The following is a 121,896-nucleotide window of genomic DNA, read 5'->3' on the forward strand; positions in this document are numbered from 1 at the left end:
AACCACGGGACAAGGACAACTGGAATGGAGTAGGTGAGGTAGAACATTCCAGAGAATCTTTTCAGGTTCCCACTGATTTACTAACAGTCCCCCTGAGATGTGGTTGTTCACTTCCATCAAATTGGCCATAATTTGGTCATAAAGAAATGATGACAATCTCAGCTAACTCCTTTGCTGAAATGTAGATATATAGCCTATGGCCTTTCCCTGGTTTAACAGTTTGCTAGCCCTATCAGAAAAGTTACCTGGCATGGATAGCGAAGCATGTACGGTGAGACCAACAAAGCTTAAACTTCTAGGCTCCTCACCTATACAGCTCCCTTCCAAGGCCCTGGAAAGAGCCCTAGCACTGTGTTCACATGTCATATGTTTTCATAAATTTTTCAAAAACAGGATGTTCTCATTTTAATCTGTTAAGTTCTCTGTTTCTTTTCAGTTCTACTCCTTCTTCATCACACTTCCCTTCAAGTCTGCTGGTATTGAAGTGGCCAGGGACATTTTTGAGCTCAGGCTGAGGGGAATTTGAGTTGGGGAATACATTTAGTTTACTCTTAGTGGGAGATGTTTATGTGGTTCACAGTGACTTATGTATATAGTTAACTTATTGCTAGCCATCTTGGTATAGAATTGGCTCTAGAATGCTATCTGCTGTGCCAACATATCCAGCATTGCAACACAAAGACTCAGTACACAATATGACTCCTAGCCTCTCTTAGTCCATTTTCTGTTGCTTATAACAGGATACCTGAAATTGGGTAACTTATGAAGAAAATGAATGTATTGCTTGCAGTTATGGAGGCTGAGAAATCCAAAGTCAAGGGGTCACATCTAGTGAAGAACTTCTTGCTTGTGGGGACTGTCTGCAGAGTTCCAAGCTGGCACATGGCATCACACGGCAATGGCCTGGCTGTGCTATCTCAGGTTGCTTCCTCTTAGAAAGCTACCAGACCCACTCCCATGAGAATCCATTAATGCATCAACCCATTAATCTATGAACAGATTAATCCATTCATGAAGGCAGAGCCCTCATGATCTAACAACCTGTGAAAGGCCCCATATCTCAATACTGCCACATTGGGGGTTAAATTTCAACATGAGTTTTGGAGGGGACAAACATTCAAACCATAGCATATCCACTTTGAGGTACCATCTGGACCTCTGGCACCTAGTACAAGATGTACATGAGTAGTGGAGAAGGAATGAAGTACAAAAAGTACATAGGTTGATGCTATGAACAATTCTTCCAAACAAAAGTACAAGGAATGTACTTGGCTGAATATTGTCTCCCCAAAATTCATGTCCATCTGGAACCTCAGAATGTCAGCCTTACTTGGAAATAGGATGTTTGCAGATGCAATTAAGATGAGGTCATGCTGGTTTAAAGTGGGCCCTAAATCCAATGACTGGTATCCTTATAAGAAGAGGAAAGGGCGTGACATGGTTTGGCTGTGTCTCCACCCAAACCTCACCTTGAATTGTAATAATCCCCACATGTCAAAGGCAGGAGGAGGTAGAGATAATTGAATCATGGGGGTGGTTCTTTCTTGTGCTGTTCTGCTGGTAGTGAATAAATCTCACAATATCTGATGGTTTTATAAATGGGAGTTCCCCCGCACAAGCTCTCTTGCCTGCAACCATGTAAGATGTGACTTTGCTCCTCCTTCGCTTCTGCCATGGTTGTGAGGCCTCCCCAGCCATGTGGAACTGTGAGTCCATTAAGCCTCTTTCCTTTATAAATTACCCAGTCTCTGGTATGTCTTTATTAGCAGCATGAGAACAGACTAATACAGGGCATAATCACACAAAGAGAAGAAGGCCATGTTAAGTCAGAGGCAGTGATTGAGTGATGTTGCCACAAGCCAAGCAATGCCAGGAACCACCAGGAAAAGGCAAGGAAGGATTCTCCCACAGAGACTTTGGAGAAAGAATGGCCCTGCCAGCAGCATGATTTTTGACTTCTGGCCTCCAGAACTGTGAGAGAATACATTTCTTTTGTTTTAAGCCACCAGTTCATGCTAATTTTTACAGCAACACTGGGAAACTAATGTGCATAAATACATCATTTACAATTACAAGTGCATAATACGTCTCATTTCTTTTATTAATTGGAAGAATAGAATTGATTTGGATTCTTTTATTTATAAGCACAAACTTGTAGCAATACTATAAGCAGTAGGAATGTGTGTGTGAAGTTGCATATTATATGCATCCCAGCTTTAGATAATTAAACAAAGAATTTCAATCAACCAGGACGGAGGTAAGACTGAATTATTTCTATAGAAAATGACATTACAGAATTGTTGTCACATGAAGATGTGATCAAAGAGTATCTAGCCATCAAAAAAGGAGGGGAATAAAGATATTTCAGGAAAATAATTAATACAAAATATTATGTTATTTTTCCTGATTTTTGTTTGGGATATTTGCCATCTTTTTTGAAATTTACAATTTGTTGCAAGTTTTAGTCTCATCCTAAATAAATATTCACACGTGTACCTAATTTTGTATTTGTTATTTTGTATGCTTTTTGAAAGAGTTCCTTCCACCACCACCAAATTCTATAAGCTTCAGGTCTCACAGTATGCTTTTCAGAAATCTACAGGCAAGTTAAGCCCTCTAGAAGCTTATATCGTAAGTGAACCAAGTAATCTCTGGATTTACAGCTATCCTGCACAAAGAGGATTTTCACGAGGTAACATAAACAGCTCAAAAATTGCTTGTACTTCTTGTAGTGGTTTCTCAACAGCAGTTCTAATGATATCTTGGGTGGGACAAAACTTGCTTGTTCCAGAATGTTCCTTGAACTTAAGAACATCTGGCATCCTTGGCCTCTGTGCACTAGATGCCAGTAACAGGCTCCAGTCTGTGACAATCAGAATCACTCTCATTTTCCAATTTAACCTGGGCTTGTTGAGGGGTAGAAATACTGCCTCCGTTGAGAACCACTGCTACAGTAGGTGGCCCTGAGATATTCTTTGTAAATCCCATTATATCAGATTGAGATCAAATTGGAATTGGACTCAAAGGCAAGGTTCCTCACTTTGTGTCTCACTTATAGGTCAGACTCACCCTGGCTCTTCCAAGTCAGCCCCTCTCTCCTGCAAGTGAAGCTTCGGAAACACATCTTGAAAAGGCTCCCCATGTGACTCTGATGTCCACCGTAATTTGAGAGCACCTGTTCTCAAATTCAGGGTGATTGTGGCCCCCACAGAACATTTGGCAATGTCTGGAGGCAGTTTTGGTTGTCACAACTGGGGCAGGATGGGGTGTTACTGTCATTCAGCAGGTAGAGGCCAGGGATGCTGTAAAACATCCTGCAGTGCATAAGACAGTCCCCACAACAAACACTAATCCATCCCAAGATATCAATAGTGCCAAGGTTCAGAAAATCTGATCCAGACATTAGATGTCCCTGAAATACTCTATGTCAATCTCATTTTACTAAATCAAATTATATTTTAAGGGAATTAGGAGATTTTGTGTCTGTCAAGCCCTACGGCTTTCAACCAGGCTGACCTGTTGGGAGCCGTAAGCAGTGTCATACTCTGAGTTTTTGAAAGACCTAGGGCTTGCACCCCATCCCTTCCCCACATTTGTCAGGCTGCCTGCCCTTGGTCCTTTTCCGATGCAACAAAGCTTGCCTGAGCCCCCAGGGAGTCCTGGTCTCTCCTAGCTACTCTAGGTAATATGACACAGACAGATTATAAGTACTTACTGAATAATTTCTGGTTTATCCTTTCTCTGCTTCATTTTTTTCAAAAATACAAAACAAACACGTATGCATTATAATTTTCCCTTGTAACATACAATATATCCTGTTTTACGCCTTACCTTTTAAAAATGCATAATTTTCCTCATGCGTTCTTACAGCCACATGGTACTCCATGATGCAGATGTACCATAGTTTATTCAACTGTGAACCAATGTACATTAGGGCTTTTCCAACCTTTTGTTAATACAAATAATACCACAGTGAATAAAATTAGAGATGCATTATTTTATATTCATGGAGGGGTTTCTTCAGAGTGCATTTGTGGAAGTAAGATTGATGGGTCAAAAGATAAGTGCAAATGTAATTCTGTTACCTATAGTCAAATTCTCATCAATGGTGGCTCCACTATTTTTCACTTCCACTGCAATGCAGACCCATGCCTGTTTTCCCACAGCACTGCCAGCAAGATATTTTGTTAAACTTTTGGATTTTGCCTTAAGTATGGATAAAAGTATGTAGTCTCAGTATAGTTTTAATTTATTACAATAAATTTGAGCATATTTTCTTACATATAACAGTCATCTGTATGTCTTTTTCTGTGGGCTGTCTGTTTATATCTTTTGTCCACTTTTTGATTGTGTTTTTGCTGCCGCCTCCTCCTCCTCCTCCTCCTCCTCCTCCTTCTTCTTCTTCTTCTCCTCCTCCTCCTCCTCCTCCTCCTCCTCCTCCTCCTCTTGTCCTTTTTGAGACAGCCTCCTACTCTGTCACCCAGGCTGGAGTGCAGTGGTGCAATCATGGCTCACTGCAACCTCGACCTCCTGGGTCCAAGCGATCTTCCCACCTCAGCCTCTTGAGACTAACTGGGACTACAGGTGTGTGCCACCACACCTGGCTAATAGTTATACTTTCTGTAGAAATGGGATTTCACCATGTTGCTCAGGCTTGGTCTTTTTCTTATTGATCTTTAAAAGTTCTTTATATATGTGAGGGAAATTAGTGCAAAAAGGAACTTCTTTTGTAACCTGAAAGGGAAATTTTAAAACTGAGAGAGATAAACACATAGTCAACTAAAAAACTGAACTTTTTCTGCTACTTAGCAGGAGGGAATATGGGGATTAGGTCAAATACAGGCACATAAATGGAATGGTTTTTTGTTTTCTTCTTTTTTTCACATGAAAGTATAGTGTGAGCAGAGCTGTAACTCACTACATATGACTGAGGCGCCAGAAAATTTCAAATCCAATGGGCTTTCACCCTGGGCTTCCTGAAAGTGAGATCTGCTGCTGAGATGTAGCAAATTTGCCAGCCAACTCCTTTCTTAAGAAAAAGATGAGGATGTGATCTCAAAATGAAAAATCCTAAAGAAGAAAACATATGTCTAGTTCTTAAATGCATTAACTAGAGGCATGATTAGAGGATAGCTATTAAGTATCCCAAAAGCCAGGTGTTTCATAACGAACAGTAACATTCTCTTGGCCCTCATTTGAATTTTGGGGGTATGTTTAAAGTAGAAAAAACAGTAGAAAGATATGGAGCTCGAACTACTGTGTCTAAATAAACATCTTGCAGCAATGATAACTTGGGAATGTTCTGAATTTAGAGTTAGAGCATCCTCGGTAATGTTATTATGTAGAGTCTGCACTGGTATTCTCTTTGATGGGGAGTAAAAGTGCAACAGGAAAATAAATCAGCCACTCTAATCAAAGGCAGCTTGATTCTTCCCTTGAATCTTTGCTGGGGCTGAGGTGACCTGCAATAACAATCTCCTGTAGAGATTGTGTCAAGTTCCCTTCTCAACCTTGGAAAGAGACAGCAACATCAGTGGAGGCAGCCACATGAAATGACCCCACGGTGATACCCAGCAGGCTGCTCAAGCCAGCCCTGTCTGCAAGGAAGAGAAGAAAAAGGCGAGCAGAGAATCCAGAGGTGATGCTGACTGCAGCTTCAATGGTGTGATGAACAAAACCCGATTGGAGTGGGTACAAGAAACAGGAGAGCAAGTGAAGATGGTAAGTAGAGACAACTCATTCCAGCACTTCGGGTGTGAAAGGAAGTGGAAAATTATAGCAATGGCTGGCATTGGATGCAGAGTTGAAGGAGGCATGTGTGTGTGTTTAAGTCATGAAGATAGTATAGCACGTTTGTAAGTTGGCCCAGCTTTCTCTGGCACAGAGGGGGAAATTGCTGACATGGGAGAGAATTGCTGGGGTAATTCCTTGAGCAGATGAGTGAGTAGGACCAGCTTCATGGGCCTGCATCCTGTGCAGCCTTCCAGGGCCCCAGGCCCCTTGTGCTTAATGTAATGCTCCGTCACTGTCTTCAAAGTCTACATAACCTTCCCTTTGTAAGTGGAGTCTGATGAAACACAGAGGCAAGTGCCAGGGGGCCTGGAGCCTCAGCTTACACACAGCCTTGCCTTCCCACATGTCTCCAGGACAAGTTCTTGGCCACCTGCTCCCCAGAGCTTTGGTGGCCCAGGCATCATCTGGCCTCCTTCTCCCTGGCCTTGCCCTACCAGTTCACTGTCCTATGCCCAGGGTTGACTTGGTGAGGAAAGGAGGAATGGCCCGATTTCTCATGTCTTTCTCCCCCCACTGCCCACCAGTGGAGTCTGGGCATGAGGGTGGTCTGGCTCAGGTGCACACCCTGGGGCGTCCCAAGGCAGGGTGTGATAGTGGCCATCCTGCCCCAGGTTGGCAGTGCCACAGCATGTTTGGGAAGCTTAACAGAGGTTGCATCTTGGTGGGGGAAAGCCTCTCACCCACCCTCCATCCAAGTACCTAGTGTGCCCTGGCACAGAGGTTTAACACTTCCTAAGGGTCATCCATCTGCCATGGGAAACCTGGCTTGACTTCCTCAGAGCTCACCCATCTTCGTACAGCAGGCAGCTATCAGGCCCAAGTGTGTACAGTGAAATGTATGCTAATAATGATGTAAACATTTCATTTTTTCTTTATCTAGAACGACCTCAAATAGCAAATAAAAGCACAATGACAAGTAGAGGGAGAGAGAGAGAGAGAGAGAGAGAGAGAGAAACGAAAAAGCTTCATATTTTAGCACTTCTCCCAGCCTTTTAAGCAAAGCAACCCACATTTTCATTCTGCACTGGGTCCCACAAATTATGTAGCCAGCACTGCACATCATTAAAACTTCAAATAAACTGAATACTTACTATGTGCCAGGCACTGCACCAAATATTTTCACATAAATGATTTCATCTGATTCTCCTGGAATTCCTGACCTAACAACACTGTTCTTCAAGCTAAGGAAGTATATCCTTGTGCATGCAAGATGGTTAAGGAGGAATAGGAACTCAGGTCTGTCCAGTGTCCTGGGTAGCACCTTGAAATTCTCCAGCCAGCAGAAATGATGCAACATGAGATAAGCCTTTATCTTAATATTACCTTTCCATTTTTAAGTTACCTGTTAATCTCTAAAGACTTCCGTTTTTCCACCTTTCCTTTAAAAATTTATAAGGGCCCAGGGGGCTTTGCAGTGGCATGGTGCTGCCAGGTGGCAAATGTTAGACAGATGTTTTTGGCAGGAACAGAGAACGCGTGAGATGGCCTGATGTGCCCTTTTTCCTGTCCAGTGGCATGCTGGTAAATATTGACCAAACAGTTCTTGGTGTTAAAAGCCTCATTTGTAGCGTTTGCCAATTTCTGTGGTGTAAATACTCCCAGCATGACTGATTTCAAGCTACCAAGGCCACGAGGAGTTAGAAAGGGGTGCACAACAGCACAGCATTAGATAATATTTCTACCATATTGATACAATATACATTTAAAAACCTTGGAAGCGTAGAAAATATCAAATACAATAAAGTGAAAAATGATGAGCTTTGAGTATTTGGTACCTTTGCTTTTAATATAATTTATGTAATTGTATGTTTATTTAATTTACCTTTTAATAATGGCTCTGCTTAACAATCAGCTCACATTCACTTTCCTTCCCTGTTGGTCTGAAGAGCATGGTTAGATCCCTCCTGCTCCTTTCTCCAGCTCAGAGAGAACTGATTCTGCCCTGCCCATGGCTTGAGGGGCTGCCAAAGTACCACCTCTGTGCAGCCACCTGAGCCTGACCCCAAGGCTAAGGAAGGGCTCCTTTTCCTTGGGTTCATTTTCTTTCTTGCCATCCACATCCAAGAGAAAAGAGTCAGAACCCCAGAGTGGGAAGGACCCTAGGAAGATGCTGGTTCCTTGACTATTTCCAGAGATCTGGAAATGGAGTCCCAGAGAATGCAAGGGGCTCACCCCCTGCACATTGGACACCTGTGGGCCTCGAGGACCTTGGGCAAGCTGCACTACTTTCCCTCATGCAATCAATACAGTGTTTGCATTTCTATTCTGTGTCAGGTACCATGCCAGGTGCTGGAGACTCACCAGTGACAAACCTGCCAGGGAGCCTGTGTAGAGGGCAAGAATTAAGAGTTCACTTTCAGATGTGTTAAATAGAACACTACATTGATTCTAATGTAGTGTTGGAATCTACATTCCAACAGATTTTGGTCTGAATCTTCGCTCTGCCACTTGGCTGCACGACAACTCACTTCGGTCCTCTGAGCCTCAGTTTCTTCTTTGCTTATATGGAGATAACAATACTTTCCTGGGGAGATTGGTGTAGAGCTTTAATGGGGGCCATGTGAATGCATCAACCTGGGTAAGTGAGAGCATACTGTATGATGAGAGAAGAGAGGTACCAATAGGAACATTTGGTTGTTGCTGCAGTCTGCCTTGTGTCCCAGGTCACCCTGAACGATGTCGGATGCAAGCCCTAGAACCCATTTGCCTGTTCTGTCTTCTAGGGAGCAGGCAGGGGCCCAAGGTAGGCAAGCCCCATTTGGCTTCCTCCTGGGCCCCATCATCTTGCCTTGCAGCCACCACATTCCTGAAGACCCTACCCATCCTGCTCTACCACATGTGTCTCCTGGGGGCCTCCACCCACACACTCCCTCAGTGACAGCAGCCTTGACAAAGGCAGCATGCCCTTTGTCCTTAACCCCCTGCTACAGCCTGCGTGGCTCAGCCCTGTCCAACTGTGGAAGCCACTGGCCCCAGTGCTGAGCATGAACATCATAGACACTCTGCCTGTCCTCTTGCCGGGTCTGAGAAACCCCAGGAAGAAGAGCATTTCCAGGAAGTAACTGCACCCTCACTGTGGTCAGGACTTTCTGAAGCTCAGTATTTTGGAGGAGCACATGCCGTCCCTCACAAGCAAGATGCCCTGCCTGTCTGCCACCCATGACATCATCTTCAGGCCCCAGAGTCACTTACAGAAGCATAGGCACACTCAGACACACCTTAACAACAGATGGCTATCCTCCAAGTCTGGTAGAAGAGAGGCAGCCTTTTGGGGAGGAGACAAGGTTGGAGAGACCCTCAGAACAGAGGGCAGGGGAAAGCCAGAGCCAGAGGGAAGCTGATGGGACATCAGAGAGACCTCCTTCTCCAGGCACCGAGGGTGCAGGGCAGTGTCCAAAGTCTTTCCACATTTGTCCCTTGCTACCAAGAACTTAGACATGAAGTCAGAAGTTGTTCCCTAAGTCCACATTTAGAAACTGCCAATGGGGAAGCCAGTTTGAACTCTAAACATGACTTCCCCTCAGTTCCTCCTAGTGTAAGGTGTCAGAGCAGAAGTCCAGCTGCCAGCAAGCCTTGGCTGCTGCAGTGGCAGTAGGTGGCTTCCTTGAAGGAGTCCTGGGACACCAAGGCCTCTGAGGGCAGTCTGAGGAAGTGTGAGATCATGGATTCAGGCTACTTGTCCCACTCTGGGACCAGCTTCTGGTCCCCTCAAGGCCCTGCACAGTGGCCTGAGCATGGTACTGAGTCCGAGGGTGAGTGAGCTCAGGGCTGAGACCTGAAGGTGCCAGAGTTGAGGAGGGTGAGCATGTGGCTAGCCTGGAGCTAGAAAAGAAACAGCCGGAGGATTGCACCTCCAGGCTCAGTTGCCAACCTGCATCTGGACAGCATTTGGCCCTGCAAAACCATCTTGTCCAAACTGAGCAGTATTGACCTTCCTGTTCCCTACGCCTACAAGGACCCCTTCCATTTTGATATCTGAGTGCTGGAGCCCAGTGAGAGGAAACATAGCACCTTCCACTTGGCCCACTCCATCTTCACTTTAGTGAATACATCTTGGCCCCTCTTCTTTCACTCTGTCCCCACACAACTCTCCACCACCATGGAATGCATGCCTATCACCAGGAGTAACTCATTATCCTTCATCAAAAGTGCCAGGACACGGCAGGATAGAGGGCCAGACCCTGCAGAAGCCTGCCTTAGGAGGAAGCCTCTGAGCCCCAGACTCTACCTGGCTCAGTTGGGCTACAGCTTGGGGCTGACCTTGATGGGTGTCCCCAGTAGTCATCCTTGGGCCCTAGTCAGTCATGCTGCCCACTGAAAATATCGTGACCACCACGGAGGACCCTAATGGGAAGAGAAATGCCACAGCCAGAGGGAGCTAAAGATGTTTTCCCAGGAGAAGCAGCAAATATGTAGGGATGAGACATTCAAAAGAAACCACTAGAAAATGAAAATAAAATCAATCACCACAGAGTCAAGAAAGTGAGGGAGGTGAGACTGAGTAACAGGAGAGAAGTGGACTCACCGTCACAGGCAGAGGCAGGAAGGGCAGGGTGCAGGCCAGTCAGGGGATGAGACATACTCCTGTTTGTGGGCACACCATCTTCCCTCCTGGGGCCACTTCTGTTGGGGTGAAGATGGGCTTTGAGGAGAGTTGGTTGGCCCAGGAAGTTTCCTTGGTCATGGTGTCTCCCAAGCAGAGGGAGGGGATGGCCAGAATGTTAAGTATCGACCAGTCCAGGGTGAACGCGGCCACACATACCCCTCGCCCTAAGCTGCAAAGATTTCCCCCATCCCCAATTTGGGCAGTAAGAGTCCTCTGCTTCCTCTAAATGGGAGGTTGGAGCCAGGGTGTCACCTGCCACCAGCACCAGGTCCTCAGAGAGGTGATCCAGAGACCCCCAGGCTGGTTTTGCTAGACCCCAAGCAGGAAGGAAGCTCCCATGGTGATGGGAAGCAGGGAGTTGATCAGGGGGCCCAGGCTATTCTGAGACCGCCAAGCTGTAACTGAAGCAAATTCTAGTCCACGAGTACAAGCTCCCCTCAGAGAGGAAGAAATTGAAGATAGGGCAGTTAAGCAGCCGATAGAAACTAGAACCTCTGAGAGCGGGAGGCAAGAGAGAAGAACCCAGATGGCTCCAGAGAGGACACCACCCCACTGTCTCAGAACCGGGTCAGTGACCCCAGGGAGAAGACAGGGAGATGCACTAAAGTACTGACTGCATGGAGGGTAAGAGAGGTGGACCAACAGACACGTTCTTGGGGTCCTTTGGTGTCTCCTTAGCTGCTTCTTGGATTGTCCTGAGGCTTTCAAGGCTGGGGAAAAGGAACCTCCATTTCATTCTGTGTCTGTGGTTACCAGGCAGTGTCTCAAGTCTCTAGGTGGAAGAAGCTCCCAGGCGGCCACCTAGCCTTGACTTCCTGGGGTTCTTTCATCTCTAGAAGACAACGACTTCCTTAAGAGTCTTCCTTAAGTTACCTCAGGGAGAGACCCACTTACCCTGCTAGTAGCCCCAGAGGCCCGATTAAGGCCAGGATGCCCTCTGAGGGAGAGGCTACCCTAAGAAACAAGCATTCTTTGTTGGGTCCAGGCTGGGATCTGTCTTCCAACCCAGCCATAGACAGGACTAGTTTTATGGATATGTGACTTGTGTTCAGAAGGGTCCTGTGCTTACTTTAGTGCTCTGATGTTGATGTCTCAAAATTCTTAATACATTTTGAGTAAGGCACCTAGATTTTTCTTTTGTACTGGGTAGCCAGTATAAAAGGAAGGATGGGATCCAGGGCACAAGTGAGGGATTGGTCTTAGCTAGGAATGGACAGTCCATCCATAGTAGAAGAGGGGAAGGCACAGTTGCAGGTAGGTTGGTGGATGTGGTAGTGGGAAGCTGAGGGATTTCCCTCTGACTGCTTCTAGTTTTCCAGTGAAATGAGAAACAAGGTCTTCCTGTGAGAGTGAGGAAGGGGGAGAAGTGTTTGTGGTTTGAAGAAACAGGGGAAAGTGTGAAATGGTCGATAAGGGTGAGCTAAAGGGGTGTTTCCCAATATCTGGGATAATTCATGGGCTCCTCAGGTAGCACTGAGTTTACTTGGTGTCTCAGAGGGTCAACTGGGCTGGAAGTCCTTCCTGGCCAGTTGACAACCAGGCTGCTGGAGCCAAACTTGACAACAGTTGTTCAGCTTGGGGTAAGAGCTTCAACAAATAGACCCACCTAACTGAGATGTGGGATGGTTGAACTGGCCTGACAGCCCCCAACTGTCCCCAAATGGGAACAAGCTATCGTCAAAAGTAAACCACTGAAACTGCTCTTATCAACAATGTTAATGGTGTCCATGTTGCCAAAGCCTATGGTCATTCTTAGTCTTCATCTTACTTGGTTTACCAGCAATAGTGTTTCTTATTTAAAACTATTCGGTCTCTGAGGCATTATCCCCTTAGTTTGCCTTTTTATTTACTGGCTTCGCCTCCTCACTATCCTTTACTGCACTTCCTTATCTTCCCAATCTCTAAGCTTTGGAGTGCCCTCAGACTTAGTCTTCACATATCTCATTCCCTCTCACTCCCTAAGTAATTTTATCCAGGCTCATGGCTGAAAACACCACCTATACACCAATGCTTCCCAAATATGTGTTTCTAGTTCAGATCTCTTCTAAACTCCATTCTTGTATATTCACCTGTCCACTAAACATCTTCTCTTGGAGGTCTGATATGCATCTCAAACTTAATGTATAAACCAGAGCTACTGATATCTCCCACAAACCTTCTCCCCTGCAGACTTTTCCCTCTCCGTTAAATGGCAACTGCGCCCTTCCAGTTGTTCAGACAAAAAATCTTGGTGGATTGGTTGACTCTTTTTTTTTCTTGCATAATCTGCATCCTCTCCATTAACAGATGTTATTGGCTCTACTTTCAAAATACATCCCCAGTCCAACCTCTGTCATATCTATTGCTGCCAGAGTAGTCCAAGCCACCATAATCTCTGGCTGGGATTATAGCATTCACCTAAATGAGCCCTCAGCTTTGCTACTCTTGTCCCCCATAGATTATTCTTACACAACAGCCAGAGTGAACTTTTTAAATGTAGAACAGAACATGTTATCCTGTTCAAAACTAGAAAGTGTTATATAATAATTCAAAATTATTTTACCCAGATAACTTGGTATAATAATTTGAAGTCATTCCTATTCTTCTATCAGGCCCTATGTGAATGAATGACCTACCTATCTCCTTCCTCCCTTAACTCATCTCCTACCACTGTCCTTATTACTTATTCCACTTGACCTACTATCCTTCTTGCTGTTCTTCGAACACTTCAGGTATGCTCCTGCCCTGGGGTCTTTGCTCTTGCCTTTTCCTCTGTTTAGAACATGCTTGCCTAGATATCCAATATGACTTACTCCATCACCTTATCCAGGTCTCTGCTCAAATGTTACTTTATCAGAGAGGCATTTACTGACCATCCCTCATCATTCTCTATCACTTTAACTTACATCATTTTTCTTTATAGTTCTTATCATCACCTAATATATAATAATTTATATTTGGTTATTGTCTACGCCAACTAGAATGTAAGCTTCTTTATCATCATAGTGTCTATATCAATGCTTGGCACCAAGTAAGTGTTCAACAAATATTTGTTCACTTCTAACTTAAATCTTGATTGGGCAGAGCCTAGGTCACCTGCCTGCTCTCCAGGTGCAAGGGATGTTGGGAGAGTAAGTTCTGACTTTTACATTGAGGAGGAAAGTTCTTAAAACCTAGAAAGGATCTTCAAAAGTTGCTGAGTAGCCACAACTTTCCTACAATCACAATCACAAATTTTCTCACATTTATGAGGAAATCTGAGTACAGACTCTTTCTAGAATTTTCTAATGTCCACCTAATCTTTTTTAATCTACTACATCCAAATGAATAGCTGTTCTCCCACCTTTTTTTCCCTCCAGCAACTTGCCTTAAAGAAGTCTATCCAGTAACTCCCAGGCTTTTATGGTCATTTTCATTAATTTGGGTCACTTCAAATTACAGAATTCTAGTGACAACTACAAGCATAAGCAGAATTGGAAACAAACTCAATTCACTCTTGGCTAAATATACAACTCAACCAGCAGGAGCAGAAGTATCCTGGCATCTTAGAGAGTAGCCCTCTATCTCTGAGCAGCTGCAGGCCCCGGGCATCAGTATTGCTTCCAGTGGATAATACTGATGATTAGGTGAATCAATTAAGTGGAGAAGGGTTAAGAGAGCTTCTGCGTGCTTTACTTATTACTATTATGAGGAAAATGACTTTCCTTGTAGTGTCTATGTGGATTCCCTTTTGACATTGGACACATTGGGTTCTTATGTGCCCCCAGCCCCACACTCAGGGAAAGACTACTTCTTTTCTCTTTCAGAACCCTTTGCTGACACATCAACCTATTGGTTCCTGGAGGAATAATTTGCACTTCCAGATTAATTCTGAACACAATACGATTGCAAGGAGGAAACACGTTTGCAGTAGATAAATTATATAGGTATATAAAACTTATTATTTAACCAGGACACATTTGAGGTGAGTAAAGGGGGTACTACTAAAAAGTAGGATAGCAGGTGTAAAACTTGGGACGTCTGTCTTGACAAACGAAGACATCTGCTAACCCTGATACATAGAATACTCCCACAATGGCAATCTTCTACAAAGCTCACAGAGAGACTTGTAGGGATTGTCAACAAGGTAAATGTTGCTTATTACATACATGTGAGAGAATGCAATGATTTGGGGGATTAAGATAAACAATTTTGGCATCCCAGAAGAACAGACTGCCTATGACAGACACACAAGGATAATACAATCCTATCTGGTAAGATTCTGTCCCATATCAGGAAAACGAACATCTGGTTCTGGTTCCAAACGACTGAGTTCTGGTATGTACTTGGACTTTGCCAGCCACGAGAGTTGGAAGGTCACTGGATACCACTTTGTTTATGCCTGAAATGCCATACTCTGCCATTGCATTGTGCATTGTATAACTCCAAGATTGATGAGGTGTACCTGGACCAATGGTTTGAGTCTTCCCTGCCCAGGTGCCAGACTATGTGAGTGAGTGTGCTTTCACATGATTTCAATCCCAGCCATTTGCATCCACCTGAGAGATCCTGAGCCAAAACCTGCCCAACCAAGTCACTCCTGAGTTCCTGATCCACAAAAACTGTGAGAGATAATAAATGATTGCTATTGTTTGAAGCCATTAAGTTTATGGGTGATTTGCTATGCATTAATGAATAACTAGAACAGGTACCTATGTTCTCTCAACAGAGTGTCCAATGATCAATGGATTTTATAAGTTAGAACTTTAAGGGAGAGGTCAATGCTGAAGACAATAATTTAGGGAGAATCTGCATATACATGGTGGTTAGAAGGGCTGAAGATGAAACCAGATGCCCATTCATTCATTCATTTAAAAGGTTAAGAAAGATGGTCAGAGAGTCAGGTCTTGATTTCCAAAGCTCCCCTTTCTCATTGCTTTCCTCCGTATCATTGGTCATTGTTTGTTAGTGTCTTTGCTGCTTTCTCTTCATTCCTCAGTCCTTTAAACTTTGGAGTTCCTAAGCTCAGACATAAGCTACTTCTCTCCTATGCTTATTACCTAGGCAATCTTGCCTAAACTCATAACCAATTTCCGTCCATGTGCTGATGACTCCTCGCTTTGATTCTCCAGATCTTACCTTTCCTCTTCACTCCAGACTCATGTTTTCCACTGCCTATTGTAGATCTCCACTTGGAGGTCTAGGAATCTCAAACTCAGGATGTCTAAAGCCACACTCCCAACATTCCCCCAAAACATGCTTCTCCTGCAGTCTTCCCCATTTCAGGAAGTAAATCCATCATCCAGATGGCTCAGGAAAAACGTTGGAGCCATTTTTGGATCCCTCCATTTATTTCACGTTTGATTCAGCAGCAACCCCTTTTGGTTTGACCTTTAAAATACACCCAGAAACCACCCACTTCTCACAATTTCCATCACTTCCTCCCTAGTCCAAGTCACCATCGACTTCCATCTGGTGGATGACAGTGATGAGGAGAGATAGTGAGTGGTACAGCCAGAAGATAATGATTCTCAAAGCAGGAGATTTTAAAAGATTTGAATTCAATCAAACTTTTTATTCAAGATAATTGTAGATTCGCATGCAGCTAATAAATAATACAAAGAATAATAGTTTCCTCCAATGGTAATTAGTGTCTTGCAAGACTATAGTACAATATTACAACAAAGATATTGACATTGATATAGTCAAGATACAGAACATTTCCATCACCACAAGGATCTCTCATATTGCCCTCTTACACCACACCCACCTCTCTTCCACCTCTCCACCTCATCCGTAACCACTGGCAACAACTAATCTGTTCTAAGTTCTAAAATTTTGTCATTTCAGAAATGTTATATAAATGGTATCATACAGCTTTTAATCTTTGGGGATTGGCACTTTTTTTTTTCCACTTAGCATATTTCCCTGGAAAGTCATCCAAGTTTTTGTGTGTCTCAATAGTTCATTCCTTTTTATTGCTGAGTAGCACCATAGCCTGCTTAACCATTCCCCTGTGGTAGGACATCTGGGTTGTTTTCAGTTTGGGGCTATTATGAATAAAGAGACTATGGACATTCGTGAACAGGTTTTTGCATGAACATAAGTTTTCATTTTTCTGGGATGGGTGCCCAGGAGTACAATTGCTGAATCATATGACAGTGGCATGCTTCATTTTTAAAAATAATTACCAAATGATTTTCCAGACTAGCTATGCCATTTTACATCCCCACCAGTAGTATATTAACCATCCGGTTTCTCTACATCCTTGTCAGTATTTGCCAGTGTTTGGTGATGTCACTGTTTTTTATTACCATTCTGATAGGTGTAAGCATATCTCTTTGTGGGTTTAATTTGCATTTCCCAAATGGTTCATGGTGGTGAACATCTTTTCTTGTGAGTATTTGCCATCTGTATATCCTCTTTGTTGAAATGTCTGTTTATGTCTTTTGTCCATTTTATAATTGGGTTGTTTGAGGTTTTTTAATGTTAAGTTTTGAGTTCTTTCTATATTCTAGGTACTAGTTCTTTGTTGGATATGTGGTTTGCAAATATTTTACCTCAGTCTATAGCTTGCCTTTACCTTCTTCTATAGGGTTTACACAGAACAAAAGCTTTTATGTAGATTGAGTCCAATTTATCCATTTTTCCTTTTATGGATCATATCACACTTTTGGTATCAAGTCTAAGACTTCTTGTCTAGCTCTAGAGCTCAGACATTCTGCTATTTTTAAAACAAATGTATTGTAATTTTACATTTTGTATATAAGTTTAAGATCCATTTTGAGTTATTTTTTGTATAATGTGGTAATGTGCGAGGTTTAGGTCGAGGTCCTTTTTGTTTGTTTTGTTTGCTTACGGATGGTCCAGTTGCTCCAGCACCATTTGTTGAAAAGGTTATCCTTCTTCTTTTGAGTTGTTTTTGCACCTTTGTCAGAAATCAGTTTGGCATATTTATATGGGTCTATTTCTGGGATCTCTATTCTGTTTCATTGATCTATGTATCTCCAACAAACCACACTGTTCTAATTACTGTAACATTAAGATTAGGTAAAGTTATCCTCCCACTTTATTCTTCTTGCCCCAAACTGCTTTAGCTACTATATAGTTCCTTTGTCTTTCCATATAAACTGTGAGATAATCTTGCCTATAACTAAAAAATAAATCTTGCTGGGATTCTGATGGGAATTGGATTAAGCATGTATATAAATTTGGTGAGAATTGCAATCTTTTCCATGTTGAATCTTTCAACCCATGGACATGATATGTCTCTCCATTTGTGTATATCTTGTTTTATTTCTTCATCAGTGTTTTATAGTTTGAGGATACAAGTTTCATATATATATATTTTTTTCAAGACAGAGTCTTGCTCTGTCACTCAGGCTGGAGTGCAGTGGCGCAATCTCAGCTCACTGCAACCTCTGCCTCCCGGGTTCTCTTGAACCTGGTAGTAGCTGGGACTACAGGCCTGTGCCACCACACCCAACTAATTTTCATATTTTTAGTAGAGATGGGGTTTTACCATGTTGCCCAGGCTGGTCTCGAATTCCTGGCCTCAAGTTATCTGCTTGCCTCAGCCTCCCAAAATGCTGGGATTACAGGTGTGAGCCACTGTGCCCAGCCCTCATACATGTTTTGTTAGATTTACACATAGTATTTAACTTTTACAGCAATTGCAAATGGCATTGTATTTTAAATTTTGGTTTTCATACGTCCAATGCTAGTATATAGAAATGTGATTGACTTTTATATGTTTTGTCTTGTATCCTGCCTCCTTGCTAAACTCATTTATTCTAGGAATATTTTGTAGATTTCTTAGGACTTTTTCACATAGACAATCCTATGATCTGCAAATAGGGACAGTTTTACTTCTTCCTTCCCAATGTCTGTGCCTTATATTTCTTTTTTGTTTCTTACTACCCTGGCTAGAACTTTTGGCACTTTGTTGAATAAGAATGGTGACAGCAAACATTTTTTTCTGATCTTAGAGGGTAATCAGTCAGTCTTTCATCATTAAATATAGTGGTAGTTGTAATTTTTTGGTAGATGTTCTTTATCAAGTTGAAGAAATTCTCCCTCTATTGCTAGTTCAGAGATGTTTCTTTATATCATGAATGGGTGTTGAATTTTCAAATGCTTTTCCTACATCAATTGATATGATCCTGTGAGTTTTCTTCTTTAGCCTGTGATTATGGTGGATTACACTGATTGATTTTGAATTTGAACCAGACTTGCATCCTTGGAATAAGTCCCACTTTTTCATGGTGTATAATTCTCTTTTTTATATGCTGGTGAATTTATGTGCTGAAATATTTTTAAAGTATTTTTATATCTATATTTGCAAGAGATAGCATTACTTTTTTGGTACTGTCTTTGGTTTGGTATCAGGGTAATACTAGTTTAATAAAAACAATTGAGAAAAGCTCTCTCCTTCTATTTTCTGTACAAGATTGTTAGAGATGGAGTGTTCATTCTGTTGCCCAGGCTGGAGTGCAGTGGTGCGATCTGGGCTCACCGCAACCCCCGCCTCCCAGGATTAAGTGATTCTCCTGCCTCAGCCGTTCGAGTAGCTGGGACCACAGGTGCACGCCGCCATACTGGGCTAACTTTTTGTATTTTAGCAGAGACGGGATTTCACCATGTTGCTCAGACTGGTCTTGAACTCCTCAGCTCAGGCAATTCGCCCACCTCGGCCACGCCTGGGAGCCACTGTGCCCGGCCTGATATTGGTAATTTTATTTGTCACTCTTCTTTATTTTTCAGCCTTGCCAGAAATTTGTCAATTTTACTGATTATTTCAATTCTTTAAAATGAGTTAAGTTTTGTTTTATGGTCAGGGTATCGCCTATCTTGGTATATGATCCCTGGACACTTGAAAAGAATATGTATTTCTCCGTTGTTGGGTGAGGTATTCTATAAATGTCTATTAAATCCTATTGATTGTTGGTTGTGTTGGGTTCTTGTATATCTTTGCTCAATTTCCTGTCTATACATTCTATCAACTATTGAAAGAGGGGTACCATAGTTTCTAGATATGATTATGGATTTGTCTATTTCTCTTTTTAGTTATATTGGATTTTTTTTTTTTTTTTTTTTGGTGTTGTTGTTTTGCTTCACTTAGTTTGCAGCTTTGTCATTTGGCGTACAGACATTTAAGATTGCTATGGAGGGTTGACCTTTTTATCATCATGTAATGTCCCCCTCTGTCTCTGGCAATTTTCTGTGCACTGAAATCTACTTTATCTAGTATTAATATAGCCACTCCTGCTTTTTTTGACTAATGTTCACATGATATATCTTTTTCCATCCTTTTACTTTCAACCTACCTATATCATTATATTTGAAGCTAGTTTTTTGTAGACACCATATAGTTGTGTTGAGTTTTTAATGCACTAAGCCAATTTCTTTGTGTTAATTGGTGCATTTAGACCAGTTACATTTAATGTAATTATTGATGTGTTAAAGCTATGTCTTCCATTTATAATTTTGTTTTAAACTTTTCCTCTGTTTATAATTTCTCTTTTCTTATTTTTCCTGTCTTCCTGTAAATGAACATTCCTTTACTTGAAAATTTTTTAAAATTCAATTTTGATTTACCTGTAGTATTTTTAAGGCTATCTCCTTGCATAGCTTTTTTAGTGGTTTCTCTAGGTATTGCATTATATACACATAATTTATCACAGTTTACTGTACATTTTACCAGTTTGAGTCAGAAGTGTAAGAAAACTTACCTCTCTTTATGTGTCTTTGCCCTTTTTTGTTTTGTAATATAATTATCTTAAATATTTTTTCCTGCATACATTTAGAAACACATCAGACAGTGTTACAACTTTTGCTTCAAACATCTAACATACCTTAGAAGACTGAAGAGAAGGAAAATGTATTTACCCATATTTTCACTCATCCTGTTGCTCTTTCTTCCTAGTGTTCTAAGATTCCTTCTTTTATCATTTCCTTTCTGTTTAGAGAGCTTCCTTTAGCCATTCTTTTAGGGTAGGGCCTGCTGGCAATAGATTCTCTTACTTTTCTTCATCTGAGGTTGTCTTGATTTCTTCTTCATTTGTCATGGATATGTTCACTGGATGTAGAAATCTAAACTGACGGTTCTTTTCTTTGAGCACCTGAAAAATGTGCCATTTTCTTCCAGCCTCAGTGGTTTCTGATGAGAAATCTGCTGTCATGTGAATTATTTTTCCTTAATTGGTAATGTGCTGTTTCTCTTTTACTGCAAGATTCATCTTTGGCTTTAATTTTCAGAAGTGTGACTATTATGTGACTTGGTTTGGATTTCTTTGGGTTTATCCTGTTTGGGGTTTGCTTACTTTCTGGAAACTGTATATTAACTTATTTTACCAAATTTGGGGAGTTTCCAACCATTATTTCTTTGAGCACTTTTTTTAGTGCCATCCTTTTTCTCCTCTCTTTCCAGGACTTCCATGCCCAGATGTTAGATCTTTTACTACAACTCTGTTTATTTTTTTAGTCCTTTTTTTCTCTGTTGTTCAGATTAGGTAATTTTTATAGTTCTTTCTTCAAATTCACTGAGTCTGTTCACTAGCCCCTCCATTCTGCTATTGAGCCCATCCATTGAGTTATTATTATTTTGATTCTTGTATTTTCAGCTCTGCAATTTCCCTTTGGTTCTTCTTTATATCTTCCCTTTCTTTGCTGAGATTTTCAACTTTTTTATTGGTTCCAATCATGCTTGCAATTGCTCATTAAAGGATTTTTATTATGACTGCTTTTAAATGTGTATAATAGAATCCTAACATCTCTGCCATCTCAGTGTTGGCATCCATTGATTGTCTTTTTCATTCAAGTTGAGAATTTTCTGGTTCTTTGCATGACACATGATTGTTTTATTGAAACCTGGACACTTACACTATGATACTCTGGATCTTATTTAAACCTTTTACTTTAGCTGGTTTCTGCTGATGCTGCTCTGGCAAGGGAAGTAGAAGTGCCACCTTGTCCCTCCCAAGTGAGCACAGAAGTTCAGGTCCCTCAGGCAGGCTCTGTTGTCATCTGAGATGTCATTAAACTCCCTATGTAGCCTCCATTGACACTCTGGACAATGACAGCTCTGGGGTAGTTACCTCATTATTGCTGACTGGTGGCGAAAGTCCTGACTCTCCACTGAGCCTCCCTTGACATCATCCCAGTAGGGAAGGGTGCCTTGTTACTGCCAGATAAAGATAGGAGAATGGGCTTCCCACAAGGGGAGTGTGTTTGTTATCATCCAGTAGGGATGAAAGCCCTGACTCCATATTCAGCTTCCTCTGACATCACTCTGATGAGAGGAGAGCCTCATTACAGCCATGTAATGGTGGAAGTCAAGACTATTCACTCAGGGTTTGCTGATGTCCCTTGGGGTGGGGCCATGGTTCTTTCTGTGGTGCTTGGTTGGAGTGGAGTGGTTATTTTCTAAATGTTCTGTCTTAGGCACTTTCTTGATACTTTGGCCAGAGAGAACAGGCTTTTGTTGGGGCTTTTTCTGTCTGCTCCTGTTGCTGTTCCCAGATTGCCAGTCCAAGTCCGGGATGTATGAGGCAAAAAGAAAACCCAGGGAATTTATTGCCTTGTTGTTCATCAGGTCCTGAGGTCTCTAACTGGCCTGCTTTCTTCTTTCTACCTTTCAGAATCTTCTCATGTTTGTTTCATATATAATCGCTAGAGATTTTAGCTGTACTTAGCAGGAGGAATGGGTAAAAGTACAGCTACTTCATTTTCCTGAAGGTAGAAGTTCTCCAAGAGGTCTTTATATAAAGGTGGAAGAAAAAAAGTTTGGGTAGAGAACAGGTAGATGATGATGATCATCACCACAAAACTCAGTAGAATAAACACTATCTGCCTAAGAGAGCTTCAGGAAGTAGAGCTTCATGGGAGATCCAGATTTGAACTAACACTAGATGGTGGAAGAGTGGGAATGCACAGAGTTGCTTGCTATGGAAAGGGGAATGGAAATTCTTTTTTTTTTATTATTATACTTTAAGTTGTAGGGTACATGTGCATAACGTGCAGGTTTGTTACATATGTATACTTGTGCCATGTTGCTGTGCTGCACCCATCAACTCGTCCTTTACATCAGGTATAACTCCCAATGCAATCCCTCCCCCCTCCCCCTTCCCCACGATAGGCCCCGGTGTGTGATGTTCCCCTTCCCGAGTCCAGGTGATCTCATTGTTCAGTTCCCACCTATGAGTGAGAACATGCGGTGGAAATTCTAGGGAACACTGTAAAAAGGGTTAGGAATGACAGGAAGAACAAGAGAGGTGGAAAGCAGAACAAAAAATTATTGACTGAGAGTATGCAAGAGGAGAGATGACATGTGAGGCTTTTATTTGAGAAGTGACACAGGTGTGACAGGCAGGATTGACTGTCTTAGCAGTCACAGATAAATTTAGTGTCACACCAGGGCCTGATCACAGTACACTCTTGGCTTCCTAGTGACAGGGAAATAACTTCTGCTATAATGGGGTTCAGGCAGGTAGAAGCAGGAATGGCACCTGCAACTTTTGAATTTCATTTGCCCACAGGCACACCCAGCCCTGATACAAATAACCTGGAATGAAGGGTTTAATTTCCAAAATGACCTGGAAGAGTGGTGGACCACTCATTTACTCAATTCCCTACCCCTTAATTTGTCATTCCAAAAAAGTTTTCAGGAAAACCGGTATGATTTTTTATTTTATTTTATTTTATTATTATTATTATTTTTTTTTTTTTGAGACAGAGTTTTGCTCTGTCACCCAGGCTGGAGTGCAGTGGCATGATCTCAGCTCACTGCAACCTCCGCCTCCCAAGTTGAAGCAATTCTCCCACCTCAGCCCCCCGGTAGCTGGTACTATAGCTGTGCACCACCACGTCTGGCTAATTTTTGTATTTTTAGTAGAGATGGGATTTCGCCACATTGGCCAGACTGGTCTCAAACTCCTGACCTCAAGTAATCTGCCTGCCTTGGCCTCCCAAAGTGCTGCGATTAAAGGTGTCAATCACCATGCTAGGCCTGATTCCTTTTCATCTAGGCATTGTAGGGTACACATTTTTGAAATATTTGAATATTGAAGTTTTCAATTTAAAACAAATTGTTGTTGTAATAACAATAATTAATTAATTGGCCACTTATTAGATGCCACATACTACTCTAAGTGTTCGACATGTTTTAAATCTTTTAATCCTTACAATGACCCTATAGTAGACAATAACTATTGCATTAGCTGCATATTATGCCTGAGAAAACTGGGGATGTACTAAAGGAATTAGAAATATGTTCAAAATCTCCACCAAATTAAAAACTGGCATAGCCATCTTCTCTGTTACCACATTCATTACATGAGAATCACAAAGAATGATGTTTTCCATTCTTCCTCAAATAATTACTACTCTTGTATTTATTTCATCTGCTGGGATAAAAAGTATCAAGCACTAATCTCATTTGTTTCTTCTCTGGCAACTCACTTGATCCATTATCCCTATTTTTCATGCTTTTAAATTTGGGGCAGTCATAACAGGCCTCTAGCCCACTAGCCACCGAAAACAGAGGCATTAAGATTTTATTGCAAAACATTTTGAAAATATTGAATTTGTACTAAATTATTATTCAACCCATAGGGAGCTAGGTGGTAGCTAACAAAGGAGAAAAGCAGGAGATAGAAGAAAAACCACACAGAAGAAGGGTTGCCTAGTGAGCTGGAGCTGAAGACAACAAAGACCCAAAGGACACCGGGAGATGCCAAAGGTTTGTTCTCAATCATATCCACCCCATGTCATCTCTAGGCTCCTTTGCACAGGGCTACGGGCTTACCTTGGTGCCTCACTGATGGCTACATCAATGTCAAATAATGATTTGAATCATTGAAAGAGATTCTTTGGACTGTTTCCCAAGTCTTCACCTTTGCTACTCATCTCCTCTTTCATCTACCTCTCCAAAGGTCCCCATAGATGGTCTTCAGTTTCACCCACATTGATTTTGCTTCATGCAGAAATATGCCCAGAAAGCTCTCTCAGAGCAGAACTGAGCCGGCTGGTGCTCAATGGTGTGTGCGTGTGTGTGTGCCCTCACCACATAATTCTCTTGCCTGATGTAGAATTAGTGTCACACAGATTGCATTTATATTCAGAGAGAGAGAAAAAAAGAAGAACATTCAATGTAATCCTATTATAAACAATTTTTAAACATTGAAAATTCCCCCTTAGTGATGCACTTCCAGGGTAGGGTAAATTTGGAACCTTTTTGAGTCAAATCTGCAAGCAGAAAACTTCTCACTCCTGGGTTGAAGGCCATCATGGATCAGCATGCTGCCTGAAAATCTGCAGATTCTCCCATCAAATTAGCACAGGCTCTGAGCAGACTTGAGGATTTCCATGCTATCACTTTTTAGGAAATCTTGAATAATGAAAGACCAAAGCTCAGATTCCATTTGTTTGCCTCTGTCTTCTTTCCCAAGAGGAATGCTGGCCCATGCTCCTCACCAAAATTTAACCCCCCAAGACGCACTTTTTTGTTACTTCTGTTTGGAAAGAGCAGCATATAAATAGACTTTAAATCACTTAAGTACATTCATGAGCTCTTACATGTGCTTTCTGCATCCATCTCTCCCCCTGCCTTGCACCACACCATAGAGTATACTGATGACAGATTAAGCGGTCCCAAATTAAAGTTTCCATCATGCCATGTCACTACTCAGACACATCCAATGACTCCCATTTGCCTATAGGATAGATTCTCAAATCCTTTCCATTCTTTTCTCTCGCTCTTCTGTTACACAATCCCTTCATTTCAGAATCCTCCTAAATAGGTCTTCCTCTTTTCCCCACCTTATTCCTCTTAACGTCTTCCTCATCTTAACCCTTCACATGGGTCTCCCTTCTACATATCTAAAATCCTTCAGAGAAGTGGTTGGTTCTCAAAGTTTGGTCTCCAGATCACCAACATGAGCATCACCTGGGAACCTGTTAGAAATGCAAATGCTCAGGCCCCACCCCAGACCCGCTGGCTCAGAAACTCTGGTGATGAGAACCCGCAATCCAATTTAACAGTCCCTGCAGGTTTGATGATCCATTTTAGCTCAGATCTCACCTCTTTCTGGATGCTTCCCTGGTCCCCACAGCTTTTGTCCAGGCTCTTAAGATGCTTCCATGTTTGTTTATCTTATTTGGCAATCACCATGTGCAACTTTGCTTGCAGTTAGCTACCTTGTAAGAAAGCCAAGGATGATTTCCACCCCTTCTTTCTTTTCTTTCTTCCTTCCTTCTCTCTTTCCCTCACTCCCTTCTTCTACCTTTCCTCTTCCCTCTCTCTTCTCTCCCCTCTCCTTTCCTCCCTTCCTCCTCCTTCTCCCTCCTCTCTCTCTCCCTCCCTCCCTTCTCCTTTCCTCTCTTCCTCCTTCCTCTCTTCTTCCTGCTCTCCCTCCCTCCTTCCCCACTCCTTTCCTCTCTCTGCCTCCATCCTTCCCTCCCCTCTCTTTTCCTTTCTCCCTCCCTCCCATCTCTTTTCTTCTCTGCTTCCCTCCCTTCCATCTTGCCCAATCCACCAAAGCCCTAGCACAGCTACTCAGCAATTGTTGATTGGTTGTGGTTAGGTGACTAAACAGAACTCATATGTGTTGGTAGTACCTTTCCAGCCTTGAAGTCTGCAAGAAAGACACGTCCTTCCAAAACTTGTCCTCTAGTTCTCATGTCACAAACAGAATACCAGTGCTGATGGCTTATGACCCCATCTCTAGCACTTCTTGAGTTTTAATATTCTGGAGACACTATAAATGATTGATACAGGCTACTGATGTGCTAATTATTAATGACTAAAGCAGATCCCAGAAAAATCATGATTTAGCAAGCTTTGTTGGCTCAGTTAGGCTACTTAAGACAAAGTGCACTAAACGGCAAACCAAAAAGATCAATGTGACCAAATAGTAAGTCCTTGTGGCTGTCTACCTACCCCCACCGCACTCCCCGGGGAAACAACCCTTTTCAACATGGAGAACATCATAGCCAAAAATCATGAGATGTACCTCATCCTCTCTCAGAATCCACTAGTAAAATAAAGGCCACACACTGGATCATGAGAGCCTCTTCCTTTCAATACCATCTATTTGTATTATTTCCTCTCCTCGTTACCCATCCTGAACCCCACATTTTGACATTTTCATCTATAAGGCAATTTGCTCTTCAATGCCATGATGTCCAAAGAGAAGTTAAAGAAGCAACCAGGGGCCAGGTGCAGTGGTGCACACCTGTAGTCTCAATGCTTTGGGAAGCTGGCCCAGGAGAGTTGCTTAAGGCCAGAAGTTCAAGACCAGCCTGGGTAACAGAGTGAGATCCCTTCTCTACAAAAAATTTAACAACTAGCCAAGTGTAGTGGCATGTGCCATACTCCCAGCTACTTAGGAAGCTGAGGATGGAGAATTGCTTGAGCCCAGGAGTTAGAGGCTGCAATGAGCTGTGACCATACCACTGCATTCCAGCCTGGGTGACAGAGCAAGACCTCACTTCAAAAAAAAAAAAAAGCTAGCAACCAGGTTGCTAGATATCTTGTGAGAGCAGAGGGAGAGAATCTGTTATAAGATGCCTCTGGGGAAAAATGGGTTTATGGTTTTTATTCCATGGTTCTCTGGCCTACGGTGTTTCAACAGGATTTGGAGTTAGTGCTCACAAACCATTTTGAGATTCCAGCCCCCTTTAGAGGAGTGAACTCCAAAATGTTTTTGATCCAGGCACCTATATCAATAAAAAAATACTTTGAGCATGTACCACCAACACAGATATATTTGTTTCTAAATTTTATTTGTGCAGTACTGTTCTGATGTACTATGTGCATAATGAAACACATACACAAAAATACATTTTGAAAGGATGGGTGAAAATATAAAATGAATATTTTTAAAGTATTTTCCAATTGTGATATCTTCCTGTTATCATTTGCTAATAGCTCAACAAACAATATGCGTTACAGAAAGCTTCATTTCCCTGGCAGACACTGTCAGGACTCAACCTGTATTGTCTTGGTCCACCCTAGCAGGCATCTGTAGGGTTCCTGTATAAGCAACAGCTCACGTGTTTCTCTGCATGAAAGCATTCTCTAACTATTAAAGTGTGACTAGTGGGAACCTTCTCTTTTGGCTTTGGAGACCCCCTCCCTCTGTCTCTGTACGGGGGAGCTTCTTCCTTCTGTCTTCTCCCCTCCTTCTTGCTTATTAAACTCTCTGCTCCTTAAAACAACAACAACAAAAAAATGTGACAAGTATGCACAAGTGAGGCCTGCAGTAGGAGGGATCCAACACCCCAGGAATGATTCTCAACCAGTGAGGGATGGGAGTCAGTAGATAAATGCCCCAACTTCCTTGCACCTCAGAGGTTGATATGGTTTGGCTCTGTCTCCACCCAAATTGCACCTTGAATTGTAATAATACCCATGTGTCAAGGGAAGGGCCAGGTGGAGATAATTGAAACATGAGGATGGTTTCCCCATACTGTTCTCATAGTAGTGAATAAGTCTCAAGAGGTCTGATGGTTTTATAAATGGGAGTTCCCCTGCACAAGCTCTCTTGCCTGCCACCATGTAAGACGTGACTTTGCTCCTCCTTCACCTTCCACCATGATTGTGAGGACTCCGCAGCCACATGGAACTGTGAGCCCATTAAACCTCTTTTTCTTTATAAATTAACCAGTCTTGGGTATGTCTGTATTAGCAGTATGAGAACATACTAATACAGAGGGATAATTCAGTCCCATACAGTCTCTCAGAAGTTCCTCAGCAGGATAGAGTCCCTGGTGCCCCACGTAGTAACCCAATCATCAACATATCCTTTATTGGCTTTCTTGCCTTTGTATGTCACTTTCCTACTCCCTCACTGTGCTTCCTGGAATCACCTCCCAAATAGGATACTTCTATCTAAATCTTTGTCTTGGGGTGTGTTTGTTGGAGTGGGGCAAACTAAGATAATTGTTAATAGCATTTTAAATGGTCTCCTTGATGCTCTCTATTTTTAAGTAACCTGATTATAATGTCATTATTTTATGTAATGTGGTTGGTGCTGAGCTACAACTAGGGTAGGATAATTGGCAGTGCTGCCATTGTCTTCTGATTTTGTAAGCTTGAATGAATAGTAGTATCTTGATCTCTGGTTTCTTTGTAAGGACTTTTTTCCTTTTCTTTTCTTTTTTGGAGACGGAGTCTTGCTCATTCGCTCAGGCTGGAGTGCAGTGGCGTGATCGGCTTACTGCAAGCTCCGCCTCCCAGGTTCACGCCATTCTCCTGCCTCAGCCTCCTGAGTGGCTGGGACTACAGGCGCCCGCCACTAAGCTGGGCTGATTTTTTTGGTATTTTTAGTAGAGGCAGGGTTTCACCGTGTTAGCCAGGGGGGTCTTGATCTCCTGACCTCGTGATCCTCCCGTCTCAGCCTCCCAAAGTGCTGGGATTACAGGCATGAGCCACTGTGCCCGGCCAAGGACTTTTTAACATTACATACCTATTGTGAGGGAGTTTTTAGTTACAACTGGCTAATATAATTTGTAATGCTAACTCACCAGGAACATGTAAACTGTAATACTTTGCAATACACTGAAAGAAGTGATCACATGAGGGCTCCACTGTCAACCCTTCTCAGTGTGGAATATTCCCTCCTTCCCCAGAATACCTCTAAAAGCACATGGGACATATGACCTGCTCATATAGACAGAGGAAGCTCACTGGTAAAAATCTATATATTAAATGGTAGTCAAACTGAATCTATCTATCTATCTATCTATCTATCTATCTATCTATCTATCTATCTATCTATTCATCTATCTATCTATCTATCTAGCTAGCTAGCTAGCTAGCTATTCATCTATCTATCTAATCATTCTAACATTTGCTCTGTATACCCCAGTATATTACTTCATTCACCCTTGGGGTATGACCACTCCATTTTGGAGGCCACTGCTCTAGAGAATCTAAGGCCTTACCTAAGCAACCAAAGCCAAGTGGACAATTGAGGCCAATAAAGAGCTCACAGAGAATCACTTACAACTGGAGGTTGGCGGTTTGTGGTAGGATGGGCAGTATTTCCGTGAATTGATGTCCTTGAATCCTTGAGGTCTTTACTTTGGTGTCTGAAGGAAGAAAGAGGAGTTAGATGCATTAAGTGTGGAGGTAGAGAAGGCTGGAGAAATTAGAAGTGAGGACAAGAAAGGAGAAGGCAAGATTTTTGTTCTTGCCTGGTTTCATGGCATGGTTTTGATCTCCAGTGGAAAAAGGTATTGAGCTCTAACATGGAAGGAGACATTCTATGAGATACTCTGGTGAGACTGAATACAAGTATTTTTGTCTTGGGGACTGAGGTGACAAAGAATATCACACAGTAGAGAATAGAGATGATCTCTGAACTGTTGCCCCAAGCAGAACACTCTCTGCTACTGCATCATGGACTATTTAGAGAGCATGGCAAAAGAATGTACTTGGTGGGGAAGCTGGAATTCTCACCATCAGCAGCAACACTGGGAAGAGGCTTTCACTCTACTTCTGAGCAGATAACACTGACAAAGGGAAGCCAAATCGGGAAGGGAAGGAAATTTTGATAATGGATGTGTGGGACCTGCAGCTGTCATACTGATTCACGAGCTCCCTGTGAATTCCTGCTAGGGATATCCAGGAATACTCAACTGGGAAAGGGGGCACTTTTCCAGAAAGCTGGTGACCCTGAATAAGTAAGTAGAGTTAAAAGCCAGGAAGTTTGGATTAATTTGATTTCATTCATATCCCCAAGAAAACATTTGGGTTACAAATAATAATTTGGGTTCTTCTACTATCAAATAAGTAAATGATTATTTAATATTAAGTAATCATTCCTCCACTTTGGCACTAAAGAACTGGCCACATTGCAGATAAAAAAAATACAATGACACTTTAACCTGTTCACTTCTTATAGGGCAGTATTTGGTGCAAAGAAGTACTTTAAAGCACCAGTTGATGATATGATATACAGGAACAAACAAGGAGGTGAACTAATAATATGCTTCTTCTAAGCAGATTTGCAAGGGGAGACTTGCTTCCTGCTCTCCTGAGTTGCAGAATTATAGATGTTAGAGCCTGCCCTGTAAGTGCATCATTCCCCTTGGTGAATCATTTGTACATCACATGAATGATATTTTGTGGACCTGACCCTTAGCTTCTTCCATGTTGAGTAATAATTTATACTAACCATTTCTTTCTCCCATAATTTATAAACCTGATCATTCCCACCCAAATCCTTGGCATCTCACCTCCTCACACAGTCATGATTTAATAGCTCAGCTGTGAGGTGAGATCTCAAATTATCAAAGCATCATAACTTTTACTAAGAATACCATGAGACATGCAAAAGGAAGCTAAGACCACTGAAACCAGTTACACCTGAGGCAGGAGCATAAGCTAACTGCAAGATAGACACTTGTGGAAGCTTGGTTCACATTTTCAGGATGCTGGAAACCATTTAATGTGTTGGACAAATTTGGGGCATGGGGGAGATGGCATCCCAATGTCTTGAAAGTGTTAATAGACTTTCCAAAGATATCGTAATCTATTCCCAGTGAGTAGTTTCCCATGTCTCAACATAACAAATAACCACAGCCCAATCAACAAAATGCATAGACTTTTTGGACTGGGTAGCAAAGCAGATCTTTTCATCCAGGATGCTATCTGCAGTTTGGGACAGTTTTGGAACAGTTTTGGGACAGCTATCTGCAGTTTTGGGACAGTTTTCCTGAAGGGTTGTTTTCCTGGGTTGGAAGAGGTCTCTTGTTTTGAGTTTTTTTAAAAAAGATGTTTCCTTAAAAATTTTAAATCCATTTCATATTTTTTTCAGGGTCAAATTTTAAAAAATCAAATGAAAGACTCAAACACATTTAATAAGAAAGTGGTTAGCTTTTATCTGAAATCCTGTCTATACTATTGAGAGCAAATGTTTAACTTATGTGGAAGTGAAACATGGGCAAATGAAACTTAGAGAAATGCGACTTACTCAAAATTGTTGTAGATAAATTCTAGAAGTCAGAAGCTTGAAAAAGACATAAATAATGGTTTCACAAACTTATCCAAATGCCAATAATAATTTAATATTCTCCTTCTAAGAGCAAGCACTCTACTTGCTAATTATTATCTCAAAATGAATTCATGAACATTAATTAAGTCCCATCCAAGCAGCATGATTAAGACATAATTAATAACAGACATTTAATACTAGTCGAATTTAGTAAACATTTGTTTCCATTGAAACTTTTTGTTCATTTGCCAGATAAGCAAAAGGTTAACTTCACTGTTGCAGTATATCTTCTAGCAAATGTTGTGTTTGGAGTTTGAAAGCAGTGCTCTGGGAAACAGTGTGCTGTTACCATGGTCTTGGAATGTCATAATCCTGAATTCTGTAACCATCCTGCACTCAAATGCCCTAGCAATTTTGGGCAAGCAACCTAATGCTTCAGATACTCCGGTTTCTAATCCTATCATAAAACAAATATAATAACCCTTCTCAGCTTCTTAACACTCTTTCCACCCTTGGCTTCAAGGCCATTCTTCACAGTCTTCCTAATCTCTCCTTTTATTTTGCCCACTCTCGGTGGCATAGCTAATATATTTGACACCTGGAGCAGATCATTTCTAAAAATGTGCTGACTTTCTATGCCAAAATTATTTTTAGTATTGAATCATATAATAATCATAATAATCATTTTCTTGAATTTTTCTCTAGTTGTAAAACAAGCAATTAACAATTAAAATGAAGTTTTGGTCTGGAAAAGATGGCTTAGACCTGTTTCTCTCTGCTCCTACCTGCTAAGTACAACTATAAACCCTAGAAAAAACTCAAAAGGCAACCAAAAGAACACTATGAAATGTGATAAGAGGAAGGTGAGCTGGTTTGGGATCCCAGTACTGAAGGAAGAACACAGCAGCAGAGTGTCTTATACCCCCTACCCAACAGAAGAAGGCAACCTTGGCCTGGCATTTCCAAGCCTTCAACCTGGCAACACGAGGTAGTGCAGGTAGGCTGATTATGGACTGAATTTGAATGAATGAATGACAGTCCTATTGATAATGCCCAGTGAGCCTACAGTGCTGGTAAGAAGGATAAATCAGGAGCCCCGCTAAAAATAAGAAGCTAAGGCAAATTCTCTCTTCCCCTGCAGGACCTGAGACACCCCACTTCTACTGAGAGACACTGGGTGGCAGGCTGGCACTGGCAAGATGGTTCTGCCACACACAATAGGCTGCTTATTTCCAGGAAGCATTCTTTATCCTTATGGGCTAGAGATTCCTTTCTTCCAGCTTGAGACACCAGGTGGCCCTGCCCTGGGAAACCCTTTTGATCCTTTCAGGCAGCACCACCAGGGACCAGTGGAAGTCCCAGCAGCACCAGCTAAATCAAGCATACCAAGAAGCACTGAAAAGGCTCTGAAAATTAAACTGTCATTGAAACCACAGTCCAAAAAAGTAGATCAGGATCTGTATGCTAAACCGAAACTGGTTTATTTAAATAGGACCTAGAATCTCCTAAGATAAAAGCAAAAAATGTCCAGGATACAATAAAAAATCACTCACCATATCAAGGGCCAGGGAAATCACAACTTGAATGGAAAAAGACAATCCAGGGATGGCAACAAAAAGATAATAGGATGCTAGAATTATCTGACAAGGAATCGTATGGACATGGCCAATAGGAGCAGCCCAGTCTTCAACTCCTACGCCTACGACACAGAAGGACTGCAGGATTTCGGCATTTCAACTGAGGTACTGGGTTCATCTCACTGGGGAGGCTGAAGATTCGGCATTTGGTCAACTGTGCCCACCAGCAGAAGCTGAAGCAGGGCCAGGCAATTGCCTCACCTGGGAAGGCCGCGTGAAGGAATCCCTTCCCAGCTGGTGGAACCGAGACACACAACACCCGATATATAACCGGGCAACTCCCACCCCAATACTGGCGCTTTGAGCAAAACAGGCACACCAGGAGATCATATATCCCACACCCGGCTGGGAGGGTCCCACACCCACGAGCCCCACACAAGCATCACAGCAGTCCGTGATCCAACGTGCTGCAGCAGCTGCAGGCTGGGGGAGGGCTCACTGCTGGGAGGCCAAGAGGTAAACAAAGTGTTGGAGCTGGAATTGTGGAGTTTACAGTAGCTTCAAGGAAACTCTGCCTGTCTTGTAGACTCTACTCTCTGGGGCAGGGGTACAGTAAATACAATAGCAGGATACTTTCAGACCTAAATCGCATTTGTCTGAGAAGTGAGTAGGGATTCTAACACGGGAGGTTGAGATCTTGAGAAGGGACACTTCTGCTCAAGCGGGTCCCTGACCCTGAGAGTTTCCCAACTGTAGGGCATCTCCCCACTCAGGGCAGTTCACCTCCCATACTTTTGCCAGGGTGGAGTGCACACCCCTGAGAGGGAAGCTTCCAAAGTAAGAATCAGACAGGTACACTTGCTGTCTTAGAAATATTCTATCTCTCTCTGCAGCCCCTGCCAGTTGATCAGGCAAACAGGGTCTGGAGGACTCCTAAGCAATCTCCAACAGATCTACAGCTGAGGGTCAGTCCTGACTGTTAGAAGGAAAACTATCAAACAGGAAGGACACCTACACCAAAACCTCCCATCAGTACACATCACCATCAATGTGCTGACTGAAAGAGTAAGAGGCTAAAACCATGCCAAAGATGGGGAAAAAGTAGGCAAGTTTTGGAAATTCAAAACAAGAGCGATCTCCCCCGGCAAAGGAGCTGAGCTCATCGCCAGCAACGGATCAAAGCTGGAATGAGGAATGACTTTGACTTAGATGAGAGAAGCATACTTCATCCATCAAATTTCTCAGAGCTAAAGGAGGAATTACGACGGAAGAAAGAAATCCAAAAAATCTTGAAAAGTGAAGAATTGACGCTGTAATTAATTAATGCAGAGAAGGTCATAAACGCAATGAAAGAGATGGCGCATGACACGAAATACGTGATGCAATAAGCTTCAGTAACCGAATTTCGGATCAACTGGAAGAAAGAGTATCAGCGCATTGAGGATCAAATGAATGAAAATGAAGGAAGAGAGAAACCAAAAAGAAAAGAAGAAAAGAAAAAATGAACAAAAAGCCTGCAAGAAGCATGTATCGTAAAAAGACCAAATCTGACAATTGATTTGGGGTGTTCTTGAGAAAGTGATGGGGAATGGAAACTGCTGGAAAACACTGTGATATCATCCGGAGATCTCTAACTTAGTAGAGAGGCTAAGATCTAAACTAGGAAATATAGAGAATACTTCATAGATATTAGAAGTAATCAAGAGGAGAGAGACTACAGATCTACCAAAGAAATGGCTGAAAAATCTAAGGGCAGCCAGAGAGAAAGGTCGGTTACTCACAAAGGGAAGCCTTCCATCAGACTCACAGCAGATCTTCTCTGCAGAAACTCTCCAAGCCAGAAGAGTGGGGGCTAATATTCACATTCTAGCAGTGGCACTAAAACCCAACCCCTACATCCAGCCAACCAAGTCATAAGTGAAGGAGAAATAAAACCTACAGATAAAGGCAAAATGCTTGTGAGATTCTTGGTCACCACCAGGCCCGGCTCAAGAGACCCTGGGCTGCTAACAAACATGGAAAAGGAAACAACCAGCACCGTTTCATCCCAAAACACCAAAAATGCAAAGACCATCGAGGCTAGGAAGAAACGCATCAACCAATGAGCAAAAACAACCAGCAATCATAATGGCAGGATCACACATAACAATCTTAACCTTTAAAATGTAAATGGACTAAATGCCCAATTAAGAGACATGACTGGCAAAACTGGATAAAGAGTCAAGACCTATCAGTCTGCTGTATCCAGAGACCCCATCCCACACGCAGAGACATACATGGCTCAAAATAAAGTGGGATGGAGGAAGATTACCAAGCAAATGGAGAATAAAAAAGCGGGGTTGTAATACTAGCCCTGATAAAACAGACTTTAAAACCATCAAAAAATCAAAAGAGACAAAGAAGGCCATTACATAATGGTAAAGGGATCACCCGCCAGGAAGAGCTAACTATCCTAAATATATATATGCACTCAATACAGGAGCATACCTAGATTCATAGCAAGTCCTTAGAGACTGCAGATTTTGATTTTATACATATTTGGAGACTTCAACACTCCACTGTCACACATATCTCAACCAGACAGGAAAGCTAACAAGGATATCCAGGAATTGAACTCATCTCTGGCAAGCAGACCCTAATAGACATCTGCTACAGAACTCCACCCCAAACAGAATATATCTTTTCTTGAAGCACTACATCAGACTTCTATTCCAAAATTGACTCACGAATTGGAAGTGGAAGTACCTCAGCAAATGTACAAGAAATGGAAAATATAACAAACAGTCTCTGTGACCACAGTGCAATCAAATCCAGAACTCAGGACTAAGAAACTCAATCAAACCACCAACTACATGGAAACTGAACAACCTTGCTCCTAGAATGACTACTGGGTACACTACTGAAACAAGGCAGAAATAGCATGTTCGAAACCAATGAGAACAAAGATACAACATACCAGAACTCTGGGACACATTTAAAGAAAAAGAGGAAATGTAAGAAATTAAAATGCCCATGAGAAATATGAAAGATCTAAAATTTGACAATTTGGGCCACCGCAATTAAAAAGTGAATTAGAGAAGCAAGAGCAAACATATCTGAAAAGCATAGAAGGCTAGAAATACCAGACTTGTAAGCAGAATTGAAGGAGATAGAGGACATTAAAAACCTCCAAAAATCATTTCAATGAATCCAGGAGTTGGTTTTTGAAAGATCAAATAAAATTTATACTACTAGCAAGACTAATAAAGAAGAAAAGAGAGAAGAATCAAATCGACGAATTAAAATGATAAAGGACACCACCACCCCACAGAAATACAAACTACCATCAGAGAATACTATATAAAACACCCTACTTAAATAAACTGGAAAATCTAGAAGAAATGGATAATTTCGACACTTACACTTTCCAAGACTAAAACCATATGGAAGAAGGAACCTTGACAGATCAATATATATTCCTTGAAATTGAGGCACAATTAATACGCCTACCAACCAAAAAAGTCCAGGACCAGATGGATTCATAGCTGAATTCTTCTACTGAAGAGGGCTAAGAGGAAGCAACACCTTCTGTTCATCTCTAATCACATGAAAAAGAGGGAATTCTCCTCAACTTCATTTTATGAGCCAACATCATCCTGATATCAAAGTCAGTAGATATTAATAAAAAAGAGAGAATTTTAGACTAATATCCTCGATGAATATAGATGCAAAAACCTCAATAAAAATACTGGCAAACCGATTCAGCAACACATCAAAAAGCCATCCACCATGATCAAAGGGCTTCATTCCTGGGATGCAAGGCTGGTCTAACATCTCGCAAATCAACACAAACATAACCAAAGCACACAAACAGAACTAAAGACAAGAACCACATGGTTATCTCTAACAGATTTGCCGTATTTCGACAAAACCAACAAGTCCTCCGCCAAAACGCCAATAAATTCAGCATTGATGGAACGTGACTCAAAATAATAAGAGCTATATTTATGACAAACCTACAGCCAATATACTGAATGCAAAAACTGGAAAAAATTCTCGGAAAACTGGGGCACAAGATTATGATTGCCCTCCCCACCACCCTATTCAAATATAGTACAGTCTGGCTAGGCACCAGGCAAGAGAAAGAAATCATGGGTATTCATTAGGAAAAGAAGAAGTCAACTGTCCCGTTTGGTAGATGAGAGACATGATTGTGCTATCAGAAAACCCCATTGTCTCAGCCCAACTCTTGTTGATACAATCCTGTGCCAAAGTCTCCAGGATGTATTACAAAATTAATGTGCAAAATCATAAGCATTCTATACACTATGCAGTAACAGACAAATAGAGAGCCAAATCATGAATGAACTTCCATTCAATTACGCTTCAAAGAGAATCACACCTATAGGAACTACAACTTTATAAGGGATGAGCTGACCCTCCATGATAAACCACAAACCACCGCCCACCTAAAACATATGACAACAAATGGAAGAAATATACCATGCCCATGGATAAAGAATCAATATCGGAAAAATGGCTATACTGCCTAAGGTATTTCTATAGGATTCAATGCTGCCTCTATCACACAATGAGTTTCTTTCAGAATTGAAAAATTCATTTTAAAGCCTGCATATGGAATCCAAAAGAGCCTTTGTGATTCTAAGATAACTAAGCTGTAAGAATAAAGGGAGGCACCAGGCATTTGATTTCTAAATTTATATTTATGGCAAGGTTATAGTAATTAAAATTGTGCATGGTAATTTTGGTAATTTTAAATAGATATAGACTAATGGAATAGAATAGAGTCTCTTTGAAGCATTTACATATCTATAAATTATCTGATTTTTGATAAACTTGAGAGAAATAAGAAATGGGGAAGATTCCTATTTCATTAAATGGTGCTGGGAAAATTGGCTACTATAAGTAGAAAGCTGAAACTGGATCCTTCCTTACTCCTTATAATGGTAATTATTAATTCAAGATGGATTTAGACTTAAATGTTAGACCTAATACCCATAAAAAATCCAGAGGAAACCTAGTAGCACTATCATCTCAGACAGGCATGGGCAAAGACTTCATGTCTAAAAACACTGAGTGCCAACGCAAAAGCAAGCGTTTCAAAATTGACAAATGGGATCTCATTAAACTAAAGAGCTTCCTGCACAAGTTAAAAAGAAACTACCATCAGAGTGAACAGGCAACCTACAGAATGGGAGAGAAAAATTCTTGCAATCTACTCATCTGACAAAGGGCTAATATCCAGAACCTACAAAGAACCTCCAAACAAATTTACAAGAAAAACAAACAACCCCATCAAAAGTGGGCAAAGGATATGACAGACATCTCTTTCAAAAAGAAGAGATTCATATACAGCCAACAAAACACATGAAAAATGCCCATCATCACTGGCCATCAGAGAAATGCAATCAAACTAATAATGAGATACCATCTCACACCAGTTAGGAATGCATTTAATCATTAAAAGTCAGGAAACAAATAGGTGCTGGAGAGGATGTGGAGAAATAGGAACACTTTACACTGTTGCGGGATTGTAACCAGTTCAACCATTATGAAAATGCATGGCTATCTCAAGGATCTAGAACTAGATGCACCATACATGACCCAGCCATCCTACTACTGGGCATATACCCAAAGGATTATAAATTATGCTGCTCTAAAGACATGCACACGATATTGCAGCACTATTCACAAATAGCAAAGACTTTGAATCAACCCAAATGTCCACCAGTGACAGACTGATTAAGAAAATGTATACATATACACTAATGGAATTGCTGCTCACGCGACGGAGCCTGCGTCCCTGGTACGGATGCAGCTTGAATCCATCATTCTTAGTAAACTATCACAAGAACAGAAAATCCAACACCGGGCATGTTCCCACTTATAGGAATCTGAACAATGAGATCACTTGACTCGGGAATATCACACTGGGCTTAAGGGAGGGAGGGGGAGGGATTGCATTGGGAGCTATACCTGATGCAAAATGACGAGCTGATGCGCAGCACACCACATGGCACAAGTATACATATGTAACAAACCTGGCACGCTATACTACGTACCTCTACAACTTACAGCATACACACAACAAAATTCAAAAACATGGAAAAAAAAAAAAAGAAAGACATGGAGGAACCTTTAAATACACATTGCTAAGTGAAGGAAGCCAGCCTGAATACTACATATACTGCATGATCCCCAAATTATGACATTCTGGAAAAGGCAAAAACCATGAAGACAGCAAGAAGATCAGTGGCTGCCAGGGATCCGGCCAGGGGAGGGTGAAATAGGCAGAGCACAGATGAGGATCTTAGGCAGCAAAACCACCTGTAAGATACCACATAACAGTGGATACATGTCATATACCTGTCAAACCCATATGATGTACAGCACCAAGAAGCAACCCCAATATAAACCATGGCCTCCTAAAGTGATAAATGATGCATCAACATAGGTCCATTGCAGGACTCCTTAGTGTGTAACTTTTTAGAGACAGGTCTTGCCTGTTGCTGAGGCTGGAGTGCCGCGGGTCTCTATCACAGGCCTCACTGTAGCTCTAAATACTTGTGTTTGGCGGATCCTGCCTCAGCCTCTTAGGAGCAGGAGGGGGATATTTAGTGAAGGGAGGCGGCGGGCGTGGGGTAGGCAGTATATGAGAAATTCTGTACCTTCTGCCTAATTTTATATGAACTTAAGACTATTCTATTTTGGCACTTTATTAAAAGACAAGTTTATTAATTTAAAAAAAAAAAAAGGAATTTAAGGCAAGCATAATAAATAACTCTAAATGAGTAATAATGAATTCTTTTTAAATAAGGGAAAAAATAGAGAAAAAACTCAGAAAAGAAATATAAGTTATAAAAAATAATGAAATGAAAATCTTATAAATGAAAAGTATAATACTCCAAATTTATTAACTTGCTGGATGGACTTGACAGTAAAGCAAATATGTCAGCAGATAGAATCAGTGAACCTCAGGATAAATTAAGAAGATTCACACGATCTGAAAAACAGAGAGATAGCCTGCAAAAAAATGAACAGACTCTCAAAGACCTGTGGAACAATAACAAAAGATCAAACATGTTTATAATTGGAGTTCCAGAAAAAGAGGAAAAAGAGTGGGGTTGAAAGAATATTAGACATAATGACTGAAAACACCTCAAATGTGGCAAAAGAATCACATAGATTCAAGAAGCTGAGCCAACCTCAAACAAGATAACCTCCCCCCAATCCATATCATGACATATCATAGTTAAACTTCTGAAAACTAAAGCAAAGATAAGATATTGAAGGCAGCCAGAGAGAAATGATGCATTACCTATCAAGGAACACCAATTTGGATGACAATGGGGCTTTCTTTTTTTTTTTCTTGTTCTAATCTCTTCAACGCAGCCTGCTCATTGCCAATTTACCCATCCCAATCAAAGGAGACTTTTCCTGTGTTTTTAACACACACTCACACACAGCAAATTTCCAGAAGAAATGCTATGAGAGATCAATTCACAGTCATGAACCAGCTCCTTATTTGTAAGAATATGTTTGTTTCAGGCTTGTAGAAGAATTTTATTTTACCATGACGCAAAATTTAACATGTGCACTATATAATCTCCCCTCACCCAGATGAACGTCACTTTATTTATTTATATTTTTTAATTTATTTATTTATTATTACATATACTTTTAAGTTCTAGGGTACATGCATAACATGCAGGTTTGTTACATATGTATATTCCTTGTACATGTTGTTGTGCTGCACCCATCAACCTGTCAGCACCCATCATCAACCCGTCATTTACATCAGGTATAATCCTAATGTAATCCTTCCCACCTCACCCTCCCCATGACAGCCCCTCGTGTGTGATGTTCCCTTCCCGAGTCCAAGTGGGATCTCATTGTCTGCCCCCACCTATGAGTGAGAAATACGCGTGTTTGGTTTTCTGTTCTTGTGGATAGTTTGCTAAGAATGATGTACTCTAGCTGTATCCATACGTCCCTACAAAGGACAAACTTCATCCTTTTTATGGCTGCATAGTATTCCATGGTGCATATAGCCACATTTTCTTTTAATCCAGTCTGTCACTGATGGACATTACTTGGGTTGATTCCAAGCTCCTTTATACAGGAATAGTGCCGCAATAAAACATACGTGTGCATGTGTCTTTATAGCAGCATGATTTATAACTTTGGGTATATACACCGTAATGGGATGGTTGGGTCATATGGTACATCTAGTTCTAGATCCTGAGGAATCGCTTATTACTGTTTCCATATAATGGTTGAACTAGTTTACAACCTACCAACAGTGTAAAGTGTCTTATTTTCTCCACATCCTTCCAGCACTTGTTGTTTCCTTGACTTTTTAATGATCGCTTATCTCTAACTGGTGTGAGATGGTATCTCATTGTGGTTTTGATTTTGCATTTCTCTGATGGCCAGTGATGATGAGCATTTTTCATGTGTCTGTTGGCTGCATGAATGTCTTTGAGAAATGTCTGTTCATATCCTTTTGCCACTTTTTGATGGGCTTTGTTTTTCTTGTAAATTTGTTTGAGTTCCTTTTGTAGGTTCTGGATATTAGCCCTTTGTCAGATGAGTAGATTGCAAAAAATTGTCTCCCATTCTGTAGCTGCCTGTTCAATTTGACAGGTAGTTTCTTTTGCTGTGCAGAAGCTCTTTTAGTTTACCAGATCCCATTTGTCAATTTTGGCTTTTTGCTGTCATGTTTTTTGTGTTTAGACATGAAGTCTCTTTGCCCATGCCTATGTCCTGAATGGTACTACCTAGGGTTTTCCCTCTTAGGGTTTTTATGAAATAGGTCTAACATTTAAGTCTCTAATCCATCTTGAATTAATTTTTCAGATAAGGAGTAAGGAAAGGATCCAGTTTCAGCTTTCTACTTATGGCTAGCCACAATTTTCCTTCAGCCATTTATTAAATAGGGAATCCTTTTCCCCATTTCTTGTTTCTCTCTAGGTTTGTCAAAGATCAGATGGCTGTAGATGTGTGGCATTATTTCTGAGGACTCTGTTCTGTTCCATTGGTCTATATTCTGTTTTGGGTACCAGTACCATGCTGTTTCTTGCTACTGTAGCCTTGGTAGTATAGTTGAAGCCAGGTAGTTTGATGTCTCCAGCTTTGTTCTTCGACGATCGTCTTGGAGATGCGGTTCCATATGAATTCAAAGAGGGAATCCTCCCTAACTCATTTTATGAGGCCAACATCATCCTGATACCAAAGCCTGGCAGAGACACAACAGTAAAAAAAAGAGAATTCTAGACCAATATCCCTGATGAACATCCATGCAAAAATCCTCAATAAAATACTCTGCACCTGACCCAGCAGCACATCAAAAGCTTATCCACTATGATCAAAGTGGGCTTCATCCCTGATGCAAGGCTGGTTCAACATACAAATCAATCAACGAATCCAGCATATATAAACAGAATCAAAGACAAAACCACATGATTATTCAATAGATGCAGAAAAGGCCTTTGACAAAATTCAACAGCCCTTCATGCCAAAATCTCAATAAATTCGGTATTGATGGAACGCGGTCTCAAAAATAATAAGAGCTATTTATGACAAACCTACAGCTAATATCATACTGAATGGGCAAAAACTGGAAAAGTACCCCTTTGAAAACTGGCATTAAAGACAGGATGCCCTCTCACCACTCCCATTCAACATAGTACAAGTTTTGGCTAGGCAATCAGGCAAGAGAAAGAAATCAAGGTATTCATTAGGAAAAGAAGAAGTCAAATTGTCCCTGTTTGCAGATGACATGATTGTATATTTAGAAAAATCCCATTGTCTCAGCTCAAAATCTCCTCCTTAAGCTGATAAGAAATCCCCAGCTTAAGTCTCAGGGATACAAAATTAATGTGCAAAAATCACAAGCATCTGCATACACCAGTAACAGACAAACAGAGAGCCAAATCATGAATGAACTTCCATTTACAATTGCTTCAAAGAGAATAAAATACCTAGGAATCCAACTTACAGGGATGTAAAGGACCTCTTCAAGGAGAACTACAAACCACTGCTCAGTGAAATAAAAGAGGACACAAACAAATGGAAGACAATGGGGTTTTCATATGAAACCGTGGAGGCCAGAACGAAGTGATACAATATTCTTAAAGTTCTGAAAGAAAAGAATTGCCGATTTAGAATATCCTTTGGGAATGAAAGGGAAATCAAAGTAGTTGCAGAAGAAGGAAAACCAAGAGAATTTGTCACTATCAGACTTACCCTTAAATATTGTCTAAAGGAAATTCTTCAAACAGAAAGGAAATTATAAAACAAAAAAATCTTGGAGCATCAAGGCGGGGGAAAGAACAACAGAAAGAGCAGAAATCTGGGTGAATAAAATAGACTATCTTTCCTACAAGCTTTATAAATTATATTTAATGATTAAAACAATAGTTATAATAACACTTGATACTCAACACATTTATATTTGAAAGCAATCAGATTAAAGGGATCTAAATGGAATCAAAGTTTCTACAGTTGACTTGAAGTAGCAAAATGCTGCTACCAGTAGAATGTGATACATCACATATCTATATTGTAATACCCAGAGCAACAATTAAGCAAGCTATAAAAAGAGATACACTCAGAAACACTATAAATAATTCAAGACAGATTTATTAAAATGTTCAAGTAACCCACAGGGAGGCAAGAAGACAGAAATAGAAGAATGATAAACAGAGGAAACAGTCATAAAACAAATAATAAAATGGTAGGCTAAGGTTCTAACATATCAATAATTATCTTAAATGTAAAAGGCCTGAATATACCAATGAAAAGACAGATATTGACAGAATGGATTTACAAAACAACTCAACTATATGTGGTTTACAAAAAACCCTCAAATTCAAGGGCATAGGTAGGTTAAAAGTAAGAGGATAGAGACAGATATACTTTGCAAACATTAATTAAAACAATTAGAGCCAGGCACAGTGGCTCACATCTGTAATCCCAGCACTTTGGGAGGCCGAGGCAGGTGGATCACCTGAGGTCAGGAGTTCAAGACTAACCTGGCCAACATGGTAAAACTTCGCCTGTACTAAAAAAAAAAAAAAAAAAAAAAAAAGAGCATAGTGGCAGGCGCCTGTAATCCCAGCTACTTGGAAGGTTGAGGCAGGAGAATTGATTGAACCTGGGAAGTGGAGGTTGCAGTGAGCCAAGATCACACCACTGCACTCCAGCCTGCGTGACAAAGCGAGCCTCCTTCTCAAAAAACAAACAAACAACAACAAAAACAAAAAACAATTAGGAGAACCTATATTAACGTAAGATAAAGTTTAGAGCAAAGAAAATTGCTACAGATAGAGACATTATGTAAATATACCAAGAAGCTATAGTAATTATAAATATACATGCATCTAAGAACAGAGCCTTAAAATGAGTGAAAGCTTAAGCTAATACAGCTGAAAGGAGAAATAGACAAATTCACAATTGCAGTTAGGGACTTCAATGCTTCTATCTCAGCAACTGATAAAATTACTAGAAAGAAAATAAGAGAGGATATAGGAGATCTGAACAACACAATCAACCATCAGGATCCTATTGACATATATAAAACATCCCACTCGGTAACAGAAGAATACACATCTTTTTCAATTATCCATATAATGGCCTCTGAAATAGACAATATCTTAAGCCATAAAACAAATCTCAATACATTTGAAAGAGTTGAAAGTATTTACAGCATGTTCTCTGACCTTAATGGGATCAAAGTAGAAATCAATAACAGAAAGAATGAACAAGAAAAATCTCTAAACACCTGGAAATTAAGCAACACACTTCTAAATAATCCATGTGTCAAAGAGGTTGTCTCCAAGAACATAAAAAAATATGGAAATTAATTAAAAGGAAAATACAACATAACTAAATATCTGGGATGCAGCACTGAGAGGGAAATTTATGGCATCAAAATCTTACATTAGAAAAGTTGCAAGGTCTTGAATCGGTAATCTAAGTTGCTACCTAAATAAACTAGGAAGAGTAAAATAAGCCCAAAGCAAGCAGAATGAAAGAAATCATAAAAAGCAGAAATCAATAAAATGAAAAACAGAAAAATGAGTGAAAATGAAATAAAATTACATGCTGGTTCATCAAAAAATGAAATGAAACTGATAACATTTTAGTACAGTAAATAAAAATAAAAATAAAGAAAAACAAGTCACCAATATTAGGAATGAAGCAGAGACTATCACTACAGATCTCATAGCCATTAGAAGAAAAATAAGGGGATATTACAAATAATTTATACTAATAAATTTAACAACTTAGAATAAATTGACCAATCCCTCCAAAACCACAAACTACCAAATATCAACCAAGATTAAATAAATAGTCCTATAACCATTAAAGAAATTGAATTTGTAATTTAAAAACTCCTTCAAAAAGAAACATCCAGACCCAGACAGTTTCATTGGAAATCTCTATCAAACGTTTAAAGAAGAATTAACACCAATTATACATAATCTTTTCCAGGAAATTGAATAAGAGAAAAAATTTCCAGCTTACATTGTGAGACAAATATCCTGATATCAAAACTAGACAAATAGTACAAAAAAAGTACAGATAGATATCAATGTTGTTTATAAACTTGGACACCAAAATCCTTAACAAAATAGTAAATCAAATCCAACAATGTATTAAAACAATACACATGGAGCAAGTGAAATTTATTCCAGATATAAAATAATGATACAACATTCAAAAATAAATCAATGTAACCTATCATATCATCAGGCTAAACAAAAAATCAGATAATCAATATTAAGTGATGCAAAAACTCATTTGGCAAAATTAACACTCATTCATGATAAAAGTTCTCAGCCAGTTAGGAAGAGAGAAGAATTATCTCCACTTGACAAAGAGTATGTACAGCAAACCTATAGAAAACATTATACTTAATGGTGAAAGACTCAATATTTTCTCCCTAAGATCAGAAACAAGGTAAAGATGTCTATTCCTGCCATTCATACTCGACATATTACTGGAAGTTCTGGCCACTGCAGTAAAGCAAGAAAAAGAAATAAAGGCATACAGATTGGAAAGAAAGAAACAAAACTGTTCTTATTTGCAGATGACATGATTGCTTATGTGGAAAATTCCAAGGAATTTCTAAAACATAAAAAGATATTCTAGAATTAATAATTGCAATAATTGAGTTTAGGAAGGTCACAGAACATAAGATGAGCACAAAAAAATCCATCTTATTTCTATATACTAACAAAGAGCATATGGAAGCGGAAATTTAAAACACAATACCACTTACAATCACTGCAAAGAAAGTGAAACACTTAGGTCTAAATTTAACTGAAAAATGACAATGTGCTGATGACGTTAAAGAAGACCTTAATAAATGGTGATACATTCTCAGTTAATGAATTAGAAGACTCAACATACTAAAGTTGTCATTTCTTTTCAATTTGATCTGTAGATTGAAAGCTATTCCTATCAAAATCCCAGGAAATTTTGTATAGACATGGACAAGCTTATTCTAAAATTTATATTGAAACACCAAATAACTAGAATAGTTCAAATTAGCTTGAAAAAGAAGAATAAAGTAGAAGCAATCACTCTACCTGATATTAATGATTACTATATAGCAACAGTAATCAAGATAGTATGTGTGGGTGGAGGGGCAGACACATGGAAACATAGGTAAGTAGAATGGAATAAAGAATCCAGAAATACTCACACAAATATGGCCAACTGATTTTTGGCAAAGGTGCAAAAACAACTCAAAAGAGGAAAAATAGCCTTTTCAAAAAGTAGTGCTAGAGCAATTGGACATCCATAGGCAATAAATAAATAAATAGTAAAATCTTTTGCTCTGTAAAAGACCGTATTAAAAGGATAAAAAGACAAGATATAGACTGAGAGAAAATATGTGCACCTGACAAATAATAAGTAGAATATATAAAGAACTCTCAAAATTCAACAGTATAAATACCCAAACAATTCAATCATAAAATGGGCAAAAAGTATGAACAGACATTTCACCAAAGAGGACATACGGGTGGTAGACAAGCACAAGAAAAGATGTTCAACATCATTAGCTATTAGAGAAATACAAATTAAAACCACAATGAGCTATCACTACACACCTATTAGAATGGCTAAAATAAAAATGGTTCTAATGCCAAAAACTGGCAGGTATGTGGATAAACTGGTTCATTCATACATTTCTGGTGGGAATGTAAAATGTTACAACAACTCTATAAAGCAGTTTTGCAGTTTCTTAAAAAATCAAGCATTCAATTACCATACAACTCAGCAAGTGAACTTTTGGGCATTATCCTAGAGAAATGAAAACTTAGGTTCACATAAAAACCCATGCAGGAATGTTCATAGTAGCTTTATCCATAGTAGCCCAAAGCTGGCAGCAGACCAAAACTGAAAACAGCCCAGATATGCTCCAACAGGTTAATGGTTAAATAAACCATGGTATATATGTCCCAATGGAATACTATTCTGCAATTACAAGCAATGAACTGTTGATACACACAGCAATGTGGATGAATTGCCGGTGAATTATTCTGAGTGAAAAAAACCAATCCTAAAAGGTTATGTACTGTATACTTTCATTTATGTGACATTTTTAAATGAAAAGAAAATTAGTAATGGAAAACAGAATGGTGGTTGCCATTGGTAGGGATGGGATGGAGGGAAGGAAGAGAGGTGGATGTGGCTATAAAAGGGCAATAAGAGAGATCCTTGTTGTGATGGAAATGTTCTATATATTAACTATAGTGTGGATACACAAACCTACTCATGTAATAAAATTGCATACAACCAAATACACACACACATACACACACACACCTGACTACAAATAAAACTGGAGAAATCTTAATAAGATTGTGAATTGTATCAGTGTCAATATTCTGGTTGTGACATAGCACTATAGTTTTGCAAGACATTACCAATCGGGAAAATTGGGTAAATGATACAGGGGATCTCTTTGTATTTTTTTTTTTTACAGCTGCATGTGAATCTATAATTATCTCAGAATAAAAAGTTTTATCTTAAAAAAAGAGAGACAGAGCGACAAAACAGAACTGACAGCCCCGAATTAGAATCTTTTAAATATTAGCTTATTATTTGCTAAAATAGAAAGCACAAATTAATGAAGAAGATATTTCATATTAAATAGCGTTAAGACAATTGGCCAACTACTTGGGGAAAAAAATGATACAATTAGAATCTACCTTAGAATAAATACCAAACAAATTTAAATGAATAAATATTGAATTAGTTAGGATTTATTAGTTTTTACTCAAATAATAGAAGGCTTCACAACACAAAAGATGGATACATTTAACTTTACAAAAATAAAAATCTTATCTATATAAAATAGTAGCCACACTCATGGAATGAAAAGAAAATGGAGTATATATTTGTTGCAATTATGACAAACATCTATTCTGCATTAAGCAAATGACACATACACACCAATAAGACGCAAACACTGTGATTTAACGAAAAAGTGAATAAAGACTTGGATATCAAAGCAGCAAGCACACAAATAAAAATGGCTCACCTCTCTAGTAATCAGAGAAGTACATTTTAAAACAAAATGAGTCAAATTTTTTGGCTCAGACTGGTGAGTACTCACAAGGCAGGTGGTCTCAGACCTCATAAATCCTTTTCAAAATCAGTTTGGCAACATGTTCATGTCTCTGTGTCTGCCCCAGAAATATTACAGCTGTGTATTCATGCTGAGAAATAATTATTAATGGGGAACATTGATATACACAAAGATACTAATTGCAGTGTTCTTTTTAACAGCAGATTTTGGAAATGGCTTATACTTCTAATGGGGGAAAACTAAGTATATGGTAATAAATCCACCTAATAAAATTGTATACCACCATTAAAAATATTTATGGTGATTGTGTAGTGTGATTAGAATGCTATGATAAAATGCTTATTCTTTGAAGATGTTAAGGGATAAAAACAGGACTAAAACCACATGTAATATTATTTCAGTTGAGTAAATAGCATAGAGAAAAACTAGAAATATAAAGATCACTGAAAGTGGTTATAATTGAAGGTTTACGCTGAAGATACAATAAACTTTTACACTTATATTTAATCTTTAATGAATATTACAATGAACCATTCATTTAAAAATAATAAATTATATGTATTCTACAGTATTTCTACATTAATTGTGAATATTTTCTGAAGCAATAATGTATAGCTTTCAAAATGTCACCTCTATTTCCTCTAAAATAATAATTCTTCAAAAAACAAGGACTCATCTAATAGATGGAGTGAAACAGAAATCCAAGATGGTAGTGGCCCACTATTTATGAAATGTGCCTGTTAAGTTTGAGGATTATTCCTTTAAGGCAGGATGTCAGTGAATGAGAAACCAACTCTCTCCCATGTGCACAGAAATGTGGACATCAGAAATTAATGGAGACACTTTAGTGAATTGGGCTGGGTGGTGGAGCCACATTTCTTTTTTCTTTTTTTTTTTGGGACAATGCAGATTTATTTATTTTTATTTTTATTTTTTTATTATACTTTAAGTTCTAGGGTACATGTGCACAATGTGCAGGTTTGTTACATATGTATACTTGTGCCATGTTGGTGTGCTGCACCCATCAACTCGTCAGCACCCATCAACTCATCATTTATATCAGGTATAACTCCCATCACACACCGGGGCCTATTACGGGGAGGGGGGAGGGGGGAGGGATGGCATTGGAAGCCACATTTCTAATGGAAGCTTTGAGAGCTACGAAGAGAATCAGACCCAGAAGCCTAGTTCTATAAATGAGGCCAATGTGGGAAGGGGTCATGGATGATGACTGGTGAATGCTAAGGCTTCATGGCTGAGCGATGCCTAGTATACTCCCCTCAAGAACACGAGGAGCTTAGAAGAGAGAAGCAGGCCTCATCTGGGGCCCAACACACTGGTGGTCTGGCTCAGAAATTGGGCAAGGATAATCCTAGGGGTGAAGAGCATCAGGGAATTCTCTTGAAGGAGGCCAAGGTGAGCAGGGGCTGCTGGTAAGTGATCTTATGAGAGCATTAGGTGTTGACTTGGCACAAAGAGGCCACAAATGCAAAAATGGCAATTAAAAATGCTAACCAGCCTAGACATGAGAGATTTTACACTTGCTCTCTTTTCCTTCTTCTGTAACATTGTTCCATTCATAAAATTTTATAATTTGAGAAATTCTCCCAGGTGAAGAAAAATGAAACTATTAAAGTCTCTTTTGTGCTACACATTGATGTCCTGTTCAAAAATGAATGACCTGGCAACTCCTTTTATTCCTTGAGTTTATAGTAACAGAACCCTTGCCAGTTACACTGGGGAGACTTGCAGCACATGAATTGGAGCAGACCTAACAGGCCATGGACACGCTGAGGGTAGCAGGAGCATGCGATGCAGGTTGTGGCACAGATCATTTGTGAAACTGACTGCCACACTCTTGTTTGTTCGTGAAATGCATGTGAGCTGGGTCAAACAGGTTGTGTCTCTGGGGGGAACTAATCCCTACCAAAAGCTGATGGGTTTGATGGCTGAGAAAGCCCTCACTAGCTCTTCTCCCAAGCAACCACTGCAGAGCTAGATCTCGGACTCACCACAGAGACGGGCACCAGGGGCCTGTGGATTTGGGCAATTGAGGATATTTATGGGCCACTCCATTGTCCTTTTTAACAATAACACTCCTGACTTGGAGTGTCTGCGCAGTTACTTTTTAGGATCTGTTTTGGACAATGTTCTGCTTGTTAATCCTCATTAGTCCAGGGCAATTTTGCCGATTTTTCCTTTCTCACTCAGATATGAATCGGGCTCATTTGTGAATGAACTTCTGAGAGGGGAAAAGGTGAGTCTCATACCTGGAAAGCGAACAGGACTTGGCACGTGCGAAGGGGTGTGTATGTGTGTGCATGTGTGTGTTTACGTGTGTGTGCGGGTGTGTGTGGGTGCATGTGAGTGTGTGTACACGTGCATGTGTACATGCATGCATGTGCTTGTGTGCGTGTGTTTGTGTGTGTGTATCCAGTTCTTCCATGCAATCATCTCTGAGCCTCATGTTCTGCATGCGAAGGCTGGGTTGTGAGGGGTCATCTCTGAACTCTTCTACCCCTGGTCTGTGATGTGCCAGTATTTCACCCACTCTCATGCCACAGTTGGCACAGGTGTCCCATCCAGCAAGAAAATTCACTGCCCCAAAACAAATCTGGGTGTAATTTTCACTTCACTGACATCCCCTGCCTTATAATTTCATGGCCCTGACTTCAACTCTCTGTTGGGGCTATAATTGTGTTCTGGTCCTTCCTTGGTGACCTTCATGGACCCTACTCTGTCTCGTGCAGCCTGGCTTCTCATGTGGCTTGTACAGGGCTCTCCATGGATTTGGGAAAACCCTGGTGGCCTCAAGTGACAGTCTCATGACTCCAATCCCAACCCCACTCTGCCCACATCCTCCCTCCACACCAAAAAGGAAGATGTGTTTGATGGTCATGATCCTTGTAGGAGATGTGGCTGTTCCAACTCCTTCGAAGTAAGAGAGCAAGCCCAAGTGGGAGGGGAGATAGCAGTGAGTTTACCAACTACTTACTGCAGGCTGCCCACACCGGGAGAACTAAAGTGGCATCTGCAGGAGGTGTAAGCCACGAGGCCTCCCTCAATGTGCACCATCAACTCAGAGAGATGAGACGCTAGGGGAAGGATGGCAACCACTGGTGTGAGGCATCTACGTCCCAGAGGAAGAGGACAGCTTACTCGAAGCCACTTAGAGCAGTGACAGAGCAGGGGATAGATGTTCCCCATCCTGACCCCTTGCACAGGAGTCTTGCCCTCCATCAGAGGCAGCAGTGTGCCTTGAAGGGGCGGCTAGAACAGAAACCGCCGCATGCACAGAAGGCCTTCACCCGCCTTCTAGTTTAGATTATCGCTTTCATTTGACTTTAAAGTCAGTTTACCATGACAATCTGTAACCTACTTCTTCCTTTCACTTGTTTTTGTCAGATTGCTTGACTCAAGAATGGTCTTTACCCCCAGAATTGGAGGTAAAACAAAACAAAGATAACCCAGTTACTGCATGTATGTCTTAGGATGCTTTCAATGAAATTACAAGTGATAGAGACCTGACTCAAAGAAGCTTAACCTATAAAGCAGTGTAATAATTTACATAACCAGAAGCGCATGGTTGGGTGGTTCTAGAACTGCTTATTCTAGTAGTTCCACAACCTAGCCACGGCCCTAAGTTCTTTCTCTACTTTTGCTGTGATGCCTTGAGCATCAGCTCCTTTCTAGGCCTGGTTCCTAGCATAACAGTGACCATCCATCCTGGTTTACTGGAAAGACCCAGTTTATGCCTCTTCCCCTGACATGGTTGTTAATAGCAACCCCTTTCACCCTCAGTAGCATCCTGGTTTAGGTGATCAACTATGTGGTCACCTGCATAATGTTTTTGCTGCCAGTTGCAAATGGAGTTACATTAGCCTCACATCCATCGGGAGAGGGAGGGATGCTCTCCTAGAGAGTCAGAACTTAGCTGGAAATCCTCAGCAAATCTCTCCTCTCATTTATTTGGTCCTAATTATAGCAGGAGGGATGCAAATTTTCTTAGCTCAAATAGACCCACCCTAAATATAGGATGAAATTCTAAGGTACATAGGTTTCACAGGAGAGGGATGGATGTCTGAATATTAGTGTTCTGTTAGGAAAGAAAAATAGAGAATACAGAATACAGCAGCCACAAGCAAAGCCCTTTATAATGAGCCTGCTTCTTACTCGTGATAATTTCTCGAAAATCTCTATGAAATGCAATGCTTCACTGCTTGTGAGACTAGACAGAGCTACAACTGGACAATGAGGGGCTTCGATGCAGTGCGGGGATGGTACTTTATTATTCTTTACTTTCTAGCACGTGGCTTAGTACTTTAAAGTAATAGCTGTTCAGTATATACTTATTGATTGCCTAACTGAAGGACCAACTCACATATCCTTTGATCCAGTCTTTGCTAATTTTATCCAAAGTGCATAAAACAGTTCATAGGAAGTCCTCAAATGAAGAATACTGAAACTCCCCACCTCCATGCAGAGCGCACTAGATGTCTCTGTCCCATCCAAATAGTCAAAACCTTTCCCTCACCTCATGAGCTCTGAACATTCCTCAGGTAAAAATGTCATTCTCATCGGACTGTTTCTCTGAATGCTTTCCATCCTATTTCCCCAAACGTGGGTTTGATTTCAGTCCTCTGTGCTTCAGTTATCCCTTGCATTTTCTTCAGCATTTCTCCTCCTTCTGCCTTAATTATGTTTTCAAATGCCTGCCTCATTCAATCACTCAATCACCCAGTAAATATTATTAACCACAAAAACATTTGTAAAACAAAGTTTCCATTTTAAATACATTATTCCACTTCAGTAAAATATAGACCCGTTAAGAATCTCTTGAAAGCAATAGGCAATTTCCCCAGGTGCATTCACACCGGTGAGCATTAAACTGACATCTACAATTTTAGGGCTTTCAGGAATCCCTTGAGAAACCCACATGTTCATAAAGATGAGGTCAGATTGTGTTGGTGCACCCCAGGGTGAAGGGCTCAGCCACCAGCCCAATTCACATATGTCTTCTACAGAGTTCACCAAGTAATCCCAGTTCAACCAACACCCGGGGCCTAACAACTCCAAAATCTTGGTCTGCAACTTAAATTTTGAACTCCAGATCTGCTCTTTCAAATACCTACTGGATATCTCTACGTGGCTAATCAACAGGCACCTCCAATTCGAGATGTCCTAAACAGAACTCCCTGGAGCAGATACTGATGATGCACCACCCATATCCCTTGGGTGCTACCACTTCAATGTGCTCCACAGACATCCAGCTGCCAGGATCTTCTCTCTGTGTTTGGGAAGGAACTTCTGCCTATGCTGGGTGGCAGGTTGGAATTGCCAGAAAATCGGCACCCCTTGGACCGCTCTTAACTAGCTTCTTCACCTCTGGAGTGGGTGCTTTGTATCCTGTCCAAGAGTTTGCCTGTGGGATTAAGCTCCTGTTGCTCACAGTGGTAACTGGCCTTGAGAACATGCCTCCCATTGACAGCCGTCCCTCTGGCTCCCTTCCCTCCTCCCCTACAGTGTTTCCTTCACTTCCCAAATCAACTTTCTGCACTGGAATCCTTGTCTCAGGATATGCTTCTGGGGGAACCTATGACACTCGTCAGTGCCAGCCCCAAATCTGCTTCTCTTCCTAGGGACCTCTATCTCAGTGACCACGCCCCCACCCACTCTGTCACACAAGTCAGAAAACCAGGTGTCAGTCACCCTTACTCCTGTTTCCTCCATCATCAAGCCTTGTCGATTCAGCATCCCAAGTACCACTTGATTCAAGTTCCTACTCTTCATCTCTGCTGGCACGACCAATCATTGCAACAGCCTCTCTTATCTGGTCTCCCTGCTGCCAATCTCACCTCCCTCTGATCAGCCCTCCACACCAACCAACAGAGTGATCACTCCTCAATCCAAATCTTTCCTTGTCACTCCCTTGCTTATTAAAGCCTTTCAATGGTTCTCACTGAATACAAGGAAAAGCTCCTTGACAGGACAGACCAGGGACCTCAAGTGACCTGTAGCTTCCTTTTCCCCCTCCTCTACTATTCCTCACAGCCTCTACTCTGGACTTACAAAATATCTGCAGCCTCTAAATAGTGTTCTGTGTCCCAGCTTCAGTTCCCTTCATTTATAATGCCTTTTGTTTACTTTGGAAACTTCTATTTATCTCTCAGTGCTCAGCAACTGTCAACATCTCTGGCAATCTTTTCTGACTTCCCTGCCCCATGCCATTCCCTATTCCTTCCCAATGCAGGAATAGGCCTACTCCTTGGGTGTTCACCCAGCCTATTTTATAACTCACCATGTACCATATAATGTCACATTGTATTATTAACAGTTCTTATTAATCTGTGAGCATACTGCGGTCAGAAACCACATATTCACCATATCTCTAACCCGCATCCTTAGCTCAGTGACTGGGCAGCTAGTAGGTGCTTAATAGATGTTTATTGGATAAACAAACGAATCGCCCATCTGGCAAGTATGTGAAAACTCGATTATAAGGAGATGCTGTATTAGAGAAGCAGGATATGGATAAAAAGAATAAGATCTGGGATAGGAAATTTATTGGGTACTTATTTAAAATCACCAAATATTACAATTACAGATCTCAAAAATCACCCTGACCCATCCTGGAAGATTTTGAGGTTGTTCTTTCCTGCTGTTTTGGCATGTTCCTTCTTCCCTCCATTTTCTTAGGCACCCTTTTAACTGTATGAACAAAATTATTCCACATTAATGTCCTATTTCTGTCCCAAAGCACCGCCCCACAAGCACACACAAATCCAGACCTACCCTTTATGAACCTTTTTTTCTTCTCTTTGCAAGGGCAGCCAGGATGAAAAGGCAGAAGGGTGCCACTGTACATTTCTTTGGGAATGGGGGCCATGATGCCTATTTCTTCTGCATTAATCTGAATCAATATAATCTTTCCTGAAAACACAAGCACCTCAAAGGGCAGCAAATATGAATCACAACTGCCAGTGAGGATCAAACATTAACCCAGGGTTGCGATGAGGCCAACAAAAGAAATAGGCTAGTAATTGCCTTCCAGGATATCAGTCCCTACCTTCTACACACATACCCCCTCAACACACACAAAACCTTTATGGATCTTTCATCCATGAACTTGCCCAATTATAATTGCCCAGCTGTGTCTTTAGTTGTATTCAGACTAGGTCTTGGCAACCGAGACCTCACATACCTTATCCAAGAACTTAGGACAGTTATGAGATCTATAGAGGAAGTCTTTGGTTACTGAAATGATTGAAGACACATTCATAGACAAATATTTCCACAGGTATCATTAATTAGTTGGGGCTGATTTTAAACTCCCCAAAACCTGACTGAAACAAGTAGAAACTGACACTTTCTGTTGATATTCATTATTATCAATTCTTAAACTTGCACTGTGTGTCTTTCCACCCCTGTATGGTCTGGGTACTTCTTAATTTAACTCTTATTTTTCAAAAGAGGAAATTCAGTATCAAGGAATGGTACTACCAGGGCTGACTTCTCCCTTAAGCACAGTAGACACAGTGCCTGGGGCTCATGGTACTTTTAGGCACCCACATCAATCTTTTAATTTCTTTTAAAATCAGAAGAAGGCCGGGCGCGGTGGCTCAAGCCTGTAATCCCAGCACTTTGGGAGGCCGAGACGGGCGGATCACAAGGTCAGGAGATCGAGACGAACCCGGGAGGCGGAGCTTGCAGTGAGCTGAGATCCGGCCACTGCACTCCAGCCCGGGCGACAGAGCGAGACTCCGTCTCAAAAAAAAAAAAACAAAACAAAACAAAATAAAATCAGAAGAAAAAATGTTTTTTAGGTTGAAGAAACTGTTTTAATATATAATACTATTATATTCATCTTTACACCAATGCAATTGTAAAATGTAATTTGTAATATCTTTCTATGGAGGAAGGAGTCCACAAAGGCAAAAGTGCTCAACACAGTCATCATTCAGCCTCAGTTACTACCACCTTATGCTTGCAACACAACATGGTTAGAATAGAGCCTTTCAAACACAAGTTCAGGCTCCCATACTAATTAAAAACTGTGTTATAAAACTCAGATTTGATAAGAGGAAAGTCATGGTTAATACACACAGTATTGGAACTTCAGGGGGCTCGAGACTGCCAAGAACAGCTAGATTCATTTTGTTCTGTGCTCCGATTAAATAATTTCTGCTCTGCTATTCTCTCTCAAATATCTTCATCCTGTTTTGATTAATAGAAAAAATCTTTACATCTTTGGAGAATCATTAAACTAATTTGGTTGCTTCCTTGGCTGTCTCAAGAATTCTAAGGATTTATTGTTTTCAATTTTAAAATGATCAATAGTACAACTGACACCTACTACTTATTTACTGGTCAGCAATCATACAGTCACCGTCCCTGTAACTCCAGTTCTTAGCCCAGTATCTGGCAAACACTAGGCGCTTAATAAAGGTTAGATTTATACACGAATCACCTCTTGGATGGAAATTACATTATGTAGGTGGACTAATTTGATCTTTCCTAATCTCCCACCTTGTGAGAAGCATCTTTCACCGGTATCACAATTGGCATTTTCGGGTGATCGCCGGGCCCTTCCCACCTCCCCCGCTTCCATCAGCCAGCCACTTCCTCCCTCCTGGGCTCTGTTCTTCGCTCTTCTCCATCCTGGGGTCTGGAATGGTCCCCAGCCCCCCGGGAGGCAGTAGGGTCCCAGCTCCTCAGGCCCTCCCCCGGCGTTCCCCCCAAGGTCCCCCTCCCCGCCCCGGACACCCCTTCCTCCTGGCACCCCGCGCCGCCCACGGCCACGCCCTCCCCGTGGGCGAGATCACCTGTCCCTCCTCCGCCGCCGCCTCCCCGCTGGGTACCCTTTAGCCCCTCCTGCTCCTCCTCCGCCGCCTCCCCCAAGCCCTCCCCCTTCCCTTCTGCCTCCCTCCCCCACCCCTTGGTGCTGCCGGGACAGACACACACTCGCCCGGACACAGGCGTACACACGCTCACGCACAACCAGCAGCAGTGAGTGAGATAGTGGCCTGGTGGACAGCAGGATGGCCCCACTGCGGCAGCACCCTTCCAAGTGGCTGGTTATGGCCAGACCGGAGAGTTCCGCACCCGGCGACCACCCCGCGGCTTCCTGGAGGCGGCGGTCAGACAGGGAGGGCCGCGGCGCCCCGCGCGCCGGGGGTCACCCCCGCCCTCCCCGCGGAGCTGCCACTGGGACGCAGGGGGCGCGCCGGGCTGGGCGCGCCTGGCGGGGCCCGGCGCCCGGGGAGGGGCCTGCTCCCGGGGGCAGGACGGCGCCCGGAGGCCGGGGCCGGCGGGGAGGGCCGGCTGGGCATCGCGGGCCGAAGCCAAGCGCCCGCGTGGCGCGCCGGGGCCCCGCCCTGTCCCCGGCGCCGCGCACTGCCGGAGGGGCCGGGGACTGCCGGGGAGGCGGCGCCGACCGGCGGGGCGGGGGCCCCGAAGTGGGTTTCGGGCAGCCGCCCGCGCTGGCACCGGGCGCAGAGGGTGGTGCACGGCGGACTCTGCGCCCGGGCACCGCACCGGGCAGTCTCCGGATCTGCCGTTCTGCCCCGGCCCAGAAAACCCGGCGCCTTCCAGGCCCTTCGAAAGATGGATTCTGTTGACGTATCTGGCGGCCCTGGCGAGCCTGGTGGAAAGTTGGGTTTTGCCAGATTGCGCCGGGCTCCTCTTTGTGACGCGCGGCCAGCCCCGCATCCCCCCGGAGCCGGGTGAGTGTGCGTCGGCGCCCCAGGAGCCCCGGTGCCCCCCAGTGCCCAGTCCCGGGGTGGCCGCACCAACTCGGGCTTTCTGCCATGTTAGGCACTGAGTAACGTTCTCGCTGCATTTTTGCGTGCGTTTCAGTGGCGCCTTTTGCTGCGGAGGGAGTTATTGCTTCTCTCCGCTGTGGCTTTTTCGAGGTTGGGGTTGTGCTCTGTGTGTTTGCTTGTTTGCCATTTAAAGCCCAACTATTGTTCAGGATAAGCTCCGCCTGGGTGGGGAAATGGCATCCCACCACAGTTGCTGGCGAGGGGCAGAAATGTTGCCAAACAGCTGCTGCTTTGTGTTTCCCTATCAGAAGTCCCTGGAGTAGGTTTGGGGCACGACGGATGGATGGAGAGAGGGATGGGGCACGGAAGAAAAAGGTGGCTTTGGAGGAGCGGATTGTTACCCACACCATGGCACTCACTCAGTCTCCCTTTCTGCCTGCCAAACTTTTATGAATATTCCTTTTGTGGCAGAGGGAAGCTTAATGAATTTAGCCCAGTTTTCCAAGGAAAAAGCAACCCAGCTTTAACAATGGTTTGATAACTTAATCAATGAAAAAGGCAGGAGAGGAGGACAAGGAGGCGCCGACACCATATCGGGTATGTGGCTGCTGCTTGCAGAGTCAGGTAGAGGAAAGGTGGGCAGGGCACGGCGCAGCGTCTGGGTGACCGTGTTCCCGGAACTGTTGGTAGCTCTCACCTGTGCCCGCTGGTGCCACCCACCGTCGTGCCCTTACGTCCTGGGCTGTTCAGAACCCAGCGATGGGGTTTGAGGGGCGGCTTTCGGCAGTGCGTGGCCTGGCCCCCCTCATCTGGCGTTTTTAAGGATGTGTAAATATTTTGCTGAGGATAAGTGACATCAACAGAATGATATTCCGCAGAGCCCGGGTGTGCAGCGATGATAAATAGATATGGCCAAACAAAGTTTTGATAACCGCGTATTCTCATGGCTCTCTCTGTTTCATTTGGGTCTTTGTTTTTGTTGGTTTAGCATTATCTCGCATCCTCTGGTGTGATCCCTTTATTTAGCTGATTCTTGGAAGCTTCTCTTTAGAACAGAGAGAAAAGCAGCCAGTAGGGAGAAAACAATTCTTAGCCTCACATGCATCAGGCAAGCTTTTCTGTGCTTTTCCCAGGGAATCTTTCCCACCGTTTTCTAGATGTCTCCCTTATGTCTCTCTTGCTCCTTTGGAGTCATCAGAATTAGTTGTTGGTAGACCGAGAGACTTGTGATAACTTTGAAAATGTGGTGTGGACATGCCTTTGTTACAGTAGAGGGGTGGCAAGGTGGGAGGGGGACAATATGGAAAGGGACAGTATGGAGGCTAGTTTTCTTCTCAAATGGGAACATGAGAAGCCAGGGGTGGGCTGGAAGGCAGAGAATGGTAAGCTTGGTGGCATCCCAGTTTCTCTGCCTCTTACAAGCCCAGAGAAGCCACCTGCCCCCACACCCCCACATACACACAGTCTCCTTCAAAGGGACACTCGCTTCTCATCCTGACAGATGCCCACTAGAGGCATCCCCAGGGCAGCCCAGGCACTGTGAACCAAGTCAGACTAGAACTTGGGGATAGTGACTACTTTGGCACCAGCCCAGGGGACCATTCAACTACCCAAGGGGGTTCCTTTATGATGAAAAAATGGTAAGACCTCCATTGGTGATGTTTTGCCCAGGAAAACCTGTTCATCTGAGGAACAAATGAAAAGACAGTTTTCCAGGTGATGCCGGTCGCTGGGGTGAGAACTCGGTTTGGTGGGCAGTTGGGGAAGAACTGTAAGATACATTTCAGAATCTTGTATCCAGAATACAGAGTCCCTGAGACAGGACCATCTGAATTACAAGAAAGAAAAATCAAAGACTGGCAGGTGTGTGAGGAGCTGTTGCTGGGAGTGCTCTAGCTGTAATGACCCGGAAGCTGAGGATAGGACTGGCCTACCAAATCCATTGACCCAGAATGGAGATATTCTGGATGTGCAGAAAGCCCTGCACAGTGTGATCCAAAGTTATGATAAGAAAATAGGAAACGTCTGTTCTCTGGCTTCTCCCCTAAGCTTAGAATTTTGGAGAGAATGGTAGTGGAGGGAAATAAATTGGGAAGGGAACTAACATGTATTGTTGGCCTCTGTCTGCCAGGCACTTCACATGTGGTAAACCTTCTCAGCCACCCTGTGATGGAAAAATTATTTTACAGATAAGGAATCTGAGGCTCAGATGAATTTCCAGTTGTGTATCTGATTTCAGACTTTGGTGGTTATGATTTAAGAGGGCAACATGTCCCTCTTCCCCTGCTCCAGGTCTCTTATTTATTTCTCTTAACCTGTCTGAGCCTCAGTTTCCTTACCTACGAGATGGGAATAATCTTTCCCATCTCACATGGACGTTGTAAAGATTAAAGTGGGACTTGTCAACATGGGACCACAAAGGATTAAAACTGGAGTATGACACCAGGAACTTCAGGCCCGTAACCAAACATACAAATCTCTGGATCTCTTCCTACTGGATCTTTCGGCCCCTCCACCTTGGCAAAATCTGGTACCCAATTGGTGGGGGTTAGGGGGAAGGTGGAAGCCCACCAGTGGGCAGCCCAGTCACCCACAGTGCATACTTATGTGCCAAGTAGATAGATCTGAAATGTCAGATGGACATGTCAGATGGACAGACTGTGCCTTTTCATCTTGGAGTCCCTACCACCCAACTGTTGCTTAATAAATGAGAGTTGAGTGACTAAATGATGGCACTGATGGAGTGAACGACAGTGGGGAGGGGGCTGTAAATCATTGTTAAGGGAGACCCAGCAAGGAGAGATCCAGAGATTTGTATGTTTGGTTGGGAATCTGAAGTTCCTGGTGTATGAGGAACTTCAATTTTAGCCCTTGGTAGCTCCGTGCTGATAAGCCCCAGTTTAATCTTTACAAAATCCATGGGAGATCGGCAAGATTATTCCCATCTTGTAGGTGAGGAAACTGAGGCTCAGAAAGGTTAAGCAACTAATTCAAAGTCCATGATGGGACCAAAGGGTGGGTGAGGTATTTTTGACTACTAACTGTCTCAAATAAACAAACACTGTATAGGAAAATGAGGAGGGGACTTGCTATGCAAATGTATCATTAACAAGCCCCCATAGCCCCCTTCCAACCAGGTGGTAGTCTGTAACCTCCTAGAAATTCTGGTGCCACCCAGGGAACTGGGCTTTGAATCTATGTATGAGGTGCACATGAATGCTGCCTCCCTGATCAGAATATGAGGGAGACCTCAGAAAATGAGGGGGAAAGATGGCTAATTGCACTCTTCCCTCACACAAATGCCTGCGTAGGATTCTGAATTAAGCTTGATTTGGGGATCAGGGTGACATCCTTGCCGTAGAGTTGGCAGCTCTTGTCTTTGGAGAATGCCTCTGATTACCACTTCTCCCTCCCACCTGATCGTCTGCCTGGGTGCCCATCATCTCATTCTTTCCAGACTCAAGGCCTTTCCTCCTGGCTCACAATGTTTGATGAGCCTCTTGAGTCTGCCACTTCCCTGTCCTCTGATGGCAGCTGGTGAGAAGCTGATTTTGGTGGCCAGGTTAGTACTTCTGGAGTTCACACATGACCCTCCTCTCTCCTACCAAGAACACACACACGAACACACATGCACACACAGACACAGGCGCACATAATTTGATCACGTTTCTGTATCTGCTTCACCAAATTAGATTCAAACCCAGAATTGTTATTGGAAGAAGTACATGATTTTGGTGTTCTTCTCTCCCAGCGTCTGCCCTGAACAGACCAGAACAGCTAAGATGGAGGCGGCTTAGCCAGCAGATGTCTTGAGCCATGATCATACTTGCTGGCCTTCCCGCTGCTGTGGGGCAGCTCCCCAAAACATGAGCATGGTCTGCCTTCGTCCATCTGGGCTGCTATAACAAAATAGGCTGGGTGACTTATAAATGATAGAAACATATTTCTCACCGTTCTGGAGGATGGGAAGTCAAAGATCAAGATTTCGGCAGATTCAGTGTCTGATGAGGGCTTTTTTTCCCTGGTTCAGAGATGGTATCGGTATCTTCTTGCTGTGCCCTCACATGGTGGAAGGGGCAAGTGAGTTCTCTGGGGCTTCTTTTACAAGGGCACTCATCCCATTCATGAAGGCTCCACTTTCACGATCTAATCACCAAATAAATACCTCACCTCTTAATACTATCACGTTGGGGATTAGGATTTCAACATAGGAATTTGGAGGGGACACACACATTCAGACTATGCATGGTCCCAGGGCCTTTCATAAAAAGCCCATTTTAATTTCTACTTAGACATAGGGCTGGGCTCCTTGAACATCCCAATCCTTGTAATTCCAATTTCTGCTGTAATTAGCTCCAACAACTCAGTAATTTTAGAGAACTTTGGGGCACACTCTGCTCACACCTGTCATTCCTCTTCCCACAATTTTTTTGTCTTTCGGCACAGCACTGTCTAATAAAACTTTCTATGATGATGGAAATGTTGCATGTCTGCACTGTCCCACACACTAGCCACTAGCCACATGCAGCCATGGAGTGCTTGAAAAGTGGTTGGTCCAAATTAGGATGTGCATTAAATATAACAGATGCATGGGATTTCTATGACTTAATAAAAAAAAATACAAAATAGCTCATTAATAATCTTTGCATTGATTACATGGTGAAATAATATTTTGAATATATTAGTTAAATATGATAGAGTATTAAAATTACTGGCTTTTTAAATTTTTTTAAATGTGCCTACAAAAAATTTTAAATTACGTAAACATTTCTATTAGACAGAGCTGCTCTGGAGCAAACTAACCTACCTCGTGACTTCAGCCTCCAGATGTTCTGGGGACACACACGCTCTCCATCTCGATGGCAGGTGGGAGGCAGGGGGCTGAGTCAGTAGCCACAGCAGTCTGGCATCAAGCGATTTTGATTTTCAGTAGCTCAGGTGCCATGATGGGGGTTCCCCATGGAACCTACCCATGAGCATGTTGGCTCAGTCTCATGCTCTATGAGGAATGTGGGACCCAGAAACCCAATAGAATGAGCAAGGCAGAAGGAGCACAGGCAGGACTGGCTTGAATGAAATGACTCCTTTCCTTTCCTCGACCCCACCCACTTCAGGCCAGTGTCCTCGTCCATCAGAGAATTCCTTGACACCTGCTCTAGTAGGAGCTTGAAGTACTATCTGTTGCAGGGATTTGTGCTTGGAGAGTAATGTCACCAGTAGACACCCTCATGCTGAGAGTGAGTTATTTGGGGCCGGGGCCAGCCTTAAAGGAGAGAAAATAAAAAAGAGGATGCACACTGTCACTTCCTGACAGCTTGATGAGAACAAGAGCAAGGACATAAATAAAATTTCTGCGAGGGAGACAGAATAAATGCAAGGAAGGTCAATTTCACACAACCATAGCACTGCAGATGAAGAAAACTGGCTAAAGGAGAGTTCAGGAAGGCAGAAGAAGGATTTTGGCTGGCACTGTGGTATCATCACATCACATCATTCCTGGGTCCTTCCCTGGGCACTGGGCATGGCATGAATAGATGGAAAAGGATGGGATAATGAACTGGGGACTGCAGTGATTTACAGGTCAGGCGCCTGTGGCTCTGGCTCCTGAGGGGGCTGCCCTCACAGGGGACCCTTGGCTGACCTCCCTGGGCTCCTCAGAAGGAGTTGGTTTTGTTTCACATGGCAGAAGCAGACTGTTTACTGGCGCACAGGAAGAATCCAACATTCTGGCGAAAAATAATTCATTAACAGCCAGGGTATTACCAGTTCCCTGGAAAAGCTCCTCCAGCTGCACTGTAGCAACTGTTCTTTTTCAGCAGCAGAATCGGGCCATGCTGGCAGCCAAGACTGGGTGTGTTTGGGCGTTTTTATTATTGTTGTTATTTTTGCCTTTGTGTATATGGCCACTTTTCCCTTATAATTCAGAAAAAGAAACGGAGGCCTGGAAGGGTTGAAATGGTGTAGCTGTCAGCCATTCTTTCCTTCGTGCTTTAAGGCTGGAAGCTCCAGGCTGACTGTAGGAACATAGGTTTTTCCAGATCAAAGCCCATCCCCAACGTGGGGGCAATGCAGAACCACATAGAATGTTCTAGGATGAAAGGAATTTTAGGGAACTGAAACACCTGTTCTTAAGATTCTCTGAAAGCAATTGGCTGAGGAATTCCTCCCCACCCCCATACACACAACCAGGCAGAAAGTCCTATCTTGGCTGTGTGGAATTCTTTTGCTTACTATTAATTGGCACAATGGGGCCAAAGTATGTGATTCATCATCCTAGTTTTGAGGGCATTTGGAAAACCAGGCAAGCATAACCAAGAGAATGGGCTGCATGTTTTGCTCACTAAAGAATGATTGAATCTATAGTAAATACAAGGAAAGATTCAGGAAGCTTTTTGTGCTCTAGAAAAATATGTTTTTTTAAAAAAACGTTTTTGTCTGCCTATTTGTTTTTTAATGCCTCATGCTCAGAAATGTGTGCCCAGCTAGCAAAAAATGGGAAAGAATAGCATTTCCTTGTTTTAGTTTTTTAAAAACTCTAATTGCAGGTTAAGTAAGATACAGTGTATTGATTTTGATTTTGTATGGAACGTAACTAATCATTTTATTTTATGAGATATTAATTTCCACCCATTTAGACTGATGAAATAGGCATTTAAAATATCCCATACCTACCCCCACCATCATCACAGTATTTCATTAATGTTCCTAGATTCAGATGGAGAACGTATTTCATTTATATGGAAAAGGAGTAAATATGTTAGTCAACATATATGTAAACCTTCCTTAGATTTCAAAAAAATGGGATCCTTTCCCTTTTTTTAAAAAAATATGAATGTTAAAGGCCAAGCATATTTGGCTTTATCTGGAGCATGGTTTCCTCACCTTGGTCCTGTTGACATTTTAGACCAGAGAATTGCTTGTTGCAGGGGACTGTCCCATGCACCTTAAGATGTTTAGCAGCATCCCTGGCCTCCACCCACTAGACACCATTAGCACCACATCCCCCTACCCCAGACCTTGCCAAATGTCCCCTCTGGGACAAAATTAGCCCTGTTGAGGACCACTCGTCTAGACCAAAATTTAATAAGTACTTTGTGTTTTTCTGGAAAATTCCATTTGAGATAATAAAAGACACAATTTCCCCCCTCTGACTTTTATATATGCAATTCATGGGCATGATTAATTAACAGTTGGAAGTGGATCATGTGCGTGATTTAATTCTAAGGTTGGTGGAAGGGTCTATAAGACTGTATAAGCATGGAGACTTTTTCAAGGCAGGCAATTTTGTAAGTCATAGGTAATTGGGGGGCACGTTGTAAGAACTAGTGGCTTCTCTGGTTTTTCATAAAGAGAACAGGTTTATTCCTCCCTAATTTCTTTTTCATATGCACCTGATTCCAGGCATGACTTCAAAGCCAGCAGACATCTTCCCCCGCCCCCAGCCCCTCCCCACTGTCATTTCTCTGGTAGCATCTTAAGCCTGAGCCAATTAATTTAGCCCTTTAGTGTACTTGTGAGAGCTCTGCTGGTAATATTGTAATGGACTCATTTCAGATTGTAGCAGCCCTTTACCCACCACTAAATTCCATGTTTTCCAGTACTATTGAGAAAGAAAGTCAACAGTACTTTCTTGGTAGATGGATCATTTTTTGTAATGATTGGAAGTTGAAATTCAGGTGGCCCCCATCACCCCTGGCAATTTTGTTTCCTTTTACACACATTTGTTTCCTTGAAGCAACCCTCCTTCAGGCAGCTAGCACCTGGTAATGCCTACAGGCAGCAACAGCAGATGAAATGTTGCCACCAGGACAAGCCCTCAGCCAATAATATTCTTTCTGGTAGTCCCTTGAAAGGCTAGAAAGGAGGGTCATGCCTTACACAGGGAAGTTGTCATGGGGGCAAACCATGCCCTGCCCATACGTGGAAATGGAATGGGTGTTTGGGGCGGGGGGTAGGGAGAGGGCAGAGAAGTGAATCACTCATTATACAGGGAAAGTGTTCCCCAGTCAGCCCTCCCCTGCCAGCCTCTGGGAGTGATATGGCAGCAGGGGATGCTGGTGAAGGATACGGGCAGTTGCTCAGTGCAGAAGTCAACATAGGCCACTTCATTTTGCAGCCATCCAAGGTAGGCTGACCTTTTCCAAAGAATGTCATGCGTAGGATTCCCTTGTATGCTAGCCAGTGAGGAAAGATGGAAAGGTGAGCATTGAGGGATTTGGCAAGCCAGCACCATTTCTTCATTGGTGAGTTCCAGCATTTCTTGAAGAGTAGTTAAAGTCTTCCTTGTCACCATGAAGAGAAAGGCAGCGAGCTGGCAGGGATCCACAGTGTGCTGGGCTCAGGCGGATAAATAATTGATTTGCAGCACGTGACACTTGGTCATTCTAAGTTGCCAGTCCCTCACAGGCCAGGATTCGGGTGATGATCGCAACACTGGGAGAGGAAACAGGATCATAAATCTGGGCGTTGGAGGCCAGTTTCGCGGTGCAGAGGCCACTGGGGCCACCACTGTGTGCTGCAGAAGCAAACAGACAGGTCCAAGTGTATGTTGTTCCTCAAAATAATGGCAATGGAAATGGCTGTGAAAAACATTTAGGACCTTGTCATAAAAATGCAAACAGTCTTCCTTCTATAGGGAAAAGCTAAATAAACCCTATTGCAGCTGTATTAAGTAGAAACAGATTTGAAAATCGGGTGTTTTTGTTTTGTTTTGTTTTGTTTTGTTTCTGAGACACTTATTTATAGCAGGTTGGGCAGAGGCTGCCACTATCTTTCGAGACTCCGGAAGAGTGTTTTCCAGATGGTCCTTGCTGTTTTTCTCTTTATTAAGCTTAGCCGAACACTGCTGCGCTTGGAAAGGGTCATAGAAACCAGTGTTACTTTTTTTTCAGATTACAATGGCCATTGATTGGCTAGCAATCAATGGATGGGAATGGATTGAGCCTGTGCTGATGAATTTCCTTTTGCATTTTATAAACAAGAAAAATGTCAAGGAAAGCACAAAATAGGGATACTCTTTCGACTATACACATCAAAGCTTTGAAAACCATACAGAGTTACATTTCCTATTACTTTCCATTTAAATTTTGTTCTAAAATAATGCTCCCCTCTTTGCTAAAGCTCTACAGTGTTACCATTTCCTTTCCAACATCTAAACAATGTCCAGATCCATTTTAGATTGAGCAATTAGCTCTGGATGCAATTTTCTTTTATGAAAAAAAGAATCACTAACCCTCTAGACTAAATATGAAATTATTGAATGTGAAAATATCAATATGGGGCCATGTGTTCTAAGATCCTTTTTCACCTATCACTGGCATTTTAAGAAGGTTAGAAAAGGCCAATTCTGCCCTGGCCTTCCATGTTGGACACAGCCACACCAGAAACCCCAAACTTTGTTTGTGTTCATAGAGGCTGGGCAGCTGGATTTGAGGTCATCAGGGCTGAAGCTTACAGCCAAAACTGCAAGGGGAAACATCTTAGAATGTCACATAAGCCAGTGGTCCCCACAGACAAGGTTTGCAGACCACTGCCTGTATTAGACAGGATTTCTGCACCTACACAGTGAAGTGGAAGAAAAGTGAAAATGCCATGAATTTATTTTGTTTAAAGCTAAACCTTTTCCACTTTACAAAACTGCCCTATATTCCCAAATGATCTTTCCTATTGTCCTTGATGTGAAACTTTCTTTTACGACTTATCAAGAGATAGTGGATGACATTTGTATTTTGACATCTTTATTTGACAAAGTCAGAAGTTGTCCAACTTATATTGGGTCCTTCATTTTAAAAATGTTACTCATCCATAACATTCAGAAGTCTGAGATTCACCCAGGAGGCCCAAGTAGACCTGGAAGGGGAGGCTTTGTTATGATTCCTAAGCCAGAAACAACAACCTGTGGAAGGATCCTGGGGCTGCTTCCCTGCGTCCCTTTACTCAGCTCTTGTGACTCCTCACTCATAGAGAGCTGGCTTTGTCCTAAGCCCACGTGAAGAATAGAATTGCTTCTTTGGAGGAGTTTGAGGGGGTAGAACTGGCCTCTTGAACATGAATACACAAGCGTGCAGCCTCAATGCTGAGACCCTGGGACCTTTATCCCTGACTCCCAATGTCAATGCCATTGCCGGTTCTCGTGGGCTTGACCCCCTTCACCCTCTCCTCAGCCATGCCCACTGCTGTCATGAGCACAGGCCTCAAAAAGCTCCCCGGTGTGGCCCTGTTCTCCTCACTGCTCTGCATGATTTGTTGCATTGCTCCCCCCAGCTGGTGTTCTACAGGCCTGCATCAGCTTCCTCCTGCTAAAGCACCTCTCTAGTCCTGTCACCCTAGCTCAAGAACATTCTGTGACCCCCTATTTCCTAATAAGGTTGAATAAAACTCCACATATGAAGCCTTCTCTACTTTCCCAGCCCATTTCTCCCCTCCTAGAGCTTAGACTGGTGTTCAGTAAGGCATCATGGGAGGGTGTCTGCAGGTTGTACAGCTTCTCTGTGCTGGGTTTTGTTTGTTTTCTTATATGGGGGGAGATTTCCAAAAAGGTTATCGGGTATCTTGAGCATCTTTCTAGATGAACAAAATGGAAGACTTGAGTTTAATGTGAGAGAGTAAAAGAGAGAAGAAAAGAAAAAAAGATAAGAAAAGAAAGCCTTTCACAAAATGAAGCTTTCTGGTTTCAAGAATTGCAGCCTTACTACAAGTCTCTTACCACTCTGGGTTAGGATACCACCTTTCTGGCCTGCCAGCAAGTGAGTATTGCTTCAGAATTACACTACTAGCTTATCCTGTTGAGAACTGAGCCACTTAACCGAGCTTTGAAATGTACAATTCAAACATAGTGGAACGGGTCCATCCTAGCCAATGCAGAATGTCCATTCTGTTAGGAAACATCCTTCAATGACTGCTCATGAAATCATGAAAGCAATGATATTACCTATCATTTATCAAGCTCCTGCTATAGGCTTGACAGTGGTACCAGGTGATTTACATATATTGTTTTATTTCCAGCTCCATAACAACCATATGAGGTAGGTATACGTATTATGAACTCTATTTCACAGAGAAGGAATCAGAGGCTTGGATAAGTTTAGTAACTTACACAAGGTCACACCACTTACAGGAGGTGGAACTGGGATTCTTTACAGCCTGGTTCAGTAGAACTTTCTGCAGTGATGGAAATGTGCACAGTCCAATATGGTAGCCAATAGCTACAAGTAACTGTAGGAGAACTAGAAATGTGGCTGGTGTGGCCGAGGAAGTGGATTTTACTGAATGTACACTTTGGTAGCAGCTCTAGAATATGTATGTTTCCCCGCACCATTCCGTCTCTCTGCTCTCTGCAGACTTTATATCTCTCTTCCTCCCTCTAGACAAAACACAGCTCTGCTTTTTCTCAGAGGCCTGTAGCCAGTTCTCAAGGGCAAGTGTGCATTAGAATTGCCTCTGTACCTCAGGGAGCAGTGGTCGCTGGCTCAAGTCAGGAGGGAGAAGCTTCCTTCCCACTGCTGTCCTGAAGAGCTTACCCTCTCCTCGTCATCCCAGCTTTATTTGGGCAACTGTTAGATTTGGTCACTTCCTTGGCAGTTGTTCTTGAATGCATTCATTTTAATTTGGGATCCTTCGGGAGGAAGAGGGTGGAGAGCCAGTTGCGGGTGAAGGAAGAAGCATGGGCTCTAGGAACTGCCTGACCACCCTAGCAATCTAGGGCAAGCCCAGACAGAGGGGCCCATTTGCTGTCCAATTTGCTGTTCTCTGTAATTAAATAGGGCAGAAAAGTTGACTAGGAAAGAGTGAGACAGACAGATAATGAAGCCAGGTTTTCTCCCACTCCTCTGTGTCCCCACACTTATTTCTTCACCCTAATTGAAGTCTTTGTCCATTTTGGAGGGCAAAAGCCAGCCTCCCTGGGGCAGGGGTGGAGGCAAGGAGGTGTGAGTGGCTAGGAGGCCAGGGAAGGTCTGCAAAGGTCCCTTGAAGGAGACTGATGTCAGCCACCTTAACACTTGATCTCCATTTCAGCAGTGCTGAGAATGTTTTTGTTTGGTTGGGTGGGTGGGTGGTTGGGTTTTTTTTTAAATACAGGTAGAAAGAAGTAGTTGAGGTTACTCACCAAAGCAGCTGTTGAGCTATTTTTCTTATGAATATTTGTAAAATGAAAGAGTGATGTGGAATCTTTTTTTCTGAATGTGCACAAATCTTCTGTTTTCCCCCACAGAGACTAAGCTTTTTTCTTTTCTCTCTGTCTCTCCCCTCTCCTTCCCCTACCGTTTTTTGTTTGTTTGTTTTTTGGGTTTTTTTTTTTTTCGTTTTTTGTTTTATTTGAGAGCAGAAATCATGTGTCTTTTTTGTGGCTTGGTCTCAAACCAACATTCATTCTCTTGAGCCAGGCAGCACTTCCTAAAGCTCATTTTAATCATAGTCTATGGCAGTCCAGCCCTCCTTGGCTCCTGGCAGCACTTAGATGCTGATAATAGATTGAACCAAAAAGTGCTAACACACAAGTTTCCCTCAGTTTGTCTGTTTCCAAAAGTAAGTCTCCAAAGGCATGAAGTCAGGTCCTCTTTTGCATTATTATAGAGGCTCTGTCCCCATTAATTGGTGGTGAAATGTAAATTTCTTGGGCTTTTAATACTTCCATTTTCCTACCACTTAGCTCTCTGCCATCTACCCATGAGCGGCTCAGTAAATACCAGCACATGGTGGGTCCCAGAGTTCTAGCCCTCTCTGGTCTTTGTCACCATCATCACCAGGGGTTGAGGCCTGCTTTCCTCTAGTCAGCCAAACCCACTGTTAACTCCATTGTGGATATTTGGACAGGAAGCTCTTCATCCCCTATCCATATGGATACTTATTTGCTGCCTTCAAATTCGTTGCTTTCTGCAGAGGGCTATGCCAAGTGCTCCACCCTTCCCCTTCGTTCCTTTTGACCACTTCTGTGGCTGGGGGCAAAGGACTCCCATGTTCTCCAAACCTAAGATGGAGTTGAAGCACTGGGCCAGGGCCTTAATATATGTGCTTTTACTTCGACCACAGATTCACTTTCAGAAACAGTGATTTTCATTTGCAGGATGAATAAACTGAGGCAGCAAAAGGGCTAGTTCTGAGTGATGAGCAGAAAAGGTGAGCAGGGCCCACATAATAATGGGTCTTGTGTGCCTTGACAAAGACCTTGGACTTCATCCTGAGCAGTTTTCAGGAGGCTTGTAACATGACCTAATTTATGTGTTTGGTCTTTTTTCCAGTGGAGATGAACTGGAGGGTGGGGGATGGGGAAGGTGGGGGGAATGAAGACCATAAAGGCTCTGTTGCAGTAACCCAGAAAGAGGCGAGGAAGAACTAAAGTAGAGGAGTGCAGCGGATAGGGAGGCCAGTGGCTGGATTCAGAAAGAATCTAGGAGGCTGCCTATCTGAGGCTTGGTGATGGCTTTGCATTAGTCTGTTCTCATGCTGCTAATAAAGATATACTTGAGACTCAGTAATTTATAAAGGAAAGAGATTTAATGGACTCACAATTCCACATGGTTGGGGAGGCCTCACAATCATGGTGGAAGACTAAGGAAGGGCAAAGGGACATCTTACATGGTGGCAGGCAAGAGAGAGCTTGTGCAGGGGAACTCCCATCCATAAAACCATCAAATCTTGTGAGACTTATTCACTACCATGAGAACAGTATGGGGGGAACCACCCCCCATGATTCAATTATGTCCACCTGGCCCTGCCCTTACACATGCGGATTATTACAATTCAAGGTGAGATTTGGATAGGGACATAGCCAAATCGTATTAGGCTGATAGGCAGACTAAATGATGACAGCACCCTGGTTTCTGTCTTTTGGGCCCCTTGGTGGATCAGGAAACTCAGAAGAAGGGAGAGAGTGGGTACCTGGGCCTACCCTCCCCCTGCAGCCAGGCCTAGGTGAGTAGTCAGAAAATCTCGGTGTGGCCTAGGGATAGTCAACAGCCAGGAGCACCTTCAGTCCACAGCTTTAAATGCACTTCACAAATATATACACTTTAAATAGGTCAGACTCTGTAAGCAGGAGGGGACTTTGGGTGAGCCTGCTGGTTCAGGCTTTGACTGGGCCCAGCTAGGGGAGAGGGGTTTCGCTGGTGGCCTGCTGCTAGCATGACCAACCATCCTGTCCTCGTTTGCCTGGAATTGAGAGGGTGCTTAAGACACAGGACTTTCAGTTTTAAAACTCAGACAGTCCTGGGCAAACCAGGGTGAGTGAGTCACCCTACCTGCCAGGGGAAGTGTTGCAACATGGATGGTTGAGCTGATTGGAACCAAAGCAGTGGAGATTCACTTCCACCTGAACTGGCATCAGTATGGAGATGCCACCACAGAGAAGAAAAGGAGCCTGGGAATAGAAAAGGCAATAACATATCCCAAACCCTTTCCAATAGCTTCTCTGGTTCCAACTGAAGCACTTCTCTTAAAATAGGATCCTGAGATCCTTACCCTGCCTTCCTGGAAACTAGACCACCCTATGCCCTTCTTGTTATCCCACCCATCTGAAGCCTGTCTAGATATTTCAGTTGAATTTCAGATGAGTGAACAAATCCTTCAGTCCTGCTGGAATCTGGGACTTGAAAGTCCTTAACTGAACATGGAAATATGTTAAACTGCGTCTTGAGTGAGAAAAACAATTTCTTTACATAATGCATTCCTACATCCTTAAGATCATGATTAGAAAATACTTTTTATTTTTCTAGGAGCAGCAAGATGCAGACTCTTGTGTAGCAGTAGACCATTCAAATTTTAATTTTGCAAAGCAACTGTAGTCCTCCATTATTCATCACTCTACTGAAACCAAATTTTAAAATTTTTAAGTTTTCAAAAGCTTCCTTTCTCCATCCCATCCCAAAGATTTCTCTTGCAAAGCAAACCTCAGTAAATAAACAGGCAACATGTTGTAAATGGTACAAAACACAGAGCTTGGAGTAGGAAGCTAATGAAAGGGATTTTTCCTGTTGGGTCCTGGTGCAAGCCTTCAGGTACATTCAGAAATACAAAGAGAAATGCAGAGTGAGGTGACACACTCATCTTAGGACACCAGTGACAGAGAAAAGCACTCAGAGTTTATTCTCGTGGTGGCACCTGAACCCTCAACAACTAGAATATGGGGGGTGGTCTAGGAGGAATTCAGTTCAGGGAAATAAAAGCGAAAGGGAAAACTAGAGGAAGATGTGAAAAAGGCAAGAATAAGATTCATAAGCCATGGCCATGTGGTTCAGATAGTGGAGAACCACCCCAAATGGGACTTGGGTCTTTGGAAAGTGCCCTCAATGATACCCTGTCCTCCTAAAATGAGTCTGAGAGAGAAAATGAGTCTTGTTGTTTATTTGTGGCACTCTGTACCACTGTATGAGGAGTAGATATTAGACCTTAAATAATAGTATCAGCATTTTTAAAAGGTTGTCTATTTCACACACACTTCAAATAGGCCAATTTTTAAGCAGTAGGGTGACATGGTTTATTCTTTCCGTGGTAATGTTTGGTTTTTAAAGCCAGCTATATGGATGGGAGAAGTGTTAAAAATTATCTAACACAAATTTTTATTTGTGGATTTTTGTCTAAAACATACATACACAAAATTGCATATATTATTAAGTGTACATCTTGAAGAATTTTCACAAACAGCACACCCATGTCACCAGTGCCCTGATGGAGACACAGACTGCACCAGCCCCTGGAAGCTTCTTCATGCCCTCTTCATTATTCTCACCAACAACAGCCACTATCTTTTAACAGCATAGATTTGTTGTATCGCGTACAGGGATTTTTAAATAATAGCTTTGTGTGTGAGTACCAAAAAATAAACCAGTCCTGCGATTTGTTTTGGTGGAGAGGGTGGGAGCAGAAGTTTTGTAATGGTTTTCTTTCTCTGGCTGTTCTGAGTTAGGCTTCTTAAACAGGAAGTTTCCAAGCTGAGTTCTTGCTGGTATAGGGTTTGGGCAGGCTGGTCTCTTCTGCCCAAGACAATGCCCAGGCTGCAAGCCAGTAACCTGTTCTTGGCACCATCTGGCCAAAGGCAGCCACCAAGCTTGCTTTATCTGCCTTATTAAAGCCTCTGTCAGAGCTTGCAAAGACACATGTCTGGGAGCACCGAGTATAGGACAATAAAATGGCTGGGAGTCCTCTGAATCAACTGGCCTTCTGGAAGGTAAAGCCAGGCACAGCGACTAAAACAGCATATCCAACGAGGACGTTTTTCTCCAGCTTCCAAATGAGAGTATGATTGATGAATTTCTCTTCTTCGTAGGTTTCATTGTATTTTTCTATGTGCATTCTGCCCCCTTTTCTTTTTGCTGCAGGAGGCAAAAAGTAGGAAGGTGGGAATCAAGCTGTGGAACATACATCGTAATGTGTCTGGAGCGGCATCAGCAAAGGACTTATTTCTTCTCCTGGGCTGTGGAGTGCCGAGTGATTGAATGCTCGCCAAGCTGTCAGTTTTATGAAACAAATTCCCTAACCCTCTTGGCCCAGAGCTTTGCTCCGCCTGAAATGGAAAAGAAATAACTTTTAATAGAAAACTCATTGCGAAAATCTAAGATAAGATTTCCGAGCAACTTCTCTCCTAAGAATAAAATGAAATATTGAAGAAAGCATTTGATGGGGTACTCTTAGGGAACCTTATTTCTCAGTTCTTAGTTAACAAACTATGTTAATAAAAATATTTAGACTTTCGTGATGCATAATGCATTTTTATTCCTAGTGAGCTGGCCTGTTTGTATACACAGATGTTTCCTGTGGCCCTTCTATCATTGCTTCTATTTTTTCTGAAACAATATTTCTAGCAGGAAATAGAATCTTATGTTAAGAACCTAAGTCCCTCACAGACCCTGTTAGTTTGAGTGAGGATATTTTCATTTCTAGATTTAATACTTGAGGGAGTAGGGTCATAATCTTTTTTTTAATTCAAGAACATGGAAAATACTTTTAATAAAAAGATAATGCAATGAATCCACTGTATCAAGACATTAGACAGTTCTTCCTGGGCTTCAAGATTAGACCTGACCAATTCATCCAGGCACATTCATTGCTGAAGGGCTGGATGGCTTTTCTGTCTCTGTTCTCACTGTCAAAGCTGCTGTGAGTAATGTCTGCCCTTTCATGAAAACCTTAGGTGTGTTCAACTGGGTTTCACAGATTTTCCAGAGCATTGTTCTCACAGAGCTGCAGTTTCCTTTCCAGCACCAGGAGCACTGTCGCAACATAGCTCACGAGCTCAGTTTCTCTGCCACTCGTCGGAATGCATGGAAATGCATTACAAATAAAACCCACAGGCAAGTGTGCTAAGGAAGGAAATGAGGTTTTACACATCAGCACTTTAAAAAAAAAAAAAAAAAAAAAGATGAACCTGTCTTAACTGAAAAATGGCATAACACCCTAATGAAAAATCAAGTTTCAGGATTCAGTCCCTAATATCTGAGTGATGAGTGCATATTTCCTCCTGTGGCTACTCCTGTGAGTGACTTCTGAAATAATCAGGCAGTGTGTTGAAATAAGATATCATTGGGTGTTACTATAGGAGTGAGGCATAGCTGTCTGGCTGATATGCCGGTCACCGCCTATGTGCCAGGAGAGAAAGGAATGAAACATAGGAATCCTCCTCTTCTGTTTTTTTGCAGTTTTATTTTCTTCACCTTGGTAGTAAATCTTGTTTTTCTATGATCATAAAAGTAAACATACTTACTTTTAAAAATTTACAAGTATGAGAAGACAGCAAGAAGAGAATAAATATAATTTGCATTCTTACCACCCAGAGATTGCCACTATCATCGTTTTGGTTCATGTCCTCACAGTCTTTTTTATTTTTTCCCTATACATATATTCTTTATCTTCTCCAGGAGTTTGGAGCTTTACAGTTCAAAGTCTTCTTGTGCTTAAATTGATTTTCTCAAAACTTTGCCAATCATTTATGTTTCCCTAATCATTAACATCAAAAATGAAAATGTACCTATTTTATTACTTCTCATAGGTGACAAAATTTTTTTAGCATATTTATTTCTCCTTTTCTACTGACTGCCGTATCCCCCAAGCACGTGGAACCTAGCAGTTCCTTAATATAAATGTTGAATCAATGAATGAATGATGACAGTTCATCCTCATATTACTCCCAGGGGGTGAGCATCAGCTCCTGAGGCTAACGTCTTCCACCATCCTTTACTGCCTCTCCCTCGCAGTGAGATTAAGCCTCCCTCTGTCCACTGGGTCTGCTCTCCCTGGTTTTCCATGGAGTATGGGCAATAAGGGGATGCAATGGAAAGAGGTCGCTCTTTAGAGTCAAATGGGCCAAATTCTCAGGTCTACCAACTACTACATAATGGGACAAGTGTCTTCATCTCTCTGGCCTCAGAGATGCCAACTGTACAGTGGGTGGCAGTGATACCTGCCTGTCAGGATGAGTGACAAGCATGCAAGATGCCTGGTACACAAGAGAGATCCAATGTCTGCAGCTGCTTGTACTTTGCCCACTTTCTTTCTAATGACAGCATAAATAAAGAGCCCTTGGGGCCCTAGAGCACTTCCTTTCTCTTCACATTTCCAGTCGTTTCATCTAATGAGCCACAGGAAGATTTCTGATGAGTTACCTGATGCTTCTGTGCCAAGTAAATCAGGGAAATAACCAAGAATTGAGTGGCCTTTTTAATAATCTGCTTCTTGTGCTTCTTCCACTGCCATCGCACGTGCTTTCACTGCAGCAGGTGTCCTGCTGCATTGTAATTGTGTGTTCACACAGCTGACTCCCCCACGACACAGTGAATGTGCCTTCCATCTTGGTATCCTCAGCCCGGGATGCACAGTGCTTGTAATTGAGGAGTCACTCAATATATATTGATTGAATGGATGAATGAATAAATGAACAAATGAATAGTATCGTATTGTACACATCTTGTCCCTATCTCGACCACACACATGGACTTTCTGCAAACCATACTGTAGAATTAAATTGTAAGCCTTCTGAATCTGTAATGTAAGCCTCTGACAGACAGACATACAAGTACTGGTTCTGCAAAGTGCGAGCTTAAGGGAAAAAATGATATTTCCTTTTAGTTGCCATGATTAATCCATGGATTCACTGGTTCACATGTGAGGTTCTTTAGTGGAGTAGGAGTGACAATGTATTCATGGTACAGCTTCTTGTCTGCAGCTTTTAGTTTGAGTTAGATGTGTGTTGGCATCTCTTTTACACAGAATCTGAGGAGCTGGCATTTATTTTTGACAGCATCTCAAATCTTGTGAAAGTCAGAGCTTGGGGCTGGCATTGTTTTTAGTAGTATCTCAGACGGTGGCAGGACAACCTTGATGATAAAAAAGAGAGGCTTAAACAGATGTCTTCTTAGAGTTTTTCCAAAAAACTAGAAGTTCAGCAAAAAAAAAAAAAAGGGGGGGGGCTTCTGAACTTCCTAGAGCAAAGGCTTCTTTGAGCATCAACTATTTGCAGACTGGACACAAATAAACACTCACAAACAAAGTCATAGGAATTTGTTTCCCTCTCTAATTCACCATGGCAGTGATTGCTGGTTAGTCCCCAAAACCCGTTTTGTTTATCTTCCTAGGTACCCAGATAGACTACATTTCCCAGTCTCTCTTGCAGTTGTATGTGTGGCCATCTGCCTGAGTTCTGGCCAGTGGGATGTGAGGAGAAAGGACGAGTGCACCTGTGGTTCAACCATAAAAGCTTTCTAGGTTTTCCTCCAAGCTCTTCTCTTATCCACTGACTGTCTGGGATGGAGTGAAGTCCCAGAGTCACCTTGAAAGCCACAGTTAAAGATGGCAGAGCCTCTTCTGCCTAGCGAAGGCGATTTCATGGAACAGAACTGCCAGATCTGGAGCCCCTACCCTGGACAGTTACATAAACAAGACATAAGCTTTCATTATTGAACCATTACAAGTTAGGAGCAATTCACTAGGTAGCTTATCCTACCTTAACTAAGTCATACTCCTTGGATTTATTTTTAAGCAGCCGATAGTTTTCAAAGGCCTTTTATGTGCCTGAAATTGTTTATGTGACTAATCCTTTCAGTAGCCCTGCAAAGATTCCTTATTTTACAGCGATAGATGCAACTCCAAGTAGGAAGGGGATGAGCATTTTGTCCACCACAGTCACCCCAGGATTGGCACAGAGGGTGGCATTGAGTAGGCTCTCAATGAGGCTTGTTGATGATGGATGAAAGGAAGGTTCAACAAGGCAAAGTCACATGCCCAGACCCCATAGCTAGAAAATGCTGAACTCACTGGCCTCAAGGTCCAACTGCCTCTGAGTATTGGTAATCCAAGATTTTAAAAAGAGTGGGTGAGGGGCCAGTGATGGACACTTAGAAAAAAATGTTTTTGTCTCTTTCTGACTGAAAAAAGTCACACATATATAAAAATAAAAACATTATAGATATCTGAAAAAAGACAGGAACAGCGCTCTGTAATATTATCAGAGAAAACTGGTAGATGCTTGGTTTTATTCTTTAAGTTCTTAACACACACATGTGTACACACACGCTCACTCAACAAAAATTAGTTCATGTTACATGTAGAAAATATAGAAAACCTATATTCTCTCCTGCCAAATGACTTCTTCACCTATTTGTCCCTTAAATAATTTCCTTGGACTTTTTTTTCCATGTCAGAACATACCAACCTGTGTCCTCCTTTGCAAGGACTGGGTAATATTTGGTGTAATAATCTGGGATAATTAACTAAGCCAATTCCCTCTCAGTTGACATTTAGGTTGTTTCCAGCCTTTATAACACAAAAGAGCTGTGATAAACCTGCTTGTGCATTTATCTTTGGGGGAGATTCCTGAGAGTTAAATGGTGGGTACGCTGATGGGAATTTTTCACTGTCTTCCACACATGGAGACCTATTTTCTGCAGAAGGTCCAGATGGTCAACAGATATTGAAATGGACTCAGTGGAGTTAGTTCTTCAAGTTAAGGTAGCAACAGCAGAAAAAAAGGGTTTTCCAGGATCTCAGAAGGCTGCAGCTATGTTCCGAGTCCATGGCAAAGATTAACAGCAAGGAGGTGCCAGCATCCCAAGTTGAGAGGATGACACCTTCTGGATATTAGCGGGTTTCTCTGCATTCCCGTGGCAACGAAGTCTGCATTGTCTGGAAGGTCAGGGCTGATCTGGGCCCAGGATGGACACTGTTCCACACTAAGAAGGGAAGCAAGACTCCTTACTGAGAGGGGGGCAGTGGCCAGTAGGGCAGGGAAAGAGAGAGGGAGGAGGATGGTGCATAGATGTCACCACAGAGTTCCTGTCAGGGCTGGAGCTGAAGGCTCCAGGACACTCACTCCACAGAACCAGGCGGAAACCTGATGTGCCCAGACAGCTTTTGGGGTGAGCAGGTGGCTCCAGGCAGACGTCTTTGTTTGCAGGCACAGCTGCGTGCACACTGAGATGTTCCTGTCCATGAGGGATGTTTCTGGAACGATGATGATGATGATGATGATGATGATGATGATGACGACAGTGGCTGTGGTTGGCAGCGGGAAGAAGGAGGTGATTACCCAAACTGCACTGGCACTATAAGAGTTGACCCTGAGAGGGGAGGGGCTGCTTCCGCTGTGTGTGTGTGTGTGATCCCTTGTGGTATGAGCATGTGATGTGTGCTTTGTGTGTGTGCAGGTCTGTGCAGTGTGATGTGGTTGAGTATGTGAGTGTGCCGTGTATATGATGTGTGATGTGTGCAGTCCTATGTGTGTGACTGTGTTGGGTGTGTTGCAGCAGCAGTGTGGGATGTGATTGCATGTGGTGTTGCAGGGTGGCATGGGGCATGGAGTGTGTGTGGATGTGATTCAATGCATGAGGTGCTGTGTTTTGTATGTGTGTGTGCGTTTGAGGCGGTCCTGATTAAATTCCCCCAAGCTATTCATGTTGCGCACCAAAGACCTCTGGGTTCGTGTTGAGTTTTTTCTCCTGTCTTCTCTGTTTCCTGTGGCAAAAATGCCAACTTCACCAAGAGAACCCTCTCGAACATTTTCTCCCTAAGGAGACCAAGCTCTAGGGAAGGGCTTATGTTTCCACTGGTCATAGTAAGAGAGAGAGAGAGAGAGAGACAGTATTCTCTAGAGCTGTCTTATTTTATTTCACTGTTCTTTTAACTTATTGTTATATTAGTCTATCTTACCTTTTTATAGAGGTATATATGACACATACAGTAAAGTCACAGAGTACACAAATCTTACATGCTGATGGGTTTTAAGTGCATGTGTATTCACCCATATAATCATACCCTAGATCAAAATAGAATACAGTCCCAGCACCCAAAAGTGCTCCCTTGAGCCCCTTTCTAGTCAATATCTCCCACAGGCAAACACCATTCTTACTTTGGTATTGGTAGATCAGTTGTGTCTGCTCTAGAGTTTCATATGAACAGAATCATGCAGTATAGGTAGTCTTTTTGTCTGGCTGTTTTCACTTAGCATAATGCTTATGAGATTCATCCATGTTGTTGCTTGTATCAGTAGTTCCTTCCTTTTTATTGCTGTGTAGCATCTTATTGTATGGATGTATTACAGTTTGTTTATCCATTCTCCTGCTGACGGACATCTGGGTGGTTTCCAGTTCAGGGCTATTGCAAATAAAGCTGCTACAAATATTCTTGAACATGTCTTTTTGTGGCCATATGTAGAGCTGTCTTAATGTTGCCTGTGATAGCATTTGACAAAGATAGAGCTTGCAAAAAATAACCCCCTGCCAAAAATCAAACAACAACAATAACAAAACCCCCAACTTACCCCAGCAGGCTTCCCAGGAAGAATGAAGCAGTCAACTTGCATAAGACCTGTCTTGACTTCTCTCCTTTGGGGAAAGAGGGTCACATTAAGAAGGGTGGCAGGCTTGCCTGGACACAGAATTCCACTGCCAAATAGACATCATTTCTGAGAACTTCAGTGTTTATGATCCAGGTTTCCCAGTGATTAAATTACTCCTTGGGAGGTAAGTTGGGATTTTTGGTAGGGCCACTGGCTGCTTCAGGATCTGCGAGCTGTGGTTTGGGCTCCAATGCCAAGATTTCCCATTAGAAGCCCTGTAAAGCTGGGTGCAGACAACTTCTAAAGGTACCCAATTTACTTTTAGGGAGCTCAGACCTTGGTAAAATCCAGCCTGATGCCCATCCACAGGATATCAGGAAGGATTTCAGAGAGTGAAGAAAGAGAAACAAACAGGCCTGCACCTGCACACTGGTGGGCTTTGGTCTTTTGGGTGTCTGCAGCAGCTGGCTCTTTGATCGATTATCTCTATAGTGGAAGCTATCTTGGCTGACCCATCTCCACCCATCTGTGTGCTTACTTCAAACCCCTGCAGTTCTCTGCTCCAAGACTTCAGTACTGGCCCTGGAAGCATGCTTAGTCCAGGCACAGGGCAAGCAAGAGGCTCTGGAACATATGCCACCAGGAGGAGCCCTCAACCGATGATGCAATGGAACTGGAAGACAGATGCCCCTGCTTTCTCTCCCTCAGTCAGGAGAAACCTGAGGTTAACTCCCAGTGGGACTGAGCCCCAGTTGCTCATAGCAGTCAGCTGCTTATGAACGCATCCTGAATTGTTTGCCTTTCTTTCCTTTCTCACTTCTCTACTGCTCCATAGGTGCTGCCTGAGGTCCCCTTCTACATACACTATATGCACTCAGATCTTGGTCACAGGGTCTGCCTTTGGGGGAATCCAAATTTAACCATGCTCTTCCCCAAGGAAAAATGCTTTCTGGCACATATATTAATTTTGCCTGAGGATTTTGCAAATTCCATGACACCGTCTGCATCACCTGGTCTAGGGTTCAGCAAGGCCATCATCAGATATCTTTGCTGTGGAGAAGCTTGTGATTAGGGTCTGACTCAGGGGAGGACCATAATAAATACAGATGGCCCCCAACTTACGATAGTTCAACTTATAATTTTTTTCACCTTTACAATGGTGCAAAAGTCATACTCATTCAGTAGAAATTGTACTTTGAGGCTGGGCACGGTGGCTCATGCCTGTAATCCCAGCACTTTGGGAGGCCGAGGCGGGCGGATCATGAGGTCAGGAAATTGAGACCGTCCTGGCTAACATGGTGAAACCCTGTCTCTACTAAAAAAACAAAAATAAATTAGCCTGGCATGGTGGGGGCGCCTGTAGTCCCAGCTACTCAGGAGGTTGAGGCAGGAGAACGGCGTGAACCCGGGAGGTGGAGCTTGCAGTGAGCTGAGATCGCGCCACTGCACTCCAGCCTGGGCAACAGAGCGAGACTCCATCTCAAAAAAAAAAAAAAAAAGAAAAGAAAAGAAGAAATTGTACTTCGAATACCTGTACAGCCATTCTGTTTTTCACTTTTAGTACAGTATTCAATAAATTACTGAGATAGACAACACTGTATTACAAAATATGCTTGCTGTTAGATTTTTTTACCCAACAATAGGATAATATAAGTGTTCTGAGCTTACATTAAAGTTGACTAGGCTAAGCTATGATTTTGGTAGGTTAGGTGTATGAAATGCATTTTTGACTACAATATTTTCAACTTATGACAGGACATAACCCTATCGTAAGTCAAGGAGCATCTGTAGTACTTAATTTTCAAGCTACAATGAAGGCAGACAGCTTGGTCCCATTGCTCCCTGTCCTTGTCACTCCCAATGCTGTCTGTGCATGATAGACATGTAACTCCAAAAACATGTGAGGAAATAGAATCATTTAAGACATGGGGATTGCAGGGGTGGGAGTTGAGGGGTGGGCATTGTTACTTAAGGGAATTCTCAACTGCTCTGTATCTCTGAGGAAAATGGCTTATCATAAAATACAGTGTGAAAAGGAAAAGACAAAAATTGTATCTCTGCCATGATAGGTTGTTTCCTGTAACAAACAAAACAATAAAGTCAAATAGTTTTGATTTGTTGGTGGCATAAGACTCCTGAATGAATTTTTCCATTTTTTTCTAAATTTTTCTAAATTTTTCTAAATTTTCCAAAATTCAGTTGTAATGTAAGCATGAATATTTTAAAAATAATTCCAAGATGAATCTTTTTAGGTAGAAAAATCATACTGCACAAAGCAGTTTGTCCAGTTTCTTTTTCATCTTTTCTTGGAGGGGTATTTTTCCACATAAGAAAGGGAACAGAGGAAGGAGATGAGACTTAGGGCAGTGGGATATAATTAGCTATAACATTTGATGATTTGAGTTTGAGTTTGTGGTTCTGGGAGGATAAACACATGGACCTATCTCAGTGGGGCTGGGGTGACCTGGAGGCCTACAGCATTTAAAGAGGGCAAGACATCAAATTGCAGATACGGATCTTGGTTCAGCTGTGTGTAGGGCACAGCTGGAAAAGGAAGGGCCGGGGAGTGGGGAATATGAAGGCACAGATAAACTTGGGCTATCCAAGAGTTGGGGATGGTAGAGGGAGGATTGTGGTTTTGGTTTTGAAGGACTCCCTTTGGCCTGATGCCCCTCATTGCCTGGGGAAAATTTAGAAGCACACAAGCTGCTTAAGTTGCATTCTAGTAACCTTTCCCCAGTGGCTGTGTTTGCCTGATCTGATCCCACACCATGCTACACACATTTTCTAATCGTTTTACTGTTTCATTGATTGCAGAATTAGAAGCATCCACTGTCTGGTAAAAGTAGGTCAGAGAAGTTCCTGACTTCGCTATGTTACTAATAGATTTCTGAATGGTAGCGTATGGGCGCCTTAATGTGACATTTGAGCAGAAGAACAATGGTGATCACTCACTGACGATTTTGTGCCTGAATCATTCTTTTCTCCAACATGAACACGTGTTGGGGAGATCTCTGTGATTACGGGTGCTGGTGAAAAGTAAATGAGGCACTGATATATTCATTTGAAAGCAAATCAGTGCTTTTATCTGGGCCTGATCTCTCCAGGCCTCCCTCTTCTTGTGGCTCTCTGCCATTTGCCTTTCTCATCACAACTCTCCTCCCTGAGCCACCACCATAAAAACCTTTTCTGTAACGCCTGCCATATGAAATAGTGTTACCTATGCAACCTCTTTCCATCAACCCACCACCTTCCCCTCCTGTAAGCTACCTTGGAATCCCATCTCTCTTACCTTATCCTGTCTTCTCCTCAACCTCCTTTTTTTCTCCTTTTGGTGTTTTATTCTCTTCCCATATGAACCCAGCTTAAGGATACTGTGGTCCTCACAGAACACATAGAAAATGAAACTGCATTGCCTTATAATCAGCTAGGAAGCCCTTAGGTTGTCCCTAGGAAAAAATTAAAGCCAGTCAAATTATAAAGACCTAGACACTGTCAAATTCACCACATGGGCATTGCTATTGTCAAGTAATGATTTAGATAGGCACACTGTGGGTATCTCGCTTGCTCTCTTCTTTAAAAAAACATGCGAACCATTTTTGCTTAAAATACTTCTTCCTTCTAGCTCCAGACAATGGTGATCATAATTATGTCCGACCAAAACATATTGCTTGTGTGTGTTCATGTTTAATTTGAAAAATGACAACAGTGATTTCTTTGAAGTCTCATACTCACCCAGAGCTACCCTGCCAGTGGGTGTTCTAGTATCCAGAATTTCTTAGAGGAGGAGGAAGAATAAATCACCATAAAATGATGTAATAAAATCTTTTTAAATAACAGCCAGGTAGTAAATTAACATATACACGACCTTTGAAATTATTATGTACAGGGAAGTTGAATCCAGCAAACAGCTGGTTGGGTGCCTACCTTTGACTAATAGGTGGAGAGACACAGTTGCTAGAAAGATATTTGAGAGTAAGTCCTAAATGCAGAAATCTGTCTTTTATTAAAAAAAAAAATCAGCTTCATCATTTGACAAATTCTAATTTCATTGGGATTGACAGCATTGCCTTTGTCGAGCATACATTTAACAAATGAGATTGAACAACCACCCCACTCAGTTTTATCTAATTTAATTTGACAGCCAAAGCAGGTAGGTAGAATAATGTACTTACAGAGGAGGTAAGAATGTTTTCCCCAGGGTTAAATGACATGCCTGACATGGCTTGCTGGATCAAGCTCAAAGCAAGTATCTCCTCCATTGCTTTTGTATTTTTGTTTTGCTTTTTAAATTGAGGTATAAAGTAAGTAAAGTGAGTTCATCTTAAGTATATAAGTTAATAAATTTTTGCCTATGTGTACGTTCATATAACCACCACCCAAATCAAGACATTTCTGTCCCTGCAAAACATTCACTTCCCAATCATTATTTTTCTCTTCCTCTGGCTCATGGTAACCACTACTCTGACTTCTAACGGCAAAGATCAGTTTTGTTTGCTTTTGAACTTCAGTTTTGTTTTGTTTCTGAGACAGAGTCTCACTCTGTCACCCAGGCTGGAGTGCAGTGGCACGATCTCAGCTCACTGCAACCTTCACCTCCCGGGTTCAAGTGATTCTCCTGCCTCAGCCTCCCGAGTAGCTGGGATTACAGGCGTGTACCACCATGGCTGGCTAATTTTTGTATTTTTAGTGAAGACAGGGTTTCACCACATTGGCCAGGCTGGTCTCGAACTCCTGGTCTCAAGTGATCTGTCCGCCTCAGCCTCCCATAGTGCTGAGATTACAGGCGTGAGCCACCGTGCCCAGCCCGAAATTCATAGGAAGTGTATCAGACAGTATGTACTTCTCTGTCTGGTTTCTTTTACGCAGTGTAAATATTCAAGATTCATCCATGTTGTTGCATTGTATCAGTAATTCATTCTGTTATTGCTCTGTAATATTCCATTATATGAATACAGGACTGTTTATATATTATTGATGGACATTTGGGTTGTTTTTGGCTTTTCCCTTGCCTTCAGTTTTAACTTATGTTTTCTGGATAGTCTATAGAAGGGCATCCTAGATGTAAGCAAGAATGATGTGCCCATGGGTGAACGTGTTTCAAACTGGTGGCAAAATCCACTCATCACTGCATAAACAAGCATTCTGAATCCTGAGTGGCAAGACTGTCTTGGGTTATCTTTCCCTTAAGATTCAAGTGAGCTTCATGTTCCCTTATCACATCCCCAGCATAATTGTGGGGCAAAGAGGGACCTCAGCACCTAGCCTCCATTAATCCTAATATGGGAGAAAAGAAGGTGAGCTTTAGAAATTGACAGGCAGGGGGACCTGGGATGGGTTTGCAGGTGGCCAGGAAAGGAGAGCAGCAGTTTTTCATCTGGACTGCACAGGTATCTGGCATCATGCCCACCTTTGGGCAGACTCGGGGACACAGCTTAAATTTGGGCATCTCTCCTGATCATTCTGACACCTGCCCATTTTCTGAATCTGGGAAATAAAGAAACCATTATTGCCTCTCGTAAGGAAACTGACCAGGCAGTGTGTCTAAGGTAGTCATTTGTCATTGGGCAGAAACTGGGCACAAAGGGATGTCACCTTAGAAGGCTGCCCCCTCCCTCCAGCTGATGGGTGAGGCGAGCAGCTGTATGTACAGGTGCGACAGGGTTGGGAACTCCTGGGAGGCGAGGGCGGGTCTGCAACCTGGATCTGGTGGTGCGGAAAAGAGATCAGTTGTTTAAACCTTCCCGCTTTGCCTGGGACTGTCCTGGTTTAAGTGCTGAAAGTGCCAGGGCCTGGAAAGCCCCTCAGTCCTGGGCAAACCAGGACAATTGGTCACCCTACAAGAGGGAGCCCTTTTCACTCTGTTATCAGTGCATGTCAGTTAACAAATATTATTAGCCTTCTATTACAGAACCATGCACCTTGCAAGGTTTGGGGGATAGGTTGGTAACGACAAGGCAGTGGTGATCTCTGCCCCTCCTTCTGGAGTACTTCGTATAGCAAGAAAGGTAGGATTTAAACAAGTGATTACAACACAGTGCAATGCTTGCTTTGATTAGAGATAATAAGGCAATGAGTACTTTAATTGGGAAAATTCTGGAAGCTCTGGAAGCAGGTGGAAAAGACAATCCACTACCAGTTCATTATTTCCTTAGCATATCCACAAAGTTCTAGGGTGGCTCAGAAAAGCCATTTGCAGCAAACTCTGATGCACTCATAACAGCTATCAACAAAGAGGGTGGAGGATGATAAGGAAATAGACAGATTTAGGTCTATTGATGTAATCCCTTTTTGCTGCTTACATTCCCAACACGTAACCACATTTCTTCTCCCACTCCAAGAGTCCTTATTGGGTGGTGCAAAACATTCAGTGTGTAGTGAACGGGAGTCCTTGGCATTGTCTGTGCCCATAAATTCAGAGTGACAAGCATGCCTTGGAAAACCTTCTTCAAGTTTTCAGATCACATAGATAAAATGGGGAGAGGGGTGAAGATGATGTTCTGGAGTTTATAATTCAGTGTGTTTGTAAACAGGGCTCCAGGGTGGAAAACTTAGTGCCAGATTTTCTGTGTGTTGTTTTACAACAGAACAGCATGTACTTGTAAGTATCTAAAACTAATGGGCATGTACTCTTGCCTAAGAGGCCCAGTTTTTTTTTTAAGCTTTTTAATGTACTAGAAATATATGGCAGTTGTTGTAAGAGCTGAAAGGCCAGTCCAATGCAGGTTGACAGATGTCCATATATCCTTAGTATATGTAAAAAATACCCCCTGAATATTTTACTTTCTACCAGCTATCACACAGATCCAATAAAACAAAACAAATCTCCCAAAACTGAAGCCCTTATCTCCATGGAAAAGTCCAAACATTTAATCCAGTATCAGAGACATGGCAAAACAAGATGGGTCTCGAATTTTAGAGTCCCCTTCTTGCCTTCCTCAGCCCAGAGGATGCCAGTGATGTTTGTGTAAGGTATGTCCTTTTATGGATGTTTGTAGAAAAGATGAGGATGGATGGCTTTTCTAGAGGGTAGTTCTCATTGTTTTCATCATGTGTTAGAAATAGCACAGATACATTGGTTCAATTTCTTTTTCTTCTTTCTCTACCTTTATCATCATTCAATTAAAACAAAGATCCTCACAAACTATTATTTTTCTATCATATAGGAAGCAATGCCCAACTTACCTGTTCTGAGTACTGACCCTTTGGAGGTTCCCAGCTATCATGCAGCTTTTTCTAGCCTTGCTTGTGACAAGTTGAGGAGGTATAACACCCCCTCCACACACACACCCCAGATGACCTCTGAGCTTTCCTTTGCAAGGAAGCAATAATGGAGACTTATCCATGAGGGATGAAGCGCCTCTTCCCTTCACAGTTTGACTATGCCTTCCTTTGTAGCTTGTTCAGCTCAGCTTGTCCTGATTTATGATTTTTTGCCATCTGGTTTATTTCTCTTGTTTTGTATTGTTTTAAGTGTGCTCCAGGCCATCTTTAACTGAGTCTTAAAAAAAATTAAAAAAAATATATAGGAGTGTCATTTGAAGGTTAGGGATGAAAGAGAAGTTTAAAATGGGACTCTGATCTTCCCTGCAAAGTCCAGTAGCTAAAAATAAAGTTCCTTTTACTTTGTTGATTATGTAATAGAACACGTTCTCAGATGTGAATGCTATGGAATGTCACAGTTGTTCAGAGAATACTTGTTTGGGTTTTCCTAAATGGAGGTGCAAGAGTTCTCTCAAATAATTGAATTCATTTAGTTAGCTATTGAGGACCTACTGTGTGCAAGCCACTTTGCTAGACACTATTGTGGACCACTTTGTGATGTTGATGAGCTATATATAACCAGAGGCAGTGCTTGCCTTTCCTTTGGTCTAACCTCAGTGTTCATTCTATTACACCATATAACTCTTTCTAAAGAGAAAATGGTGTGCGAGGAAAATGGAGAGGGAGTTCTTTTGTAAAAGGAAAGGATAGAATTGGGCAAGGGCAGTGTTTGTTTGAAAAGGGGAAGGTTCTGTCTGAGTACTGGGTGCTGTCTGTGTTCTGGGAAGCCATGAAATATCAGTGACCTGGATAACTATGTTTAAACCATATTCTTATTAAAACCAGCAGTCCTGGCTTACTCAGACAAAGAAATTCTGAAAGAATTTTGGAAATATATTCACAAGAGTGGAATTCATAAATGGAACTGTACAGCCATCAGCTGCACTGTTTAGACATAAAGTTGGATGAGCAAAGGGGGAATTTTACAAGTATGGATTCAAAGCTTTTAAATGAACTTGCCTAATTGGTAGTAGTGATGTAGAGCATCTTGCTGGAAGGAAAACAAATCTCATATCTAAAAATGTTCTCTTAGATGTGAAAGCAAATGCAGCCTCAAACAATGCTTGTGAAACATCTTGGTTAAGGATTTTGGAAGAGATTTAAGGATCATGGGTTGTTGCCTGGCACTTGGTGAACTGCTCCACATAATTTAGAAGCCCTGTCAAGAGGTTCCTAAATCCAGCTGACCTTAGAATCACCTGGGGAGGAACTTGTACATTTCTGGACCCCATTAGATGCATGAGGTTGGGCTCTTGGGAGTCAGATGGAGAATCTTTGAGCTCAGAGGGATCCCCAGGTGATTTTGATCATTAGCCCTGTTTTGAGAACTGCTAGCCTAATCAATTTCTCTGGACAGCATCCTATCCACACCATTACAGACCTTTTTTCCCATATAGATGGCCATGAAATCACATCTCAGCACATGCCTTTGACTCTGGATTGCACATGTGTTCATTAGCTGAAGCTCAATTTTAAAATCCAATCAACTCTATGATTCCTTGAAATGACTGCAAATCAAGTCACATCCAGTGCTCCTTAGGTTTATTTTTGTTCATTATTATTCTACTGAGTGCTCAGGACATCTGACTGCTCCTGAGTTGGTGAGCTAGAGGCATAAATAGCTTTTGGATCCCTCAGGTGTCGAGATGGTTAAAAGGATAAATGGTGATAAGTGAATAAAAGGATGAACATTGGCAAGTGAATGAACAAAAATTTGATAAGGCTCTACTCTAAGCCACATGCAGTGTGAGGCCCTTGATGGCCTCCTCCACCAACCCTCCCAGTATCTTTATGGGGGTGTCTCAAACCCCATTTTACACATGGGAAAAGTGGAGTGATAATCCCAGGCCACAGAGCTCAGGAACAGAGCCAGCAATCAAACCTGGGCCTTCTGGGTTTACCATACCACGTAGTTTCCCCACTGTCTTCCATCCTAAATCTGATCCTGAGTTTTCTTCATTTTATCATCCATAAAGAGCACTCTAAATTCTCTTGTGCTCTGCCTTGGGGTCCAGCTCATCAAGGTCCATTTACTTCTCCAGAGATCCCTGTAATCTATTTGGAGGAGTAGCACAGTTCTACTCTGATTTGGCATGTTTGAGAGGAATCAAAGGTAGGGACATTCATTTTTGAATTATACCTAGGTTTCCCTTCATCTCTAGAATGTAATTAGGCAAAAGGGCTCGAGGAATACCAAATGCCAAGCCAAGAGCATTAAGAAGCTGCCAAAAGAAGCAGGTATTAGCAACCTCTGCTATGTGCCATGAGGGCCAGGGCTGTTCTTAGCTTCTCGGCAGGAGGCAGAGGCTGTGGTTCCAGGAATCAGGAGAGAGAGGGAGGCAAGCAGGAAGGTCTTGCCTCTTCCCCACAGATTTTGTAGTGGTGCAGCTGGCATTTCTTGGTGATTCACAGATGGACCTGCCTTTGATGACCTTACCACCTTTCTTACTGATTTTCTAAAAGGTAGTCTCTGGACCAAGACCAGGGCGACCCACCCACAGCACTACTACCATTTGGGACCAGATTATTTTGTGTTGTGGGGGGCTGTCCCATGACTTGTAGAATGTTTAGCAGCATCCATGACTTCTACCCACTCAGTACCAGTAGAACCTCCCCACTTCCCATAAGTTAGGGACAATCAAAAATGTCCCTAGACATTGCCAAATGTCCTCTTGGCAACAGGGACAGAATTGTACCAAGTTTAGAATTGCTGGCCTAGAACTACAGTAGAAACATGAAGGGAAAAAGAGATCTCCTGCAGAGGTAGGGATACTGGGTTGGAAATGGACTCCCAAGCTTCAGCCTCCCCACCTTCCCTCAGCCTGCAGAGGTGACACCAAAAAGTGGTATATGAAGTATGTGAGACTTAACCCAGCGATCCCTTAAAGGGTAAGTACCCACTTGCCCCATTCACCCTTTTCCCATGCTGCCATCCCACCCACCTGTTCTTGATACATGGTGCTGGTGCTGTGGCAGTAGACACTCTTGATAGCACGGGCTGGTGGTTAAGAGCATAGATTCTGGAGCCAAGGCTACAGTAAGTTCACGTTCCAGCTCTCAACTGAGTAGCAAGTTCCCTATTCTTTTCATGCCTCAGTTTCTGCATCTTTAAAGTAGTAATAATAACAGCATCTCTTTTTTAGGGGTGTTTGTGAGGCTTGAATATTTGTAAACATTTAGAAGAGTACCTGGCATGTAGTAAGCACTGTGTATAAAAGTGTATTGTAAATAAAACATAATTAGTATGGATGAAGAAGTTCTGTTAAATACAGCCACTCAACAAATGTTTATTGGTTGTTGAACAAGGCCCCACCCCTACCTTCCTGGAACTCAGAGTTTGGTTATGGGCCAACAGTAATTTGGTCGGGGTTCTGAGCCATGATTCTGTGTGGCCTGCAAGGGGATCACAGAGTTCACTCCCTCCCTCTCTGTACTAAGGGCTGCTGTAGAAGCAGAGCCCACCGCCCTGGCCATGCTCTCCTATGTAGTCTCAAAATCAAGTTCTCCATATTCCAGTGGGCAGGCCATCTGGCCTTAGCTCCCCAATGCAGTGCCTCTTACTCATGATAAGTTGAATGCTGCTTTACCCTACATCAACTGAACATTCCATGTGACAATGACTCAACTCTCTATATCTTCAGCTGTAGCCAAAATAAATGGAATCTATGTATTAGTTTGTTTTCACATTGCTATAAAGAACTACTTGAGACTGGGTAATTTATAAAGGAAAGAGATTTAATTGACTCACAGTTCCACATGGCTGGGGAGGTCTCAGGAAACTTACAATCATGGTGGAAGGCAAGGGGGAAGCAAGGCGTATCTCACATGGTGGCAGGAGAGAGAGAGCACCAGGAGGGAAGTGTCACACTTTTAAACCATCAGATCTCGTGAGAACTCACTCACTATCACGGGGGAAACCAGCCCCATGATCCAAGCACTTCCCACCAAATCCCTCCCTTGACATGTGAGGATCACAATTCTAGATGAGATTTGGGTGGGGACACAGAGCCAAACCATATCAATTCACTATTCAATATTTAGTAGCACCTCTGTAATGAATTTGAGGTATATCAGTCTTTGGACACACTAGTTGGGAACATTGTCCTCCCTCCTTTGCTCTCAGTCCCTCCCTCCCTTCCTTCCTCCCTTCAAATAAATATTCATTGAACATTGTCTATGAAACAGGTATTATTCTGGGTGGTGGGTGAGGTCTCTGCTCCCAAAGAGTTAACATTCCAGGTGAAGTAGAAGAGACAGACTATAAACAGAAAACAGGAAAAAAAGATAGCTTGCAAATGTGATAGGTGCTGAAGGAAAGACACACAGAGACTGATATGAGAGAGGAAAACTGGGATGGAGGTGACTGTTCCAGATGGTCATAGAACCTTCTCTATCGAAGAAGACTGTTTTGATTTGAGACTTAGCTGAGAAGGAATCAGCTGTGAGAAGGGTATTCCAAGCTGAGGAAATGGCCAGTACAAAGGCCCTGAGACAGGAAAGAGTTTGGTACCTTCTTGGAATGGGTTAAAGTGGGACCAGATCAGATAGGGCTTTGTAGGGCTTGGCTTTTATTTTAAAGTACAATGAGATGCCTTGGAGAGTTTTATGCAGACAATTAAAACTATTTGATTTATGTTTTAAAAGAAGGAGGGAATAGTCAACTGTGTCAAACACTGCTGAGATGAGTAAGATGAGGGCGAAGAGAATCTCTCAGTGGATCTGGCCACATGGAGGTCAGTGTGACCTCTGTGGAGAAGTAGAGAGCAGCTGTTCTCTTTGCCTTTTGGTTTTAGAACATATGGTTTCACCAAGGAATAGGCACTTGCATTTGAAGGGATCAATAATTCAATAACATTTCTTAATACTGCTTTGGTCAGTTTTCAGGGAATTACTTGGTTTTATTCTTTTTTCAGTAAGACTTAGTGTAATGGTCACAGTGATGTTTGTAGTGGTGATGTCATCCTTGGTATCTAAGACATCACTACCTGCCCACCATCAACCCCCTTGGTGATTTCCCAGTATGGGAAATACCAGCCAGTCACACATGTACAGCCCCTGGAACTCTGTGACATTGATGACCCATGTTCATTGCAGAATGGCTGGCTGAGGCCAGGGGCACCTGTGACTCAGGAGAACTACCTAGGCCCTTTATAAATGGGCGAAGCAGGGCACAGAGGGTTGACCTCGGCCTTCTCAGTGCCATGTTCTCATTTTTGTCCCCCGTGTGGCCTTTCACTTCCAAAGTCCATCCAGCCCTTTAACCTTGCCTGAACTTTTAAGCCCAAGAATGGTAGAAAATCCCTCAGAATAAATCCTTAAAGAGGCATTTGACAGAGCATATAGAAACTTACACTTGGTAAAAGGTGACTGTAGAAAAACTCTGTTTAGCACAAGCTGAAATATTACTGTGCTTTTTATGCGGTCTCCCGCAGCATTTTGGAACCGGGACATTTTCCCTGAGTGATCCTTTCCTTTTATTTTTTCCCCCCACTGCTTTGATTTTGTAACACAAGAATAATATTTTTTCTGGACCAAATTTCTTATAAGTGGTCTTGCCCAGGGAATGATGATTCTATTTTCTCTTAAGTACCAAGAAGTACATATACATACAAGCACATTTAATAGCTTCAGATGGGATGGTTTGACTTTCAAAGGCATATTTGCAAAATTCTGTTCCTGTTGATTCCAGCCCCTGATTCAAAGCCCCACCATTATAATGCTGTTGCAGACACAGCGGAGAAAGCCCTTCATCACCTGCACCGTAGATGCAGACTGCTCCTCCTGTCTTGAGGAGCAAGCTCTGGGTCTTGATGAATGGATTCCCTCTGATGTGTAATGCCTTCAAGATGGACTCAAAGGTAAATCCATCCCATTTCCAGAAAGGGAAGGTTCCTAACTTCCCCAAGTTAATAACCATCTGCAGTGTTGCACAAGGCTTCAAATTGCTGACACCTTTGTTCATACCAGCTGGCAAGATTGGGTCACATCATTAACCACCCAGGGGCACGTTTTGCAGTTAACTCATCCTAGGAGGGCTACTCTGCTCAAAATCAGACATTGGACATTGTCTTACTGTGATTTTTTTTAAAGGTCTAACTGACTGGCTGGCAGGACTTTCCTATCAGCTTTCTCCTACCTAGAAGAGACTCTTTCATGCTTAGGCCACTGAATTCTGGAGTCTGCACTGAGTTCTTAACTGAAAGTCTGTGCAAATCCCAAACACTAATGAAAGAAAAAAATATGGGCCTTGTCTGAGAGTGCCCCTCTCTCGCCTCCCCATGGAAATGGGATTGCAAGAGCACCATTGCCCTAGAGTGTCCACTCTTCACTTCTGTAGCCCTTGGATCTCCCTTTAATCAGCACTGCAGGCACTTGGGAGAAAATCCAGCCAGGGCCTGCATTTCCTTGAGGTGATTCCAAAAAGTAGATTTACTAGGTCAGTGGATATGAACGATTTTAAATTGCCCTCCAGAAAGTTTTTAACCAATTTATTTCCTTATTTGTAGACATTTTCTATGGAGCTGTATTCGTTTGTTCGTTCGTCCATTCATTCATTCATTTATCTATTCATTCATCTATTCATTCACTTATTGATTCAGCACCAAGACTGTATACCAGGCACTGTGGACCTGTAAACAAATATTAATTGATTCCTGCCCTGGGTGGGGCTTGGTGGGTTTTCTCTTTGTCTCTTTGAAGAGAATTGAGATTGTGTCTGGGCCTCCTGAAGACTGGCCAGGATAAGCTATCCATTTACGTAATGTTGAAAGGGGATCCAGACTTGGGAGGAGAGTTCCTCACCCCTGGATGCACATCAGAACCACCTGGGGAGCTCTAAACAAATCCTGAGGCCCAGGCCTGACCATGGATGATTTTTATTTCATTGGCCTTGGGTGTGGTCTGGGAATCTGGGTTGTTTGAACGAGATTCGATGGGTTCAGGGTGGTATGGCTGTAGACTTATCTGGGTCTTTCAAAGCTCCCTGATCAAGTCTCTTGTGCAGCCAGAGTTGATTGTCCCTCCACACCCTTTATCCTAGAGAGTCTAGCCTGATGAAAATCCTGCATCAGGTCCCCACCACTTCTGCTCTTGACCTTACACTTGTCACTTTAGACTTGATGACAGTTACTGTTCCACCACACATCTTGCCTACTGTGGGCCATAAGAGGCCAGCACCATGCCAGGCTTATGTTTGAATAGACTGACCATTGCCGTGGAAAACCTGCTGAGAAGAAAAATCATCCCTCTTTTCATCTTATTTATTGTCTATTTATAGTTTCAAATATAATCCTTGCCTTATTTATTTAGGATTCCACAGTGAAGGTCATTTGGCTCCCTATCTTTTGTTACAATAACAATAGCTAACCACTACTGAGTATTTACCATGTGCCAGGAACTGTTTCAAGTGTCTTGCACATGTGAACTCACCTACCCTTCTTAACAACCCTGCAGCATATACACTGTCATCACTCCCATTTTACAGATGAGGAAACTGAGGCATAGAGAGGCTAAAGGAGTTGTCAGTGTTCGCACAGCCAGTCAGTGGCTGAGTTGGGCATCTACATCTTATTTCATTTAAGTGAAGCCTCTTCTCTACAAGTCAGAAGGACTTCTCTTGGATTTATTATGCCTTTGCGTTGTATTTTCTTTCTCAAAACAGAACTTCAGGGACGAGTGAGTGTACACCTATGAGATCTATCAGTATCCTTATGCTCTCACAGTGGCAGAGTGGCTTAGGACAGAGAGCTTAGGAAGAGAATCATTCAACAGCTTGAGCCTCTTTCGTTGCATCCACTGGACCAAGTTGTCTTGATCTCATGGAGACATAAGTAACTAAAAGCAGGCAGTTCTTACCTGTGCCAAGGGCAGGCAGGACCCTCTACAGTTAGCACTCTCATATCTGCATACTTTTAGAATTGTCCTCATAAGAAAAAGGAGAGACTGAGAAAAGCCTGGGCATGATTCAAAAACAGCCTGAATTCATCTGTCTTTGAAAATACCTAGAACTTCTCCTCTGCTCATTCTTCTGGGAGAAATCAGAGGCTCTCGGAAGTCAGTAATTGTGATCTCTTGAGTCACAATTTCTGCAGTTGTATCAAAGCCTAATGTGGGGATGCAAGATGGAAACAGCACATGGGGCTATTGCCATAGACGAGGCAGAGAGTGGAGGGGCTGAAATCTCCTCCTGGAAGGAAAGGATTAGCTGCCCAAAGAAGAAAACAGATTTGAGAAATCCATTTACCCTGAAGGTTTAATAGGGAATGCAGGTCAGACTTACTCAAATGTCTTTAGTCACGCGTCTCTCTCCTGTTTTTATCTTGTACCCAGCTCAGAGTTTCAAAAGAGAGCGGGTAGGTGAACCTTTAAACCTCTGACATTAATATTTACATCCACAATATTAGGAATAAGAATTCTTGTCATCTATTGAACTGAAGGGATGGTATTAAAATAAATGTAAAATTATTAATCATATATTTTTCAGTTATTAAGACAAACTCTTGCTTGTGCTTATATGATCATAACACCCAACTCAGACTCTAAGAATGTCACTAACATGTGTTTGGTTTTTCTCTTAAGAATTAATATTGCCTATGATAAGAAAATAATTTGGAAATATTCACATGGATTTTGACATGGCCCTAAGGAATTAGCCATTAAAGAATTTCAGAATCCTAATTAGTCTCCAAATAATCTTTTGCATGGTAAAGAACTTCTGCTTGGAAGAACACTATTTCAATATACTGTTTGTCACTTCATTACCTGAAAGCTGCTTGGAGGCATTTTGTGGATTGAAAATCATTTGAGGGCCCAGAGGGTCAACACAAAGATGCACAGAGCCTTGAATTCTAACCATAACCCTGCCCCTACCTAGATGCGTGGCCTAGGCCAAGTCACCTTTCCTGAGCCTTTGTTTCCCCAGCTACAAAATGAGTTGTACTAAATAGTCTTTGTAAAATGGAAATTAGAAAGCCATATGTCATCTATCCCCTGCCTTTCTTTCCTGCCACACTGAAATTTGTTAGCTCCTCTCCTTCTTCTCCCCTTCTCCCACCTCTCTGTCTCTCTCGCTGTCTCTCTCTCTCTCTTACACACACACACACGCACGCACGCACACACATGTCTCCTTAGAGTCCTGGAATGCCATTATGCCATGATGCCATGGTGTCTCCCTTTCCTTTTTCAGATCTTTGCTCAAAAAGAGGCCTTCCCTGATCACCCTCTCCAAAGCAGGCCTTTCCCCACACCCTGCTCCCTGTCACTCTCAATCCGCTTGCTGATTGACTGTCTTCTTAGTGCCTAGCACCATCAGAAAGTATAAGAAGACAACATGGTGCTGGCACAGGGGTGGACAAAGGGACTGATGAAATAGACTGGAAAGTGCAGCGACAGACCCACATGTTGTTGAGTCGGGGGGACAGTTCACACGTTTATTTTATTATTTTAAATTGGATAATGCTAAAAAGAAACAATTTTTAGAATAAAACCAAAAAAGTGGACCATGCATGGAACATTGTCATGATCCAAGGATAATGATTATGCAAATTTTGTACACTTCAGATCCAAAAATTAAAAAGCTACTTGGGAGGCTAAGGTGGGAGGATTTCTTGAGCCTAGGAGTTGGAGGATACAGTGAGTTATGATTGCACCACTGCACTCCAGCCTGGGTGACAGAGTAAGACCCTGTCTCTAAATGTCTCTCTTTTTTTTTTTTTTTTTTTTACAAAAGAATGCTGATTTGGCTGGAGAGGATTCCTTCTCCAGCTGAGAGGTTGGCATTGACAATCCGGAAAGACCCTTGGAGCCCAAATACGATCCTGTGTTCAGCATTCACTAGGCTTCAGGCAGTTTCTACTTTGCCAGTAGTAGGTGTCATTTTCCCCATTTTGCAGGCAAGGAAACTGCAGCTCAGAGAGGCCGAGTCACTTTCCCAAGGCCACACAGTTCTTAAGAGGTCAGAACAGGGCCGGGCGCGGTGGCTCAAGCCTGTAATCCCAGCACTTTGGGAGGCCGAGGCGGGTGGATCACGAGGTCAGGAGATCGAGACCATCCTGGCTAACATGGTGAAACCCCGTTTCTACTAAAAATACAAAAAACTAGCCGGGCGTGGTGGCGGGCGCCTGTAGTCCCAGCTACTCGGAGGCTGAGGCGGGAGAATGGCGTGAACCCGGGAGGAGTGAGCCGAGATTGCGCCACTGCACTCCAGCCTGGGTGACACAGCCAGACTCCGTCTCAAAAAAAAAAAAAAAAAAAAAAAAAAAGAGGTCAGAACCAGGGTATGTGTGCAGGCTTGACTCACAAGCTCATTCCTGTGCCATAGATCACAAGCTTCCACTGGCTATTTGAAGGTATATGGGTGTGACTTTGGCCAGCCTCTTACTAGGGAAATACAATATTCCTCTCCAGCATGCAAAATAGGAGGCCTTTGCCTTTAAGGAACTTCTGACTTTCCACTCCAGTCGGCGCTTTTATGGGTGCCGCATCCCAGAGACCCACAGAGGAGGTCTCAGTAGCAGCACTTTGAAGTCTCTCCCACAGGGCCCCCTCAGTTGAGCACAATTGTTGTCCAAAGACCAACACATTTTGGCTCTTGCTTGCCTTAATACTCCCTCTCCGTTCCCAAATACAAAAACATTGGCATTTCTTGGAAAGTGGTTTTGGCTCAAAGCCTGCTGTCTATCCCACACTCTCAAGCCAGCTTCCTCAGGGCCCCTGTTGCTTTATTTCATTGAGTGTTTGTGTTTGGGGGCTGACATTGCTGCCTCCTTTGTAAGGGGCCTCCTGGCAGGTGCCCAGGGAAGTGTCCTCGCCCATTGGCTAACCAACAGTCTTCACTCCAGTTCCCTTCTCCACACTGGGCTCAGGAGTGGTGAAAACCCACAATACACACATGCAGAACCACTGAGGGTTTTTCTCCTTTCTGTGGTTATTCAATAGTATTTTTAATGTCTCTTTTCTTGAATCAAGGGATAATTAACCTAAATTCATAAGTGGTCAGATGGATACATTTTGACAATTGTACGCACCTTTGTAACCACCTAAAAGAGGCTATAAAACAGTCCTGTCACCCCAGAAAGGCCCTTCAGGCTCCTTTCCAATTCATTCCCTCTCCTCCCTCCCTGGAGCAACCACTTTCTGATTTCTAGCATTGTAAGTATTTTTGCCTGTTTTTCGACTTCGTGTCAATGAAATCTTACAGCATGTTCCCTTTTGTATCTGGCTTCCTTCCCTCAGCATGGTGGTTTTGAGATGCAATTGTGCCATTACCTGTAGCAGCAGTGCATTGCTTTCTATTGCTGAGTAGTATTCCACGGTTTGGGTATGGCATTTACCTGTTGACCAACATTTAGGTTGCTTCCAGTTTGTGGTTCTCATGAATAGGACTGCAATGAACATCTGAGTACAAGTCTTTTATGAATATAGGTTTTCATTTCTTTTGGGAGAATACCCAGGAGTGGAATGGCTGACAACAGGGCAGGTGGTTACTGAACCTTTCTAGAAGGTGCAAGACAGTTCTCCAAAGTGGTGGTGCCATTGACCAGTGGTGGACAGTTGTTTCACTTGCACCATAGCCTCACCAACTTTTGGTGTTTCTAGTCTTTTAAAATTTTAGCTATTGTAATGGATGAGATATGGTTGCTTAGTTGTTTTTTTAGGACATTTTAAAGAATGTTCCAGCATGTCAGTCAATGCCAGCTCAGATACTGAAAAGGTCCCGTAGGAGGGAAACCAGGTGTTAAATTTTTACAGACAGGAGGTTTCTACTAATCATCCCTGTCCCTAAAGCAGAGTCTTTCCAGCCCTGAGGGCTGTCTGTGGGCTGCCTCAGGGCGAGCTCAAGGCCAAAGCCCTAGAGCGGGGAACTAGGGAAGGGGAAGGAGGCCAGCAAGAGAGTCAGAGTGGAGAAGAGGAGGGCCCCTGTGCAGGGAACACTGAATCACACTGTGACAGCCACAGGGCAAGTCTCAGGGCAAATGGTGTAGCATGCCACACAGATACTGATCATCTAACATGTTAGCAGCCGGCAGGCACAGAACAGCTCATGAGCCTGCTCAGGGAGTCCCAGCCGGCTTGTGCTCTCAGCTGCTCCGACCATTCAAGGCAGATATGACAACATTTCCAAGGCAGAATTTTGTTACCGTCTATTTGGCATAGGCAACTGGAAATCCTCCAAAATCCAATTGCCAGGCATGGAACCAGTTAGGTGGCAAGCATTGGAACCACTGGGAGCCATCCCTGGGACTGCCAGCTATGGGCTTTCCTGGATTCTCCAACCCTGTCCTCACAAGGGTGGAGCCTGCCTCTAAAATATTTCAGCTAATCCATATATCTTGAAATTATTATGAATTTTACCCTTTTTAAAAATAGCCATCATGCTAAAGAGCAAGCCATCAATTTCACCACTTAAAAAACAACAACAACACACATTTCTAGCATTCCTGGTGCTCTTTAACCAAGCCTTGAGTATTGATGGAGATGAAGAGATAACGAACTCCAGTAGCAGCCTCAGGATGGGAGCTTCCAGATTAGAACTTGAGCTTCCCCTCCATGGGGTGTGCACTTGTTAGCAGAATGGTGGCTAACTGGGTTAGGGCTTCACCTAAGTCAGACAGAAAATGTCCCACTATAGGTGCTGGTGTATTTTAAGTTACAGGCACCATAGCCCTGAGTCATGTATCTCTGGAGCCAGAGAGCTTAAGCCTAGGGAGAATTTTATCAACCTTGGTTTAGGGGGTGGGAGGCTGGGTTCAAGTCAGCTGTGACATTTATTGCAGGGCTTGAGGTGGGTCTGGGGTTCTAGATCTATAAAATAGGGGCAATCTCTGCTTACTTCCTCAGGTGGTTGTGAAGGTTACAGAAGATCCTTGGATTGGCCCTTCGCACACAAGAGCCCCCATGGTGTCAGTTTGGTCACTCCAATATGGCAAGGACCCAGTGTCTTTAGAACCAGCATTTTGGGAGAAGAACCCAATAAGAGGGCAATAATGTTGGACACAGGCAAGGGCTTGCTAGGGGTGGAACATCAGCAGTCCGTGGAGGAGGAGGATGCTTTTGAATGGGCAGCCTTTGCCTAGAAAATAAATTATATAGGGCACCAAGGGAGAAAGCTGGCCCTAGATCCTTAAGCCATAGATGCTAACTCCCCTAAAGGACTATCTACAGGGACCTTTCCTATAGAGAAGCCAGTGTGGAGAGAGGGCAGAAATCCAGGCCTCCCTGCTCTGCAAACCAGCAAACCATCAAAGGGTACAAGGAGAGAAGGGGGTTGCAGTCCTAGCAGATTCCTCTGGCAAGAAGCCAGGTGTGCCAGCTTCCCAGGTATGTTTGCCTGTGTTGTGCCAGGGACCTGCTGCTTCTCCCTCCCACAGCCCCCACCTTCTCACATGGGTGAGGGCCACCTGAGCAGCTGTGGGGCTCCAGGGAATGAAGCTGCTGAAAACTCTGCCTTTTCCTGCTCCCTGGAGGCAGCTCCCTTATCCCTGCCAGCTCTGTGAATGCCAATGAAACAGACTCTTTCAGTGGATATTTATGCAGTTACAGAGCACAGGATGGTCCTGACCCGATGTAAATACACTATTCAAGTCAGGAAGAGCAGCCAAGGGTGCTCGGTGAATTTACTGCAGAAAAGCTAGCACGTGGAAGCTTGGAATTGGGCTCTGAGTACTTGGGCTACTTCTAAGGTTCTGGTTTGAAAGTCACTGATATGAAAGCCAGTGGGTTATGGGGTGCTCTGAGCTTGGTGGAAGTAATAGAGTAGGAGCTCCCAACAGGCAGAGACAAGCCTGCCTGCCCCCAGCACTGTGCACAGGGTGGGTCCCAGGAAGCTCTGCGTTACTTAAGATAATGCTAGCTTTGCTTACCGACACATTGAAAGAGTACTATGGCTCAAACACAATAGAAGTCAATTTCTTACTCACTTAAAGCCCCAAATGGATTATCCTGATGGCAGGTAGCCCTTTCCCCTCCAAGCCATGATTCAGGCATGCAGGCCCTTCCATCTTGTGGCTCCACTATCTTCAACAGGGGGCTTCTAAAAGGTCCTTTTGCATCAAGCTGAGGGGAAGGGGAAAAGGGTTGGAGCATCACATATGGAAGGAAGCTTTGTAGGAGGCAGGCCTGGAAGTGGTGCCCCTCACTTTCAACTCATGTTCCCTTTGCTAGAACTCAGGTACATGGCCACATCCAACTGCAAGGGAGGCTGGGAAATGTAGTCCAGGAAGAAGAGGAGGTGGGTTTGGTGAACAGCCACAGATGAAATATTTCTGGGAAGCATGCGAATGAACCCCTACCTGGGATGCAAGCTGGACCAGAGGTATGGGAAGTGAGAATTGAGCTCCAAAAACAAAAGGGAGCACCTATTTCAAGCTGTGTCCTTCATGGGCCAATAGTCACTAGCTGCAGTGTTAGTGGTGGAGAGGGAAGTCCAAGCAGGGCTGGGCCAAGACAGCAAAGCTAGGCAGACCTGCCTGAGGTGCAGATGTAGGCTGAGAAATCCTAGGTTCTGGTCAGAGACCGAAGACATCTCCACTTCTTCCTTCCTGCCTTTCTCTACTCTCACCTGCTCTCTGCAGACTACCAGGAATCTTTGCTCTCTCTCTCCCCCCCACCTCTCCCAGAAGTGCCTTCCCTGCAGTGAATGTTGTGCATGTTCTGGAAAGCTCTGACCCTCCCTCCCATCAAAACAACCATTCGCTGGGGATTCACAGCTCAGTTCCTGGGAGTGGGGAGTTGGCGGGGTGGAAAGCAACAATCCAACAAACCCAGTCACACCAAGGTGGTACCAGTCTGCTGGGAATGCTGAGAAACTGAGATGAGAAAATAAATGTGAAATACCTAGTGGGATGCATGGTAAATGCTTATTAAATGGTTTATTATTATCAACTTGTCACTGTGTGTGTGAGAGGGAGTAAGTAGGGGAGGGTGGGAAGAAAGAAAGAAAGAAAGAAAGAAAGAAAGAAAGAAAGAAAGAAAGAAAGAAAGAAAGAAAGAAAGAAAAGAGAGAGAGAAAGAAAGAAAGAGAGAGAGAAAAGAAAGGAGGGAAGGAAGGAAGGAAGGAAGGAAGGAAGGAAGGAAGGAAGGAAGGAAGGAAGGAAGGGAAAGAGAGAAAGAAAGAGAAAGAGAGAAAGAGAAAGAAAGAAAAGAGGAGGAGGAGCTAGCAAAGCCCTGCAAATTAAACCATTTTATCTTTTCCTCCCAACCTAATGGTTTCACTAGTGAATTGATGGCTTCCTGCTCATCAGAGCCTGAGAGAACATCAAGATTGTGTCGGTTGAGTTGTCAGTCCTTTGGGGCACAAGGTTAATTGATGGGTGATTCTGAACACTCTTTAAAAGAGCTACTAGGTTGGTGCAAAAGTAATTGCAGTTTTTACCATTGAAAGGAATGGCAAAAATCGCAATTACTTTTGCACCAACCTAATAGATAACCCCTAGAATGTTTGAAGCACTCTTGACTCTCCCCTAAGCCCTCACCAGCCCTGGACTTCAGGCACCTAACCTACCAGCCTGTCCCAGACATACCTGTCCTCTTCTGCCTTTCCTTCTGTCCTGCACTTTTGGAAAACCCTCCTACATTCCAGCATCTCCTGTGCCAAAATCCTACTCATGTGGCAAGGTCCAGTTCACAGGTCACCTGCAACAATAAAGATTTGATGACTGGAATTCAGATGGAAAATACCTGAGGTGGAACAGGTGAGGAGGGAGAATCCTGATTTGAGGATCCTCCTTGACTATTAGAGGGACAACAGGTGGCTTCACTCCTGCTTGGCCACTGTGTGTGTGTGTGTGTGTGTGTGTGTGCGCGCGTGCACATGCGCACATGCATGCATGCAAACGCATGCATTCTAGAACTCTTCCCCCAAATAAAATAGGAAATAATACCTATAATCGTTATTGCTAACTAGCGAGATGTTGTACAGCTGATCTTTTTCCTCCCCCCACCCCAACTTTGTGTTATGCTATATTAGCTCCAACCATGATACTTGCTTTAGGATACATATAGTGAATTTTTAAGGACTTCAAAAGCCTCACCAACCCTAAGATTCTGCGGAGGATGTTGTTCTGCTCTTGCACCTCTAGGCAGAAGGGTGCTTTTGACAAAACAGAATTCCAGAAAGAAGCTTCCCTGTCTGAAAGATGAGTACTCTCCACCCTCTCCTTCCTGCATTGTCTCTACTTCTCGGGTCGAGGTTATTGTTATTATTATTAGGCAGCATGCAGCTGATGAAGTGAAGTAGTGTTTGTTTATTTATTGATTTTTGGTCCCCAAGTTGGAACACAAGATCACCAGAAAAAAAACTCCCTCTGTGACTCATCCCAGGAACATCTTGCTTTCCAGCCAGCACAAATATGATTCAAAGAACTTTCTGGAGGGCCCCAGTTATATTTTAGCAAAGGAACACATTAGCTATGCTGACCATCTCTTGAACATTTTGCTTTTGGAAAGATAGTCATCTCTGGCCCCCTTGTGTGTCTTGTTTTTTTATAAGATCTTGAGTCACACCCCTTTCCAGCTGATTCCCCTGTGGTGTGAACATTGTTATTATAAAGGAGTGTCTTCTTCACAGGGGTTACAGAAGGTGTCACCAACTGGGGAAACATTTGGTCATGGTGGCCTAAATTAATGACATTTAGATATTCACATAAGCATTGAGACTTTCCAGGCCATGGCTGGTGTAGCAGACATTTGTCGGTGTCCTGCCATTTCCCGCTCAGAATGGCCTCTTATACACCAAATGCTACTTACTGCAAACATCCATGACGCTCCCTAAAGGTGTGAATTTTTGGTTTTTGGTTTTTGTCTCAGGAGCGCACTAGATCTGCATGCTGGGCTAGCTGGAAGTGCTAAGGAATGACTGTATCCTCCAGGAGCAGCCCTTGGCCAGTGATGGATGGGGGCGGGTGAATAAACACCCCAATTTCCTAGCCTCTCAGTTGGGGTGACTCTGAGGTCTCCCCAGTGGAATTGAGCTTCAGTTGCCCACAGTGGTAACTTGTTTGATAAATTGGCTTCCTTGCTTTCCTTGTCTCACCACTTCACTCCTCTACTGGTGTTGTCTGGGATCTTCTCCCAAATAAATTATTTTCAGTTAATCCTTGCCTTAGTGTCTGTTTGTGGGGAAACCCAAGCTAAGACAACTAGCTAGTTGGGTTCACCAAAACCCAACAGCCTCCTTTCTTCACTCCCCTCGCCCTGTTCATCGCCATCGTTGGTAATGGTTCAAAGAACATGATTGATGATGATCATGAAGTTGCCATTGTGGCTGTAGCACTGCAATAGCGTGTTGTGCATGGGCGGAGAGCCCTAACTTCTGCCTGGAAACCTGGTAAGACAGAAACCAGCGTTTAAGGAGGTAGCCAGTTCAGTAACAGGGCCCTGGAAAACTTTGGATGCTGCTAAAATCTCTGCACCAGGGAGGCACATATTCAGGAGGTTCATGTTGGGTGAGCAATAAGTGCTTGCTGATTGTGTCTATAAAGGGATGAATAATTGACTCACATTCATGTCGTTCCTTAGTTCTGAGTACTTAAGGGTCAAGGTCAAGCCCCTGTCCCCTTTATTTGATCTCAGGTGCCTCCCAATGGGCCCAGCAAACTTAATCATAGTTGTAGGCTCTTGTCTCTATGGAGAAATTTCAAGACTGCTAGGAAGGTTCCTCCCCATGACCAGTATCTGAAATGTCTCAATTATAGTTTCATTTCTTTGTCTATAGCTTTATTACTGGCTGGATTATCTTTATTATACCAATAAAGGAACATAATACTTCAGCCTTATCAGTCATGCACCTCAATGAAAATGAGTTTATCAGCTTCTTTCTGGAAAACCCAATTTTGATGGGAGAAACCTAATTCTGACTGTCCAAGGAAGGGTTGGGGAAGCTGGCGGGGGGCGGGGGGTAGGAAAAAATAAATATTAGACACAGAAAGAAGGTACATTTAGATTTTTTTCCCTGAAACTGATAACTCAACCAAGTCACAAGGGAATATGTTTGATGATTTTAGAGGCATAGGAGAAGTTCTGCCCAAATTTGGAGCACCTTCCCTAAGTACTTGCAGTACTCAAACTTGTGAACAATGCTATATTTTATTTTTTTACCATGTCCTCACTGTGCTAAGAAGTTCCAGTCCTGTCTCTCCCTTCACCCTGCTGTCCTGCAACCAAGCTATTGCAGATTACAGCATCCCCTTGTGGCCAGCTGAGTAACTCTCATTCAGTGTTTTCCTCACAGCTTTCCTCAGTTTCTCTGTGTTCTTTCACTCTTCTGTTATAGCTAACCAATCTTTCCTTTGGATCTACACGAACTTTTGAGTCTTCTCTACTTTGACTCTTGCCTAGTTACCTCAAAAAGGCTCTTTGCTTTCTCTCTCCTTCTTATCCTTACCCTCGTCCTCTCCGCTTCCACTTCTTCCATGTTTTTGCGAGTGAGAAAATGACCTTCATCACTACTGAAAAGTAGGAGAGGAGAGCTACTTAAGCTCTTGTGCAAAGGAGAAGGAAAACTGAAGGCTATGAAGTGAAATTATGTGCGGTCAATCAGCAGTAACTTCAGAACCCTTAAAAGTGCTCACGAGTTCATATTCAAGATACAAAAGGTTCTGGCCACCTTTTCTTTCTCCCCCAGCCTTTCAGTTTGAATAAAAAATAGATTTTTGTATTTATTTGTCTTCCCACCGTATTTAATGTCTAATATTGAGAGAGCATTGTTTTCTATTTTCACTTCAAATGCTCATTTTAGCTACGTTGGGTGTTAGGTGGGTTTTTGTGGGCTGACCTGGAAACCTTGCCATCAGGTGTAACACCAATCCTATGGTAAGTGCCTTCTTAGTTCCTAGTAGCTGATTTTTAAATGAATCTTTGAATAAACAGGGTTGCGAATGTATAAACCTATTCAGGTGCAAAGAGAGCATGGGTGATACTACTCAAGATGCTCACAAGAAATATGGCGGGTGGATCTGATGATGCCAATGATGCCAATGACACAATGATGATGATAGCACTGACAATGAGAATGATGGTGAAGATGAAGACTGCATCGACAGTGGTGACAACAATGATGCTAATGATGTTGATGATGGTACCAGTGATGATGACGACATTGATAATTGCCATGATTTACTGAACACTTTCTGTGTCAGGCACTGTGCCAAGTACTTTACTTAGCTTATCTCCTTTAATCATTACAACCACCCAATGTGACAGGTCTTTTTTTAATCCTCATTTTACACAGAGAGAAACTGAGGCTGAGAACTTACTTGCCCCAGGTCACACAGCTAGCAAAATTAGGCAGAGCTGAAGTTTGAACGTAGGCCTTTCTAAGTTCAAACCTTATACTCCTAACCACTCTCATAGGGGGCCCAGTGCCCAGGGTGAGGCTGGCACTGTCTCCATGGCAAAGGGTGGCAAGGGATTCACATGCATTAGAAAAAGATGAAACTGAACTCCAGTTCTTTATACTTCAGAAATCTGCACCCCTTCCTTCCAGTGACCCCTCAGAGGGTCTATTTCTGGCACACTGGTCTCTGGAAAATGTCCTGCTAATGACACAGGATTATAAACAGTCTTTTTCCCAGAACAAAAATTTAACCTTTGTATCTCAATCTAATTAGAAGTATTTTCTCTTCCAGAGGCAGGTTTTTTCTTCCTCTTTGTTCCAAATTTAAGAGGTTTCTTTGTTGTCAGAAAAATGTCCAAAAATCATAGCTCTTTAAGATGATAGACCTTGGCCCAAGACCTTAAACGTGACCTGAGCTCCTGCATGAGATGGCTGCTCCAGCAGCAGCACCTGAGGGTGCTTGGGGTTCTGGGTGTCCAACTGAACTGTAGGGCATTGGCCCAATGCAGGGATGGATGCTTTCTGACTCTCACAGTCCCCTGTCCAGGTGAGTGTCCCCTACCACCACCAGCAGCTCTTTATGATTTTCTTCTGTGATGCTGAGGTTCGCCAAGACCTGAGGAAGGCAGTTCATTCCTGTTAGTATCAGGAGCAGCCATCTCTAGAAAATACATTTGTTGAGATCCTTGCACCAACATCACCCCTTCCAGCTGTCTAGGGACTGGCATTCTTCCCTTAGGGACTTACTCCTATACCTCTGCAGGAAATGTGAGCCTTGAAGGAGCCCTGTTAAAAGCAGATAATCCTGGGATAATATAGATTTGGTTAATATCTTGAGAATGGAGCCAAGAGAGATGGCAACCTGCCTACAAAGAAAGTTGTATCAGGTTGGAGGAATAGGAGATACATGCCTGGCACATAGTAGGTGCCCACATCATTTTTGAAAGAATGAATAAAAATTAATGGACACAAATCTAGTTCCATATTCCAGCCTTGCAATCAGGCCCGTGTGGGCCCCCAAACCCATCATAGATCCTTTGTGGGCAGGCTGAAGGTAGCAGAGGCTTGGAAAACCAGGCCTGGGAGCTGGTGGTGTCCTCCCTCCAATTCCTCCTTGGTCTTCCCACTTGCCCGTCCTTTGGGGCCCACAGCAATTCCTCCTCCAGCAGCTCCTGGGAGGCTAGGTTTGACTCCTCCCCAGCAGGCACCACTGGCTCCAAGGAGGCCTGAGTGAGAGTAGGGCAGTCCCCCATGTTACAAAAGAGGAAACTGAGTCCCAGATGTATAAAACAACATTCCAACAGTCATGAAAAGTTCATGTGTGTCCTGAATCTCTTCGTTTCAATGACTTATCTATTAGGTATCACTGAGTCAAGACATGGGGGGGGTTCTTTTTTTTAGCAAGCTCCTCACCTATCAAACTTTTTGACATTTTGTTGGTTGAATCAAACCATCCCACATACTTTGGCATTAGATGCTGGTTCCAATAAAGATGTTCTAATCCTGGGTGACTGACTGTGCTAACTCTATAGCTTGTGTGTTAGACTCAAGTGCTCCTCAACATCTTTTGAAATGTGAAACAGAGGCAACAGGTGGGGTAATGTGCCTTTAAGGAAGGAGCATGGGTCTGGGAGTCAGTGTACTCTATGCTGTGTGAACTTGAGCAAGTCACTTCACCTCTGGGCCTCAGGTTCCTGCTCTTGAAAACAAGCGGGGTGGGGCCGGGCATGGTGGCTCATGCCTGTAATCCCAGCACTTTGGAAAGTCGAAGTGGGGGGATTACTTGAGGCCAGGAGTTCAAGACTAGCCTGAATACCATAGTGAGATTCCAGTCTCAACAAAAATAAAAGTAAAAATCAAGTGGGCATTGTGGCACACACCTGTAGTCCCAGCTACTCAGGAGGCTGAGGCAGGAGGGTTGCTTGAGCCCGGGAGGTTGAGGGTGCAGTAAGTAATGATTGGACCACTGTATTCCAGCCTGGGCAACAGAGTGAGACTCTCCCCCAAAAAACACAAAAAACCCAGAAGGGGTGGGCTGGGCCAGTGATACTGAGACTTGTTCAGGTAGGGGCACCCTGGAAGTCTCCCTGGGCCCTGAGAGCTTCATTTCTCCTGCTGAGTTGCAATGTTTTCATTCTCGCACTCCTATTAGAAAAAAAAAAATGTGGCCGGGCGCGGTGGCTCAAGCCTGTAATCCCAGCACTTTGGGAGGCCGAGACGGGCGGATCACGAGGTCAGGAGATCGAGACCATCCTGGCTAACACAATGAAACCCCGTCTCTACTAAAAATACAAAAAAAATTAGCCGGGCGTGGTGGCGGCGCCTGTAGTCCCAGCTACTCGGGAGGCTGAGGCAGGAGAATGGCGGGAACCCGGGAGGCGGAGCTTGCAGTGAGCCGAGATCGGGCCACTGCACTCCAGCCTGGGCGACAGAGCGAGACTCCGCCTCAAAAAAAAAAAAAAAAAAAAATGTGAACACTCCCCTTAACACACACACATGCACACACACATATAATTAGATTTATATGCCTTCCTATATTTATTACATACACTATAAAATAAAAAACAGGAATAAAAAAAGATGAGATGATAAAACAAACATAAATAAGTTTTATGATACCTCAGGGCATGACCTTACCTCCTCTCCCTGGGAAGACCTTGGGCTCTCCTGCTGTTTATGGCCAGTTTCTGATGCTTGGCTCCACTTCTCCTATTTTTCACAAATATCAGATCAGAGATAATATTTGTACTCTGTCCTCCCTAACAGATCTTCCCCATAGCCACTGTCCGTCCTGATGAAGTTTAGTCCCAGTTGCAATGTTTGTGGTCACTACTGTTTTCATAAATGAATTAGCGTTTCAGGGAACTCGTCTCTAAAGCTAATCTGGGCATTCATATTCCCTTCAGAGGGCTGTGTAGACCTCTGGATGTAAAAGGCAATCAACCATAAGGCAGGTGACTATTTTGTGTATTCTTCATATTTTAACCAATTTGAGACTACATTCATGTGGTAATTATGTTCACAGCTTTGGTAAAAAGGCCCTGTGCTGATGTTTAAAGCTTAGAAAATTTAATCACTGGGGCAAGTAATTGACAATTATTATACCCTATTGGGAGAGAAAGACCAGTTGTTACCCAGTTGGAATTACTTCTTAGATATTTAGTGCATCTCAAGTCCCGAATGGTAAAACCATGTACATATAGAATTAAATGATGAAAATTATGCTTTTCTTACTTGGCTCATAGAGAGTGGCTGGTGATTTTTATGTAGAATTAGGTTAGTCATTGAAGGTTTGATTTAAATACTGGATGGAAAGCACAAAATAGACTGAGAATAGGGCACGGATGGAAGGGGCAAGATTCTTAGCAGAGGTCTCTGGGAAGTCAGCCTTGCAAGAGGGAGAGCCATCTCACGTCTTCCTGGGGGTGGGGGCACATAGGGAGACACTGCAGGGGCCCCGGGGAAGAGGCGGGAGTTTGGTGTGTTGATAGCCTCAGTCTTTTCTGGGAAGTAAGAAGGAAGATGGGCCATTGAGAAGGTCAGCAGACCAGCAGTCGTGTGTTCTGGCCTTTAGATTAAGGGTCTACAGCCTCACCGTACATTAGAATCACCTGCTGCATCCTAGAATAATTAAATCTCAGTCTTAGGGGTAGGACCTAGGCATGGTTTTTGTTTTCTTTGTTTTTTTGTTTTTTTAAGCTCCAGATTACTCCGATGAATAGCAAAATCTGAGAACCAGTGGTAGACCAGCACTTCTCAGACTTCAATGTGCATACACATCTCCTGGGGCTCTGTTTGGAAGGCAGATTCTGATTCAGTGGGTCTGGGCTGTGGCCTGAGATTTGTATTTCTAACAAGATCCTGGGTGCTGCTGCTGCTGCTGCTCCAAGGACCCCACTTGGAGCAACAAGGGCATCCAGGGGTATTCAATCTTTTGGCTTCCCTGGGCCACATTGGAAGAATTGTCTTAGACCACACCTAAAATACACTAATGATCGCTGATGAGTTAAAAAAAAGATTGCAAAAAAAAAATTTCGTAGTGCTTTAAGAAAGTTTACAAATGTGTGTTGGGCCGCATTCAAAGCTGTCTGGGCCATATGTGACCCTTGGGCCATGAGTTGGACAAGCTTGGGTAGACAGTCCTACTTTGACTAGAAATAATTGATAGCTGCCTCCACGCTCCATAGAAACCAAAGCTGTTGATATTTTACAGTTGGAAAACACATATCTTGAGAGGATTTTCAGCTATGTTTTAAGATGTGATTGTTGTAGGGGAAGAAACTTACCTTGATAGATGGCTTAATTTAAAAAGCAAAATACTTGACCTCTCAGATAATTTAGGCTATTCTCCAAGTCCTAAAATCCACCTATTTGTTGGTTGTGGACATTTAACACTGAACTATCGGAGTCTCCCATGGCTGGTGAAGGTGAGTGGCTGCCATGTTCTCCCACCATGTTACCTGCGGGTCTGACCCTCTGCTCTTCCCGAAACAAGAGCCTCGTGACCTCTGTAAGAAGTGGCCTTGTGTAAGTTTCAGTCAGCCTTTTTGAGTTGCAGCTTACTCATCAGTAAAAAGGGTCAGCAAGAGTCTTGAGGAGATGTCAGCTTTAATGTCCCTGCCCACCTTGACACACCATGAGTGTATAAATGGTGTGCCTGCGACAAGAGGATGAGGATGAGAACACCAGGCTCAGGAAGGCTTAGGTGTTCATTCGTGCACCAATTCATCCAGAATATATTTCCTAAGCACCTACTAGTGCCAGATATGAGGTGGGAGACTATCCCCTTCTCCTGGAGAAACAAGTAAATAAGAAATCCCAGTATGGGCTGGGCAGAGTCAGGACTAGATAAAGTCAAGTTGGGGTCCTTTGGGAGCCCAATGAGGGTGGGGGTTGATCTCAGAAGAAACAACTTTAGAGCTGAACCCCTTAAGTCAGACAGATGAGCAGGAGTTGGCTGGGTGAAGGCTGAGGTGGGAGAGAGCTCCAGGCTAATGGTCAGACCCTGGGGAGACCGGCCTCTGGTATAATTAGATCTTTGCAATAATTAGATGAAGGGTTCAGATAACAGTTCTGTGACCCCATGATATGGTTTGGCTCTGTATCCCCACCCAAATATCATGTCAAATTGTAATCTCCAGTGTTGGAGGTAGGGGCCTAGTGGGAGGTGATTGGACCATAGGACTTCCCTCTTGCTGTTCTTACAATAGAGTTCTCACGAAATCTGCTTGTTTAAAAGTGTATGGCACCTCCCCCCCACCTCTTGCCAGACATGTGAAGATGTGCCTCCTTCCCCTTCACCTTCTGCCATGATCGTTAGTTTTCTGATCCCCAGAAGCAGAAGCCTGTATGGCCCACAGAACCATGAGCCCATTAAACCTCTTTTCTTAATATAATAAATTACCCAGTCTCAAGTATGTCTTCATAGGAGTGTGAGAACAGATTAATATACCCCAAAAGTCTGCAAGCAGAGCTACTCTCCCAGTCCCTCCCCACCTCTTCATCTGTCCTGGGCCCTGAGTCTTTTCCTCACTGTCTCCATACAGGGTGCACATGGGCTACACGGGGTTGAGGCCCTAGCAACTGGCTGCAGACCAAGACATCGAGGTCTCCAGGGTCTTCAGCAACTTGAAAATCCAGGTTGCCCACTTCCTACCCAGCCACACTGCCATGGTTTAGTGACCTCCACTCCCACACCCCCAGGGATAATAGGAGCAGGCGGAATGGATGGGTGCCCTCATTTAAACCCACGTGAAAATGTTTTGCAAAACCCAAACAAAATGTTCCCTGTCGCCTCTGAAGAAATTCATGCCTCCTGGGCTTGAGCATCAGCTGGCTCCTGTGATGTTCCTTGATTTGAAGCGGTCCCCCACCCACCTTAGGCCCAAGCTAATCAGCAGCTTGGCTGAGTGGGGAGATGGGCCTCTACCTTCTCTCCAGTCATTATCTGGCTACTTGGCTTGTCCTCAGGGACACAGACTCACCCTTTGAACCCTCAATTCATGAGCTGGTTTTGTATTCTTAGGGCATCGCTGAGGCTTCCAGTACTAGCCCCTGCAGGAGCAACACCCACTATGCTCCCACTAGATGCACCCAGACCACCTCAGCTGCTGACTCAGAGTCAGAGGAGGGTGCTTGCTGGCAGGTTGAACAGCAAGAGGAGGAGATGTAGAGAGAAAGATAGAACGAGACTTTCTGGGAGATGAGAGGGTGCATGATGAAGGCCAAGTTCATGTTCCTTTGCCTGGGTGTCCCAGGGCCAGCGCCATACTTGGCAGGGACTAGGCAGAGGCAGGCAAGTCTGTCTCAGGGCCAGCAGCTCTCTAGGGAAAAGCCCAGGGCTACTGTCAGGCCTGCTTTGGCTGAGTAGTCAGGCAGATCTGGAGCTATCCTGTTGAAGGAGGTGGAAGTGAGGTTTGGGCCAGGGGTTTTTCCTGCCCTGAGATCCTGCATACTGCTCCCCTCCACCCACACCTTGGCCTGTCCTCTGTCCATCTCACTGGGCCTCAGCCTTGTTCCCAGAGACTTGAGTCACAGCAGGGGATGCAAGGGCCTGTCTATAGCTCGTTGGTGCTGAGATGCCCTCCAACCCATGTGACACCTGTCTCTGGAAGGCAGGCTGGGGATATGTGGGTAACCAGAAGTAGGCTGAGAGGATGGAGGCCCCTCAAGTCTTCCAGTAACAGAACCATAGCCACTTCAGGCTGCAGTCCCCAAGGACAGGAGGAACTCCAGTGACCAGAGGGACAGATGAGGCCCCTTGTGGGATAAAAAATAACAATAGTTCAATGACTTTACTAGGAAGGGCCTGGCCTCCACTTTGAAGAAATGTGATGCTCACGTACTGTTTTCTGCATGCGTCTGCAGGCACATGCACTCGGTGTTGAAGGAGAGGCTGTGGGGACTGCTTTTGCCAGGAAACAAAATGCATGGAGGGGCATGGCCTTCACAGCTCTCACGGTTGAAGGGAAGCCTGGGAAGCCCAGCCTTTATGTACCTTTAGGCTAGTTATTTAATCTCCCTGCAGAATCAGTTTTTCCACCAACAAAATTGGCATAATTATAAGACCCCTCTGGCTGGGTTGTTCTCAACAGAGGGCCTGGCAAATAGCAGATGCTCAATGAGTTGTAGCTCTTGCTATCTGTGGGAGGAACAGGGGCCTGAGGGAGGTCACCTGCCCTGGCAAAACCCTCTTTTCACTTTTCTGAGAAGGACTGTTCTGGAATGTTAGCAGGCCTAGACCAAGGCCAGGCAGGGAAGGGATTGAGGTTTCACAGGAAATGATGAGAGCTGGTACCTAAGCTGAAGGTGTGTGCAAGGAGCAGGTGGAGGAGGCATCCAGAAGTTTGCCTTCTTTCCTTTGGGAGGGGATTGAAAGAAGCAGACAGGGAGGGAGAGAAGCTGCCATTTCTGCAAGGGTGGACAGATGCAGCTGTTATGAGAAAGATGTCTCACAGCTGGATAATCCTAACCCCATAGGAAGACCAAATGTGGCACAGAACATGTATTGACTTCTGTAGCTGCCGTTGTCCTCACCAGTCCTACTGCAGCTTCCCTTCAGCCTTTTCTTACCATTCCCCAAGGGTTCTGGCCACTGTGAGGGACAAGGATCTGACCTTAGGTTCTCAGGGCCTTCTTGGGGCTGCATACAAGTGGCCAACAAATATTTGTCCTGCTGATTTGGATGCCTCTCCTGGTATAACGTTGATGCCTTTGCATGCTAGCAAATCTCTGATCAAATACATGTTGCCTCCACTAGACTATAATGTCCATGAAAGCAAGAACCTTGTCTGTTTCACTCAGGATGAGTGAATGAATGAATTCATACATGCATGTATGAATGAATGGTGTATTAGAGGCCAGGTGCAGTGGCTCACACCTGTAATCCCAGCACTTGGGAGGCTGAAGCAGGAGGATCACTTGAGGCCAGGAGTTCAAGATGACCCCAGACAACATGGTGAAACCCCATCTCTACTAAAAATGCAAAAATTAGCCGGGCATGGTGGTGTGCGCCTGTAGTCCCAGCTACTCGGGAGACTGAGGCAGAAAAACCACTTGAATCCAGGAGGCAGAGGTTGCAGTGAGCCAAGATTGCGCCACTGTGTTCCAGCCTGGGCTGCAGAGCAAGAGTCCTTCTCAAATAAATAAATAAATAAAATAATAATTTAAAAAAGCATCTTAGAGGCATGGCGTCTTCTGGGCTGAATCAGGCTTCACTCATAAAGAACCAGATCCTTCAGCTAGGGCAAGCCCCCTCAGCCTCCCTGGGGCCAGGCTGCCTCCCAACTCTGTCCCAAGGGGGTTACTGGCCAGCATGCTGGGTCACCTCATGGCTTCCAGAGGTAGACACGCTCTGGATCCTGCCAAAAGTGTGGCCCACCAGTCATTCTCCACAAAGCTGTTTACACAGCATCGTTTCCCTCCCCGCCTCTCCTCCTGCCTCAGAGAAACTCCTTGTTCTGTGCATTTAACACATTCTGATTGCCTGGAAATACCACAGAGTTGTTCATTTGTTAAAGCTGCCTTTCTGTAGTGAGACATCATTTGTTTCTTTCTTTCTTTTTTTTCTTTTTTTTTGAAATGGAGTCTCGCTCTGTCACCCAGGCTGGAGTGCAGTGACGTGATCTTGGTTCACTGCAACCTCCGCCTTCTGAGTTCAAGCCATTCTCCTGCCTCAGCCTCCTGAGTAGAGTAGCTGGGACTACGGGTGTGTGACATCACACCCGGCTAATTTTTGTGTTTTTAGTAGAGATAGGGTTTCATCACGTTGGCCAGGCTGGTCTCGAACTCCTGACCTCAAATGATCTGCGTACCTCAGCCTCCCAAAGTGTTGGGATTACAGGCATGAGCCACCACACCCGGCATCGTTTGTTTATTTCTAACCCCACAGTGTGCCGGGCTGCCTCTCTTTCTTGTTTTGGAGGTTGTGTTGGTAATTTTAGGGTGGAGAGAGGACGACGAGCTGGCCACAGGACTAAAGTCTAGGCAGTTGGGATAGGTGAGGTCAAAAATCTCAGTTGCCCAAGGCCTGCCCAGTGAAACTGAGGATTATTGAATTATTATTGAGCCCAACCAGACTCCAAGGCTGCTCAGATCCCTGAGTTAGACATGGTGCCTGCCTTCTCCATGGTAACGAGGCAAAATATGGACAGGTTTCCATGGAGAGACCTATCACATCTGCAGCCCTGCCTCCTCCAGGAAGCACACGCGCTAGGTGCCTTTGGCCTCTCAAGAGGTGGCCAGAGGTCTGTGGGAGGTGCCAAGGACATTGAGAAAGTGTGCCTGACCTTTGAGGATTTTCGTTTCCAACAAGTGTTCCATCTCCCCAGCCCTAGGTTCATCAATGCCCTCTTCCTCTTGGCAGCTAGATATTAGGAGAGGCCACAGATCAGATAGATGAACTGATTGGGGAAATGACAGTGGACCCAATGACCATTTATGCGAGTCATCATCCCATCTTCACCTTGCCCTGGGGAATGGATTTTGCTGTTATTGGGAGAAATCGGAATGTCGTTGGTCAGAGGGAGACAGAGAGACAACTGTAATGACCCTTGTGTAAATGGACTGCTCTTCCTTATCAAACCTCTTTTGGAAGAATGATTGCTACAGAGTATTTAAAATGCCATTTTCCATAGTCATAGCATATTCAAATGTGACAAGGCGTTATTTTTTTCTGTAAAGGAAAGTAAGTCTTCACTGCTTATTTGAATTTGAACGAGTCAAATTTCTGCATATCTTAGCTGTCTGACATAGCAATGTGGACTGAAAGTTTGTTTTTGTTGAAGGCTAAACATATAAGCTGAGAATTAGGCTTAAAAAATGCCCGGTTTAACCTCACTTGGCTATTTACTGATTACATCATCTGCATTTATAGCTTAATCAGCTGTTAAATTGGGGTTCTCCAAGCACAGATGATCATGTGGGTGTGTTTGCATATATTAGGAGATATCTATAACCTGAATATATACATAGAGAGATGGGTTATGCTCCCTGGTTAACTAAAATGTGAAAACTTTCTAAAGATGTGAGAGAGCTCTTAAGGCAATTATAAACAGTCTTTTCAGGAAGAGTCATATTGTATGTTCTGTGTTGCAGGCCAAGTGGCATCAGAGCTGAGTGATGGACAACCTGCAGTCCCAGAACCTCTCCATGGACATGACTGACTCCCCTCCTGCCTTGGCTAATAACAGACTGGAGAATGGCATGGCTCAACTGATCACCACTGAGGCCTGGAACATCAACTCCACTGACCTGGTAAAGAAGGCCCTGGTGACCGTGCCAGCCCCATCCATTCTGAACCCCCCTGCCGAGTCTCAGAGTGGTATGGCTCTGAAGGTGGCAGCCACTGTGTTGCAGCCCCTGTGCCTCGGGGAGAGCCCAGTGGTGATGCCCATTCACATGCAGGTGGAGGGAAGCTCCGCACCAGAGCTCAATCCCAATGGCAATGCCACCTACGTCATGACCACCCAGGGCCCCGTGCAACTGCCCGTGGTGCTGGAGCAGCACGTCTTTCAGCACCTCAACTCCCCTCTGGTCCTGCCACAGGAGGCCCCATGCTCCTCCAATACCATCCACAACAACCTCTTCCAGGGAGCGGAGGACTCGGAGGCCCAGCCCCAGCTCCTGGACCTGAGGATCCCCAGCCAACCGCAGGAGCCCACTTTGCCATTTGAAGCTGTGCTCCAGAATTTGTTTCCCTCTCAGGGCACTCTCGGGCCCCCACCTTGTCAGCCTCCTCCTGGCTATGCCCCTGTGCCCCCCCAGCCTTTTAGCTCCCCCTTGTCCCCCTTGGTCCCACCAGCCACCCTCTTGGTGCCGTATCCTGTGATCGTCCCCTTGCCTGTGCCAGTCCCTATTCCCATCCCCATCCCGGTGCCTCAGAGTTCTGAATCCAAGTTCAGCTCCAGTTTCCCCAAACCGCCATCTTCCTTTGGCCTGCACCCCTTTAAAGGCACCCAGACCCCTCTGGAAAAAGATGAACTGAAGCCCTTTGACATCCTCCAGCCTAAGGAGTACTTCCAGCTCAGCCGCCACACGGTCATTAAGATGGGAAGTGAGAATGAGGCCCTGGATCTCTCCATGAAGTCAGTGCCCTGGCTCAAGGCTGGCGAAGTCAGTCCCCCAATCTTCCAGGAAGATGCAGCCCTAGACCTGTCAGTGGCAGCCCACCGGAAATCCGAGCCTCCCCCTGAGACACTGTATGACAGTGGTGCATCAGTGGACAGCTCAGGTCACACAGTGATGGAGAAACTTCCCAGTGGCATGGAAATTTCTTTTGCCCCTACCACGTCCCATGAGGCCCCAGCCATGATAGATAGTCACATCAGCAGCAGTGATGCCGCCACCGAGATGCTCAGCCAGCCCAACCATGCCAGCAGCGAGGTCAAGACTGAAAATAACATTGAGATGGTGGGCGAGTCCCAGGCAGCCAAGGTCATTGTCTCAGTCGAAGATGCTGTGCCTACCATATTCTGTGGCAAGATCAAAGGCCTCTCAGGGGTGTCCACCAAAAACTTCTCCTTCAAAAGAGAAGACTCCGTGCTTCAGGGCTATGACATCAACAGCCAAGGGGAAGAGTCCATGGGAAATGCAGAGCCCCTTAGGAAACCCATCAAAAACCGGAGCATAAAGTTAAAGAAAGTGAACTCCCAGGAAATACACATGCTCCCAATCAAAAAACAACGGCTGGCCACCTTTTTTCCAAGAAAGTAAATAACGGCTTTTTAAAATTTGTATGATTATAATATGGGGAAAGGTGCATTGGTTTTATAAAAAGGCATTTAAAACAAATTATCTTTGTTAATTATTTTGGGGAGTAGTTGGGAAATGGAAAGGTGACTTGGCTCTAGAGGCCCTGTATGCTAGTATCATTTTCTTTTTTAATTTTTGACTTTTCACAAATGAGTAAATAAGAGCAACCTATTTTTCAAGCAGATTGCACATTTTTTGCAGCTTTAATGGAATATTGGGTGAATTAGAGGGGTAAAAAAAAGCTATTTTCATTGCCACAAAGTGCTTTGATGATGTAATACCTAATAAAGGGTAGGATGAATATTTCACAATAAATGTTTGTTTGCACTAATTGGTTGCAGTATTCCATCATTTATAAAATTTACATTCCTTAACTGGCATAATTTGGCCAAAACTCTTGCTTGTAAAAAGCTGTAAGTTATCCGTGTTTAGAGACTTAAGCCTTTCAGGCATATTGGAAAATATTTCCCCATGCCCCAGTAAAAGGAGGGTTAGGAATATGGATGACCTGGAGCAAGTCATTTCCCACTTTGGCCTTGAGTTTTTTTATTTCATTTCTTAAATAAATAAATAAATAAATAAATAAATAAATGGCAAAGAAAAGAGACAGGGAGGTGAGTTTCAAGTGCCCGAGACTCCTTTCAGTTCATATAGTTCTTGGGTGTATAGAATTCTGTGCCTGGACCTTCCACAGTCTAAGACAGACAAATGTTTCACAACAAAACAGTAACGTGCTTCCTTCCCACCGACCAAAAGCTTAGTTGGAAATGCCCTTCTTTTCAAGGGCAGTACGAGCATTGTTCTCAATGATGGAAAATCTTGCAAGTCAGAAGTAGTGGCGCAGGCCAGTGGATCAAGAGATGGCTCATACATTTTCCTAGCCTTGGATAGAGATCTTTGAGGGTGGAGCCAGGGAAAGAAGACAAAGTCATTCTTTTTTAGTTCAGCTCGGTGATTATCAAATGGGGTGATTTTAACCCCCGGGGTATATCTGGCAAAGCCTGGAGACACTTTTGGTTGTCGCAGCTGAGAGGAGAGATTACTACTGGCATCTAGTGGGTAGAGGTCAGGGATGTTGCTAGACATTCTATAACACACAGGACAGTCCCTAACCCCCAACAGAGAATGATCTGACCTGAGATGTCAGTTGTGCTGAGGCTGAGAAGCCTTGCTTAAGCCATTTCTTGATGGACAGAAACGATGCGTGTGGAAGGAGACTGCAGCTCTACCCTGACAGCAAAGGCCACCCACACAAATGAGGAACAGGAGGAACTGTGAATGTGCATTTAAAATAGACCTGCTAGGTGGCACAGCACACTTGTGTCTGAAACTATACTGGCGAGAGACTGAAGATTGCATGCCTGCTTTTAAACTTAAAGCTCTTTTTTTTTTTTTTTTTTTTTTTTTTTCACTTCTTGCAATTAGTATGTATCTAGCTGCTACAGGGAGCATGAACAGGAGGAAAAGCAGTTGTGAGACTGTTCTTTTATTACCAGGCCCTCTGTGTACAGGGTTACAGCTTTAGCTGGCCCTGTATCATACACCCAGAGTGTATTTTCTTTCTCCTGCTCTTTTCCTGTGTTGTTAATTTTTTTTTTTTTTTTTTCCCAAAATGTGACCAAGTAGCTGTTTCTCGTCAGGCTAACTAGTCCCAGTCTATAGCATCAGCCACACGCCATCCTTTCAGCATCTATGTGGCACAGTCTTTTTTTCCATTTTTATTCCTAGTGTGGGTTTCTGGCCATGTTTCCTGAGCATAGCACATGTCTTCTGGTTTCAAATGGAACACAAAGGTGCCTGGGAACCGGCGTTTCCCATTCGTCTGCTGTTGTTTTTCCCCATGCTTACGGTTATTTCCTCCTGCACTGCAGTGCTGGGTGGCCTTCCTGCACCAGCTGATGGGGCCCGTGTCTTTGCAATATGCTGGGAAGAACTGCTGAGTCTCTGGCTTTAAGGGGACAAAATTCGCCATTTGCCCTTTAGAAGCAAGTACTTAAAGCCGAGTGACATACAAGAGAAAAGGAAGGCAATGGTAGCCTGTAATTACCTTATAAACCTCAAGCCGCATATTTCTCTTTGTTGTATCTGGGAAGCCCTTTTCCTGTTCTTTTCCTGTGTGGTTAAAATTTCTTTTTCAAAATGTGACCAGATAGCTTTTTCTTGTCAGGTTGACTAGTCCCAGTCTATAGCATCAACCAGACGCCATCCTTTCAGCTTCTACAAATAGCAAGGTTTGTCCCCTCAAAGTCAGAGACTCAGCAGGTCTTCCCAGTGTATTATAAAGACAGGGGCCCCATCAGCTGATGCAGGAAGGCCGCCCACCCAACTTGAGACGGCGGCACTGGCTGGGTGAGAAAGGCTGGCTACACAGCCGACCCTGGGTGTTGAGCCAGTGTGGGACAACTCCCATCCCTGGGATAAATTCCTGGGGC

The 121,896-nt window shown here is 43.2% G+C and overlaps 1 protein-coding gene across 1 annotated transcript; it reads left to right on the forward strand.

The window, feature by feature from the left end:
* The first annotated feature begins 57,921 nt into the window (after positions 1–57,921).
* On the forward strand, positions 57,922–119,795 carry RAI2 (retinoic acid induced 2). Its single transcript, XM_003917464.2, has 2 exons — positions 57,922–58,262; positions 117,809–119,795. The coding sequence occupies exon 2, from the start codon at positions 117,833–117,835 to the stop codon at positions 119,423–119,425; it is 1,593 nt and encodes a 530-aa protein (XP_003917513.1). The 5' UTR covers positions 57,922–58,262; positions 117,809–117,832; the 3' UTR covers positions 119,426–119,795.
* The last annotated feature ends 2,101 nt before the right edge of the window (positions 119,796–121,896 follow it).

This window comes from Papio anubis, chromosome X (assembly GCF_008728515.1).
Source record: "Papio anubis isolate 15944 chromosome X, Panubis1.0, whole genome shotgun sequence".
NCBI classification, from domain to species: Eukaryota; Metazoa; Chordata; class Mammalia; order Primates; family Cercopithecidae; genus Papio; species Papio anubis.

Bases quoted from the DNA above. Each gene is read 5' to 3' on its own strand.
- RAI2 (XM_003917464.2), top strand. From the start codon at position 117,833: ATGGACAACCTGCAGTCCCAGAACCTCTCCATGGACATGACTGACTCC.